The sequence below is a fragment of the Macaca nemestrina genome, chromosome 16 (genome assembly GCF_043159975.1).
Source record: "Macaca nemestrina isolate mMacNem1 chromosome 16, mMacNem.hap1, whole genome shotgun sequence".
Lineage (NCBI taxonomy): Eukaryota > Metazoa > Chordata > Mammalia > Primates > Cercopithecidae > Macaca > Macaca nemestrina.
The window spans coordinates 68,569,164-68,713,342 of record NC_092140.1 but is presented as its reverse complement, the minus strand read 5'-3'; positions in this window follow the sequence as shown (position 1 = coordinate 68,713,342).

The following is a 144,179-nucleotide window of genomic DNA, read 5'->3' as shown; positions in this document are numbered from 1 at the left end:
TGGCTGACACGGTGAAACCCCGTCTCTACTAAAAAATACAAAAAACTAGCCGGGTGAGGTGGCGGGCGCCTGTAGTCCCAGATACTCGGGAGGCTGAGGCAGGAGAATGGCGTGAACCTGGGATGTGGAGCTTGCAGTGAACCGAGATCTGGCCACTGCACTCCAGCCTGGGCGGCAGAGCGAGACTCCGTCTCAAAAAAAAAAAAAAAAAAAAAAAAAAAAATGCTGTTCTCATAGTCTCAGATTATATACAAAGCTGAAACATAACAAATAATTTTTGTACCTAAAGTCGTGAATGGTTAAATATAAATACTATCTTATTAAAATTTTAAAATTATTTTATTCGACAATTATTACTGACCATCTATTATGTTCAAGGCACTGCTCCATATGCAAATAATATAATTTTGATGTAACAAAATGGCTGTCTTCATTGAGTTTACAATCTAATGTGAAAGACAACAAACACAAGTCAATACATCAAAAATATAATCATAAAATGTAATTTCCAGTAGTCAAAGGCTATAAAAAGATCAAGAAAAAAGACTAAAAAATGAAGAGTGTATGGAGAGATATTGCTTTATACAGAATAATTAGAAAGGCTTCTTTCAGATGTGACATTTAATGACAGCCTGAATGAAATGAACACTAAGCCATGGAAAGAACTTGTGGAAGAGAATTTCAGATGAAAATAAGAGCAGATGAAGAAAGCTAAGAAAATGGAGGATGGGAAAAGCAGGAGAGGGATAGATTGGAGGTGAGTGGAATAAGTGAGGGCAGAGGGTTATGAGGTCAAATACAACTTAGTAAGCTATAAAGCTTCATTGTATAAATAAATGAACATAAATATGGATAAATGGGCTTTATATGAGCTTGAAATAAAACAAAATGAATAAATAATAGAGATAGAATTCAAAGATCACTCAAGAGAACAATGAAATTATGCTGACTGGCTTAGCTAAAAGCATTGGCTACAGATATCTCATTGCCAGTTACATAAACCTGTGATTTTCAATTCTGGTTTTGAGACACTTGGGACATTTTTAATTATCCCAGGAGGTATAACATCATTTTCCAGTCGTGTGATTAGAACTTAGAAATGGAAGTGTATTCCAAAATCAACTTAACCTGTCTAGAGTGCCAATAATATAAATGTATGGTAAGAGGAAGAGGTAGTGTTTTTGTTTCTGTTTTTTTTTTTTTTTTTTTTTAAACGAATTTACCTGGCAATTGACTTTTAAATACAAATGATGGCAACACTGGAAGCATTGTAAAATGCTTCTAGGCACTATCATCTTATTCTGCTATTTCATGTTAGCTTATAACTTAAATACCTGCTTAAAAGTAAATGTGTAATTATGTTTACCTGTAGATTGACTATAACTTAATATAATTATCAAACATGCCCTTCATTTACTTTACTTATTTAGTTCCTATCTATTGTGTAATGCCTAGAATGGCCTTGACAGAAGCATCATTTTTTAAATACCAAAAGAAAATGATGACGAAGAAGGATATATACTACACCTGCTGAAAGAAACTCCCATTTTGTAAGCAAAGCTTGTCCATTTCTTCTTTTCCCTCACTCTGTTACAACCTATTGCAACTTTTTAGAAAGGAACAGTTTCTCTCTCTCTTTTTTTTTTTTCTCTCTAGTTTGTCCTCCAGCTAGGGAAGCTATTTAGAAAATTGGTTTCTTTTAGTTTGGCCCCATGCAGGCTTGACCTATTTTATCTTGTTAAAGTGATGGAGAGCTCCATTCCTGCAAAAATTTAGCTTCAAAGAGTTCTGTTAATGGACGAGATATAGACACCTCCTTACCAACAGGTACAAACAAAACTTTCCTCTAAATCTTTTATTACATTTACCCAATTAATATGTTGAAATATTTTTCAAATTAAGTAAAATGAAACAATAAATTATTCAGATACAAGTTATACATTATCATACAAAACATAATGGAGGATTGAGTCATGATTTACATCTACAGATTTTTCTCATTATAGTTATATTTAATATCAATAATAAAAATAATATAATCTATAAAATTAGAGTAAATTCAGATTATAATCTTGACAATTTAATTAATGATATATGATTAATTATCTTTCTCCCTCTCACTGTTCAAGATAAAAACAAAGATCAAATCTCAATCTCCAGCAAACTCTTTACTTTTCTCTTACAGGATAGTGTATGATAGCAATATTGCTTAGTTCAGTTGGTTTTAATATGACACTGTTAGTAGGAATATGCTTAGGAGCATGTATGATGTATGAGTTAAGCTTTTTTTTTTAATAGAAGAACAATTCTGTGCAATGACTACAGGGTCTATCACTAATCTGGGCCAGCTTTATTCATCTGTCAGCCATTTTTTAAAAATTCACAAGTAGGCGAGTGAGTGAATCAGCATAACCCATTGCCACACCTGGGAACAAACACCAACTGCATATTCCACAGGAAAATTATCTTTTTACTGGAGGCAGGATCCCAATTATTTGAGTATAATTACTAAATTTTGGCCAAAGTGCTTATTTCATTTTCTCTGTATATTATTGTTGCTTTGGCTGGTAGCTCAAGGTAGCTGAGTTTGCAGTAAACTTTTTTCATAAAGTCTTCCAGAAGCAAGTTTGTGTTACTGAATTTTCTTTAAATGAAAAAATTGGAATTTTGTTTCTGGCATTGATAATTAAAATACAGGATAAGAGCACACTTTGGTCAACTGATGACACAAACAAGTTGAAAAATTATTCCCATGCTAGTCAATCAACATTATAATGGGAGTATATACATATACACTTAGTGTGTATACGTATATACACACACATTATAATGGGAGTGTATATATATATATATTCATATGGAAATACAATGACTAAAATATCATTACATCTAAATGCAATATTTGTTTCTCTTGGGACATGAGTTATTACATTAAGTAATACCTAAATTTTTGTTTTAAATTTAGTATGTATAGGTATTATAATTGTGATTATTATTATTACTTTTTTTAGTTAATTTTAAAATTCATTATTAAGAACACAGAAAAAACATTTACACAGAAGTAAAAAATTTGTTTATATTGCTAGGAAAACACATTTTACTAAACACATGTTTGAAGCATCTGTTTAACGTCTCCAATTGTTTTTCTCTTATAGTAAGCTTGTCAATAAAAAGGATCATTCAGAGAAAATATAACAGAAATTCATGTTTAAATATATTTGGTAGGATCTCAGTATATCATGTCTAAAAAGCTCTGAAATAATAAAATATTTGCACTTATAATATGAGTGCATAAAATTCACAAAACAAACAACTAATTTGGGAGAAAAAGTTTCACATTAAATGTTTCAATTTTACAGTTGAAATAATTTCCCAGCGCATGCATGTTGATTCTGTTATAGTAGTTTGTGTCAGAAGGACTTACATTTTGACAGTGTTTTTTGTCAAAGAATTTCTTTTCTCTTCTAATTCAATCTCCATCTATCCAGACTTCTCTTTGTCTTGATAATATTTCATTTCAGTTTTTGCCCAATCTTCCACATTTCTGTTTCTTATTCATTCATTTCTTGCACTGCAAATCTCTTTAAAATATTAATGATTATAATAATATAAATAATACATAAACATTAATTTTTTGCCCTATATTATCCACCTGAGTTCTTGAAATTACATTTAATCTTCACAGCACTGGAGTTAGTATTTTATTATATTTACTTTGCAAATAAGGCAACAAAGGCCCGGAGAGATATTAGTTTTTCAAAGTTAAAAGTAAGGGGAAAAGATAGATTTAAATTTTGATCCCTCCAAGTTTAAGATTCTGCTCTTTCCATTAAGCCACATGATCTCACTTGTGCTTTTTTGGGGGAATCAATCTTCCTCACACAAATCAAGTACCAGGTATAAGACAGGATCAGTTGCACTACTGGATTGCCTTCTTTCTTGATCTTTCCCTCTTCTTCGGTGTCTCAGTGAGGATTGTCAGTCATCTATGATTAGAAGACAATACCTTGTTCTAAAGGGAACAGGAAAAATTGATAAACTTTTTGCTAGTATATTTTAGATGTAAAATTTTCCCTTTTAATAAGACCAGATTGAATTATAAACTCAAACTGCATTTCCAAACATTTTGACTTAATTAGCAAATGATTACTCAAAACATATATGAAATATTGGAAGTCTGTTTGTTCAAAATCTTTATTTTTTAGTAATAAATTTCATGCTCAAAAGTGATAAACAAGTTGCTTAAAGTCTATGTCAACCATAACTTATCATTAATTGGGTTTTAAGTTCTTTATTAAATTATATCCTTTGTTGTGAAAGTCTTGTTTTTAACTTATTAAGCTGTAAAGATACACAAAATTAACTAGTTTTATACCTAATAAAAATTTCTGAAAAACTTTTCAACATAAATTATTTGTATATTGAATCATGGTCCTAAATAACATAGTTATGACCTAGCATTTATAATGAAACATATTTTGAGAGACCTTAATTTCAATATTGGTTTAATCAATTTCATTTTTAAAGCATGCCCTTAAATCAGATTGCAAAGTGTGATATAGTGGAAGGATATGTGTTTTAGCATCAAAAAATTCTCTCTGCTCTGGTGTTAGCTCTTGTACACCGTATTATATATTACTCACAAGGTATGTAGCTATTCTGAGCTTCATTTTCTTAGTATGTAAAACATAAATGTATTCTTTTATGAGCAATGTCATAAGAATTAAATATGAACACTAACATAAAACCCCTAACACTGTGATTAGTTTGTCCCCAGTAATTGGTGATGTATCCTTACGGGAGGCTTTTACAACCTAACCGCTGACATCAGGCTTAGCCCATGACTTATGAGCTGAAGAGATGTGTGTTCTTGCTAAACAGTCATTTTATAGTGTCATGCCAACTGACTATGTTCCAAACTGGCTTTCAAGCCAGGTAGAGTATTATAGTGAGGGAGACATGGCTACCTCTGATGAGCATATGAAGTGAAAAAGAAACAAGTCTTTGTTGTTTTTAAACCCCCAGGATGATGGAACATTTGTTGTTGGTGATAGGGTTATTAATGTTAAAGCGATACAATTGAACTTAATTTGGCTGATACTAAAATAATTAGTAAGTGACAGTTATTCTATTAGGCATTATGATTTACTCCCCAATGTACTCTATTCTTCTCCTAATAGTACCTAAATTCCCTCATGTCATCCAAAATAACTTGATTCACACAGAGGAGGAACATTTAAAGCTGAGTGCTTTCAATTATTCCATCATTTCTTTTCAAGAGATGTCCTATCAGTTGTTGGACTGACTACAACACAATTAGTTGATTTTCTTCCCCAAGATAAGAGAATCAAACTATGTGGATTAACATATAGCCAATGCTAGTAAAGACAAGAAAGTAGTAAACTGAGTTAAGAAAAAAGTTGAACTGGGAAAACCTCTTTTCATCATGTACACATAACTTCATATAGTTACAAGAGTAAATAACTATAATTTTGCAGATACATTTGGAAAACATCTTGTACACTAGCTGTAAATTTTTGGTGCCTCACTATCCCAAGTGTTTCAAGTTGCTCCTAGATGGAGGATTACACTGAGTCAACTTAGTTCTATGAGGGTACAGAGTATGAAGTCTAAGAAATAGATTTCCAGTTATCTTCTTGAGTTCAAGCATAAGTATCCAAGAATTTTATCTTTGGATTGCAGCCCATAAAATTGTCTAGTAGCACATAGATCTACTAAGATTTTATGGAGTTACATTACAAGAGAATGACAAAAATAAAAGTAAGGTGATTGTATACCCTTTGCTAATCTGCAGGTCTTTAGATTTCCATAAATAGGAAGCAGTCCTCTAATCAGAGGAGCCCATAAAGTTTCCAGTATTTATATCAAGAGTGTCAGTGAAAAATGACAGACAATGGAGACTCTCACAATGACTTGAACTAGGATATCCCTTTGGAGACTTGGATTCTGATAAGAAATCTTGACTCTTAGGACATTTGTTATGCTCTGCCAGTATTTATTTTCTACATTTTATCTGTATTTTTTTTTTATTTTGGGGAATTCTTATGTTTCAAACAAAGCTAAATTCAAGAACAAACTAAATTGCCAAATCCCTGGATACAATAATTGAATAAAGGGAGGGCATATGATGTGAGTTGCATTATAGGTTCAAGAATTTTTTATGGGAAATCTGAGGGAAATAAGTTTCTTCTTTCTGTAGGTGATATTTTGTCCATATATAATGTTTTGATCTACTGCTGCCATTTTGCTATCATAAGAAAGCCAACTTGAGTGGTAAATGGACTTATAAATGTGAGCATCAGAAAGAAGCAGAAACAAAGATCTCTAAAAAACCTAATGTTTCACTTCAAGTAACTAGAAAAAGGGGAACAAAGTAAGCCTAAATTTAGCAGAAGAAAGGAAAGAATAAAGATCAAAGCAGAAATAAAATAAGACTAGGAAAAAACCCAAAATACCAATAAAAATAAGAGTTGATTTTTTGAAAATATAAACACAATTTATAAACATTTAGCTCGACTAAGAAAAAAAGAGAGAAGGCAAAAAAAAAAAAAAAGAGACAGAGAAAGGAAACAAAAAGAGAGAAAACATTACAACTGATGCCACAGAAATACAGAGGATACTAATAGACCATCATGAACAATTATTCACCAACAAACTGAGTAACTAGAAGAAATGGATAAATTCCTAGAACTGTGCAACCTATGAAGACTGCATCATGAAGAAATAAAAAAAATTAAACTGAGTAACAGCAAGTTGGGAGATTGAATCAGTAATAAAAATCTCTCATCAAAGAAAAGTCCAGGACCCGATGTCTTCACTGCTGAATTCTACTAAATATTTTAAGAACTAATATAAATTCCACTCAAATTCTTTCAAAAAACTGAAAAAGAGGAAATGCTTTCAAACTCTTTTCCAAGGCTACCATCGCCCTGCTACCAAAGCCACTCAGGGACATTATTAAAAAAATTACAAACCAATATCCTCAATGATTTTAGATATACAAATTCTCAACAAACTATTAGCAATTCTAATGTGTCATATTAGAGGGATCATCAACCATGATCAAGTGAGATTTATCCATGGGATGCAAAATGTTTTAACACATGCAAATCAATAAATGTGATACATCACATCAACAGAATGAACGGCAAAAACCATATAATCATCTAATTAGATGAAGGAAAACCATATGACAAAGTTCAACGTCGTTTCATGATGAAAACTCTTACCAAATTAGATATAGAAGGAATGTAACTCAACACACTAAATCCTATATCTAAGATGCCCACAGTTAACATTATTCTCAATAGTGAAAACTTGAACATCTTTCCTCTAAGATATGGAATAAGACAAGGATCCTAACTTTCACTACTTCTATTTAACATATTGGAAGTCACTTCCAGAACAATTAGGCAAAAGAAAGAAATTGATGGCATCCAGATTAAACAGAAAGAAGTTAAATTGCCACTGTTTACTGATGCCATGATATTATAATTAGAAAACCTGATGGATTGCACCAAAAAAAAAAACCAAAAACAAAACAAAACAAAAAACTAAAATGAATTAAATGTTAAAACTAAGAAATGAATTCAGTAAAGTTGCAGGATATAAACTCGGCAAACAAAAATAAGTAGTCTTTCTACACACCAGTAATAAACTAGCTGATAAAGAAATAAAAAAACCAGCAATCCCACTTACAATAGCTACAAAACAAAACACCTAGGAATAAATTTAACCAAGGATGTGAAAAATCTCTAAAATGGTAACTACTAAACACTAATGAAAAAAATTGAAGAGGACATACATTTATGATAAAAAGACATTGTGTGTTCATGGATTGAAAGTATTCATATTGTTAAGATGACCATACTACCCAAAGTAATCTACAGAGTCAACACAATCCCTACTAAAATACCAATGATATTTTTCATATATATAGAAAAAAATTCTAAAATATGTATGGAACCACAAAAGACTCTGAACAACTAAAGCAATACTGAGCAAAAAGAACAAAGCTGGAGGCATAATATTACCCGACTTCAAAACGTGCTACAAAGGTATAGTAATCCAAACAGCATGATACTGCTATTACACAAACAAACAAAGAAACACATGGACCAATTGAACAGAATAGAGAATCCAGAAATAAATTCAGATATGTAAATAGTCAAGTAACTTTCAATAAAACTGCCAAAAATATACATTGGGAAATGAGGGAAAGGACACCCTCTTTAATAAATGGTTGTGGGAAAACTAAATATCCATACACAGAAGAATGAAACTATACCTCTATTTCTCACCATTTACAGAAACCTACTCAAATTGGATTAAAAACTTAAATGTTTGGAATGCTATTATTAAAAATTCAAAAGAAAAAATAACATGCTGGTGAGGTTGCAGACAAAAGGGAACACTTTTATACTGTCAGTGGGAGTGTAAATTAGTCAACCATTGTGGAAAGCAGTATGGTGGTCCCTCAAAGAGCTAAAAACAGAACTACCATTCAACCCAGCAATGCCATTACTGGGTGTAACCCAAAGGAATATAAATCATTCTACCATAAAGATATATGCACATGATTGTTCATTGCAACACTCTTCACAATAGCAAAGACATAGAATCAATGTAAATGCCCATCAACAATAGACTGGATAAATAAAATGTAGCACATACACACCATGGAATACTATACAGCCATAAAAAGATGATATTTTGTCTTTTGCAGGAACATAGGTGAAGCTGGAGGCTATTATCCTCAACAAACTAATGCAAGAACAGGAAACCAAATACCACATGTTCTCACTCATAAGTGGGAGCTAAATGATGAGCATTTATGAACACAAGGAAGGGAACAACAGACACTGGGATCTACTCGAGGGTGGAGGGTAGAACGAGGGAGAGGAGCAGAAAAGACAACTATTGTGTACCAGGCTTAATTCCTGTAATCTGTACTGACAACCCCCAAGACATGAGTTAACTATGTGACAAGTCTTCCCATGTACCCCCAAACCTAAAATAAAAGTTAAAAAAAAATAAATATTAGACTTGAAGAAGGCCAGGCAAGGTGGCATATGCCTGTAATCCCAGCACTTTGGGAGGCTGAGGTGGGTGAATCACCTGAGGTCAGGAGTTCAAGATCAGCCTGACCAACATGGTGAAACCTCGTTTTTACTAAAAATACAAAAATTAGCTGGGCATGGTGGCTGGCACCTGTAATCCCAGCTGGTTGGGAGGTTGAGTTAGGAGAATTGCTTGAACCTAGCAGGTGCAGTTTGCAGTGAGCCGAGATCATGCCACTGCACTCCAGCCTGGGCAACATAGCAAAGCCCTACACCCATTCCCCCCACCACAGGAAAAAAAAAAAAAAAAAAAAAGAGAGAGAGAGACCTGAAGAAAATATAAAACTGCCAGAGGAAAGCATAAGGGAAAGTTTCAGAATATTGGTTTAGGGAAATATTTTATGGGTGTGACTTCAAAAGCACAGATAACCAAACAACAAATAAATACATGGGAATATATCAAAGTAAAAAGCTTTATCACAGCAAAATAAACAATCAGTAGAGTAAAGAGACAACCTACAAAATGGCAAAGATATTTGCAAACTATTCATCTGCAAAGGCATTAATATCCAGAATATATAAAGATTCAGGAATTCAAGCAACTCAACAGAAAAATAAATCTATTAAAAATTGGCAAAGGATCTTAGTAGACATTTCTCAAAAGAAGACATAAAAATGCCCAAAAGGTATAATAAAAAATAACATCAGTAATTATCAGGGAAACGCAAGTCAAAACCACAAGTAGATATAATCTCATCCCAGTAAGTAACCCAGTAGAATGGCTACCATGAGAAAGACAAAAACAAAACAAAACCAATGCTGGTAAGATGTGGAGAAAAGAGAGCTCTTACACGCTGTTGGTGGAAACGTGAATTAGTACAGCCGTTATACCAAACAGTATGTTTCCCAAAAACTAAACATAGAGCTAACATATGATCCAGCAATCTCACTACTGAATGTGTATCTAAAGGAAAGCAAATAAGTATATTGAAGAGATATCTGCTCCCCCATGATTATTGACATCAGAGAAGATGTGGTATCATCCTTGGTCCATCAACAGATGAATGCATAAAGAAAATGTGGTGCATATAAATAATGGAACATTACTCAGCCATGAAAATGAATAAAATTTGTCCTTCAGGGCAACACGGATAAGCCTAAAGGACATTATGTTAAATAAAATAAATCAGGCATGGAAAGATAAATACTGCATGTTCTCATTCATATATGGGAGCTAAAAATTTTAAGTTCATGGAAGTGGAGACTAGAAGTATGATTATTAAAATTTGGGAATGGTAGGTAGGATGGGGGACTAGGGAGAGTTTGGTTAATGAATGCACAATAATTTTTCATATATTTTCTAATGGCTAGAAGAGAAGATTTTGAACATTCCCAACACAAGGAAATGATAAATGTTAGGGGTGTCAAATATACTAATTATTATAAATTTACCACTATGCATTATACATATATATAAAAATGTCACTCTCACCCCCTAAATATGTACAATTATGCATCAATTAAAAGTAAAAAAATTAAAATATATAGTAGTATCATTTTACAAGTCTTACACATTCTATATAAGTTTAATGATTTAATTGGCTAGATTTCAACTAATAATTTTAAGTAGACTTCTTATACTACTAACAAGTAGAATTCTACTAACTAATAGAATTCTGTTCTAATTTATTCAGCTTTATCAGAAAGTACCAGTGTTACAGCTTAGTAAGGGATTTTCTTTTTAAAAACTTGTAAGTAACGCAGTAGGATTTACTTCCATTTATTTAGTTTAATATTAGAGAGCAATTACCTACTGTCATAGGTAACAAACTGCAAATGTCCTATTTGCACACATAATATCTCCAATTTGTAGATATAATGCTGCTGAATTTAATTAATTTGAAGATTTATACTAGGGTCTTTGCTGATAGAGATTTCAAGATTATGCATTTAAAGTGTATATATCATTGTATAAAAAATATTCACATAAAATATGCCTGAGATCAAAATCTTTATTCAGAAGTCTAAAATAATATCATATTCACAAATATTTTACTATTATAATTGGTCTGAATAATGGTAATAAATATTCAGCTTTCTGATGTGTGTGTGTGTGTGTGTGTGTGCGTGCCTATGCATATATATTTTCTAGTGTTTGTTAGACTATACATTTAGGTTCTGTGATCAACTTAAACATCAATTAACATTTTAAAGTAACTGACATCTTTCAGGAAATTACTCATTTTAGGGTGTTAGGACTGCTAATTTACAATAGATTTAAAGATTTTGGACATATAATTCTATGTCAATTCCCTCAGAGTTAATAAAGTAAGACCAGGCCTTGACCAGAAAGATGGGAGAAGCACTTAACCAGTAATAACATGATCTGATAATATTACTCATAAATTAAGAGTAATAAATGTTAGAAAAGTGCAGTACTTGATTGAGGTAATAAGCTTAATTGGCATGCCTGTAGACTTAATAGGAAAATAGAGATGTTAACATTTTCTCCAAATTTCTGCTTGTTTTTAGCATACTCAATTATATAAACAAAAGTCTTATTCATCTGAGAATTATGGGTAAAATATTGATTCTCAAATGAGAGAAAAAATAAGCAATTTTTTCCCCATTTTAAAGTTATCAAAACTTTTAGTCAGGAATTTCAGAGGACTAACTCTAAAAACCTATTAGAAAATCATGGAGAATATAGTATAAAGCTTGTTCCTGTAATGTAGGGTATGTTTTACGGGGAGTTTGCCATATAAATTTTTAAAGAGATGCTGTGCATAAAGAAACAAATTGTGTCCATTATTATTGTGGTAACAGCTACAGACCAATATTGCCAAATTCAGAAATGCTAAGTACCATATAATTAACCAACCATGAAATAATTTGGCTGGCATCTTGAAAGTCTACTTTGCTGAAAAATAATAATGCCAATATTCAGCTTTAAAATGGGGAACGCTTTATTACATTTTAACTCAAAGAAATTACATTTTCTCTGTCATCATAGAAGGCAACAACCCATAGTTGAAGACAAAAATTGTAGAATTCTATAGAATTTGTGGTGTGTCTATAATCTAATAATATAAAATGAATATTTAAGATGATTTTTAAGGTATTGATAAAACATTTATGTTTATGCATGGGTGTATATATGGATACTCAAAAACTTCCCAGAAATTTGAGTACAAAAACTCAAAAATAAATACCAAGTTTAGACACATAAAAAGCTATAGTTACTGTAAATTTGCAAAATTTGCCCCCAATTCCTATAGTTTTATGTTAAACAGAGATTCTTGAATATTACATTTTTGTATGATTATCATACACAACTAATTATTCTAGTCTGACACAGTTTTATAAAAACTATTCAATATAGTTGATTTATTATATGTAATAATAAAGTACTAATTTTGAACTCTGAGGCTTTTATTTTAAATATGTTAGAAAGCTGATGATTATTTGAATGTTTCCCAAAAAGTCGTTAATGATGGAGAACATTTGATGTAATTTATTTTAAAAATGGCCTTGGAAAGCTTCCATTCAGCAACAAACAAACAAAATATCCTTAATCTTTAGTTAACTATATTCTATGAAGACATTCATCCATTTGAGGGTTATATTACTTCAACAATCACTAAAATTATCAAATTAAGTATGGCCAGCTTCTCTGACTTCCTTTACCTTCATGTTTCCCTTGCCAGCTAATGTTGTTATCATATTTACTCTACCATTTTATTTTATATATGATTACAATTTTACAGTATTTTACTGTGCTTTTTATAATGGAACTTAAAAATCATATAGTTTAATATTCTTATTTTACAATATTAAAATATGTGTTTTAAAATTTAAAATAGACTCAAAAATTAATACATGAACACTCAAGTAATTAAAAATAACAAAGACAGCAGTTAGCCAAAATTCATATTATTATTGTAAAACAGGATTTCTATGCATGCACCCACATGTGCCACATACACACCACATGCACACACAATAAGGGCCATGCCATACTTTAAAACTGTTTAAATATATGCTTTCAATTATTCTATCACAACATACTGTGTTATATGAAGAAATGTATGTATACCATATAATTTTAGTAGACATAATATTCCATTATATAATTCTGTCATATTTTAGTCAATTTTCATTTTAAAGAATAAGAATGAAATAATTGACTTGCAAATACATCTTATATACTTGTATATTACCTCCAAAAGATGAAATTCTAAAAAGAAATTGGTTATTTACAATAATTTACGTATATATTCATAAGTGAGAAACTTGAATACCCAAGAGGCAAAACCTATCACAGTCCCATATTTCTATCTTTATTATAAAATATATCATTTTATACTAAAGTTAAGATTTATATATCTGTCTCCCTAGCTTAGCATTTAAGCTTGTTTAAGGCAGAGGTTTTAGGACCCTGTCTAATTCATTTTGTAGGAAGAGTTTCCTTATCTATAATTACCCTTCCTAGTATGGTTTCTGCACCGTCTTATTTAAATTGAATATATGTCTTTCCTCCTGATTTTTCTGGAACTCCCAGCATACAACACATGTTCTTTGTAGAGTGTCAGCAATGATATGGTAGAGGAACAGATGGCTAAGATTAGGAATAAAGTCATCCCCTTTTCTTCTCAAACCTAGTTTAACAGGCAAGAGCTCTATGGCCATACCACCCTGAACACACCCAATCTTTTCTGATCATGGAAGCTAAACAGGGCCGGGCCTGGTTAGTACTTGGATGGGAAGAGACAAAATAAGTAAGGTTGAGGCATTTTCTATTGAATATTTTAAAATTGTGAACTTTTCAGGTAGAGATTGAAAGTACTTTTAAATTATGGGTGTCTTTATATTGAGATAGATCTATACTGTTCAAATAACACAAGGAGTGGTCAGAATGTTATATAAACTTTGATCAAGGTGAAAATATAAAAGACCTGCCCAGACTACTCTGCCAAGTAAAGAGAAGTCAAATGCAGAAATCTAGATTCTACATTTGGTGAAATTTACTTATATTGTAAATACTGGGAATCTGTAAGAAGTCCCAATATTTTGTCAAACAATTCCATCATAATTCTTGAGGACAATTTTGATCAAAAAGTGAAAGGATTTTGGGGAAGATATTAAAAAATGAATACATTTTATTTTTTAATAGTGTTAGGTTCACAGAGAAATGGAGCAGAAAGCACAGAGTTCATCTATAACTGCCATCCTCACCACACACCAACACAACTTCCCCCACTATGGACATCCCACACCTCAGTGGTATAGTTTATGTTTGTTTGTTTGTTTTATGTTTTGTTTTGTGTTTTACAATAAATGAAAATACATTGGAACATCATTATCTCCCAAAGTCCATAGCTTATATTTGGGTTCACTCTTGGTGCTGTACATTCTACAGGTTTTGACAAATGTAAAATAACATGTATCCACAACTGTAGCATCAATTAGAATATTTCTACTACCCTAAAAATCCTTGGTTCTCTGCCTATTCATCCCTCCTTCCCCTTAACTCGTGACAACCACAAATTTTTTCCTGTCTTCATAGTTTTGTCTTTTTCAGAGTGTCATGTAGTTGGAATCATACAGTATGTAGCCCCCTTATATTGGGGCTCCTTTCATTTAGTGTTATGCAGAAAGTTTCTTCCCTCTCTTTTCCTGGCTTGGTAATATGTTTTATTGCTGAATAATATAACATTTTCCAGATGCCTCACAGTTTATTTATCCATTCACCTACTAATGAACAAGTTATTGCTTCCAAGTTTGGGCAATTAGAAATAAAGCTTCTGTAAACATTTGTGTGCAAGTTTCTGTGTGGACATACATTTTCAATTCATTTAGGTAAATACCAAGGAGAACAATTTCTGACTCATATGATAAGAATATGTATAGTTCTGAAAAGAACTGCCCAAATATCTTCCAGAGTGGCTGTACCATTTGCAATCTACCAGCATGAATCAGTGCCCATCTTGAACCACATCCTTGACAACAATTGGTATTGTCAGTGTTCTGGATTTTGACTATTCTAATAAGTATGCAGTGTTAGAATTTTTAACATTGTTGTTTTAATTTGTAATTTGTTAATGATATATGATAGTGAATATCATTTCATATGCTTAATTGCCATCTGTATATCTTATTTGGTGAGGTGTCTGTTCAGATCTTTTGTCCATTTGTTAATCGGGTTGTTTACTTCTTATTGTTAAGTTTTTAAAAGTTCTTTGTATATTTTAGATAATAGTCATTCATCAAATGTGTCTTTTGCAAATATTTACTCTCAGCCTGCAGCCTGTCTTCCTATTCTTTTGGCATTACATTTCTCAAAGCAGAGGTTTTTAATTTTAATGAAGTCTGGCTTATCAACTATTTATTTCATGGATCACGCCTTCAGTGTTGTATCCAAACCATAGGTCACTGCCAATCCCAAGATCATCTAGGTTTTCTTCCATTTTATGTTTTAGTATTTTGTAGTTTTACATTTAAATCTATAATTCATTTTTAGTTATTTCTGTGATGGGTATAAAGTATGTATCTACATTTTTTTGCATGTGAATGTTCAGTTGTTTTACCACAATTTGATAAAAAGACTGTCTTTACTTCATTGTATTATCTGTGCTTTTTTTGTGAAAGATCAGTCGACTATATTTACATGGGTATACTTTTGGGATCTCTAGTTTATTTGATTTATTAATTTGTCTATTCTTTTAGCTGTACCATATTACCATGATTACTGTCGCTATATAGAAAACCTTGAAGTCGGGTAGTGTCAGTCTTCCAACTTTGTTCTTCTCTTTCAATATAGAGTTGGTTATTCTGGATCTTTTGTCTCTCCATATATACTTTAAAATCAGTTTGTCAATAAGCTGTGGGATAGCTTGCTAAGATTTTGACTGGTATGGTGTTAAATCTATAGATTAAGTTGGGAAGCACTGCCTTCTTGAGGGTATTGGATCTTCTATCTATGAACATAAAATTTATCCCCTTTAATTTAGTCTTTGACATCTATGATCTTTTTTTTAGTCTTTCTTATACAGATATTGTAAATATCTTGTTAGATGTACACCAAACTATTTCATGCTTTAGATGCTAAATGTAATGTGTTTTTATTTTAGAAGTTCACTTGTTCATTGCTGATATATAAAAAAGTGGTTGAGTTTTATATATTAACCTTTTATTCTGTAACCTGGCTATAATTGCCTTTTAGTTGAGGCAGGATCATGCGTGTCTGTATATGTGTTCTCTCTCTGTGTGTGTATGTGTGCTTTTTTTCCAAATCTTTTGCATTTTCCTCAAAGATGATGATGTTATCTGTAACTAAAGTTTCATTTTTTCCTTTCCAATGTGCAAATTTTAGGTTCTTTTGCTTGACTTACTGCGTGCGTTAGCCAGGACTTCTACTATGATGTTGAAAGTAGTAATGAGTGCGTGCATCATTGCCAGGCTCCTGAACTCACTGGAAAACTCTGAGTTTCTCACCACTAAGAATAATGTTGCCTAGGCATTTTGTGTATAGATATTTGCTATCAAGTAGAAGAAGTTTCCCTCTATTCCTAGTTTACTGAGAGTTTTTGTCATGAATGGGTGTTGGAATTTGTCAAATGTTTTGTTTGCATCTATTGATATAATCATGTGATTTTTACATTTTAGCCTGTTTATGTGGTGGGTTACATTAATTGATTTTCAAATATTGAACCAGTCTTGCATGCCTGAGGTAAATCCTACTTGACTGTGGTGCACAATTCTTCTTAAACACTATTGGATTTGATTTGTTAATAATTTGTTGAGAATTTGTGCATACATGTAATTATGAGAAATATTGGTATTTAGTTTTCTTTTCTTTCAAATAAAATCTTATTCTGGTTTTGGTAATAGGGAATATTGGCCTCATAGAAAGAATTAGGAAGTATGCCCTATTCTTCTATTAACTTCTAGAAGAGATTGCAGAGAATTTGTATAATTTCCTTCCTAAATACTTGGTAAAATTCACCACTGAACCCATCTGGGCCTACTATTTCTTGTTTGGAAGGTCATTACTTATTGATTATATTTTTAAGTAAATACAGGCATATACAGATTGTTGATTTCTTCTTGTGTGATTTTTCGGAAGGCTGTATATTTTATGGAATTTGTCCATTTCATCTAGGTTAACAAATTTGTGAAACTAAAGTGGTGCCTAGTGGTCCTTTATAATACCTTTAATTTTCACAAGATCTATGGGATCCTCTTTTATGTCTAATATTAGTAATTTGTGTTCTTTTTGTCAATTTTTCAAGCTTATCAATTTTATTGATCTTTTCAAAGAAATAGATTTTCATTTTATTGATTTTCTCTACTGATGTCTTGACTTCAATTTTATTGTTTTCTGCTTCAATTTTATTATTTCTCTTCTTCTTCATATTTCAAATTTAATTTGTTACTTTTTTTCTGATTTTTTAAAAGGAGAAGCCTTCAATTATTGATTTCAGGTCTTTCTTGCTTTCTAATATATTCACTCAATGCTATAAATTTTTCTGCAATGCTGTTTTCACTGCATTCCACAAATTTTTATAAGTTTCATAAATTATGTTTCTATTTTTATGTAGTTCAAAGTGTTAAAAATCTATCTTGATAATTTTTCTTTTGTCCACCTATTTTGGAAATGTGTTATTTAATTTTTAACATTTTGGGCTTTTCCAGTTATCTTTCTGCTATTGATTTCTAATTTAATACCACTGTTGTCTGAGAGCAGATATTTTTCCATCCTTTGGTGCGATGGGATGGCTAAAGGGGAAAAAAGTTGGCTATTTTCCTTTCCCCACATGGAAAGCTAGAGCTGACTGGATTCGGGCATTTCTCTTACCTGGTAGGTCAGGCTGATAAAACCTAGTCGGTTAGCCTCTGGTAAAAATAGTTTCCCCTGCAGGCCTTGTTAAAAAGAATAGAATGTTATAGTGTATTTCAAAATGATTCCTTTTCCCTTCCTCCTCCAAGCAATAAGAGGGGATTTTTTTCCTAATATTTACTGTGAACACCTGGTAGAACTACTGGAAGTAAAACTCAAAAAATTGTCAGGACTGTCCTATGACTGTGATCCCCTGGAGTTTTTAACTCTCTAAATTATGATCCACCAATTACAGTTTAGGATTCCCTATCCCAGCATTTGTTCCCATTGAAGTTCCTTCCTGGCTTTCTGCTCCAGCAAGTTAGGATTCTCTGGATCTGCATGTCTGTCTCTCCAATTTGGGGCACAGCAGTTTGCACTGTGTTCTCACTTCTCTGACAACTCTCAGAAGAGTTACTGATTTCTCAGGTTGTTGAGTTTTTATTTAGAGTAGCAACTTCTAAGCTCCTTACATGATAGACCTAAAAAATTCAGAGTGAAAGTTTTTGATGAAAGATGATATCAAGATAGTAGAAGCTCCGTGGGATGGAGTGGTAAGAAAACCACAAGTGCTGAGGATAGCCTGAGAATGCTATATAGACTTAACACAGTCCAGTTGTTCTGTATGTAACTATGTGACAGCTGAAGAGGTAAAATTTCAGACAGTAGTTGGGAAAACTGGAGAGAACAGGCTCAGATATTCTACATCCTGCATATGAATGTTAAAGGGTCATCATGAGAGGCTCTCAAATAGCAATGTTTCTATTCAATTCTGAAATATCTGCAGGGATTTTTTTTTTTTTTTTTTTTTTTACCAGATTGATCGTTTTGCTTTTTTTGTAGCTTTTATAGAGAGCCTTTCAGTAGCACAATATCAGCCACTGAGCTGCATCATCATGGCATTTCTCATATGCCAGAGGGTTTATATTGCCAGTGTCCATATTGATCCACTTTATCTGGTTTACCTTTATAGAGCATTTCACATCTTTGTTGATAACACTAACTGAGTTGCTGCAGGATTGAAGGATTGTTCACAGTATATTGCAATAAAGGTTGTAAAGTGTCTTTAGAATGCAGCAAAATTGACAGGAAGTAGAGCTTATGATTCTGAATGCACTGACAATAGGCCCTTTAGATGATTATCTCAAATATACAGAGTATATTTAGTCTAAATCCAATCTGAAAATTTCTCAACTGCTGTCTGAGTCACACTGTATGGTGTAATATTTCAGAATGCATTCTCTAATAAAAGCATGCGGTAGTACCTTTTCTGTTGCTATGGTTAGTGAAATTTAAAAATTTCCTTGTGGGCATTATTCTCCTGCTTTACCAGTTAGGTTGTAGATTTTTTTCTCCACTGGATTTCAAAATCTACATTTGTCAACTTTGTTCAGCTACTATTTTCAAACAGATACTTCTATTTTATACATTATATAAATAAATATATAAATATATATAAAATATAAGTATATATAAAATATATAATTTTGTTATTTATTATAATATTATATATTATTTACTTTTTTGAGACAGAGTTTTGCTCTGTCACCCAGGCTGGAGTGCAATGGTACGATCTCAACTCACTGCAACTCCTGCCTCCCAGGTTCAATAAATTCTCATGCCTCAGTCTCCCAAGTAGCTGGAATTACAGGTGCATGCCATTATCTATTTTGATTTTTAATACTCAAATTCTCTCTCTCTCTGTATTAAAACCTATACTACTACTGACTACTACTCTTCAGTCATACTATTCTCTTATTCACATCTGGTTATAGGTATACTTTTTTTTTTCTTTTTTTTGAGATAGGACTCATCTGCCACCCAGGTTAGAGAGCAGTGGCATGATCATGGCTTACTGCTGCTGGCTAATTTTCTGCATTATTATTTTTTTTTTGAGACGGAGTCTCACTCTGTCGCCCAGGCTGGGGTGCAGTAGCCTGATCTCAGCTCACTGCAAGCTCCGCCTCCTGGGTTCACGCCATTCTCCTGCCTCAGCCTCCTGAGTAGCTGGGACTACAGGCGCCCGCCACCTCGCCCGGCTAGTTTTTTTGTATTTTTTAGTAGAGACGGGGTTTCTGCATTATTTTTTTTGAAGAGATGGTGGGTGTGGAACTTGGCTCAAGCAATCCATCTAACTTGGCCTCAACGTGCTGAGATTACAGGCACGAGCCACCAACTTCTGCCGGTGTATCCCATTTTTAAATATAATTATATTAATATCTGAAATGTCCGCATATAATGTAGAGTTAAATAAATCCAGAGCTTGTTTTTCCTCTAGAGGACAGAGATTTTCAACTCTTTCAGCTACTCATTTTGGGATATCCAACCATATTGCTAAATAGCGTGCTTATAATTACGTTAACTTTTTTTTCCATTTTAGATAAATATTTTCTTTGTGGAAAATAAATGGTTTTCTTTTACTTTCATTGCTTATACCACTCCACCACTGGCAACACGTTTTCTGTTCTCTTATCATCACAGTATAGTTATTTATTAATTTTGGTTATACTTTAGAATTCTTGACAATACAAACATAATTTACGTGTTGTACATCGAAAGTATGATTTTTCTTGCACTCCTGTTTTTTCTGAAAGTAATATTCTGTTTGTGTGCTTTCTTCATCTTCTGTGTATTTAGCACTTATTTAACTCCAAATACTATACCTCATATTTCGCCGCCTCCATTTTCTTTCTTCTCTCTTCCTAAAACAATTATTTACATAGTATTCCTCTGGGCTGGTCCTAAAACTGTCTTTTCATTCTCATTATCCATTTGTTTATTTGTTTATATTCCAAGACACTTTCTCAGCATTCACTTTTATCACTTCCATGTACTTTATCAAGTTTCCAATTCCATTTCCAGTGTTAAAGAGCTCTTTTTTTATGATAGACAAGTTATTTTTTTCTTTCAATTTCCTGCATTATTTTTTTTAAAATTATACTTTACGTTCTGGGATACATGTGCAGAATATGCAGGTTTGTTACATAGGTATACACGTGCCACGGTGGTTTGCTACATCCATCAACCCGTCATCTACATTAGTGTTTTCTTCTAATGCTATCTCCCAGCAGTGCCCCAGCCCCCAACAGGCCCTGGTGTGTGATGTTCTGCTCCCTGTGTCCACGTGTTCTCATTGTTCAATTCTCATTTATGAGTGAGAACATGTGGTGTTTGGTTTTCTGTTCTTGTGTTAGTTTGCTGACAATGATGATTTCCAGCTTCATCCATGTCCCTGCAAAGGACATGAATTTATCCTTTTTTATGGATGCATAGTATTCCATGGTGTATATGTGCCAGATTTTCTTTATCCAGTCTATCATTGATGGGCATTTGAGTTGGTTCCAAGTCCTTGCCATTGTGAACAGTGCTGCAATAAACATACGTGTGCATGTGTCTTTATAGTAGAATGATTTATAATTCTTTGGATATATTCCCAGTAATGGGATGCTGGGTCAAATGGTATTTCTGGTTCTAGATCCTTGATGAATCACCATACTGTCTTCCACAATGGTTGAACTAATTTAAACTCCCACCAACAGTGTAAAAGCATACTTATTTCTCCACATCCTCTCCAGTATCTGTTGTTTCCTGATGTTTTCAGGATCATCACTCTCCCTGGCCTGAGATGGCATCTCATTGTGGTTTTGATTTGCATTTCTCTAATGACCAGTAATGATGAGCTTTTTTTCGTATATTTGTTGGCTGCATAAATGTCTTCTTTTGATAAGTGTCTGTTCATATCCTTTGCCCAGTTTTGATGGGATTTTTTTTTCTTGTAAATTTGTTTAAATTTCTTGTAGATTCCGGATATTAGCCCTTTGTCAGATGGATAGACCGCAAACATTTTCTCCGATTTTGTAGGTTACCTGTTCACTCTGATTGTAGTTTCTTTTGCTGTGCAGAAGCTCTTTAGTTTAACTATATCCCATTTGTCAATTTTGGCTGTTGTTACCATTGGTTTTGGTGTTTTAGTCACGAAGCCTTTGCCCATGCCTATGTCCTGAATGGTATTGCCCAGGTTTTCTTCTAGGGTTTTTACGGTTTTAGGTCTTACATTTAAGTCTTTAATCCATCATGAGTTAATTTTTGTATAAGGTATAAGTAAGGGGTCCAATTATAGTTTTCTGCATATGGCTAGTCAGTTTTCCCAACACCATTTATTAAATAGGAAATCATTTCCCCATTGCTTGTTTTTGTCAGGTTTGTCAAAGATCAGATGGTTGTAGATGTGTGGCATTATTTCTGAGGCCTCTGTTCTGTTCCATTGGTCTATATATCTGTTTTGGTACGAGTACCATGCTGTTGTGGTTACTGTAGCCTTGTAGTATAGTTTGAAGTCAGGTAATGTGATGCCTCCAGCTTTGTTCTTTTTGCTTAGGATTGCCTTGGCAGTGTGGGCTCTTTTTTGGTTTTAAATATGAAATTTAAAATAGTTTTTTTTTTTTTTTCTAATTCTGTGAAGAAAGTCTATGATAGCTTGATTGGGATGGCATTGAATCTATACATTATTTTGGGCAGTATGCCCATTTTCACGATATTGATTCTTCCTATCCATGAGCATGGAATGTTTTCCCATTTGTTTTTGTCCTCTCTTGTTTCCTTGATCAGTGGTTTGTAGTTCTCCTTGAAGAGGTCCTTCACATCCCTTGTAAGTTGGATTCCTAGGTATTTTATTCTCTTTGTAGCAATTGTGAATGGGATTTCACTCATGATTTGGCTCTTCGTTTGTCTATTATTGCTGTATAGGAATGCTTGTGATTTTTGCACATTGATTTTGTATCCTGAGATTTTGCTGAAGTTGTTTATCAGCTTAACAAGATTTGGGGCTGAGATTATGGGGTTTTCTAAATATACAATCATGTCATCTGCAAACAGAGACAATTTGACTTCATCTTCTCCTATTTGAATACTCTTTATTACTTTCTCTTGCTTGATTGCCCTGGCCAGAACTTCCAATACTGTGTTGAATAGGAGTGATGAGAGAGGGCATCCTTGTCTTATGCCAGTTTTCAAAGGGAAAGCTTCCAGCTTTTGCCCATTTAGTATGAGATGGGCTGTGGGTTTGTCAAAAAATAGCTCTTATTATTTTGACATACGTTCCATCAATGCATAGTTTATTGAGAGTTTTTAGCAAGAAAGGGTGTGGAGTTTTATCGAAGGCCTTTTCTGCGTCTATTGAGAAGATCCTGTGGTTTTTGTCATTGGTTCGGTTTATGTGATGGATTACATTTATTGATTTGTGTATGTTGAACCAGCCTTCCATCTCAGGGATGAAGCCGACTTGATCGTGGTGGATAAGCTTCTTTGATGTGCTGCTGGACTCAGTTTGCCAGTATTTTATTGAGGATTTTTGCATCAATGTTCATCAGGGATATTGGCCTGAAATTTTCTGTTTTTGTTGTGTCTCTGCCAGGTTTTGGTATCAGAATGATGCTGGCCTCATAAAATGAGTTAGGGAAGATTCCCTCTTTTTCTATTGTTTGGAATAGTTTCAGAAGGAATGGTACCAGCTCCTCTTTATACCTCTAGCAGAATTCGGCTGTGAATTCGTCTGGTCTTGGGCTTTTTTTGATTGGTAGGCTATTACTTATTGCCTCAATTTCAGAACTCGTTATTGGTCTATTCAGGAATTCGACTTCTTCCTGGTTTAGTCTTGGGAAGGTGTATGTGTCCAGGAATTTATCCATTCTAGGGATGCCACAGAAAATAAAACTTGGAAGATATGGATAAATTTGAAGTTTTCTATTCTATGGCATCCTACCATTATTGACACAATCTCTTCTTGTGTCTCTTTTAGGTAAATAATAAAATATATTTTTAAAAAGTATGTTTTTCTACTGACATAATATCAAAATCCTCCAAACTGCTTTTTTTAGATCATTGTTTTGTTCTCCTTCTTTCCTATCATGTGTTTTACACATATATCTGGCAATTCTTTGCTATCTGTTTCTACTTAAAAGTGGAAAGTAGAAATCTGACATGGCAGACCTGTCACGATGATCTTACTTTTTAGGCAAACTAGTCAGAGTCTTTTCTCGGGAACATCCTATATGTTAGTATGTACAAGCTTCTTATCTTTTCTGATACCCCAGGGAAGCCTCTTCCAGACAACTTACTGCTAGGCATGCCACTAACACACTGGAGATGAGCAGAAAAAGAATACCTGAGTCACAGCATATGGTACAAGAGCATTGTCCAATCCTTTGATTTTATAAACTACTCTCTCCTCTCCAGTCACTCTTATTTCCTCTCATCTCTCTTGCATTTATTTTTATTTTAATCCTCTCCAGGGGATAAAAAATCTTTTACCTAGGAGGAGAGGGGTCAGTTAACATGCTGAAAGGAGAAATAATTCAGGAATTCTTAAAAATACTCTAATGCAATTATCTTGATTCATTTCCACACATCTCCTTTCAGAGGAATTGGTATGGTTCATTACAAAGCTTTTTTATTGGTGGAGGGCATTCTAAAATGAAAGTTATACTAGTTTATTTGTTTGTTTGTTTTATAGCAGGTTAAGGATTTTCTGGCTTACGTTATTTTGTTGTTGCTGTCCCCTTTTCCACTCTCAATCTCTGGATGGTATTTATATGGTATTTTTTAAAAGTACATTTTCTAATGTGTAGTTTACTAATGCAAATATATTTAATAATGTTAGGACAGTCTCAGTAAGGGAAGGGAGGTAAATATGTTTGTTTAATCTACCATACTTAATAACAAAGCTTCGCTCAATATACTTTTGTGGTTTTTTGATAAATTCATTGCTTAAATCCTTTATTATGTAGAAGATTCAATGAGCATTTAATAGATTTTTCAAAGATATGTTAAAAGAAGAGATATTGTTTAGAGACTGATTCTAAAAATCTGTTTCTGAGTATAAAAATACTTGGTGTTAATTATCTTTTGAAAGTTAAGAATACAGAAAAACTAAGAAATAAAGTTGATTCTTTCTCGCCCACAGTGTTACCACAGTTAATATATGCCAACAAACTGTGAGACCATGTTTTATTTTCCAATATAACTTTTTAGGGTAATGTAGTATGTAGCTAATAAAATTTATATAACCAGCATTTCAATTGATGATGTATAATTAAAAGTTGGTGAACAAAATAATTGAATAACATTGTTTTAATAAATAAGTGTTATTCTTCCATACAGATATATCAATAAGCATATACATCTATTATTATTTATGCTGAATATTTAGTTTTTCCAAAGTTATACTGTGAAGATCATTTTTTAAATTTAAGAAACATCATTGAACTCAGTTGATAATTAATACTAAAAACAACTCATCAGAAAGATCAATGTATAAAGTCAAATTATATTTGGTAATCAGTTTTTAAATTGTATTTCTTTAGTTCAGATAACTACACATAGTTTATGAATCAATGTAGTTATATATGGGTATGTTTTGACATTACTTCATCTCATTGGCTTGAAGAAGAAATTATTTTGCATATAAATAGGAGCTCAAAGGGAGCACTGTAACACTTCTTTACAGCTCTTGTAGAGAATTGCTTGGAAAATTAACTGGGTCTAAGTCATTTTGATTTTTAGTGTAATATTTTAAAGACACCATGGGAAATGTATTCATGTATGCAGTAGATTCAAAACTGCTTCCTATAGGAAATTTGGGGTTTGCATTCTCTTGTTCTTATGAACTTCCCAGGAGTTTTTTAAAAACTTGAGCCTTCAAGTTAAACTTTTCAATTTTCATTATGATTTCTTACCACTTGATTATTTTTTGTGTTAAGCATATGGGTTTACTTTCAAGCAACAATGTAAATTATAAGTAAGGACATCATTGAAAGCACAATTTCAAATAGTCAAGTATGCAGTTCCGTAAAAAATCTGATTGACAAAATAATGTTTATGAAAGATTGACGTATATGCAATCTATTTTTTTTGGAATATAAATTTATGTTCTTTAAATATGGTTATTTAATTCAATTAATTCACCAACAGATTTGCCTTTTGGTGGGGAAACATTAATATTCTTCTTGGCAGCAAGAAAAGGCCACATGAAATCATATTTATAAGACAAATGTTTATTACACTTTCAGTGCATTATTTATGATTCCATAGATGTAAGCCACATATGAATTTTTTTTGAACAATTAGGTGTTCTGAAGATCTAATATGAATGTCATGAAAAGGTATCATGAATGTCTTATCATTGTGCCATCTGCAGTGTTACTCATAATATGTGTTTTATACATATATTAGGAAAAATAAAAAGAATAATTTTATTTGGTTGTACGCATTTTTGTTTGACAATTATTTCAGCCTTAATGTCAAAAATAATGATATGGATAAATGAGGTTTCAGTGTTATTGAAGTAGAATAGATTGGGACAAAGGAAAGAGAGAGAGGTAAAAAATAATGTTGCTTTACTCTTGCAGTTATGGTAGAGGCCAATAACTGCCTTCACTTGTTACCTCTCAAGTGTTTCCACAATTTAACATCATCTAGTAAATGTGAGAATTATGCTATTTTGATGACCACTTACATTATTTAGTAATAGTTTATGTAACTTGGTTTCATTCATAGTTTTGTTCTATTTTGTGTGCTCTTGAAATTCTCTGTGATTTAAAGGCATGTTAAGCTAGACAATATATTTTTCATAATCATTGCTAAACCCTGAGTCCGCTTACAAAAATCTATTCAAAGAATAAAGAATAGTTAGAAAAATCTCCAGCAATGCACTTTTTACTGTCATTTCCCATTTGGAAAAGGGAGAAATATTAGCTAAAGCTATATTAAATAGCTATGGTGATGCATCTTCAGTCAGCTTCAGTCTGCTTCCGTTTAGTATAACAAAAAACATAGACAATCCTCCCAAGTATGTAAGTTAGACAAAATGGGAGATATTTTAGTTTATAAAGCCTATGTCAGTGTTTGTAATTTCTGCATCTTGCCATGTATTTTTATTCAGAATGCATCATTGATTTGAATGGGCAATTCCGTATATGGATCGATGGTATGATATGGTGAATAGCTCTAAAAAGAACCTAAATACAAAACAGCTTGTGGCTAAATGCCTTATCTAAAACATTAATCCATCTGTTCAAATTAAGCCAATATATGTCTCAAGAAAATAAACTACAAGTAAATAAAACTGAATGATGAAATAATGACTAGATTCTCTCTGGGACAAATGTGTTGTGGATATAAAAACATCATTGCTTTCTTTTTTAGCCTATTCTGAAAGGCTGTTTCTATGGTTTTTCACATTTAAAATGGCTGTCTTGAGATAAACACGTCAGTCGTGATAAAGTTGCTCTGAATTATTTTAATTTTACATTATTCTATAAAATGGGCCATAAATACATACAAATATATTCTGTGACACATTCTATATGAATCTTAGAAGTTATCAGCAGTACACATTACATCCTATTCTCCTCCTACATGAAGAGTGGGCAATTGGCACATCCAGATAGAGCAGGTGGTAGTGAAAGGAGTGCCAAGTCAGAATGTGGAACATTTGTAGAAATCTGCTATTCTTTTCTGCTGCCCCAGGTCACTGATACGAAATAAATGAACTTATTTTATGACTTTTGAAGCCTATTATACACTGGCCTTTAAAAGTTGAAGTCATATACAGGGTTCTATTTACAAACCTGAAATGATTTTTAATATTTATGTTGCATAAGTAATGCATGATACAAGATAACATTTCCCCCCAATATGTCAATTTCAGAGGTGGAAAATTTGAAGAAGACATAACATCCATAGCTTGGATGTTTGACTAACACCTTGAAAGTAAACTATCTATCAGGTATTATGCTTATTACCTAGGTGACAAAATTATCTGTACACCAAGCCCCATGACACACAATTTAGCTATATAACAAGCCTGCTCATGTAAACCTGAACCTAAAGTAAAAGTTAAAAAAGGAAGTATTTAGAAAAAGAATGTATTCTCAAAAGAGGGCTAAGGCTAAGGACATAGAGGAAAGGTGTAAGTTAATATTTCATAGAATATCCCTCTTTTCTTGGTGTCTGGAATACTGTCCCCTGGTTCTCTTCTTTGTCAGATCAGTAATCAATTCTCTCTTTTCTTCTGCTGAATCCTAAACATTTCAGATCCTTCATACTTCTGTTCTTGGTCATTTTATTTCATTTCCTTGTTGAAGGGCGCTTTTATCATCTCTTGAACCATTCAATACTCTATAGTTAGAATAGCTAAAACTTTATTCATGGCCTTGATATTCCTCCTATCTCTAGTATATGAATTTAGGCAGAATGTAATTAAGAGAGAATAAATTGCTACATAAATGCCCTACAGGTAATTTCAAATTCGAAGTGAGCAATTATATCCAGTTCTTTTGCCAAAACTCTTCCTAGTTTTATCTTTTCCATCTTGAGAGTATTATCAGCTATTCATTGGCTGAAGCAAAAATGATCGTCCAAATGTGTCAGTTCCAAAATTGTAAGTTACTCAATTATCTATACTCCCTTACTAAATATTATCTATATTCCCTTACTAAAACATATCCTGTAAAAGTCTTCTCTCCCTTCAGCATCCCTAACCCCCTTAGCAAATCCTTTGTATTTCTCATGAATAATTGCAACATAACCATCTTACAGCTTTCTATTATTTTATTATTTCTTCTCAATCCATTCACCATATTGCTGCCAGAATTTTTACTTAAAAATGCCAGATTCAGTTGTTGCTTTTCTGCTTCAAATCTTTCCATTTTTTCTTAATTATTTTTGAATAAATTAAAAGGGTTCTACCTATCATAGACTAAATTATTCTCATTTTCTCCCCTTTATCTTCCCATCCTAAAACATAGCCACACTAAATTAGTGGAGATTTTCTCACATGTGTCATGGTTTATGTATCTTTTGAATTGTGAGTCCTTTGTCTTTTTTTGATGTATCTCTTTAAATTTGGTAAATCTGATGAACACATTTTATAAACACCTGTTTCAAACTCAAATTCAAGTGTCATATTTCCTCTGTAGCGTTTTCAATAGCACTGCACCAATTCAGTTCTGCACCTCTATTTTCCCATCAGGTTAGGGCAATCTCCAATTTTCACAGCCGACAGTAACTATATGCTTAAGTGGCAGCCAGACTCACTAGACAGTAAACACCTAGAGTACAGGAATCATTTAAAAATCATGTTTGTAAGTCCTATGTGCCCATTGCAGGCACTTAATAGATATTACTCATTGCAAAAAACAGAGCTTGTGACTTTTCCAGTTAAAATGGAAAAAAAAAAAACAATACCAAGAATCTTTCCAGAAAAGAGTAAAAAATGAGCATGGGGTCCCAGCCAACATTCTTCCTATCAACAAAATGGGCTCTAATATCCAAAGGCAAACTCTCACAGAGCATTCACCTAACAGCTTTAGAATTACTCAGACTGAAATTTATCCACATTATAGAGCACTTTAAGGAGTGCCTATGGCAGGAAATATATACTATAAAACCAAATTCTCATCTCTTCACTGTGTGCAGCTCAGTGATAACTGGATTGTTAGAAAGAAAACATTTTGTACGGCTTCTAAGACTTCTGAGTAGTTTTTGTGGTGTTTCAAAGTAATTTAACTCTGGGGAGGAAGCAGAAGCAACAATCATCAGGCCAGGATCAAAATTAATAGGCTCCGTATTGGCCAGACACAGCTCTTCACTCCGAGTTCTTACCAGAGTCAAATGTAAGATTTCTTTACTTCTAACTTGGATTGTCTTTAGGGACCATCACTGAAAGATGTGCGAGTTGCAAAGTATTAGTTATCTCATTCAGCCCATCAAAAAGGAAAGAATAGCATTTTAGGTAAATGAAAACAATATGGATCCTGAAATCTGAAATGAAAATTCCTAAAGAATAATAAAAAAAAAAAGAGCAAAATAGAAAGAAATGAAAGAGGAAGATTTAACAACTTACCATTTCTTACCCATGCCTGCAATAGTTTTCATTAACTATTATACTCTTAGTCTCTTTCTAAATACAGTAACAAAGGTAACAATTTTGCTCCTTACCTACAAATCTGTACTAGGAGTAATCGTAATTCTTTTAAAATGGTTTATTTTTTCCACGCCTTCCTCACTTAAGTCAGTGGTAGGATTTACATATAATACCATTTATAGCACTGTTGCATACATTTGTGAAATCAATTGTACTGTTTGACTTAATGGCTTATTTTACATTTTACTTCATGGCTTATTTCCTTAGTCAAATGTGTATTTTATGTTCAATAATAAAGATAAATGAGAAAACAAATTATTACTCAGTTTCAATTGTATTTTCTTTCATGTGATTTTTCCCCTAAGATCTTTGAGTAATAATTCATTTTTGGTAATTATGTTTAGATCAATAATCATAAGGTAAAAATTGGAAATTTTACCCAGGAGAAGGAATGAAGAGCAAAATTGGAAGATATGAAATAATTGAAACATATGTAGAATAAATGGCTCAGTGTGGGGTTGAAAGCAAACATTTTACTCAATACTTATTTTACTTAATAATATTAGTGATTTCCATTGGTGGGAATGTCAGAATCTCATCTATACCATCAATATTATACTATGATATCCTTTGACTAAATTTGATAAAAAATACTTAAATTTTTATTTGATTCATTTATTTAATATCTTAATTTATCATTTAAACCATATTAATCCCTATCATGTTTGCTGGTTTAAAATAATTATCTGTGTTATAAAGGTAAATATATATGGCATTCCAACAAAAGCTCTAGACTCTTTTTTTATTCATATAATACCAAGGAACTGACTTAACAGTTCCTCTTGCTTCTATGGCCCTTAGTGAAGTTATCTTTCTAAAATTAATTATTTTACTAACCGTCTTGGCATTTTTCTACACAATCCTTACCCCAGATTTTCACACCATCTTGCATATAATATTAGAGAATAACAATTTTATAGTGTTTTATAATTGCTTGCATATCTGCTGTTTGACTCTAAGAAATTTGTCTTTGACTTATGTATCTTTATTGTCTAGACTATGACTGACATTAAAAGTGAATAAAGTCATTGGTAAATAAATGTTAATTTTAATGATAACTATGAGAGTTGGGACAGGGCAACTCTCAGATGAGAGTGTCTACAAATGCTTAGTCATGACAAGACATAGCTTTAAACGGTTTGTGTTTTCTTCTCAATAAAGTTATTTTCCATTCTTCTAAATCCTTTATTGGTCTATTGTCATTGGATTTTACTCTTATAAAAATACCTTCCTCCACCAACTTAAATTCCCCCTTCCAAGGATTACTTAGCTTTGGTTATTTCAGTACCACTGGAAAACATACTCTAAAAAATGAATGGGAAAGAAGTGAAGTTGGAGTTGTACATAGGAGCCAGGACATGAAAACACATGGAAGACATGTTTATGAGTTAATTTTTTCTAAGATAAATTTTAAAAATCAATAATATTTTGGTGGCGGCCATGCGTGGTGGCTCATGCTTGTAATTCTAGCACTTTGGGAGGTCGAAGAGGGTGGATCACGAGGTCAGGAGATCGAGACCATCCTGGCTAACATGGTAAGACCCCGTCTCTACTAAAAATACAAAAAGGTAGCTACGCGTGGTGGCGCATGCCTATAGCCCCAGCTACTCAGGAGGCTGAGGCAGGAGAATCACTTGAACAGCGGAGGCAGAGGTTGCAGTGAGCCAAGATTGTGCCACCGCACTCCAGCCTGGGAAACAAAGGCTAAGTCATGACAGGACATTTTTTCTCTACATTTTCTCTCTCCACAAAAATTTCTTAATTTTCCTCCTTTTTAAAATCTTCCTGAAAAATGATTACTATTTGCCGTAGGTTGCATTAAACAGAGATAGACCTTTTTATTGTATTTTTTTAATAGGAACTGTTGACAAATAAAATATATAGCACATATGAAGGAAGGACCATGTCCTGTCATGACTAAGCATTTATTATAAAATAGTAATAATAATATTTTGGTGGTATATTTAGTGTTGATAGTTTAAGGGGGTATTTAATCTGTTGTGTGGATAATAAATACAAAGAGGGCACAACTGGTAGAGGAGGTGAAGTTTGTTTTAGCAATCTAAGCCAAAGTTGATTCTTGATGTAACACAATGATGTGGCAGGTGTCATAGAGAATAGGTATGGATTTATGAGATTTAAATGTGAGAGAGGGAGAAATACTTGATACCTGGTGAATTTCCATCTTGCTAACTTCATGGATCACAGTAGTATACACAGAGTTAGAGAACAAAGGAATAAAAACTTGTATGGAGAACAATAACTTGAAAGATTTTTATCTTCATTTAGGCTGCTTCTAGAAACAGATGCTGAGGAAATTCAAGTAGCTATTTTGGAAGAAGATTGTAGGAAATACTGATAGGTGAGGAGAAAGTGAAATAGGGATGAAATGCAGCACTGAAGGACTTATCTGGAAATTATTATTTAAGTTATTACATCCAGTTTCCAGTAGAAAACTGGATCTTGATCCTGCTGGGAAATTGTGGGGCTCTCCATGTGTAAAACATGCACACCATTGTAATCTCAACTGGGAGAAAAGGAAGCTAATATATTTAAAGATCACACAGCTAGGTTATTTATAGAGGAGGATTTCTCCTTGGGTATGTTAATTTCCTTCCACTTCTGTCTTGCATGAAGGTGGCAAAGTGGATTCCAGACACCGAAGTCCCGTGCTGGCAGTTGGATTTGAAGCCAATGTACACAAAAGAGGAAAAGGAAAAAGAGATGTATGGGGAAACAGTAGCATCTGCCAAAGAATGGATTGAAGAAGAAAAAAGTAGTAAGTTGAAATTCAGGGGAATGGATGTTTTCAGAAACAAATACAAGAGAAAATTTCAACAAAGGTGAAACTATGGCATTGAATCCTTAGGATTCAGGAGGGTTGAGAGGGAGGGATATGGACTAAAAGTAATCCAGTAGTTTATAGCTAAGTTTGTTATTTATGACTTTGCATGAAAACGTTCAGATTAATAGCACAGGTGAAGTTCATATAGTATATAGCTTTAAAAATGTTGTCTTAATTGTGATTTGTTGATCTTTTATCAGCTGGTGTCCCAATCATTACTATAGGTCATCAAGTTTCAGTTCACCTCACTTTTGGACAAATAAGAGAATTGTGGTTTTTACACTTTAAATTTATGTGGCTTGCTTGGGCCAATTAAATATGATAACGTAAAGGTGATACACATTGAACAACTGAATTACCTAGACGTCTGTTGCAACAAACCCTAGCAACGAAGATTTCAAATTTTTTGTCTCAGTGGTAAACATACATCTGAATCTCATTCCGCCTTTCTACCCCAAGAGTAATTGTTAACTATAGACCTTCCCCTGGAAATATGGCATGTGACAGGTTCATTCAGTGTACCCCCCATCAATATCTCACATTTTGAAGATTCTAAGTATTGCCTCTCCCTTGCTATTCCTTTATGCTTTTTCCATTTCTGCTTTATCTATAATTTTCTAATGCTTTTGCTTTGGTAAATATTTTTATGGTCATCTTAGTGTAGTTTTTGGTGTATGGTAAATCACTATTTTTTCAGTTCCTTTAATCTACTGTTTATTACTTTTGTTTCACTAAAACAGACTTTTTAAAAAGATAGCTAATAACCTCATATGTCCAAATGTAATGGTCTTTTAAAAGTCGTTTAAAAAAACGCTTTTTTTTTTCAGTTTGACATTTTAAAGAAATTAAACTGATTTCTTCCATTTTTTCCTCTTTTTGATTATGTAATGATATAGCCTCTCTTTTCTTGAACATTCTCTGTACTTCAATTTCTTCCTTGTTTGTACTGATTTACCTCTTGTACATTAATAATCATTAAATTTATTTTTTCCTCAAATTTACTATTGTCTTCAACCTCCAGCCCCTGAGAGATTCAATTAATACTCATTAACTTGGACATTGATCTTTCTTCAGTGCCATATTTTTATTTTACTGGTTTACAAACAGATTATTTCTAGTTTCCTCTGCAAATGACCCTAATTCAGCAAGTGTAAGGCATATTTTTAAAGAGTCTTTTTCTTATCTCTTCATGGTTGTGAATGTCATTATAGTACACTCACTCTGCCATTCAGTGAACTAATATATTTAGTTCAGGGATCTAAGTCAGTGTAAATATTATCAAGATATAACAGAATGTAATAGCACACTAAAGAGAATCTATATTTAATGAAACAAGAATAGGGATCTCTAGAGAGTTGGACTGGTGCCTTCCTTTAGGCTTTCTAACAAGTAATTTACTAAATATGACCGATTCTTCTTTTGAGAATTCTCTCCAAATATTATTTTCTTTCAATTCTCACTACTACCTGTCTACCCTAGGACATTTAGATTGTCCCACAAAATCAGGTTATTTTCTTCATTGAAAACATGATAACATAATTGGTTTTATAATCTGATTTTAAAATTTTATATTGACCCTTTTCTCCCTTGTTAACATATTTGAAAGAAACCATTATATAATTCAGGATCTTCGGTTGAATGTACCACTTCTCTCATCTCCTTGTTTACTTGAATTAAACGTCTGCTTCAACAGGCAGGTTAATTTTATCTCAGCCACTTTTTCTGTTTCTTTTCTTCTTCTTCTTTTTTTTTTTTAGTTCTCTATGTACTTGATATTCCAATTAAAAAAGAAAAGTCATAATTGACATTGACTATAAGTTGTGCCCCCCACCACAAAGTATCCCAACACATAGCTCATGTTATAGCTCATATTGTAACTATCTCTACTACAAGGATTTAGAATTCTCTAGTAGTTTCACGATCCTGTAAATTTTTGACGTATGCAACTATGGTCTGAACTCTAAACCAGTGGCTGTATCTTCTAATGATTTTGTATACTTCCAAGAATTTTAAAAGCAATTGGACTTTCAAAAAGTATTTTATCAATGTTTATTATGTAATTGAATAAGCAAAGAGTTATCAGATTAAGACAATCATTCACAATTAACATATTTTATTTTCCATTTTATATGCAGTAAGAATACAAAGATGCAAAATGTAACACATTGCTGTCATCTAAAATATACAGGGAACTAATGAAAAGGAAACTTTTGGCTTAATGTTTCCAGATAATTACACCTGTTCTCTATTTATCTCTAAATAGGTACATAATTTGTATTCAAACATATTTTCCTAGTATCTAAAAAATTAGAATTAGAAGATGAAATCTCTCTTTCAGTAGTATGTAAGAAACAAATCACAATGCAAGAACATCATTTCTCATCTAAGATTCACATTCCTGGTAATTTTATATGAGGAAATTAATAAAAAGAATATAAACAATAACCAATTTTGATTTTGCAGGAGAAAGATACAAAGATTTTTTAAAGGTTTACATAATAAGTAAGTTTTACATTATTTCTTTTGTGAACTGTAGTGTCTTTAATATGTCATTCATTTTTTATATTAAAATATAAAGAAATGAGGGTAAATAAGGAACAAATAATGGATACTATGAATTTCAGGGTGCAACAATTATCCCATAGAAAATTTCTTTTCTGAAGTTAATTGTTAATGTAATCATTGGAAATATTTTTGAGCAAGTATTTCCTCAATGCTTACAACGTGCAAGGCACCATGTGCTTTTAATTCCTATAATACAGCATGGCACATAGGCGGTGCTAAATAAGTGTTAGTAAAACACATGAAAATTAATGTGCTAAAATTGGTGAGACAGAGATAATACTTAAATGAAATAATCAAGGAAATTACCTCTGCAGCAATGTATTTATTGCTAAAAGTCATTCAACAAGTATTTATTTAGTGCCTACCATTTGTCTTGTAAGACCAGGAACATGATGGACAAGATGAATCATGAAGTTTATATATCAGTAGAGGAAATAGATAAAAAATTAATGTGATTTTTAGATAACATTTAGATGACACCTGTAATCACTATAAATAAAATTAATTAAATATTAGGAAAGTGGGTTAGAGATTGAGTGGGTAGGGAAATTAAATAGGCATTTTCAGGGAAGACCTAACTGAAGAAACAATAAACGATTGATAGAAAATCAAGACAACAATTAAGAAGAAAGGAAAATGATAGTTACTTTTTGGTTAAAGTATCTCGAACACTCCTAGATATTTCAAGAAATAATAAACTGATGTCGGAACATTGAATGGAAAAGTTTGAGAGCGAGAATAAAAGTAGATTAAGAACAAATTGGAGAAATAATAACTTTTATTGAAGCCCAGCTTTTATAATGCATGCTCTAGAGAAACACAAGTTAAGTGTGCACATTCATATTTTACAGATAAATTAATATTACACTAAAAAACAATATAGTCATTGTTAAGTCAGGACTAAACATTGTCCATTCCTACAGTCTATAACAATGACCACTTCTTGCTAAATTAAAAGGGAAGATTAGCTTATTATATTTCACAAATATCTATGATTCTTACTGTTATTTCTCAAGAGATTCTTTGAAACAGAAAGAGGTAATAAAGGGAATAAAAGGAAAAATGCAAAGCCAAGAGTTAATATGGAAAACGATTCTTTGCTTAGCCAAATTTAGCCAGACTTCTGAATCTTCTTCTAGGTCCACCTGTGAACTTACTTGTATAATCCAGTTGTAGCAAAGAACCCTGCTAAGTCATTCTAGCCAGCAACCCTCATTGATCATATCTGATCATCACTGATATCTTATCAGGTTCCTCACCCTCCATCATCCCTTAGGTAATGTCTGATCACCCCAGTCTGTCTTCAGCAAGAATCTTGTTAGGTCAGTTTAGTCAGAATACTCCTTACAGTTGATGTTTCCTCTTTGTAATTTCCTTCCACTGACCCCCACACTGCTCCTTGGCTATAAATTCCCACTTGTCCATGCTGTATTTGGAGTTGAGCCAAATCTCTCTCTCACATTGCAAAACCCCATTGCAGTGGTCCCTGCCCTTATCATGATGGTCCTGAATAAAGTCTTTTTTATTTATTATTTACCATGCTTAAAGCAATTCAAAAATAAAAGTTGGAAAATAAAATAGTATCATTGAATAACTTTTTTGTTTACCAGTTAAGATGTGCAGACTTGGATTGAATCAGATTCATCATGGATCTCCAGGACTCTTACCTAGACCCTAAGTGTATGCTTCGAAGCCTTTGTCTTCACTCCTGACTGAATGATAGGGAATCCATTGGCAAGTCAGATTCCTGAACTATTGTTCCATTCCAGACAAATGTCATTGAAACTGGTAAGGACATATTTTGATTCTTAAGCTGTACGTGTATTGTTTGAAGCTGGATTAGAGTCCCAGGCTTTTTTATAAAGGCACTTCCTGTGCTGGAAGTTCTTCTTCCTGCTTCCTGGTCTAAGTAGGGATTATTACCTGACTCCTTGGGCTGAAAATCTCTGCTTCTTGACTCTCAGTGAGACAACTCTATTCTTTTTATTGGATCCTGCTTCTCCTATGGGAATTTCTCTGTCACAATCTTCCTGAACGTCTGCTGACTGTATGTTCTTTCAACTCTGTTCACGCCTGCCAGACCATTTTCCTTCCCATTTCAAGCTGAACTTTTCAGTCACTTGAACTTTAGGATCCCTAACCTATACTGGGGGCTCTGGAGGGACATAGTGGCCCCTCAAAAGCAATCACCCAAGGCTAAAAAGAGAGAAAAATAGGAACAGTTTGGAAACTGAGCAAATGGCAAATCTTAAAGGCCTCCTCCACAAATATTGACAAAGAGCTTTTAGCCCTTATTGAGTAGATAACCTTAACTTGTCCCATTTTCATCAGCAATATAATTTGAATTAAAAAATATAAAGTGTAGATAAACCAATGAATTTGTATTACTCTCTTTTAAAGCCTCACAACAGCAAATTTTAAAATAAATAGCCATAAGTTCCGGTTTCATTGGTCTGTATGTTTATATGTGTGTGTGTGTATATATATATATATATGTATATATGTATGGTTTTATCTTATGTATATGTGATAATTTCTTCTGGTTGTAATACCAAACACATTTATAAAACTCCTTAAAGGAATGCCATTCAAATGGACTGAAGATAAATGAGCATGCTGGATGTGGTGACTCGTGTCTATAATCTGAACACTCTGAGAGGCTGAGGCAGAAGGATCATTTCAGCCCAGTAGTTCGAGACCTGCTTGGCACCATCGTGAGACCCCATTTCTATTTAAAAAAATAATAATTCCTGTTTCTTAAAAAAATAGACAAATGAACACTTACATAATTTCAGTACTTCTAAAATTCATGGAAAACAAAACTGACTCAAAAGATGTTTTTAAGTTTGTGTAAACTTGAATAATCTATGGTAATATAGTTTTGAACTTGTTGGTAAAATAAAAATATAACTATTGCCTGAATTGGCAGCATTAAATATAATACATACCTACATTCTTGCCTGGATTTTCTGGTCAGAAAATTTTGTGTTGTCTCTGTTTGATGTTTATGACCATTAAACTATGAATTCCACCTATGAACAAAAGGCACCATAAAAGTTAATTGCCCAATTGCTCAATGTATGCCAGTCATGGAAGTAAAAGAGAGAGAGAGAGAGAGAGAGAGAGAGAGAGAGAGAGAGAGTAAAAGACCATGTTTAACTTTTTAGTTTCTTTGCTTTTTAGATTTTTAAAAATAATTACCTGATTTGTTAATGGGGAAAATGCTTTAAAACAGTGGTTAGATTTGTTTAATGTCTTATGGAATTTTTCATGAACAATTCAAACATAATTGTTGAAAATAAATTAGGTGACTGCAAAAGGAATAAACTTCATAAGTAAACATTTCAGAAAAAAATCAACTTTAAAAGTTCTACTTAAAAATAATTTCAAAAACCTTTTATTTTTTAGATGGCTTGTAACCATAAAGTTGTGTTAAGTTAAACTGAATAATAGGTATTCATTAAAAATATAGACCCAGCTGGGTGCCGTGGCTCACACCTGGAACCCCAGCACTTTGGGATCCTGAGACGGGTGGATTGCTTGAGCTCAGGAGTTTGCGACCAGCCTGGGAAACATGGTGAAACCCTGTCTCTACAAACAATACAAAAAATTAGCCAGCCAAGCCCAGGAGGTCAAGACTTCAGTGAGCTGTGACCACACCACTGCACTCCAGCCTGGGCAATGGAGTGAGACCCTGTCTCAAAAAAATAAATAAATAAATATATATATATATACACACACACACATATACATACACACACACATATACATACACACACACACACACACACACTTAGATATAGATGACAGATGTAGATATAGATAGACTCAAATATGGAAAAGTAATCTTGCCTAGTATGGTCAAAGCTGGCTATAATTGGATGGATTTATTTATATGGTTTTATTAAAATTAATTTTAATAGTATAATAGACCCTTTAATAACATAATGGTATACTGTATGAGTCCATATATATGATTAAGTTTTCCCAGCAAATATATGGGAAAAATTTTTTTGAGATTTGTCACAATTTGAAAAATCTCACAGATGAACCATGTGGCCTAAAACCATTTAAAATGTTAACAAATTGGTGTGTCATGAAGGCATAAATTATATGTAGATTGTAGTCTTTTTTTACTTGCGACCATAAAATATATACATTTATTATTAAAAGTTGAAATTAATCAAAATTTATTAATACAAACACAGACTGTACATGGTGCCATTTGCATTTGAGAAAAGAGTAAACAAATGTAATGGTGCATTAAATTATGACCGCATACAATTAACTGTAGTACATACTGTACTGGTGTAATAATTTTATAGCCACCTCCTGTAGCTAGTGTCATGAGCTCAAGTGTTGTGAGCATCCACTTAAAAAACCATGTGACTTTAATTATCTCTGCATGAACTGTTCAACTCTCCAGTATATTGAATATCACAGTATAAGTGATCTCTTCTAGTTCTTGTGTATTTTTCATGATGCTAAGTGCAATACTGCAAACCTGAATAACACTATAGGACCCATATTATTTCTCAAGAGATTCTTGAAGTGCCATTAGTGATGCTGAAAGTGCCCCCAGGAACCAGAGAAAAGTCATGACATTTCAAGAAAAAGTTGAATTACTTGGTATGTACCATAGACTGAGATCTGCAGTTGTGGTTGCCCACCATTTTAGATAAACAATTTATCCTACAAACTGATGACATACACATATGTTATAAATAAATACAACATAGTAGTGTCTATGTATTCTCTTTTAATAAATATTTCCTTAGTAATATTTTGTTTTCTCTAGCTTCCCTTATTGTAATAATACAGTATATCATATCTATAACATACAAACTATGTATTAATTGACAGATTATACTATCAATGAGGCTTTTGTTCAACAGTAGGCTACTAACTGTTAAAATTATCCACAGATTTTCAACTGTGCATTGGCTCACTGCCTCTAAAATCCATGTTGTTCAAGGGTCAACTGTACATTAATGCAAAAGTAAAATTCGGTCTTTGTTAAAATCACAAAGTTTTCATGGAGCGTTGATCTGATAATGTGAAGGGTTTTTTTGTTTTGTTTTCCTTTTAAGTATGTAACCTACAATATAGAGCTTTTGTGTTTTATCAAGATAATTTCTGTGCTTGTTGTTGTCTTTCATTAGGTTTTAGATTACTTAGGAAAATTGAGTCATAACTGTATAATCTTCCGTATTTACTTTTAAGATATTTTATTGTCATTTTAAAATGTTTTATTGAAAATATTTATTGTCATTTAGTCATTTTAATTAAATAGATAACCAAGATAATATTTAATCAAGTGTTTTAAACTTTTTCACATTTTGACAAACTTCCCAAAGTCAAATTTGATATTAATTCTTTTTGACTTCTACTAACTTTGGGACAGTCCAGAGGGCCCCTGTAAGTTCTGAAAGGACCTATAAAAGAAAGATATTAAACTAATTAGGCTTATTTGATTTGTTAAATTGTAAGAGAAGCATTGTCAAATAAGAAAAGATGTTTAACCTTCCTTGGATTAAATTTGTGTATGTGCTTTATTACTGTATATACTATGTGTTTCACATAACAATTGTTATTGTTAGAAATATTCTGAGAATTTTAAAATTCCTAGAAATATGATATGCTTTCAGTCAATTTGATTATTGTGATAAAATGTTGTATGGCACAAAAATAACTAAATTTCTTTGTCAGTTGTTTTATTATACTAAATTCTCATCAGATTTGTAACCATGCCATTCAAGGCTTTGTCATCCATAGAGAATTATTCTGTTACTTTAATTCTTCTCTAAAAGCGCTTGCTATCAGATAGAGTTCAAGATGGCTTCTTCTTCACATAGATTCATGAAAGCACTCTGGTAAGTACAGGTTTATGACAACTTTAAGATCATGCCATTGATAAGGCATAAGTAAGAATTTTCAGAATTCTAATGTAACTGATGGGTTTCCAAAACTGCTATCCCAAGATCAAGCAAAACAAAAATAGATTAAATATGGATGAATGAACAAATATGCATAATTTTAATGGCTTTTTGTTTGAAACATAGATGGTTAAGTGTTTTGTTTTCCTAATTAAAGGAAACTTTTTTTCAAGTTATGATAACTTATAACAATTTTGTGAAGTATAGTTTGTGAGCAAACACTGAAACATTTACTTTTGCTCTTTACCTGATATTTTCAGAATTCAAAAATTTTTTGGAAGTATTCTTATTTTTATGTCAGTGTAGTTATTTGCATAAGTTTAATAAGAATCTGTTCTTCCTGTAACAAGACAGAATTGGAAACACTGGTTATATTACCAAGATTTTGACTGGAATGAAGTATTTTCAGATATGACTAAACAGCTTTTAAAAATTAAGGTTGACTTGAGGGATGAAATTATGTCCCCCGTGGATAAACTTGCCTGAGGTTTCCCAGCTTCAGAGGTAAGTAAAGAATGTCACTTCTTCGCAAGACCAAGAACCAAGAACCACAGGACATTTGGAGAACCTTGACAAGAAACAAATTCACCCAAATCTATAGGTGTTACAGATATAGACCAATGACAAGCCTTTGGTTTGACTTCCTGGCCTCAAGAGGTTTTTTACAAGTCCAATCTGAGATTCCTTGTCAAAAGTTCCTGCAAAGCAAACTTAAAAGAGCCTATGTAAACAGTCACTAGTCTTGCTGCAGTTACGTAAATAGTAGTTCAAGTTCATTGAGATTAAACTTGTTTTACAAACTAATTAGTCTTAATTTGATTCTCTTTGTTAGAAATGGCCGTAACTGCAGACAGAAATAGTATGTTTCAGAAGAAAATTAGAGCGCACCAAATATTAGATTCTAGTCCTGTTCACTTTTGTTTTGGGGGTTGTATAATCTACCTACAATCTGGATTCTGAATTCTTCTAGTTTTTCTCCAATATGTGGCTATTACTCTCCAAACCAGTATTTGCGGTTTTTCTATTGCTCTTCTGGCTTGGAATTGCTGAAATTAAAATGCCTCTTTTCTGAAGCATGGCAAGCGGAAGCTGGATGATTTGATATAAACTTCAGATACATCACAGCAGCTTATATATGGAAAATCTTTATGACATTTAAACTGCAAACCAGGAAATTCTGGGAGATCGCCACTGCCTTTCATCACTCCAACTGAAGATACTTGAAGCCCAGGACCTAGAAATTTTGATGGGCTGCTCTCTGGACCCACAAACTGAGTTTGTAGTTTGCTTCAATTATTATTTTTTGTTCTTCTTTTATTTTCATAGAAACCAAACTCCCCTCATTAAAGGCCTGATTGTTCACACCATCCCAACGATATCTGTTACTACAAAGTTCCAACGGAAAATTCAACTGGTCCTTAATGAACAAAAAGTGACTGAACAACAGCAAAAAAAATAGGCTTATATTGTTCAAAGAAAAGAATAATGCAAATAACAAAATAAATATTGTAGGGGAAATATGTATATTAACAAGGAGCTAAAGTGAAATAGAGAGTGTAGAGATGAGGCTGTTGAGGTGCTATAGATTAGAAATTATGCGGAGACAATGTGCTTGGAACACTAAAATCAGGCAGCAGCACAATCAGTCGATGGAGCCAGAGGCCACCAATATCTCTACAGGTGAGAGCACCAATGATCATTCCACTGATTTGAGAGGCAAATTGATGCAGGCAAATTTGCATGCCCTTTTTGAAACATAAGCATCCGGTCTCTTTAGCGGGACCTCTGAAATTATTTTTGTATGACAATTCTGAGGGCAGCGTCCGATACTAATTACAACACATATCAGACAAAGAATGATAATTATATGGAATATTAAACATATAACCGTTTCTTCAGTGAAACATGGTGGAAAGTTTTTGCCCAAGGGAAATCAGACTTTTCACTGCCGAGGCAGAGCTGTTTGCCAAGCTATTTGGAGAGAGCTTGTATAACAAAACATCTATCTGCCCTTTGACTGATTTAAGGCTTTGTGAACATTCTATTTACCTAATATATGAGAAAAATGTGGAAAGAAAAACCTGTGTAAATTGAATTGGAGTTCAAACCAAGATGTAGTTGTCAATTATAATAAGACTGTGAGTGCTATATGACCTTAGCTTGCAGCAATGAGCAGCTTTTACAGTGCTTCTAGGAGAGAGACGAAAAAACAAATCATTATCTTTCACAAATATCAGGTTAAAATATTAGTGCAGATCAAGATCTCTGAGTAGCATAGGGAAAACGTGCATTTTAATAAATATTGCTCTATGATAATCTTTGTCGGCATGGATGTTGATTGACAACTAAATAACAAGCACATTATATTGTATATTGCCTTATTTTACCATAACTGGAAAAGATAGAAAATGTGGTATTAAATTTGTTCAAACACAGAAACAATAAAGGAACAAAACACATTATTCAGACAGAAATTGATGGTAATCTGAAGTTCATTTTCTTTCTTTCTCTCTTTTTTAAAATCTCCCCTGAAGGAGGCCCTGCTAATCTTCTCAGATACAGAATAATTTGTCATCAGTTCCAATCCAAACATCAAATGAAGGACACCAAATTCAACCAGTCAGCAAGGCTACCAAGAAATTTAATGTAGTATTGGCAGAGCTGAGAGTGAGTTCTTAAATTGAGCAGAATGTAGGGAACTTCATTTGTTCCCATGGAAGAATTGAGATTTCAGTACAAAAAAGTCTCTGGTTTGAATCACGGGGAACAGGCAGGTCAAAAGCTTCTCTTTTAGAAGAAGGGGTTCAGTTAAATCTTAAATATTCCCAAACAGAAGAAGGTTGATAAATTAATCTCAAATAATGATGTGTATCTTACCTAAAAGTCGAACATATAGCTTGTAGATTTTGATCCAACAGAGAATATATTATTTGTTGAGTTTTAGAAAGAATTCATCAGAAGCTAAACTGTATATATCCGCAATAAAGTCAACATAAACTGCCTCTATTTAAAAATTATAATCTAAAATTAACTTTGAGCATAAAAATAAAAATGTAAGAATTTTATTTTTCAGAATGATTCAACATTTTACAGACGAGACGAGAAAAATAAGGTAGGTATGTGATCAAATTTTACAAGTACTTTTGCTATTTTGAATGTTGTTTTTACAAAATATTTCTCCAATAGGATGATTGCTTAGATGAACTTGTTATGGTATGTGGCCACATGCATAGAGAGTTTAAGGGAATGGTTAGATTTTTGTAATACAATATTTTCAGAATTATCATATTTGAATAAATTAATCACACTGCCAGAGCACAACCTGAATTGTGTGCAAATAAATAAATCTATTTTGCATAATTATTTCAAATGAAGTACTTTTTTTCCTTTTGGGAATTAAGGACTCTGGATGAAAAATAGAGCTGATAGTATCTATAAATGATACCAAGTTTAGTTCTTAAAATTTATTTTATATACCAGAAATTCCAACATTTATTATGAAAATAAAAATATTATAACAACCATATAAATGAAAGTATTTTGACTTGATTTGATTTTTGTTGTTGTTTTTTGTTTTTGAGACAGTATTTTGCTCTGTCTCCCAGGCTGGAGTATAGTGACACCATCTCTGCTCACTGCAACCTCTGCCTCCTGAGTTCAAGTGATTCTTGTGCCTCAACCTCCAGAGTAGCTGGGACTACAGGAGCCAGCCACCATGCCTGGCTTTTTTTTTTTTTTTTTTTTTTCCCGTATTTTTAGGAGAGACAGTGTTTCACTATGTTGGCCAGACTGATCTTGAACTCCTGACATTAAGTGATCTGCCAGCCTCGGCCTCCCAAAATGCTGGGATTTATAGGTGTGAGCCCCCTCTCTAGGCCCAATGAATGTATTTTTTTTTAATTGAATTTTCTGTGAAGTCTGTAAAGAACGATACTTTTAAATATCTGTTAAATAAAACCTATACTTAGAAAAAAACTTTATTCAATGGTGTTAAATTTATATTTAAAATGTTTGTCCTCATCCAGGCACGTTTTGTAGAGTATAGGATGTGTTTGCATGTTTTAAAAGGCTTTGGTTGATGAATGCTGGCGTGAGGGAGTTTCCATGACAGGTGTTACACATCTGTCTCAGACAATAGCCTTTCTCTTTCTTATTTCAACTGCTTCTCGAATATTCTTTGATGCTGTATTGGTGATTTTAGCTTTGTTCTGAGATTTGACGGTATGACTACTAGTCATCTTTTCATTCACAGATCTGCTATCAATTTTCTTGTTAGTATTGATGGAACCTGGTCTAATACCAATTCACTTGGTGAGGCACGGGCAATAATGTCACCATTAACTGCAAGAGTCAAAACATTTAAATATGAGATAGGTCACTATTGTAGAGTTTACCATTACAGGAAAGCTTTGAACATTAAGAGTGGAACATTGTCGTAGATTTTCTCTAGTATGGAAATAAATTTGGAAAAGATTGTTCAAGATCATTTAGAATAGTCAAATTACTCAACACGTTTTTTCAAATGAGATTTTGTTTATCTCTTTTAAAAAAAATTTCCATTTACTTTGTCAAATGAGAAAACAAGTAATTTATTTCTCTTAAAGAAATTTTATCTTTAAAAGCTGGTACAACCCCATCCCTGCCCCCAGCAGTCAGGCTTGATGAGTAGGATGTTCTGCTAGAAAAGGCAAGACAGAGAAAATCAAACTGAACGTATTGATTTTTCCTAATTGTATACCATATTCAAACTCTGGAACTACTTATGGTTTCTGAGTGGTCCATATCAAGCTAATTTATTATTTAATGGTAGAGAGATATGCATACTTCCAAATTGAATGAGAGTGCTGTTTTTATTCACTATTCAAAATAGTTTTGATTCATATTATTTAACAATTTTGCAATTTATAAAACACTTTCCTGTATCATTTCACTTGATTAATACCACAATCAACCACCTTTAACCTCACTCTTACTTCAGATAATGTGCCAAGGGAAAAAAATAAGACAAAATGATGAATCTGTATGAGGAGTAATACGAGAAAAAACTTGGGGCAAAATTATTTTTTTCCTCCTAGTTCTCTTTTGTTGTTTTTTAAATGTGTTTGGTTTTGCACTTTGATTTTGCCTTATGACAATTCTCTGCTTTGGGAAATTACTTGGAACAAGAATGTGCATTAAGAAACAGGATTCATAGTATTTTCTGCCATCTATCTCTTGACCTGAACTTAGGTGAGAAGAGGAGAGAGTAAAGGAGTCGAAGTGAATTATATTAGATAATATGAGAACTATTTGGAGTTTGCTGCAGAAATCAATCCAGAATTCATCATGTATTGGACTGAAGTACTCATGTGCTAATCTCTCAGGAATTTAGAGCAAAGTGGTTGGCTGGCTGGTCAGTTGAAAGCAAAGAATCTCACTTCTGGCAAAGCCCTGAGGATGTGAATCTAGCATATGAGAAATCTATAATATCTTTATTGTTGGCAGCACAGATTCCAAACTCTGGATATTATTATCATCTTCAGTTTAGGGAGAAAAAAATAGTAGTTGTAATAACACAAGTTAAAGAATATCTAGGTCTTTAACACAAACTTTTTCTACTATACAGTGAATTCTAGGAAAAGCAAAGCACAGTTTGACAGACACACACAGAAACACAAACATACACATACAGAGTCAGAAGACAAGTATTGGATAATTTTTACAAATAAGTATATTTTCAAGTATTAATAGATGATATATCCATTTGTTTGACTGAGTAGTAAATATTTCAATGTCACATTGAATTAGGTGAGGGGAAAGGAATGTAGCAGGGGTTTCAATAGACATGATTATATTTTCAGTGGATTAACAGTGACGGCGTAAAAATTATAAATAGTATGTATAACTTTCAAAACAATACATCATTATTATCTCAGAGTAGCATATTTATCAAACTTTGTCAGCTAATTGCTATACAATGTGCATTTAAATAGTAATTTTGCAACAATTTTATTATTTAAGGTCATATTTATTATTGAAGGTAAGGTGTTTCTTCACTCCTCACTCCCTTTGGTCTTTCTCACAAATGTTAAAAATGACATATATTGCACTCAATTAGCTCATTACCTTCTAAATAGAACCCAAACCACATTTACTTTGCCTATGTAGCTGTACATTTTTATAATTTACTGTAGATTGGAAAAAATTTATGAGAGTCAACCATGAGAATATTTAAGGATCGAACATTCCCATTACCTATTTACATTATTTTTAAAAAGGATTCTAAGGATCTCACACTTTGAAATGGCATTTCACATTTGTGCCTCAAAATATTCCACTCATTCAGAACTTAAATAAATATAAATCACTTTATTAGCCAAGAAAATACTTTGTTGTCCAAGGGGAAGTCTAATTCTTAAGTGCATAAGCTAATGAAAATGTCACTTTTCACTCTTACAAAAGGTCTGTACCATAAAATGGTTTTATACTATATAGTCTTGTATATCTTTGTATCATGTATATATGCCCATTGGACTATATAGGATAAACAATCAACAAAGTGTAAATATATTTGCTCTACATATACATTTACACAGAAACACGCTTACCCTTAAAAATCTAAATGATCTATTTTATGAACCTCCAACCTAGAATTCTTTTATTTTCTGTTTTCTAATTATTTTTCTTTAAATGTTAGTGCATACCAGTGGTATTCTCATTCTCAGTCTCATTTCACTCTATCTTATCTTCCTGAGGCATCTCTGTTACTGTTATTTAAAGCTGCTAAGCTCTCTTCCAGGACTACTGCATCAGAATCTTTGGGTGAGATGTTCTTGAATTCTGCATGTTTAATAAGCCCTGTAGGTGATTCTCATTCAGACCTCCTAGGAAGATACCTATAAAATTTCTGTTGTAGATGCTGATGACACTATGTCCCAAGCTCCCCTATCAATATATCTTAAAAAATTTGGGCTCACACATAGAGGTGCTGACTGCAGTCCTTTAGGGTTATCTCAGAGATATCACAAATCCTTAACAAGTACACATCATATCATTCCCTGCATTAGGTTCATTTTGTGGATTTTCTGAAGTAGGTGTCAATAAGAACACTTCTACTCTCCCCAGGCTAGAAAACTAAAATTCATCCATGGCTTAGCACCTCATTTTAACTATTTATCATTGGTATGAAATGCTAAACTCTTCCTGAAGCAGTTTCCTCATACTATCTCTACTGCCACTGTCCCATTCAAGATGACTGTATTTCAACTGCTTTTATCCTGCATTCCCATCTATCATCAGTTTTATTCCTTCATATCCACCTTCTCAATAACTATCCAAGTACCACCTTAAATCAAAAATATTTTTATATTTTTTGATATTAATAAAATTCTTTATTTTCCTTCTGTCTCTCCATTATATATTTGTATAATAAAATCCCTCATGATCTACCTCCACTGTTCTGTATTGTCATTACATGCCATTCATCTCATTCTCCTGCTAGACAATATTCGTCCTAATTCTTTGCAAATATCATGAAGGTAAAACTTGAAATTACTCACTTTTCCATGTTTTTGCTTAGGCTAGTTTGAAATGTCCCCATCTGTCAGCACTGTTTCTCCTTTGACCTCTGTAAATTCTTATTCAGGCTTTCACATTCTATTCTAATGGCAATGTCTTCAGTAAACTTTGAGCTCTTCCCCTAGGATTTTAAGTACGCTTGTTCTTTGTACTTTCAAATAGGCTGTTATCTCTATGTCTTTACATGTACATAGTTTTATATGCTTCATCTGTCTGTACCACTGTCTATACTGGTGTGTTCAAGTTCTATGACTTTACTTAGTCTATTTATCTTGAATACCAACAGAACATCTCCATATAAGAGATTCTCACTAAATAATGGGAGAATGGATGAATGAAAAGTGTTTGTGGTTTAAACACTATGAAAAATAATATGGTTACTTATTGATAAATTTGTGTTTAGAAGCTTGCTAAGGAATTTTTAGTTTATATTACCAAAAGGAGAAGAGTAATCAGAAACTGAGCCTTGTGTAGTATTTTTCTGACAGAAAGTTAGTTACATCCATTTCACTGGAAATGATATTCTCTTTTCTTAGTTCAGGTATATTTAGAGTATTCTAGTTTATTATAACCTGTATTTTCTTTCCTCTCTCCGTTCTAAGTCTTTTCCATTTTCATAAAAAGGATAAATCTTTAGCATCTGTAGCATTAAATACTTATTTTATAGTACTTCCTACAACCACAAATAAATGTGTTTTTACATCTTATAAAATGAGTTGTTTTTCAAAATTCTTTATATTGTGTATGCTCATAATCTGACAAAATGCGATTGAAACTGAATAATTATGATTTAAAAAGGAACATACCTCTTTTTTTTACTTTAAGTGGTCTTCTTTAAGGAAAATGTAATGTCCTTGGAAAATTATTAGTAAGAAATCTATCATTAATCACTATGTCATTTTAATTCACTTTGTTCTCTAAAATATTGTTGTAATTTTGAGATCTTCTAAAACTATTAAGTCTTAAATTACTGGGATTATGTGGATCCATTTTTAAAATTAAAATAACCTAGTTCTAGTATCTGTGATACCTAAAATGGACTAAGATTTTGAGAACAGCCATCAAGAAATGACGGTTTTCAGTTTATCTTCAAGTGCTCTCTCTCAAATATCTCACATAGTTAATAGTGAATTTGGTGGCAGGAGGTTTGGGTTCAAGACTTTGTTCTCCCACATACTGGCTTAGTGAACTTAAACAAGTGAGGACACCTTGTAAAATAACATCCACATCCATTAAACAGGGTTGAAAAACACTGTTCTTGTTAACTTGCAGGCTTATGTTTAAAATCAAATGAATGATGTTCTTAAAAGCACTTGATAAATCATAAAGTATTAAGCAGTGCAGTTTATACTTTTTGTTATAACTTTTTATTTTAAAGGGCACACAGTTTTATTGTAAATGAAATCTTGTTTAGCAAGCATATATAAAAACTGAGATTTTAAAAATTGACTCCAAGTAATTAAATTTCAGCAAGGATCCTTAGAAAACAGAGATGGTGTGCTTCCAGCACGATAGACTCAATGACAAATAAAACTGCAGGTTGTTGTATAAAATTACAGACTCTCTGCTTTTGCAGTAATCCTCTTTATGGCTTCTAAGAAAGACGATAATGTCAAGGTCTTGGGTGGCTCTAGGACATTGATTCCCAAACCAAACCATTCTTCCAAATATTAGCAAACTAAGGACAGTAGGCTGCTGCAAGCTATTTTTCAGCCAAAAGGATTAGATTTATCTCTTCGATGGGTCTGACATGTGATATGGATTTCCAATGGGTTGAGGTTTTCCCAGTTACAGGGTGACTTTCTAAGAGTTGCTGCTTTCTGAGGGTGGAGAATGGTCCCTACTGGGGAATTGAAATTTATTATTTTGCATAGGGATGCCTTTCTCAGTTAGAAATTATCTGTTGAGCTCACTCTCTGAAAATGACAGTCTCTCACAGATTTAACTGTATGCTTAATAGAACATTTGGGATATAATAAATATGAACATTTCCATTTCTTCTGTACAGAACTGGTGCTTCAAGATTCTTGTAATAACAATGATAACATTTCAACAGTGATTGCTATGTGCCAAGCCCTGATCTAAGCACATTACATATATTAATGCTTCTAATTCTCACAGCAACCATATGAAGTAACTACTATTATCATTGTAATTACAATAAAAGAGACTGAGACACAGAAACGTTAATTAATTTGTCCAAGTTCTCACAGCCAGCAAGTGACTGAGCAGGGATTCAAACCCAAGCAGGCTGTCTAATTCTGGAAACTGAGTCCAGAACTATCTTACATTCCCATACAGGGCCTAGTACGATTTAAACAACAAGAAAGAGGAAATAGTACCAGTTAAAAACTGCACTTTCATATGTGTTTTTTTTCCACTTTAATTTTTTTCAATTAAGAGGACGAAGAATCACATTAAATGCACCCTACCCACATATAGTTGTGCTTTTTGGGGTACATATAATCTAGAAAACCTTGGTGGGAAATACTGCTACATTTCTATGCTTTGCATGTATGAGGAGACTGTCCTCAATTCTTCCAGTAGAGGCCAGAGATGGGCATGTACACAGTGATGCTCTAGAGTCTCTTCCTTTTACAATTAGACGGAAAGGATATAAGATTATTTCCTATTTCCTTCTCTATCTTTAAGACCCTATGCAAAGAAAACAAGAGAAAATATTTATAATGAAGTAAAACTGATAAAACATGTTCAATTCAGTTTCAAAAATGAATTTCAACTTGTTTCTCTACAGATATCACCATTATTTGTATAAATAACACAAAGCGTACTTGCTAGTTAGCTTTGTGTGAGATTTTTCCATATCACTGAGGTTTAGGGAATACCACTTAGGGGAAAAAAGCAATTTTAAGGTTATCGTATAAGTAACAAAGACATTAATCTGACAAGATATGCTCAAGAGACCCAAGATGCAGCTGTAGAATTCCTTTTGGCTCTCTCACCCATAATTTCACGGAGCTTGGTATAATTAACACACTTCATGGGATTTAAGTAACATTTGTTGCTTCTCTATCAGAATGCAAATTTGAGAATGATATGGATCTGCACAGGAGATGGGAACAACTGTTCTCGAGGTAATAACTTGTGCACTACTTCCCAGTGCAGGAAGAGGTGACAGATACAGCATCACTCAGGTTTTACTAGGGAGGTAACATATGTTTTATTGCAGCTACAAATGCTAAAAGCAGATATGTCATAAAATTAACTAAAATTAAATGGTTTATTGTCATTTTGGAATTCTTAGTCTCCATTTTGTTAAAAACTCTATGAAATAAGAGGAACTGCTATGGTTTGATGACTGTATATGTGTGTATATATGGGAATATAATTAAACAATAAAAGTTTTCACTGGGTCAGCAGCTTATGTTTAGACAGGAAGAAATTATCTCAACAATAGGAAGTAATTACTGCTGGGAGTGTGTGTGTGGGCGTGTGTGCATGTGTGTACACATTAAATGGTGATACTACAGTCAAGCTTTCTTACCATGGGACTCATTTTCTTCAATAATAGTTTGAAGCATTGGATATAAGAATCAGTTATAGAACTGGTTTGTTCCCTTGTTCTATATTCATGTAATATGAAAGCAACATAACCCAAAGCTCTTGTTATATATAGAATAGCCTGATTTATTTAGTTTTTTTTCTAATTCTGAAATGTGTGAAAAAATCAGAAAATTTATGCAAATAATTCACTTCATGATAAATCTTTTGAAAGGATACTCTGATATAGGAACAAAATTGACTGTATACACTGTTTTTACTTAAAAAATTGAATGCAAAATAATAAATATACAAATACATTTTCTTATACCTGTACAATTCATTTCTGCATTTGTATACATATAATATGTATAAATAAGGAGGAAATGCTGGATATATTCTCTAGTGCTTCAAGTTTTGTTATTTTTAAAAATTAATTTATTTAGGCTCATTGTCCACAGTAATTCTACTGACCAGGATTGCTCACATCTATTTCTCCATCATCTATGACAGGAATAAATAATGACATAAGACGAGAAACATGCTACAAATCAAGTTTTCCTTCATGCGCTTGGCTTTGGCAGAACTCTGATTCGAGAGAATGCTCCTACGCTTTTATATGCATAAAACTGTATTGAAGGCTCATTTATCCCATATGTCTCTTATTTTTATTTAACCACAGACAAATTATTTTAAGCTTTCAAGATCATTTTAGGGTACTACAGCAGTACTTCTTTATATCAATAGTACATTTCAAAAATAAATTATGAGAAATGTAGTGGCTAAGCTAGTATGAACGGCATACTGAATAAAATCAAAGTCTCATTATCATACCACATGAAAAGAACCTAAGAGCCCCTAAGTAGAAATGGTGCTTTTGAATTCCAAACTTTACTCTATAGACCATATATCAAAGCATCCTGAAAAGGAGAAATCTACTAGAAAGAATAAGAAATGAAGTCTATGTAGAAGTCAAGCTTTCTTGCAAGTCGTCAAAGGGAAGTACACCACTACTGAAGTAAGTGAAGTAGGGGGAAAAGTGAACGGAACACACGCGGTTCTACTGGAAGTGCAGAACTTGTGAAGCAATAAGAAGTTGGAACTAGTATGTAAATTGATGCACTGCTTCCTTCGTCGAGAATGTCTTGTTAAGTAAAGTGAAAGAAATGTCTAATAAACTAAACAATGAGCTGAGTGACTATGTTGCTTTACATTTTACCATAAACTCTTTAGCAGGTCATAGACTGGTAACAAAATTTGGGATGAGTAACCAGTCCAACACCATACTTTGAGTAGCCTTGCAAAGATATTTCAAGTTTTAAATGATTGAACTGTAACACTAAAACAAATATTTCTTGCAGTTATAGAGTGGAATTCAGGTGGAAAACAAAATATTCGAATTTAAGGGTGTAAGTAACTAAATAAAATTTTAAATAAGAAATGATTATTTGTAATTAATATTTATTTTCTTTGGAGATAAATAGCCCTCTCATCTAATCTTGAAGTGGAATTGTTTGAAATGAATTTATCACACATATCCACTAATAACAAAAACTGAACTCAGGGAAAGTATTTCTAATGTAATATGAAATGTATCTCTTCTATCATTTTTAAGCCAACATTTGCTTTATGTGCATATTTTAGCTATTAGTGCTCGGTCATTCCATATGAAACAACACAATATCAAGCACTTAGTGACAATTCTGAGGAAATGTATTTTGTTACAGATATCTTAAATGGCATCTAAATTTTGAGTGTGTGTATATTGTTATAACCTCCTGAAAATCATTCTTGAAACATTCTTGAAATCATTCTTGAAACACTTACCAGCTGCATTCTCATTTACACAATTTTGTGTAAATGAGATACTGGTTCTCAGATATTCTTCTCCCAGTTATCACCAATATTGTTCAGATATCTGAGGTTTTTTTCTGTGATACAAAGTCAAGTTCCTCTCTACAAAGTTCACGTGAAAAATTGGAGGAAGAGAATTGCCTTCATTCTTATTTGTGTACTAGTCTACAAAGAACCTCTGAATTTATTTAATGATATATAAGCTATTTCCAGACAACAGAGCTTTAATATTGAACAGGTTTTTGACCCCATGTTTATGTATCACTTAAGTATCAAATAAAAAAGACAATGTTTTATTCAATATATGTAATCTTTATAATTTCATAAAAAAAGATTTCTCCATCTCCAGATTAATACATGTTAGATCTTGGCTCAGGTCCTTTTTTTTTTAAGACAGAGTCTCACTCGGTTGCCAGACTGCAGACTGGAGTGCTGGAGTGCGGTGGCACGATCTGGGCTCACTGCAACCTCCACCTCCCACATTCAAGCGATTCTCCTGCCTCAGCCCACTGAGTAGCTGGTACTACAGGCATGAGCCACCATGCCTGGCTAATGTTTGTATTTTTAGTAGAGACGGAGTTGTATGATGTTGGCCAGGATGGTCTTGATCTCTTGACCTCATGATCCGCCCGCCTCAGCCTCCCTAAGTGCTGGGATTACAGGTTTGAGCCACTGTGCCTGGCCAGCTCAGGTCTTAAAGATGACCTTAAACCATAACAAAAATTGCAGTTGCAGATGAATACTTAAGAATTACATCTAGATGGTCTGAAAAGTCTAGAATAGTGCATGTGTGACAATTGACCCTTCAAGTTTCAGTGTGGAGTTCTGTGATCATATAATTCTCATCTAGTTGGCCTGATAACTCTCTTAAAAAAAAAGTTCTTCTTTGCAAATTAAATTTATGGGAATTACATTGCTATTTTTTAAGACAGAGTAAGTGTTTGATGTTTAAAATACCAAGTAAATGGTCTTGGAAAATAAACTCATTGTAATGGCATGTCAGGTTGATTCTAATCTACTTATTTACCAGGGTTTAGTCATATTTAGGCAAATAAGGGTATTAGGGCCATGCCTTCCTGCCCAATCTTCAGCCTCATTATTTTTACATAAAGGAATAAAGGGTCTCTTGGGCTACGTCACCTAAAGTAGACTGCAGACGCACAAGTGTAGTTGAAAAATGTCTAAAGAAATGCACTTTTAGAAAAAAGAGTCAGTGCATCACAGTGCCTATCAGTTAGATCTTCCTGTGTTAATCCCCTAAAGTCATGAATTAATCTTAAATCAAGAAACCTGTTAAAAAAAAAAAAAGTAAGGGAAAAATGGTTTTTATGTTGCAGTGTGCATTTCATATAATTTTGAAAAAACAAAGTGGTATCAGAATTTCTGATAATTTCTGAAGCAAAAAGGTTAGAACTTTCAACTTCAGCATCTCCAGAAGACAGCATCCCAGGTAGCTATTAGCACCTTTCTCATTGTGCAGCACTGTTAATAAACATATTAGTAGTCACTCTCAAGAGTAATGATGATTTCAGTGGGCACCAGCTGGTTACTTATTACTTCTGACATTGTCATTAATAGGCAGTAGAAAAAGTAAGGAATGAAAATGTTTAGGGGGATTCCAAAATTAGATAAGATATAGTAAGAGAAAGACACATTCCAGATTTCTGCTGTGACTTATTGAGGCTTACCATTCTCCACCTCCCACTTACTCCCCTTCCTGTGGCTGGGTAAATAAGTGCTACATCATTACAATAGTGGTAGAAACAGCAGATGAAATCAAAGTTTAAAACTGTATTGCCTCATTTTATTGACTCATATTTAATGAAATTTTAATAATGCTATTATTCTAGACTGGGCACAGTGGCTCACACTTGTAACCAAGATGCTTTAAGGGGCCAAAATGGGAGGATTATTGTACACCAGGAGTTTGAGGCCAGCCTGGGCAACATAGCAAGACCCCATCTCTACCAAATAAATGAATAAATAAATAACCAGACATTGCAGTATACACCTGTAGTCTCAGCTACTTAAGAGGCTGCCGGGCGCGGTGGCTCAAGCCTGTAATCCCAGCACTTTGGGAGGCCGAGACGGGTGGATCACGAGGTCAGGAGATCGAGACCATCCTGGCTAACACGGTGAAACCCCGTCTCTACTAAAAAATACAAAAAAAAAACTAGCCGGGCGAGGTGGCGGGCGCCTGTAGTCCCAGCTATTCCGGAGGCTGAGGCAGGAGAATGGCGTGAACCCGGGAGGCGGAGCTTGCAGTGAGCTGAGATCCGGCCACTGTACTCCAGCCTGGGCGACAGAGCGAGACTCCGTCTCAAAAAAAAAAAAAAAAAAAAAGAGGCTGAGGTGGGAGGTTCATTTGAGCCCAGCAGTTTGAGGTTATAGTAAGCTATAATCCCTCTACTGCACAGCAAACTGGGCAACAGAGTGAGACCATGTTTCAAAACTATATATATTATTAATCTAAGACAAAAATAATGTAGACTTTATAATTTTTATTTTCTCTTATCTCAATGAAAATAATTATAAATATCACGAATGTTTAGTCTATTATTATGTAAATTTGGATGGTGACTTTCCATAATGGGGCATTATCTTTGAATATCCTTAAGATGTACGTGTTGAATCACAGCCAATATTGGAAAGTCCAAGACAGGGATAAACATGAAAAAAATAAGTTTTGCTGTGTCTCATGAACAATGTCCAGATACTTAATTAATATGCATAAGTAAATATAACCTGTAATATAAAAATAAAAATTAAATAAAAATTTTTGATTAAAAAATGCTGATTCAATAGCAAATTCATTTAATACTTGGTAGGTAGTAGACTTTCAATAACCTTTTTATAATGATATACTATTAATAGAAAATATATAGGTATTCTAGTCAGAAATAAGCATAATCCACATGTTTGGCATTAATTTATTTTAATTAAGAATATTTTCTGTTTTCCCTGTAAATGCAAATGACAATTCTCTGATATATCACCTTATAGCAATAGAAGTATTCTTCCACATGTGGAGGTGAAAAAATTTATGTAATTCTCCCTCCCAATAGGCTTTTAATTTCTAACATTCCTACCAACCCTCCCATTAGAATTACCCTCCCTCAGAACTCAGTAATTATTGACCAACTAGTTTTTAATTATAAGGAACATGTCTTTGAATTCTACTAAGCACACTATTTATTCAGTAATCCTTAATCATAATTTCAGGACTCAGGGCATTAAAATTAATTTACTCTTTAGAGATGAGAACAGATTGCCCATCAGAAGAGGAAAAGTTTAAATGTACTTTTTATAAGAAGCTTAAAGGGCTCACAAGACATTGATAAAGCCTTAGGACTATAAAAGAAAGTCATCTGATAAATTAAGTGTATCTTACTCAAATACAACATGTATTCTTCTAATTACTTTTTATTATATAAATTTAAAATTTTTTGAGTTTCTAGGGTATCCAGAATGATTGATGAATTATCTCTGCTGATTATGTAATCTTATGGAGATGAAAAAACAAATACTCCTCCTTGTTCTGATAGTTTAATCTTTTACCTAAGCAGCTATATTTTACCGACTTAAGTGTATTTCATTTTGAATCCCATAATCAAAAATCAAATTTTATTACTCTTTAATCTTTCTTCTTGATTCATTATTCCCTCTGGTATCTCAAAATGTTTTGATAATGAAATTTCCCAACACACAATTATGAGATAAGGGTTCACCAAAAACATAATCATGAAATATACTTTTTTACTCCTTGATAACATGATAGTGATTTACATTCAACCAAAAACATGCTAATAAGTGGCATATTTCATTCTGTCTATTCATGTACAATATGCTATTATTACAATCCAATAGTTATTTTCACTTTTTTTTTGTTATGTCTATCACTTTTTACCATTAACAGCCTTTGTTTTTCTTTCACACTTCTCCATCTGTTTTGGTTTCCCACACAGAAGTTCCTTTCAAATATCCCCTAGCCGATATCTAGTTAAGCCATGGGATCTTCTATGTTTCCTTACAAAGTGCCCTGATTATGGTAACTGTGCAATAAATGCATACTTTTGAGATACACTAATACAATTCCAATCAGTATGTCCCATGATAAAAGTCTTTATGTACTCTTCAGATGATGTAGTAAAAACTATCTTCTCTGCAACAATGAATAAAATAAGGCATTACATATAACAACCGTTGAAAAAATATAGTCAAGACAGAACTTTTTTTAAATTTCAAGTGGAGGCTTTGAAGAACAGTAAGTTTATCCAGGGTTTTTAAAGCAAGTGCATTGTGGATTATTATTTATATCCCTTGACTATTTCCAAATGAAGGAAGGGAGTTTACATGGTTTACCCTGAAAGCCATTTTATGATGCCACAATCATCTTGAAAGTAGCTCATCTTGATTATATCCACAACAATTTGTTTGAACTACTTTAAAAAATTACTTACTATAAAATTTGTTTTTATATTTTTTCATTTAACTTGTTACAACACACATTCCCAAGTGTGAAAATGTTATCTTATGTTAAGCATAGTTGCAAGATAAATAAAAGACCAAAAGTATGATATTGTTATGAAATAAGAAATTTAATTTTATCAAAATTAAAAACTTATCTGCAAAAGACACTGTTGAAATAAATGAAAAACAAGCTACAGAACTGAGAACATGTTTTATATAGATATGTATGTGTTTATCTATCTATCTATCTATCTATCTATCTATCTATCTATATCTGAAAAAGAACGTGTACCTAGAATATGTAAAGAGCTTTCAAAATGTAATAATAAGAGAATAAGTAACATAATTTTTTAAATGGGGAAATATTTGGACAACTCACCAAAGACAATATGCAATGCTAAATGAGCACATGGAAAGATGCTCAGTATAATTAATCACTGGGACAAAGGTAAATGAAACTGCGATGAGATACAAATGTATACCCATGGAATGGCTAAAATTAAAAAAAAAAAAAGATTGATGATACAAAGTTATTTCCAGGGTCAGACCAACTATAATTCTCATATGTTGCTGGTGAGAAGGCGATATGTTAAAGTCACTTTGGAAAGTATTTTGGCAATTGCCTATTAAGTTAAACATATGTTTTCTAAATGACCCAGCAATCCCAACCAAAGAGCAATGAAAATTTATGTTGATGTAAAAACTGAACAGAGATGTTTGTAGCATCTTTATTCATAATTTCTCCAAACTGAAGACAATCTAAATATCTTTCATTGTTGAATAGATAAACAAATTCTGGTCCATACTATGAAATACTACACAGCACTAAAAAGGAATAATCTAGTGTTATATACAAAAGGGATGAATCTCAAATATGTTATGCTAAGCAGAAGAATCCATGCTCAAAAGGTAGAATTATACACTATGTTATGTTGTTTATATGACATTTTGAACAAGGTCATATTATAGAAAGAGAAAAAAAATAGTAGTTGTCATTAGGTGGGGAGAGGAGACATGGAGTACAAAGCACTAGAAGGTGGAAGAACGCTTTTATATCATGTTGTGATGGTTGTAACTCAGTTGTCTGTGTCAAAGTTTATAAAACTGAATACCAAAAGGAGTGGGTTTTATTCCATACAAATAAATAAAAAGAGAAATCATAATCATACTAGGTAGGTTGGCAGTGACCACATGTAGACTATAAAGCCTGCCTTCAGTATGGGTCGGCTTTAACTTGTGAAAACACTATTAATTCAAATAATATGTTATGTCTCTGCTTTTAATTTAGAATACATTGTTATATTGAAATAACATAATAATTGCAATTGGTTTCTCAGTCTGTTCCACCATGTGTTTGGATTTTAATAACCTTATTATTTAATATAATATCTAGTCATCATCTTTCTTTGGAGAAATGTGTACAAAAATCTATTTTGACACACCCTGAACTAATCATTGTACTGTTGGCAATAGTTCTCCATTAAGTGTCAGGGTCATAGACTTAGAAAAATAATACAAAATGCCAAAAATGTGTTAATATTCTTCATCTGTAGCTACACAAGTTAATTTTCCAAGTCAATTAAATTTCAAATATTTACAATCATGGAAATAAAGTGACTAAAGTAGATGACAGTAACTGATGAACCTAAGTTATGGAGGTGCTAGAGAGTAAATTTGGAAATGGTAGAATCTTGAAACTGAGAGTCTCAAGAACAGTGAGTGTGTGTGTGTGCATGTGTGTATGTATGTGTGTCTGTGTGTGTAGTGTATTTTCAATGAAGCCATGATGTTTGCTGAAAAACAGCAGTCTACAAAATCATCACTACATCCTTCACAGATTATAGTCAATTTAGCAAAAGGGTTAAAAAGAAAAGGAAGCCTTTTGGGTTTATTCTATATCCACAAAGAGAATATTTTATCCCTTTTCAGGAATTAAGAGAGAGAGAGAGAGAGATCACAAAATTTAGATATTTCTGCAAAGAGCAAAACTGACATTTTCTGATCTTCTCTTGTGAAATTAAAATGGGAAAAATGAGAATCAAGGACAAATAATGACAGCTGATGACTGCTAGAAAATAAGGTACTTGGTTCCCAGTTCCATAGATTTATGAAGTTGTATTTCTTCACAGGAAAACTCTCTACCCTGACTGGGAGTAAGCTCTACGTGAGTTTGGGACCTATTTTCTTTCCTGGAAATACTACAGATGGGACCAAAAACGTATGCATAAGAGAAAAGTGGTGTTAATTTCCAGATAACTCTAGCCAAGGATATGGTTTAGCACCCTTGGGGATGATATGTGTCTAGATGAGCTTCATTTGTGGGAGCCCCACTTCACAGAGGCCTGTTGAAGTCATTTACTATATACACTAAACCCACACACCATAATCAAAGATGGAAATTACAGCCAACTAAAAAGAGGACTGCAACTTGATCATGGGAGGTCAACTAATGAAATGTCTCAGACTTTCTTCTTCATTCCAACCAACTCAGACCTAGAGAAACTAGTATAGGAAGTTAGTGAGAATACCTGCAACTTACGTCCACCAGAGCCACAGGTCTAGTCTGATATTAAGGGAGAGGAGATGGGCTTTAGATAAAGTATGAGAAAGGTTTTTGAAAATGAATAGAAATGAGCTTTTAAGAGCTAAAATGAGACTCCTCTAAAAAATCCAAGAATCACTGAAAAGTTATGCAAGTAAAATCAGCTGTTATTAAGGGAAACTACTATCCAATGAGGAAACGGCAGGGTTAACTGCAATTACTGGAAATATTTGTTTTATGTTTGTAACCAATGAATTATAAAATCTCAAAAAATGGCTACATATATAATCCCATTTTCAAGTTAATGCTTATAATTGAAGAAATCTTGACTCAATATAGGTTTAATTGTGCTAATTTGGAAGAATGAAAGAAAAAACTCACTTACATAAAATATTTGAGAATTCATAACAAAAAGGTCAAATAAACGTGGAGCATCAAAGTTATAATTTTATGTTATATTCTAGAAGAATTTTCATTGTATCCTTTAATTTAGATAGGTTATTCAGAGGCATGAAATGTTCAGATCCTCAATCTGAATATTAAATTAAGAAGCAAACCTGAGAAGTAGATACATACAATGTAAATATTTCTGTAGCTCAGATATGTGCAAGAGGCAACGGGAGCAGAAGCAGCAATTCTAAATATAATTGTTATCAAAGAAATGCTCTCAAATCTACAGTGCCATTACAGAATAGTCTCTAATGCAGACAACTTTAAAAACATTATAAATACTAATAGTCCCACTATATATTTCTTAATGAAATTTTAATAAGATATTTATCTTTTATCTCAGGTTGAAACGTGACCTTCAAGAAATCAACCAGTTTGAACTTTGTTTAACGCACTCTTGTGCATGGGTAATTGTCCATCAAGCTCCAAGATTAGTTATATTTGGTAGAAAATAATGTTGACCAATGGACGCCAGTCACTTCCGTTTTTAGGACATGCAGGTGTACATTGTTGTTTATTTACAAAAATTGTATGAATCATAGTCATTAGTAATTTTCAGATTTTTGATCACACTAGTTGGATTACTGAACTGCTTTTAGTGACTACTTCACAAATTTGTAAGTGTAATATAAAAACTTTATCTTTGTCGAAGTGATAGAGTCAACTAAATAAAAAAATTATTGAGTAGCTGCAATACAACGAGTCTTGTGTTGGATTCTGGGAAGTCAATGATAAACAATACAGGTTCATTTGAGAAAACAGCTAAGCTAACATGAAATACTGAACCTGGCAGGACCATAGCTAGTACCAAAGGCTAGTAAGTGCCAGATGGCATGGGATTTTATACAAGAAATGAACCAAGTAATAAATAAAATGGTGTGTCAGAGGACCAATCCATAAACCAATATTTAAAAATCCACACATATTTAATTTTACCTCCAAACAATCCCTTTATGGAAGAGTCTTGATGTTTTATGAAAAATACCATCCCTGATCATTGCTTTACTACCTGATAATTCATAACAATTTTCTCCAGAAAGATTGAATGTTTTATCCTTTATACCCTTTTCTGACCCTAAACTCCAATTTAAACAAAGTCTGATACACAGAAGAGATAGATCTTGTCTTCTTTTCATAAGATTTCTGTTCCGGATATTTGCCATAATTACATTCTCAAGTATATTTAATATTAAATACTTGATCTTATATTTAAAATTTTGGATCATTTGATCACCACAGATACAAGGGAAAGTTATTAAATAATACGTATGATAAGTTCAGTATTAATATCAGAAGTATTAAGATTAGTTTTAAATATATTTCTGTGTAAATATAGTTCATTGGGCCAAGCCTGTCCCTGGGTTGTAATTTGAGTAGTGCTATGCTCTGTGAGTAGAATATGGGTACAACCAAACATACTCCTCATATGGCTCAGGTCCTGTAAAACATATACTTGATACATTCTTTTTATTTAAGGCTCATGACAGCACACTTCATACAATCTTGAGAACAATCATTTCAACTGAAAGGGTATTTGCTTTGTTAGTTTCTTTCTTCCTTTTTCTTGGTTTTCCCCCCTGTGCTATTTATTCAAACAAATTAACTTGGAAAAAAATTAACTTGGAAACCTGGAAGCCTAAGTCTCTTTTTATAGATTTAGTTTAATTTATTTGACCTATTTGGCTGCCTTGCTTTCAGTTTTAGTTTCCTAGGGTAGACATGTGAAAAGACACTGCATATTGTTGTTTAACCTCAAATCTATCACCTGATTTCCTGAAACAATCACACCTACTGTTTTAGTGTCCTGGTGAAAATGGGGCAGGGTTTCCCATTTCTAGGCAGCCACTCAGCTACTCAGAGAATTATAGGACAATAAAAATCCTCAGAGGTCATTTGATTCCTTAGTTTTCTAGAGAGACTTTTTCTTCCTTAGATATTTCAGGACACAAGAGCAACAAAACTCAGCCCTGAATCAATTCGGGACCACATAATCATAACAGTCAATTGCCCTTTCTTCATCATGATATATAAAGGGCATAGTACAGCATCCAGGTGCTAAGAAAAAGTGTCAATATGCCTATGAAGGCTGAAAATCTTTGCAATAATTGAATGGTATAGGATCTATAAATGGCACAGTGTGAAAACTAATTGGGTACTCAGTTGAATGAATGCATTTTCTGAAAAAGTGATATTACTACATAAAGTAAGTTGGGTTTCCTACAATTACTAAGAATAAGACTATTATTTCTCTAACATTTAACAAACATGTGGCCTAGAAATTCCATTCTTTCAGGTCTGTTTTCTTTCATTGAGTAGCTCTTGAGACTAGATCATGATCAAATAACAGAAATTAAATAATAGACATCTAAGGCTGAAAGGGATAATGGGAATAGTCTTATTCCTGTCTCTCTTACTAACAGATCTTAAAACTAAGACCTAAAGTTTTTAAATACTTCAACCAAATTCACTCAGATAACTAATGAGTAAAACCACGACTCAGAAATCAAGAAGTAATCTTACATATTTCAAGGAATGTACTGAATTTAGTGTGATAAGGAAGATGATTTAAAGTTCATGACAAATCTGCTCCAAAATTTGTTATGAAATAAATAAAATAGTAAAGGGAAATAATTCTTTAATGAATCCTGACTTGTAAAAACAATGTGTGATCAATCAGAACATTTCTGATTGATTCACATTCCTTATGGTTGGCTAAACGGGGTTGTGGTTGCTCATCAAATTGGCAAATGCCCATGGAGATGACTGGATGAAGATAATCAGTTGAGTATTTGAACTAGGTTCAACAGGGGTCATTAAGTAGAGCTTCATGGACTTCAGCATAGTAAGTGATGTCTTGAAATAAATAGAGTGTACTCATTTATAAAATATTGAGAAGCATGAATATTGAGAATATTGAGAACTATTATTAATTTTATTTTTTGCAATTTGATAAATGCATAACCAGTATATCTCTTGTCCACATTTGCATGAGTATCTTGATTTTAATTAGATCATCTTTTCTTTAGAGGTTAGACTTAAGAGTGTTCTTCTCATCTCTTTTTGCATGTGGTTTAGGATAATGCATTCAGGAATTTTAAAATATAAAAAGCTGAAGGTTTAGGAACACTTTTTAATACGTGTTTTATTTTAAAATATGGCTTTTAGCATTATGAGATAACAGAAACAATTTTGTTTGGCTAAACTTGTAATTTACAGATATTTAACTTAAGCCTTTCATTAATTAAGCAGCTATCTAAATCACATGAAAATAGAGCTTTAGGAACAAATGTTTTATACATTATATCCTTTCTATTTATTTCAATGTTTTCACTATTTCCTTGGTTTTATTCCCTGTCATTTATTCAGAAGAATTGACAAGGCTTAAAAACATTACTTCTCTGAAACTTTTTTCCCTCATGTAGAGATGGGCATCATTTATAAGGTGCAGTAAATCACAATAAACTTTTACTTAAAAAGTTTGGGACTGGTAGAGACCTATGAATACTCTAAGTTGTAGATATAAAAATTATGAATAATGATACACAGTGGCATTTTAGCTATCCTTTTGTTGGAAAGAAAAACAAGAAAGTTACTAGCCCTTCAGAGATTTGGAAAACCAAATCTATTAAGATAACGAAATAGAAAACGATTGATGATTCCTAACTAGATGGATTAAGGGAACCTTTTTAGATTCGCAAACACTAACTTTTTAAACAGGAAAATCGAATATTCAACAAATATTTGTTGAGCATTTACTGTGAATGAGTCACTCTGCTATATGCTGCAAAGCATAGGCAAAAACTAAGACACAATCTCACTCTACAAATTGTGTTACAATCTAAGAGGCAGTGAGAAACCCATATAAATGAATAATTATTTCTTTAAAATGGAAAAACATGACACATACCAAAGAAAAGACATAAGCTAGGTACTATAGGTTTCAGACTCCACCTTCTCTCTACCTACCACCTACTCTCTCTCTCTCTACCTCTCTGGAGATGATTTTAATAAATTTAAATATTTGTTTCTGCTGTGTGACAACTGCTGACCCTTGAGTGACTGTGGTCTAGTGTGGAGTGTAATAGGTTGAGGTGTTAAAGAGATGGTAGCTGAAAGTACAAGGAGGATGAGGAACAAGGTGAGTGAGAGAGCTGAATATTAGGAATGTGGAAGGGTGGAAATTAATGGAGTAATGGATATAAATAGGGGACTGAGGAACCCAAGAAATGAAGAAGGAGGGATTGAGCTAACAGCACATTAGGAAAATGAAAGATACACATAGCATGGTCGTGAAATATGGTGGTCAACATCTAGCTGGACAATTTTACACAGATCACTCTACGTCTCTAAGCTTTTGGTTTCATCAAAGGTAAAAAAAATTCAGTAAATATTTATTGAACTCCTAGTATGCACCAGACTTTTTTCCCCGGACTTGAAGATCCAAATTTAATAAGTCATAGTTTTTGCCTTTAAGGAGACTGAAATGACTATATAATACAAAAATAAAATTTTTGTTTTAAAATTCAAAATACAAAATGAATAATATTAATAAAATCAATCAAAATTAGTTGAATTTCTATGGTACACTAAATTTACATGGTAAGGAAGTAGTAAGGTGCTAGAGCTTTCAAGTCACGATAGATCTTGATTCAAATGGTCTCAGTCACTAATTCCCTGGAAGACACTTAATCCCTGTCAGTCTGCTGTTTCTTGCTCTGGAGACATGTAACAAATAAACTATGTGAGTTATTTATTCTTCTTTGTTTGATTGTTTATTCATCATTGCACACCCTATTGCCCAGGACAGTACCTTGTCCAGTAGTCAAATAAGGAATATTTGTTGAATAGAGTTTTTGGAAAGATTAAATAATGATTTGTTTAAAGTGCTTATGCATAGGAAACAGCAAATATAAATGCCGACACATGTTTATTAATTTAAAAATATTACTGGCTTTCAGCTATAACATCTGTGATTTGTTGAGGAAGAAATAAACATTGGAAGGACATATAGATGGGACCATCATTCAGCGAAAAAGTCTTAAAATTCATTTTATTCTTTAAATATTTAAATTACTAATTGGAAAAAATAACTTGCCCATATATTGGGAATGATTCTTTCTACCAGTTTAGAAAAGCTGGTCATATATAAGTTCTTAGGGAATAATAGCAAAATTTACTTTAAAAGAACACTTTAACGACCTCTGAATAAATACCTTTGTCATTATGCCTTTTCACTTAGAATCAGTAGACCTGAAGCAACATTTATTATTCTAGGGATCAATACATTTTTCAGATACTTGAGGATTCCTTTCTTGGTACTCTTTCTTTTTCAGGGACATTGCTTAACCAATCCAAAGAATGGAGAACTCACATAAAGCCCATAAACTTTGCATGTTACACTGTCACATACAAAGGAGAAAGACCAAACGCGAAATAAAGACAGACAGACTTCCTCAGAAGCAGCAACAGTAAGCGTATTTCTTTTAAGCAGATAGAGAAGGTTGAAACAAAAATACTATCAGGCGCCGGGTGCGGTGGCTCACACCTGTAATCCCAGAACTCTGGGAGGCTGAGGTGGGTGGATCACCCGAGGTTAAGAGTTTGAGACCATCCTGGCCAACAAGATGAAATCTCGTTTCTATTAAAAATACAAAAATTAGCTGTGTGTGGTGGCGGGCATCTGTGATCCCAGCTACTCGGGAGGCTGAGGGAGGAAAATCATTTGAACCTGGGAGGCGGAGGTTGCAGTGAGCCGAGATGGTGCCACTGCACTCCAGCCTGGGAGACAGAATGAGACTCCATCTCAAATAATAATAATAATAATAACAGTATGAGGCATTTTAATGGAGGTACTATTTTTTAAATACTATATAGTGTTTATACTTGCTTTTAATAGGTGATGAGATTGAATATTTGAGATTTGAAATGACTGGGTAAATTCATAGAGCTTGTTAGTGGCAGTAGTTGTCACATTAAAACAAGTCCTATCACTGCTATTCCCTCTTTACTATAACTTTTTAAGGTTATCATTACATTTACCTCAGTTGTAGACAATGTTTCCTCCACCCTGAAGTTCAGAAAGGTTTCTACTAAAAGAAGAGATTCTTGTCTATTCTGAGACACCCAATTATTGTCCAAGGAAAATTTTATATCAGAACATAGCTTTTTAATGGGAAGCAATTTTTCTTTGTGCATTATATGTAGAAAATAACTAGCACATGTATTATGTTTTCTTCTAATCAATAAACAGTAACTATCCTCAGCTTATCATTATCAATGTGATTACTTGTTATTAATATACACACTGAAGGTTACCAAATGCTATTACTTTACAAAAAAGAAAACACAAAGAAAAAAGGAGAAAAAAGTCTCTCAAATTCCTTTGTTGGTACTTAGTTCATTTATTTTGACAAGTGCAGTTTAATTTTAACAACTGGCTTAATCGGCCTTAATGCTGACTCACTCCAGGGAACACAGAAGAGAAAGCCAGAATCAGCTTAAGGGCAGGAAAGGTCTTCCCTGCCATGTGGTAGAACACAAAACGTTTACTACTTCCTTTTATTTTATCATAGATATTTTTAGACTAACAATTAAAACATTTGCTGAGCATCGTTTCTATCTGTAACGCTATGAGAATTGATAATAGAAATAGCTTTAAGATTTGTTTCCATGACCCAAATAAAATTCTATGAAAATTTATAATTTTTTTTTTTAATTTCCTTCCAAGTTTGGACAATTCCCTAGTTCATTTCTGAAATTTACCTTACTATTCTGGGTTTGGTGAGGGCTCCAAGTCCTTACTGATTCTAAGATATTTACACAATGTCTTCTTTGAATGACAAAATAGCATGCAATGTAATACTAAGGCACCCACCGTTCAAAGTAATAGACAAACCAGCTCTCCTGTATTGCCTCAAAGTACAGACTGTCGACAGGTATGGAAAATTAAATTTACAGGCAGCACTATTATATATTGTTACAAAGGGTTAAATCATGTCCTTAGGAATATAAAGACAGAGGAGCAGTTTGAGGCTATATGTATATAAATAAATAAGTAAACAAATAAAGTTGAGATTTTTTTTTTTTTCACCCAAGCTGGGGATAGAACATATTCAGAAGTGAATTTACCATATATTATAAAATATCATCAAGCATAGAATAGTGCTTAAATTTAAAGGAATCCATTACACATATCCTGTCCCAGGCCCTGGTAGAGGTGGTGATGAGGGATCTAACAATGTCTTCCCATCATCTCATATTTTTGTAACATTTTAAATTTTATTAAGTGAAATTCACTGTAATATTTCACTTCAACTTCACTTCCATCATAATCTTCCTTGGATTAGTGGTCTTGGAGTGACTGTAGGCATATTTGGAATCTGCCTAAGGGAAGTTGAGTTGGAAATGCACTTAGTTTGACTTAAAGGGACAAATGCTTATATGGTTCACTGTTGTTTTCTTATTATGAAGTTGCCTTAAGGCATGAAAGTTTTCCAGCAAAACTTCTACCATCTATTGTTTCAACTTACATGGCATGTCTACCAACTCAGAACTTCTGGCAAAAGCCAGAAGTAGAAAAACCAGGTGGACATATTTTTTCTCCGCAGCACTACACGTAGAGCTATATGGGCATATTGAAGTAAAATGTAGATTTGACAAGGATGGAATAAGAAGCTAGTGTGTGGGGAATTCTTCCAATAATCACACTTAACTTACAACTAAGCAGGGGATTTTAAAATCTAGTAGAAACATCAATTCTCTTTTGTCACAAATATACTCAACAATGTGGCATGTACAATCATAAATGCACCATACAAGAAACTTAATGTTACTTCTGCATGAAATTGATATAAATTATTCTGATACCAAGAAGAAAATTTAACACAAATTTTGAAAGCATAACAAAATCACTTATTCAAATATTTGGGAAAAAATAATGAATAGGCTGTTGAATTGTTTAATAATATAGCTAGTAAAATGCATATGTTCTAGAGATCTGCTATACAACATAATGCCTATAGTTAACAATCATAGATTGTTTACTTTAAATTTTGTTGATAGGATAGATGTCATGTTAAATGTCCCTAAAATAAAAAAAAATAAAAATAAAAATAAAAATAAAAACGGAACGCAAAGAGGTGTAAGAAAACTCTTAGAGGGAATGGCTATGTCTGTTACTTTGATTGTCATGATAGTTTCATGGGTATGTCCAAAGTCATTAGCTTGTATCACATTAAGTGTATGAGGTTTTTTGCATATCAATTATACCTCAATAAAGCTGCTTAAAAAAAACTAGTAAAACTGTTGCATATAAACAAACTGGAAAACTTTTAACAATATTGAATATTTCAATTCCTTCCTAGGTAATAAAGTTAAATAAATATAACATACCACTCATAATATACTATTAAATACAAATAACAATAACTTGATTAATGAGTTACCTGAACTAGTAGCCTATCGTGTATCATTGCACAAGAAAATTTTAAAAGCCAGAGTTTTATATAAACATTTGATATGCCTATAATACACTATTAACAGTGCTATTAACGTGATATGGTTTGGATCTGTGTCCCTGTCCAAATCTGATGTTGAATCGTAAACCCCAGTGTTGGAGGTGGGGCCTAGTGGGAGGTGATTGGATTATTAGGGTGGATCCTTCATGAATGCTTTAGCACCATCCCCTTAGTGCTGTTCTTGAGATAGTGAAGGAGTGAGTAATTGTGAGATTTGGTTGTTTAAAAGTGTGTGGCACCTCCCCTCTCTTGCTGCTGGTCTGTTCATGTAAGACGTGCCTGCTTTCCCTTTGCCGTCTGTCTAGTTTTTCTGAGGCTGCCCCAGAAGCAAGCCACTATGCTTCCTTTACAGCCTGAAGAACCATGAGCCAATTAACCTCTTTTTATTATAAATTACTAAGTCTCAGGTATTTCTTAATAGCAATGCAAGAATGGACTTATAAAGAAAATTGGTAATGAGAGTGGGTATTATTATAAAGATATCTGAAAATGTGAAAGCAGCTTTGGAACTGAGTAACAGGCAGAGGTTGGAAGAGTGTAGAGGGCTCAGAAGAAGACAGGAAGATGAGGAAAAATTTGGAACTTCCTAGAGACTTGTTAAGTTGTTATGACCAGAGTACTGATAGCGATATGGACAATGAGGTCCAGGCTGAGAAGGTATCAGATGGAAATGAGGAATTTATTGGGAACTGGAACAAAGGTCACTTTTGTTACACCTTGGCAAAGAGCTTGGATTGTGCCCCTGCCCTAGGGATCTGTGGAACTTTAAACTTGAGAGGAATGATTTAGCGTATACGGTGGAAGAAATTTCTAAGCAACAAAGCTTTTAACACGTGGACTGGCTGCTTCTAAGAACTTACGCTCGTGTGTGAGCAAAAAAACTAGAACTTATATTTAAAAGGCAAGTAGAGCATAAAAGTTTGGAAAATTTGCAGTCTGGCCATGTGATAGAAAAGAAAAGTTGATTTTGGGGGATGAATTCCAGCAGGCTGCAGAAATTTGCATAGGTAAAGAGGAGCCAATTGCTGATAGCCAAGACAATGGGTAAAAGACTTCTAAGGCATTTCACAGACTTTCTTGACAGCCCTTCCCATCATGGGCTTAGAGGCCTACCGAGACAGAATGGTTTCATGTGCCATGCCCAGGGCCCTGCTATCCTGCACAGCTTCAGCATCCTGATGGCCCTGCTCTCTGCATCCCAACTGCTCCAGCCCCTGTTGTAGCTCAAAACAGCCCAGGTACAGCTTGGGCTGCTGCTTCAGAGGGTGCAAGCTGTAAGCCTTGGCAGCTTCCACATAGCGTTAAGCCTGCTGGCACCCAGAGTGCAAGAGTTGAGGTTTCAGAGCCTCCACCTAGATTTCAGAGGATGTATGGAAAAGTCTCGATGTCAAAGAAGCAGCCTGCTGCAGGGATGGAGTCTTCATGGAGGAACTCTACTAGGGTAGTGCAAATGGGGAAAAGTGGGTCTGGAGCCCCCACAGAGTCCTCATTGGAGCACTGCCTAGTGCCGCTGTGAGAAGAGGTCCACTGTCCTCCAGACCCCAGAGTGGTAGATACATCAACAGCTTGCACCTGTCACCTGGAAAAGCCACAGACATTAAATGTCAGCCCTTGAGAGCAGCCACAGGACTAAACTCTGCAGCTACAGGAGCAGAGCTTGGGAGCCCACTCCTTAAACCAACGTGCCCTAGATATGAGATATGGAGTCAAAGATCATTTTGGAGCTTTAAGATTTAATGATAGCCCTGCTAAGTTTCAGATTTGAGTGGGGCCTATAGCCCCTTTCTTTTGGATGATTTCTTCCTTTTGGAACAGGAGTATTCACCCAACGTTTATACCCCCATACGATATTGAAAGTAACTAACATGCTTTTATTTTACAGACTCATAGATTGGAGGGATTGTCCTGTCTTAGATGAGACTTTTGACTGTGGATTTTTGAGTTAATGCTGGGATGAGTTAAAATTTGGGAGGACTGTTGAGCAAAGATGATTGTATTTTGCAATGTGAGAAGAATATGAAATTTGGAAAGGGCCAGGGGCAGAGTAATACGATTTGGATCTATGTTCTCACTCAAATTTCTTGTCAAATTGTAATCCCCAGTGTTGGAGGTGGGGTCTAGTGGGACGTCATGAAGGTGGATTCTTCATGAATGGCTTAGCACTGTCTCCTTCTTGCTGTTCTTGTGATAGTGAATGAGTAAGTAATTGTAAGATCTGGTAGTTTCTTCTCACAGTTACTCCAAGCCAGAAATCACCATCTTTACTTAGCTGAAGCCAAAATGTCTTGTGTGCCCCTTGCTTCATTGTCACGGCTGTACCTTCTAACTTTACGTAATACAGAATTAATATTGTGCCTTTCTAATAAATGCCATTATTCTACACTTATTTCTACCTAACACTAACTTAACCAGTTTAAAAATTAAAATATCAGTAATCATGTATGATAAACTACCATTTTGGCTGTCTATATTTTTATACAGTATTATCTGGGTAAGAAAATGCATATAAAATGTAAAACACGTTGTAGGTATGTTTATTTAGCCTATGGACAATATTTTTAAATGAAAGTCACAGATAAATCCAGAAAAAGTCAACCTACTCAGTAAAAGGGAAAAACTCCTGATTTCTTCCAGTAAGCTTGCAGCTAGTTTTAGACAACACACTAAAGGAAAGTGACCATTATATAAATCCAATTCTAAAAATAAAAAATATTATCAAATATCCAGTAATAAAGAGCTACCCAACCTAACTTGTAATAGCAAACACACAATAGAATTTCCGTAATTTAGTTGTTCTCCTTACAAAGTGACAAAATATTGTTCCTTTATTGATCATTATCTTGGAGGCCATTTGTACTAACTTACTTATTACCCATTTATTCTTTCTTAAGAAACATTAAGTCAATATAACATTTAATAATATTTTAAAATTCTGTCTCTTCTACATTTAATGTTTAACATCAATTGAAATTTTAAACCATACATAATAAATACCATTTATTTCTTTTTTGGAAATCTCTCACACTGACAAATATTTCATTCTTTTCTAAGTCGTCTGTATTCCCAGATGAACATAAGGGCATAAATACCCAGTTATATGAACTTAAGGGTATAAAATAATGCAATGACATGAAAGTTCATCTGATACTACCTTTACAAACCGTCTCCACTATATACTTATCCAGATGTTAGTGTTCTGGTTAATATATGTCATCAAACACTGAATCTGGTTGACAAGGATTTCTAATCCAGATCTTACTTACTATTAATACATTCCAAGTGCTAGCATTTTTACATTTACTATAAAACTTACATGAATCATCAATAAATTTAATTTTCTATTTATGACAAGATTAGTATGTTGATTTCTCCAAAAGTAAGACAGAGGTATTCATATGGTAAAAAACACGGAAAGCCAATAATAGTGAACTCAGTCAAAAGATGGATTGATAAAATTTGCTATGCCTGATCCTACATATCAGAACTGTTTTGGGTAAACTCCCAGTAAGTTTAATCACTTGGAAAGACATCAAATAAATTAGAACATACATATGGAAAATATAATCTTGTAAACAATCCATATTTACAACAGTGTGCACTGCTTGATTGCCAATCTGCTGGTGGGATTTACGTATCCTCTTTGCACTTATCTGTTATTTGTGAGTATATGGATTTTGAAACTAATCTTTCTTTCCTTTCTTCCCATCAAATAAAGAGAGCAGTAACTGTGCAGTGTCACATGAATAAATATTACTTTCCTAAAGCTGAATCAAGGATCTTAATTTTGAGTCTTTGAAATAAATGAAAATGAGGAAAATATACTTTACAATCAGTTTCATAAATAATTCTGCTGTGCTCTTATCTTAAAAGCTTTAGTATCAAGTTAATTTTATTTTTAATAAATTAGAAACAAATATATAAATACACAATTCTGAAAAGTATCTTTTAACAGTATTGGTGTTATTGGTTATTTTCTTGCAAAATGTGCTTTTTTAGGCCTAAATCATACTACAGATTGCTGTAACTCTCTACCTATGTCATGTAGGTAAAGAATGCTACGAAACTATTTCTCCTTTATGTAGTAAGAAATCTGACCTCACCGAAGGAGAGGTCTGGCGTTGTCCTTGGCTAACCTCCAAACTCCTGTAATTTTCTAAGGGACAGGACCACCTCTTGTTATTCATGCTGGGTACCTGAAAGTTTATGCTCACCAGGTGACTCAGGTAGGCCCATGAGGCTATATAATATGTCACACGTTTTGGAGGTGGTGGTTAAAGTTCAACTAAATGAGCCATGCATCAACCAATCATGCCTAGGTAATGAAACCTCAATAAAAATTCTGAAGGTCAGGTGGGCTTCCCTGGCTGGCAAGATTCTGTGCGTGCTGTCACATGTAGTAGTGAAGAGGAGATGAGACAGTCTGTGTCTCCATAGTGAGTGAATAAGCAGAAGCTGCCTGTTTGGGCCCCTCCCACACCCTGCCCTATGTGTTTTCTCTTTTGGTTGGTTTTAATTTGTATCTTTTTCCTTATAATAAACATACTGTGAGTATACCATTTCAGTTAGTCCTGTGAGTCTTGCTAGTGAATTATCATGCCTGAAGGTGGTCTTAGAAAAATCCTGAACTTATGTTTGGTGTTAGAAGTCTTGGGTAGACTTGGCAGCCTGGAGAACTGCCCGGGAACCTTGCAGTTTGGTTAACTCTGGAAACACATAAGGTCAAACTGTTGCAGAGCATTTCTTTTTTGTTCAAAATAGATTATAAGCAAAGAGTATGTAATCAAGGCATAAATCTAATTATGAATTTCTATTTCTATATCAAATGGTAGCCCCTATAAGGTAATAGTTCAGTACCTTCAATTAATTGATTTCTAAAATACTGTATTTGTTTTTTTAATTGAAAATATTTTTGTATGATAAAAAATTTTCAGCTTTAAAAATAATGTGTAAGCACATAATTTACGATATATTTGTTTAAAATGGTATGGGGTGATTGTTTTGATTAAGAAAATTTTAAAATTAAAAAAATGTATCTCTATTGTCAATGCATGCTTGGTTTTCTTTTATATTTGGACAACTAGTTGTCCACTAGTTATTGTTCATTGTGATCCACTAGTTTACTGAAACTATATAACTTATTCTTACAAGAGTTCTAACAATGACTAAGAGCAAACAAATTCTGATAATATCCAAACAATTGTATTTGCTTCTAAAAAATGCCATAAGCAAACATAAAAAATAATTTTCAAATAAAATATAAAATATTTCATAGATATAAATTGGTATTCCAACAACATGAGTGAAATACCTGCTAGGATCTAGCATGAAGACAATGCTTCCTGAAAGACTAGCAATGATGCTATGCTCTCCTGGCCATTATTTTAAGAGATTTAGGAGACAATTTCAAAATACTAGAAAGCAAGATAATCTTTCATTCTTTTTCTATTTTACTTTTAAGCCCAAAGTTGGCATACTTTCCCAATAGGTGAAGCAAAATACTCATTTTTATTTTTGAATGATCAAATTTTCCATTCCCTAGTGGCTTTTTCCGTTTGGATAATGATCTTCATATCTTTGTAGTGAGAAAGAGACAAATTGCATAGATGGGAAGTGTTCCAGAAAGTGAACTACAATACTTGACCCCGTGTCAAGCTGGAGTCTGGCTGCTTTCTTTTCCCAATTTAATGATGCTAACCTACAGTTATGATGGAGAAATAGAATATATTTCTTCATGGAGACCTGTTGTTCAGTATCACAGAACTTAGATGCTATGCAAGAGAATTAATGACTTAGTTGAAAAAAAGAATTGAACTCTTCTGGCTTCTAGCTACCAAGCTGATCAATCTAGTAAGTTAACATCAACAATGTATAAGGTTTTGAGTTCTAAAATGAGGAAAACGTACTTAGCAGAAATACTTTTAAGAACCAACCAACAAAATCCTTTTCTAAAGTCACAAAAAAATTACTAGAAGGCAAAGTAAGTTTTCTGTTTAATATGTGAAATAAAACGTTTCCTTTTAAAGTTAGGTTACCCAAATATCAATAGTATGGTGAAATATTAATGATTTTCTGTTAGTTAAACTTACTGCTTAAAAATCTTGCCAAACATGGCAGGAACAAGAGCAGATGGAGTTAAGATGATGAAGAAACTTCTGCCTAAGCTCTTGGATACATTAGCAAATAATCAAACACTTTTAAAAGTTGAAATATGTTCTGGTAAAAGATGTGGAAGGATGCCAGTTTGTAGAGAACTAGGTTCTTTTAAAAGAAAAAACATACTATGGGAAAATTAGTATCTTGTTATCTTTGGAACTGTATTTTAAAAATGTATTTCCACGTACTATGATAAAACATAATATACTAAAATAGAGAGTAGAAAATAGTCGACTAATGAAAGTAAAATACAACAGCAATATTTCATTAAGAAGTATTTCCAATATCCTGAAATTCAAGAATATAACTTTTCCCACCCAAGATTTCATGGTTAATTAAAGATAATTTTTAAAGCTGTCTCCACAAAGTAGCTTGTATGCTTGCTGTTACCAATTCTCCTTTTCGTATTAAATATAGCAATTTTCTTCTCAATGATGATGGTAGCATTTTTAATGTAATTATTTCTGTTTATATTTTTATTGTAATCTAGTTATCTTTAATTTGTTGTTTTGTTTCCCTGTTCATTTTTTAAACTGATGGCATATCATCAATTATTTCTTATTCTTCTTTCTAAACAAAAAATGCAGTTATTTCCCATCCTCAAAAATTATTCTCAAACACAGGACAAAATATCTTTATTCCATAGGACTTTATGCCAGAGTAACATCATAAATAAGCATTTCTGTAAGTACTAATAACAGATCATCTTTTCTCATAAAAAATATAAAACATATGAAGAAATGACTATACTTAATATTGAAGTATTTTTAAAGCATCTGAGTTTTTCAGTAGACAAGACTAATAGTGATATAAATGAAGCCCTTCCCTGATTTATTAATTAATGTTTCATAAATTGTCTTCAATAACCTTAAAATCTTTTTGTGTTGTTAAGAAAAAAATAGCAACCTTACTTGATAAACACATGACTTGAGGAATCAAACATACTTTTGGTTGTTAAAAGATTTGAAAAGAAGCCCTAAGAACAGATTTAAAAACAGGAAGCCAAAGTAGTGGGGACTTGTTTTTTTCCAAATCCTCAAAATGTTTGCAAAATGGCACTAACAACTTCTAAGTAAGATTTCTAGAACATTTTTTTTTCACTGGGAAAACGCTGAGAGTTTAGAGAAAACCAAGGTCATCTCATGGAAAAAGTATTTCTTATTATCATTAAACTCAATAACTTATAAAGCTTGGACTATTCACCTCTTCTAAATCATGTCTTTTACCTATTTAAAGATGGATTTGCATTAAAAATTTTAATTCTAGGACACTCACTTTAATCCCTGTAATACCGAACGTTCCTGAGTGATTTCTCCTGAAAAACTGTCCCTATTAGTGTTTTACTTAATCTGCATTTTAGGCAATATTTACATTTTTTAGATAGTCTCTATGATAATCAGAGTTAGTGTAATGAAATGTAACTTGCCATTTTTCAATCATAATTGACCCTTTATTTCCAGCTTTACTCAACAAAAAAAGAGGAAAATTGTCAACTTTTATATTTAGAACATTACTTCTTTAACTGCTCAAAATACCAGGAATTAACGCTACTCTCATGACAAAAATAAAAGGAAATTATACCTATGATTTTGAAACCAATAGAGAATATTTAATGTGATTAGGTTTTCAGGAAGTCGAATATGGATACTGAGATAATGTTCTTTAGAAAATGAAATAAATACTCCAGATGAATAAACATTTTCCCCGAACTGCTTTAAGCTGATAAGTAGTAGTCAAGCTCTTCATCTTTTAGATGAGAAAGTGTTTTGTCTTTATTCTGAATAATAAATTATTGTAGCTTAGAGGGGGAAGAAACAAACACAAAAAGTACAAGAATCTGAAAGCCCTCACAACTAAAATACTGGCACAGAATTTTTATTAATGAGACTTTCAAGTTTATAAATTCCATTATATAGACATTTTATTCCCATGAGACACCAGTGAAAATAGTGACTGTCTAAGGGGACCCTCATGAGCCTGGGGTCTCTAGGCACTATTCTTTTCTAATAGCACTTGATAGTTCTGAAGGGAATTGATTCTCTTCTACAGAGTGTAGTTTTGCTAGAAGAGTACCTTCTAGTTCTCTACTTCTCCTTCCCACTTTTTTCATTAGAAGCCTGGTGGGTCAGATCCTTTATCCATCCATATTTGAGACAGCTTGTGGCTGATATGTGACCAACTGATAATGAGATCCTTATCATAATGAAGTGATTATCACTGGTGGGAGCTGAAGGCAAGGAGACAATAATAGCAACAGAGACGTATTTTCAAGGTAAACTGACTAGTCATTCCACTATAGATGGTGATTTTCTTCCTTCTTTCTGCTTCTTAGCTCTCAGGAGCTTTCATAATTTCAGCAGTCCCCAAGATTGCTCTCGCAGACTTTGTTTGATTCTGCAAGTTCCCCAATTTATTTCCCATTTCTTATAAAACTCTCCATTTGCCTTAAGTTATCTGGAATTAATGCTTGTCACTAAGAACACTAACTGTTGATACTACCTTCCTACTAAACATATGTGCACTGGAAATTGAATCCATTCTGTGTATTTCTTATTTTACAATTTTTAAAAATTATCAATATCAATCTACTTTATGAGACCTGTACTGTTTGACCTATAATTCTATATCTTCATTATATTCAAGTCGATGATACAAGATACTAGTGGTTAAGCAAAATGTTAATAACATTGCATTACATTTTGGACACAATTTTTAAATTTTAAATATACTTCCACATAAATTGTTTCATCTGATCATCATAAAAGCTCAACTTAAAAGAGAATAAATGCTTATTTTCTATTTTACAAATGAACTACCACTTAGTAAGGGTAAGCAATTTTCAAGTGTAGACCATAATAAATGCTAGAATTTTAAACCACGTTTTAAACTTCATATTTAGTGGTATTTACCAGACAACCACTGCATCCCAGCACTGTGCATGGGACAATCAAAGAACAAATGAGTGGGTATGTTACTATCAAATAAAGAAATACAAAAAAAGATGAAAATTTGTAGGCATTGTTCTTAGAACAATGTGTTAAATCATATAGAACAGTGTCAAGGTTTGATTGTAACATCAGATTTCATTGACACACTCAGAAAAAATCTGTAACAGTATCATCAGATTACTTCTCTCACATTTGAAGGGGCCTTGTAGAAATGTCACTGGTCTCCAGGAATCTCCTTCTTCCAGTGTCTTTTACCAGGACACTTTCTCTGGATAAATATGGGAAACTCAAGGGCTCTGGCTACATGAATTTTAAATTTCTTTCTCTCCATAGGCACCTTTTTAGGCCAAGGACTCTATTTATTGTGTCAAGGGTAGAATATCTGAATATTGATAGAGAATGGCTGACACAAAGAAGTATTTAACTTCATTTGTCAATTTTAATAATTGGCATGTATTTGTAAGTTTTTAAATAATATTCAAATTTTAAAATCCTGTAACTTGGGTCTTCAAAGGAGCCTCCTTCTGAAACAGTTTCCAATAGACATAAGGAGAAATGAAGGATGTGACAATATATATGTGAACCAGAATTATATTTGGATTTAGCAGGTCAATTATTCAGCTGATATTTCTATTTGAATACGCTTACACAGGAAAATGTAGGGATAAGTTGAATTTATGGTGATGAGCAGTGGAGCAGGTAGGATCAGGGGGAGCACCACGATCCATGGTGCTGAGGGGCCAACAGGTCCCAAAGGCTAATGAAGCAAAAACAGCTAACATTATGTATCCAGCACCATGCTCCTAAGACCTTGCACACTGTGTGAAAGGTAACTACGCTGCTGAATGAAATTCCAAGTGGAGTGGCATACACAGATTATCTTAAGGGAACATTTGAACTTTTGATCAAAATACAGGCCAGTGAATTCTGGAGAAAAAGAGTCTGAAAAACATCAGAATATTTTTGTTCTAAAGAATATACAGTCTAGTCATATTGTATTGTGTCTCATCATATTATACTTTTCATAATATTTATTCTGATATGATATGCTATTTGAATGCTGTTTCTCTCTCTGAAATATGGAAAACTTGGATCCTTCTTGACCAAATTACTGTAAACAGTGACAGGCTTATTGGACCTTACATAATGACATTCAAACAGAACAAAATTCAGCCCTGTGTGAGGAAGATGAATACCTCCAACAGACCAAACAGAAAAACTTAATTTTTCCTCCTGCCTGAGTCATACATCTGCAGAATCCCCACACTACATATTTCCTCTCTTCTGGGCTGGAATTGGACTTACTCTATGCTTGCTTGCTGCTATTATGATGCTTAAACAGCAGGTCACTGAAGGAGGTAGGAAAATCGTCAAATAGTATCCACATCACATCTACTTACAGTAGTGCTGGAGTAACATAAAGCAGTTCTGTAGAGTTGTATACTTTTTCTATTATTGATTGATTTATTTATTAGAAACAGGGTCTTGCTCTGTTGCCCAGGCTGGGAGTTCAGTAGCACCATCACAGCCTGCTGCACCCTCAAACGACTTAGCTCAGGTGATCCTCCCACCACAGCCTCCCAAAATACTTTCTTAAATACAACATGATGTTGATTTCCTTGCTTTTACTTTGTGGTGAGGTCTAGAGCTGAGAACGGCCTTCTCCCACCCTTTCTTTCCTGTTCCTAAGCTCCATTTATCTAAACAACACAGGGACAAAACTGAAAAGCAGGATATTACTAGAGACAAGGTTTTGAGCATTTGTTATTTATGCTTTCATAGCCATGTCGACAGAGAATTAAGGGACAATGCCTTTCATATGTTTAATTTTATTTATTACTGTAAGAGCCAGCTTTGGTCCAAACTTGACTATAATTCGATTAGCAGAAAATTAACTGTCCAAAGGAAACTACTGGGATGGCAATACTGTTTTAGGACACTTGCTGTTGTCTTGTAACTGGTAAAATAAGATTTCTCTGTTTTACTTCAATCAAACGAAAGAACTTTCAGATTTTGCCATTGCCGTATGGATATATTAACTGGTGTTTTCTTGATTTGTGACACTATTAGATGTTATTTTCATCTCTGTACCATGGGGTATCTGAATAATCATTTGGTTTAGCGACTTCTTGTAGGCTAGTGAACTTCTGAAAGAAACATGCACTCAATAGACCATGCTGAAAGATATACATACCTCTTAATTATTAGCAAAGCTTTTGTTCCAATCCTGGCAGAAAAGTCTCTATTAATAAACTCAGTGTGTTGTTTTAACTCCAGAATCCTGAAGAAATAGACGTTTTTGGTCAATCTGAACTCAAACCAAATATTTGCGACCCGTAGGTAGACCCAAGAAAAAAGAAATCTCATTGCTGAGAAAATAATATTTTACATTAAAGGTTTGTTTAATGAGTGTAAATACATTTAAATATTATTACATTTGAAGAATATATAGCACAAAAAAGTTATGAAACTTTACATATAAACAGGATAGAGTGAGGAAGAAAGAAGGGCAGGGAAAAACACCTTAACACACCATGACCAACCCTACAAAAGTGTGGTCAGATCAAGGTCATAGAATGAGATCAATCTGATTAGCAATTCCTCCTCCAAGGATTTAGTCAACTAAGCAGATGCTGCATTACCGTTTCATCTATTGAGCCAGTATTGATTTTAAAATCTAATAATTCCAGTCCAAATTATTTTGTTAGTTTCTTTTGAAAGTTATTCTTTATTGAAGGATGACATAAGTGAAGAAAATGTATTACTCATAAGTGCATAGTCTGATAGATTCATATAAGTACATAGATTGAGAAAAGGGGATATTATCTAGACTCAAGAAGCCTGCCATGTGCTTCTGTACTGTCAAAACATTTCTAGAGTGGGTGTGGTGGTTAAAAAATATGTTTAACTTTATTTAATATTTACTATCAAAGGGTTTTCCAAAATGGTTGGTCCAAGCTTTATACCCATTGGCAGGGTATGAGAGTTCCATTTACTTTATGTTAACACCACTTCTTATTGTCTTCGTTAGTTTCTTTGTTTGTAGTTGTGTATTGGTTATTTGTGATTTTAATATTAAAATATCTTTGCCTAGCCTAAATCATAAAAACACTTTTCTGTAATATTTTCTCAGAGTTACTGTTTTACATTTCAAGTTTAGTTTCTTATTGAAGTGAAATTGATACTTGTGTAGTTGGGGAGATAAGGGTCAAGATTATATTTTTTTCCACATTGATACCCACTTGGTCCAGCATTATAAATTTGAAATGTCACCCTTTATTCATTGTACTGCATTATTGAATATTTTCATAAATTTTGCATTAAATATTTTCTCTTGACTCTATTTTGCTACATTAGTCTATTTTTCTTCCCTGTGATATTACCCTGTTATCGTAATTTCATTGGTATCGTAATACTTCATGATACACGATAGACCAAATTCTCCAACTTCATTGCTCTCCTTCAAGATCTGTTTCCCTATTCTTGCCTACTTGCAATTACATAAATTTAAGAGTTATTTCATCAATTTTGGAAACACTGATTGTATTTTCATTGGTTTTACATGAAAACAATAAATTTGTGGGAATTTAACATTTTTATAATATTGTGGACACTGATGAATAGATGTCTTGAAAGTTTTTGTTACATTAATACTTAGGTTGTTCATGTTTGTTAATTACTATGAATTAAATGTATATTATTTTAAAATATTCTAATCATTTGTCATCAGTATGTAGAAATAAAATTGCTATTTGTATATCAGTCATCTTTGAGCAAAATTCTCAAATTCAGTTGTTTATTTTATAATGTATCTGTAGATTATTTTGAATTTTCTTCTTAAACAATCATATTATCATCACACGATATTATTTTCTTCCTCTCTAATTCTTGGGACATTTATTATTCTTTCCTTGATGCATTAGCAAGATTCTCCCAGGATATGATGAACAAAAATGTTAATAGTAGTCACTCCAGTCTCACTCCTAAAGTCAGGGGAAGCTTTCATTACTTCACTATTAAAACATGATACTTTACATATTTTTTGCAGCTAACTCTTATCAAATCAAGGAAATTATTTTAACTTTTTGACTCATTGGTTCATAGCTCAAGTCAGTCTAGTATTCTTCAAATACATCTAAGCTACTGTGACATACTATCTTTTTCATGTATTTCGATACTACATCTGCTAATATTTTATTAGCTTTTTTGCATCTTTGTTCATAGGAGAAGGTGGCCTGATTTTTGCCTTTATGGTAATGTCCTTGTCAAGCTTTACATAAAGAGTATGGATGTCTCATAAACAGGTTTATAGATTATTCTTTATTTTTCTGTTTTCTGAAATAATTGTATAATAATTATAATATAATATTCCTTCCTAAATATTTGGAACAATCTTCTGGTAAACCTATATGGAGTTCACTTTAAGGGAATGTTTAAATTATTGACTACATCTCTTTAAGAGACATAGGACTTTTGAATTTTATATTTCTTCTTGAGTCAGTTTTGCTGAGTGTTTTACAATAAATTTTCTCATTTTCTTTAACTTTTCAGTTTTTTCAGCAGAGTTGCATATATTTTACTTTTATTTTATTTATTTTTATTTTATGATGATGATGATGATGATGATTATTATTATTATTATTTTGAGAAGGAGTCTCACTCTGTTGCCCAGGCTGGAGTGCAGTGGTGTGATCTTGGCTCACTGCAAGCTCTGCCTCCTGGGTTCACGCCATTTTCCCACCTCAGCCCTCCCGAGTAGCTGGGACTACAGACACCCACCACCACACACGGCTAATTTTTTTGTATGTTTAGTAGAGATGGGGTTTCACCATGTTAGCCAGGATGGTCTCAATCTCCCGACCTCGTGATCCGCCCTCCTCGGCCTCCCAAAGGGCTGGGATTACAGGCATGAGCCACCGTATTTTGATTTTAATATCTTTTTGAGTCTCATTTTTTATCCCCCTTACTGATATTGAGTTTTCTCTCCCTCTGTCTGTTTAAATGTTCTTTTCTAAGTGTTTATGAAATTTTATAAATATTTTAAAGGAACTAAATTGGGTTTAGTTTACTATATTTATTTTCTTAATCTTTTATTATTAATCATAATGGAAAAGGCCAAGTGGAAGTGACCAATGTTTAATAAAATAAAAGCAGTGTAATTTCCTGCAAGCTTGGTGGAGATAAAAAATCATCCTTAAGTATTGGACTCATCATATCTTGGTTTAATTTACCAACTTTGCCCCTGCAGAAATGGATGGGTGCTGGAAAATGAAAGACTAACTCAAGCGCATCCAGTAGTAGCCCCAATCACAATAACTGTGACAGATATGTTAGGTGAGTGTTATATGTAGTAAGGTCACAGATAAATGATATGCAACAACTGATTGGGAAAATGTGCTCTTTTTTATCCTAAACAGAGAAGAGTTAGAATTTTTTTAATTAACATAAAAAGGACAAATTATACACTTATAGTTTTGTTCCAAGGCTATGTAAATTCTCCCACTTCCTTTTTAATACAATTCAAAAAAAATCTGGACTGTTCAGATGGTCTTAGCATATCATATTGAATCATTATATCAATGCCATTATATCAGTTGGACAGAATGAGAAAGCAGTGACTAAGAACTTGAAAAGATACCTGCATTTCTAAAGGTTAAAAAAATAAATCTGGTTAAGATTCAGAAGCCTGCTGCACTCATAAAATGTAGGGGTTCTAGTGGTCAGAGTGTGCCAAAATATCCCCTTATAGTAATAGATAATGATTAAATCTTGCAGTTTCTAAACCAAAGAACAAAGCATAGTCCCAGGTGTGCTTGTTCATGATGAGAACCAGTCTGTTCTATGCATAGGGACACTTACCTGCACCATTTGTTGAATGACACAAAAATTGCCAGCTTTGTCTGAATGGGGCTCAGAGCAAGAAACACTTTGTTCTGGGCCCAAAATATGGTGGAAGCAGCTTTGCCATACAATCTCACGGACCCTATGATTTTAGAAGTATCAGTGGTGATCAAAGATGCTTGTGGCAAGATCTAGGGGGAAAAATCCCATTGCAGGGGTTCTGGAGCAAGGCCATGTCATCTGTAAGCCATTGTCACTTTTTGAGAAACAATGCGTTGTGCTACTGAACCCTGGAAGAGAAAGAATCTCTAACCATAGGACACTGAGTAACCATGCAGCAAAAATCACTTATCATGAGCTGGATTCTGCAAAACTCACAAAGATATGAGGCAGGGGAAGTCCACATACAATCGATTGTATGATGGATTGGTATATGCAGGATCACACACTAGCAGGAACAGGGGACATGAGCAAGCTGCATACAGGCAGCCTAGACCACTGTAGCACTGGCACACTTCAAGCTGTTCATGCCTATGACCAGGAGAAAGAAGAGGAAAGTGGCCAATCTTAGTTTTCAGATCTGTCACGTCGGTGTGTGAGTTCAGAGCATAATAATCTAGGGTCATTGCATTATGGTTCAGCTAAAGAGTACAGTTTCAGACATTTGTGAGATAAAATCCTCAGAATCATCAGAAATTCAGGTAGTGGATCTGGTCACTTACCTTGTTTGGAAGAATAAATAGAAAAATAAGTGGCCTGAAATTACAATATATAGATTCATAAGCAGTGGGAAAACGGCTCGGCAGCCTGGTCAGGTATCCAAATGTTTTAACAAAGAAAGGAGAGTCAGGATAGTCAGGGAGGTGGAATGCTCAAGGAAGGATTTATGGATAAACTCATGAAATTGGACAAGAAATGTGATGATCTCTGCATTTCATATCAATGCCCATTAGAGATCATTTACTGTGGAAGAGGCATTAAACAACCATGTACAGAAAATGACCAAGCCAGTTGGTATCAGCCTATTTTTTATCTTTGTCCACCAGTGCTGGCATGATGGGCCCATAAATAGAGTGGAAATTCTGGCAGAAGTAGAACCTAAGTACATGCACAAAAGCCTAACTTTAAGTGACCAAATCTGATCTAGCTGCTACATCACAAAATGTCGAACTTACCAGCAATAGAGAGTGTTTGATCCTCCAGCATGAGCTCCCACACAATATCATGTTAGACTAGGGAATCAACTTCTTAATGAAAGAACATGCAAGAGTGAACCCTGAACTCAGCATCTATGCCCTGGTAAGGTTCTGCCTTCACATCACAAAAAGTTGCTGGCTTGATAAAATGTTGAAATAGCTTGCTAAAAGCACAACTGAAGAGTCAAACTGAAGGCAATACTCTCTCAGGATGTGGTGCCATCCTCCAGGATATTACATATATTGAGTCAAAAGTTATTGTATGGCCTTGTTGCCAATAAAAAGAATACATGGGTCAGGAACCAAGCAGTGGAAAGAGAAATGGTTATACTCAGCATCTCTCCTAGTGAGCCACTTTGGACTCTGCAGTGTTGCAAGTCTGGGAGATATAAATGAATCATGAATTCCCACTGCCACCGAGTACATTGGGCTCCTTGTGTTCATGGACCAGAAGCCAATAAGTGAATCACTTTCCTAGCAGTGGCAACTAACCCTGATTATCAGGAGGAAGGAAGGACCAAGAAGGAATATGTATGCAAATAAGATGAGCCACTTGGGTGCCTCTTGGTATCATCTTGCTCAATTGTGTTGATACCATATTCAGGAAAGGATATTCTGAACAGGATATGGTAACCAGGAGGAGGTAAGATCTCTCCAAGATGTGTGTTGGGGTCACAGTTAAGCCATTAAGGAAAAATTAGACTGGATAGTGGAGTTGGGACATAATGAGAATCAGCTGAGGATCCCAGATCTACTTAAGGAGTAGGAACTGTGGTTCTTCAGCCTAAACTCACTTTTCTAAGTTTCCGCTCAGGAAAACAGGTCCACAAGAGGAGGTGCTTCATCACTGTGTATGGAGAAGTGGATTTAAGCTGCACAAAAGTTAAAATGTGAAAGAAGAGGGAGTGCAGTACCCAGATTCCCTTCAAAGAAGGACGAGTTGCCCAGACTTGGGGAGGGAAGTGTTGGCAGTTATCTTCCAGGTAGCAGCTCCCTCAGTGTCTACCTTCCCTTCAGAAAAGCAGCAAATCACATCCTTGCCAAAGCAGTCCATGTCTGGTGACTAAGCAATGCAAGGGGTAGAGATCTAGCCATTTCAACTTGAGGCAGAAAACAAATAATAGTCTTTTCTTACTTCAGAACTTTCTACTGCATTGACTAATGCTTTGTTCAGTCTGCATTGTACTTTGACTATTTTCTCTGACATATCTTGCTTCTACCACCTTACTTTCACAGGCATCAATTCTTATAAGTATCTTGCCCCCAAACTCTATCTGAGCGTATGTCTCTAAAGAACATAAGCTGTAATGCTCTGAACCCATGAGACTGACAAAATCCCCAAGCCCCTGCCTCTTCTTGACTTTTCTCTTTGCTCCCTATGTATTAACAAATACACTGACGAAAAAAGAAGCAGAAAATGTCAGCTTCACCACAGCAAATTTTACCTCCCTCCAATATCTTGGTTCCTCAAATCTGACCACCTTGACTGCCTTCCCATACCTATTTTTGTATTTTATCTAGCTTTATTAGCTATTTTTTGGTGGGGAGCTTGAATTAGAATGTAAGTTACCATGCTGCTTCCATCAGTTCAGGCTGCCATAACAAAACTCCACAAGTTGAGTGGCTTAAACAACAGAAATTTATTTTCTCAGAGTTCTGGAAGCTGGAAGTCCAAGATCAGGATGCCAGCATGTTTCATCCCGCTAAGGACTCTCTTCCTGGCTTATATAGACTGACACTTTCTTCCTTGGTTCTCCTTACTTAGTGGAGTAAGACAGCAAGCTCAAGCTCTCTCTGGGGTTTCTCTCTCTCTCTTTCTCTCTCTCTCTCTCTCTTTTCTTTTGAGACATGGTCTTGCTTTGTCATCCAGGCTGAAGTGCAGGTGACACAACCATGGCTCACTGCAGCCTCACCTTCCTCCTAGGCTCAATCGTTCCTTTCACTGCAGCCTCCCAAGTAGCTGAGGCTACAGGTGTGTGCCACTAGGCCTGGATGAGTTTTTGTTTTGTTTGTTTTTGTTTTAATAGAAATGCTGTCTGACTATGTTGCCAGGGCTGGTCCAAAAACTACTGGGCTCAAGCGATCCTCTTGCCTCAATCTCCTAAAGTGCTGGTTTACAGGCATGAGCCACCGCACCTGGCCTGATGTATCTTCTTGTAAGGACACTAATTCCATCGTGAAGGTCCCACTCTCATGACCTCATCTAAACCTAACTACCTCCCAAAAGCCCCATCACCAAGTACCATCACATAGGATTCACAATGGGGCTTCAACATAAGAATTTAGGGATGAATTCAATTATAGCATGATTGCTACAATTCAATCCACAGCATATGCTATAAGTAGATAATGACAATTTTATTTTATTTTATAAATATCATAGGACAATAACTTTAAAAATTAAAGTAATGTTTAAAAGTTCCACAAGCTTTCCCATTTTGCTTCCTTCCCAATAGGAAGTCAGTATTTTAATCATTTCACCTAAACACTGGAGAAACTTTTCATACTCCTATGTTAATGTCAGGCTACTATAAATTATCCTAAGTATTTACATGTGGATTCAATTTTGACATTGTCTGTTGACTCTCTGTGATGGCAAACAAGAACATTAGTTTACTTATACATAAAATCCTTCATCCTACCAATGTAATTATCTCTCAAATTGTATTAAATTTATATTTCATATTTTAATTACTGTGTCTATGTGAATATCATTATGGTTGGGTCAAGTGCTACACTATCCGTTTCTTAAATTTCTCACATGGATTTTCTCAAATTTTTTTTAATTTTAATTTGATTATATACCACCTTTCTTTTATTATTATTTCACATCTAAATAATCTCCCTATACTTTTAAAAACTCCTCAAATTATCTCCTTTTAAACTGACATATGGAGAAATCTGTTGTGATAACTTATCATTTCCATTTTTTTTTTTTTTCCTGGAGGCAGCCCTCTGGGAGCCTTCTGACTTCCTACTATAGTCTTACCTATTTGCTCACTCTGTCTTTTGGACAGTTCTCATCCTGGGCTTACTTTACTGTCATCCTGAAAATTCTCTTCCCCTCTCTTTGGTGCGATCTCTTGTTTCATACTTTCATTTATATTTTCCTCACCACTTCTCCAGACTTTGTCTGCTACCAAGCCACAAAGCCAATGTTACATATTCCAGGTGTTTGTTATGGTATTACCCTGCTAGGCATCAGTTTTTGAATCAATTAGCCTCTATCTAAAATCACCAGAAATCACAAGCACTTAGCTCATGTTCTATGGGAGGACTGGAAAGGTTGGGAGGTTTTCCTGTTCGGAGCTAGCTGTAGTAAAACCTGTTGTGCTGGAGCGAGACTCCGCCTCAAAAAACAAAATAAAATAAAAAAATAAAATACCTGCTGTGCTCCTCTATTTTTGGCTAGTGGATTGGTCAGCCTGCAGATAGGTGGTATAAGATCACCTAATTACGGCGGGCGTGGCAGTTCACACCTGTAATCCCACCACTTTGGGAGGCGGAGGCGGGCGAATCACGAGGTCAGCAGATTGAGATCATCCTGGCTAACACGGTGAAACTCCGTCTCTACTAAAAATAGAAAAAAAAAAAAAAAAAAAAAAAATTAGCGGAGTTTGGTGGTGGGCGCCTGTAGTCCCAGCTACTCAGGAGGCTGAGGCAGAGCATGACGGGAGCCCGGGAGGCGGAGCTTGCAGTGAGCCAAGATCGCACCACTGCACTCCAGCCTGGGCAACAGAGCAAGATTCCGTCAAATAAATAAATAAATAAATAAATCACCTAATCATATGCTTGTTTTTTGACACATTGACAACCAAACTGTGTTTGTTCTGCCCCATGCAGTTTTGCATACTCTAGTAGAATGGTTTATGTTTGTTTACATTTTGGTCCAAGGCTTACAAACTGATATGGTTTGGATCTGTGTCCCCCACCCAAATCTCATGTTGAATTGTAATCCCCAACGTTGGAGGTAGGCCCTGGTGGGAGGTGACTGGATCATGGAGGCAGTTTGTCATGGTTTAACAAAATCCCCCTTGGCACTGTTGTGGCGATAGTGAGTTTTCATGAGATCTGGTTGTTTAAAAGTGTGTGGCACCTCCCCCACCTCTTCTTCCTGCTCCTGCCACATAAAGTGCTGACTCCCTCTTTGCTTTCCAACAGGAGTTAAAGCACCCTGAGGCCTCCCCAGAAGCAGATGCTGCTATGCTTCCTATACAGCCTGCAGAACCATGAGCCAATTAATCCTCTTTCCTTTATAAATTACCCAGTCTCAGGTGTTTCTTTATAGCAGTGCGAGAACGAACTAATACATGAACACACAAGAGCAAGCTCTAGTGCACATGAACGTTTGATGCTACAGCTTCTCTCATATTTTTTTCAAATCAAATTGGTCAAAATAAGTCTCAGAGCTGTCACAGAATTAAGGGGTCATGGGAATGGAAGGGAATACACTTGGTCCCTATTTGTAGTCTATCACTTTATCTTCCATAGCAGTACATTTTCCTATCTAATACAAAATTTGGGCTGAAAACTTTTGAATCATTGGGGATACTTTCTATGAATCATCAATCTATGTATTTACCTACCTATTTTTTATGTATTTGTTGATTATGTATTTAAAAATACTTCTAAATAGTTTAAAATTTGCCACATATTGTTTTAAGTCTTATTTGATAATTTACCCTCTAATATGAACGTATCTATAAGGTACAACTATTAATATTCTCAAATAACATATGAGGAACCTATGGCCAAGAGGTTAGGTTGCATGCCCAATATCACAAGTGGAATTTGAAGTCAGAAAGTCTAAGTCTCAAGTTCATATTCCTCACTGTGGCTCTCACATTTGGCTTTTGGTCATGCCACTGCTGCCTGCCATCACTGTATTTAGAATTTTCCTACCTATAATTTTTCTTTAAAAATACTTACAAACTTACCACGAACTACTTAACTATCCACCAGTAAGCTAGTATTTTCCCCTCCTCCAAAACAGCATGACTCTTCTCAATTTCCTCACATGTTATACTCACCCATAATACGAACCTTTCCCTCAGGGTCTTAACAACTGAAATGTATCACAATATCTTCCCTTCCTCTCCAGATACTTTCCATGTTCAAACCTCATGCTCCCTTTTTTCTAAATAACCATCTGTGGAGTTTCAGTTTCTTTATGTTTCTATCTCTAGGTATGTGCTGAAACTATATTAATCAATACTCCTTTTGACAGATCATTGGTAATTCTGATAATCATGTTCTGTTTAGAAGTATAGTTTTTTTCAAATACAATCTAAATTTACTTCATCATCAAAATTATTTCTTTGTTTATTATTTCTTTTTTACTGAGCATTGCAAAAAGAAATTACAGAGAAATTATGCTTTAGGGCCTCATGTTCAAAGATAATGAAACAGGTAATCTTTAATATGTGTGTTATACATACAGATATATAGCACATAAAATTGTTGAATAACAATGTAAACCAGAAGCATAGCCTTTCGAACACAATTTCCCACTAGTAGTTGGCATGAAAAAAGTTGATTCTAAAGTATGAGTCCGTTGGAAAACTACTCAAAATAATTTTAGGGAATTATTAAGATTTCTAAATTTATCTGAAGGTAAATAAAAATTTGTGATTAACTGAAAGGATAATACTATTCTAGGGTTAGGGGAACACAATGAGAAAGTCTTCAAAGTTTTGTTTATGCAAATTGTAAGCAGAACAGTGAATAGTAAAACAGGTAATAATAAGACAGGAAAAAGGTTACATAGTGAAATACACAGTAAGAAGCCCTAGGTCTGAAAGAGAGCTCAAATTAAAAGTATAGTTACAGCTATTTGTTGATCTGTAATTATTTCTGACTGGCCAACTGAATGCCTTCTGCTACAAGTAGGAGAAATAGAGATAGAGATAAAATATTTAGTTTTAAAAGGCATCAAAAACTGATCTAAGAGAATAATCTTCATTTAAACTTCATGAGAAATGTGTTACCCTAATTTTCAGATCTGTTTATTTGAGGAATAAAGAAACTTCCAATCTACTTTTAAAAATTGTTTTATTGTGAGCCTGTCTTAGAAAACACTGGTTAATTTCTAATTTGCCAGTTATATAATATTGGAGCTTTCTTTCTTATTCTAGCTTTGATAGGTAAACCATCACAAAGTGTAGTGTAACAGCAGTAGAACCCAGCCAATAGTATGAAAACAAGACTCACCCTCTAGGAGACATTACTGTATAAGATCTGATGCTATAACATAGCCTTCCTAATTCCACAAATCTTACAAATAGATTATAGCCAACTTAGATTGTATCTGACTACATAATATGGTAGAATAAATATTGAGAATGCAGTTATAGTTTAGGATAAAAAAGATCCAATGTATATTCATCCTTTTACTTAGCTAAAACAGCTCAAATAAGTAAAAATTAATTCTCTAAATGTAAATATTCTTGTGTATAAAATTTGAATATGATAATACCTGACATTGTTAAGAGTTATAAATATGAAAATAGCTAACGCATATTAAGTGTGGTGGATACTGTGTTATGTCCCCAAATTCTCTTTCAGGATTAAAGATATATTTGTCCAGCCACTGATGGTGCCACTATATGACAGCCCTCAGATGTTAGACTTGACACATAATTTTCCTAAGCTGAAAGAACGGTCTCTGCCTTATCTAAGATGATACCCTTCCTAGGGCAGCCATCATATAACTGGAAATACAGGATGTACTTACTAGAAGAATGGAAATTTTTGTTATCCAGTGGCAAATATTTGATTAATGTTTGTCCCAGAGCAATTTTGGAAGTAGATGATTTATCACATGAATCTGTATCTCTAAGGGAAGAGGATCTAAAAAGATTGTTAGTTACAGTCATCAATTGTTGTTGGCAAGATATTACAGAAAGCTTTATTGCCAAAATTATCTGAATATACATCTTGTTCAACTCTTCTACTACTGCCATAGTTCCATTCATTTATTCTAAGCCAAAGTGAGAGATTTCGAGTCATCTTTAACTTTCCAATGTTTGAGTTCCCTCATCTAATTCATCACCATATTCTACTTTACTTCTTCCAAAATGTCTTAGATGTTGCTTTTCTACTGAGAAATTGGTTATCATGTTAAGAAGCAGAAAGTATGACATAAAAAGCCTGCATTTTAAACTAAGCAGATGGGATTAAAATCTAAGACGTAACCCTATGTAGTCTTGGAAAAATCTTAAAATCTTTCTAATTTTCAGTTTTCTCATCTTATAAATGAAGATAATGACCTCTACATTTCCAATTTTAGAAAAAAATAAAAAAACAATAATTAATGTGCATGTACACAGTCACTGCATAACACATTGTAAGTACTAAATTAATAGGAGCTATGTGTAATGCCACAACTGATGTATTCATTCTGCTGTCTAGTGAGACAGAAGCTCCTACCTAGCCAGCTTATCTCCATTTCCTTACCATCTACTTCATGTAATCATTTTACATGAAATATTCACCACTATTATAAAGAACTTAACATATTTTTTATTATGATATTCCTTTGAATTCAATGAATTTTATTGGTTAACCATCTTTTCTATGCTAACTTTCCCCTGAATTAATTTTTCCTGAATCTCCAATATTAGCCTCTATTCCAGTAAGAAATTCCTCCTCACTATTTCCCGATAAATTTGCTAGGTTTTTTGTTCTTTGCCTTTTCTCTTTTTCTGCCTAAATCACATCAATACTTTAAAATTCAGTCAATATCTACTCTATAAGGTTTCATTTGATTAAATCATGCTTTACTAATTTTTCTTCTCTCATAGTATAATGCATCTATTCAATTGCTCTCAAACAGTTTGGTACAGTTAGTTAGATATTAATCTACTTGAGGAGAGAATACTTGAATTCAATTATTTTATATTCTCCCCAGAACCTGAAAGAAAGCTACATAAACATTAAATTTTAAACAGTTCTATTGTCATGTAGTTCATTTTTTCCTTGATGCTAAATTCACTAAGATATTTTATTTTATGTAATATTATACATTTACTATATTCAAAATTGACAGGCATACATAGAAATACTAGTTGATTTTTGCTTTATTTCATTTTCACATTAAAATTAAAAAGATATATATGTAAAACTAGAGAAAGAATTATTCTGTTTAGGACATTTTCAATTTAAATTATCATAAACTATATTTTGATAGTTACGCAATATTTAGGTAAAAGATAATATAAACTTTCAATTTAACTTATGTGATTTAAGCTGATACTTAAGATCTGCAAGGAGGAAAATTAGAATTTTTTTCTCATAAAATCTGAATGGATTTTTTCCCCAACTTTTAAAAACTCAACATTTGGAAGACAATAACTTGATGATTTGAATAATTAGGATACAAATCTACAGCAACTTTTTGTATGTAAATTATCCTGACAATTGTAGAAATTTTTCTATCTCTATTCAGAAAATATAAAATCTTATGCAACTTTGTTTATGCAACTAATTCTGTTTCTCTATTAACAGAGTCGCTCTTGTTGACAGATCAAATAGAAAATGAAAAATAATGAACAATATGTATTTTATTTAATCTTTAACTTCTCTAACAAACATATAGAAAATTTCTATTAAACTACAGTAATATTAAAACCTACAAAAATATTCCATTTATTTTTATTTCTCACACAATTTTACTGACAAAATACTCATAATTATTGTGTATGTTGGTAAGTGCTTTACACTTTCCAAGTGTTCTCATCTCGAGTGTACTTTTCAACCTTCAGAGTTACATTGGGAGAAAAATCAATAGAAAAAAATTGACCCCCAAAAAGGTTAAATGATTGGCAGGGCACACAACTAGTAATTGAACCTCAAAATTAAAATCAGGTAATCTGACTATTGAGTTTGTGGTGCATTTTACAATAGGCAGTTGCTATTCAATTCAAAGACATTGTCGTACGTGAAAAACTTACTCTTTTGTCTTTTATATTTCAAAACTACTCACAAGAAATTGAGCAAACTGTCTCACTCTGCCAAAACATTTGTGATAATTGACCACTTTTTTCTATCATGCTTTTTAAATAAAAAAATACATATTGGATATTGTAAATCAGAATAGAAAATCTAATTGACAGATATATCATCCTCTTAATTTCAGCCTTTTTGAATACTATTATATATAAGAAGAGAATTACATATTGAAAAAGTAAAGAGATTAAGGAAAGCAGATAATCACGGTAAAATTTCTGCTTCTCTGAGGTCTCCCTATAGTTCACAAGTTTTTCTTAAGTCCTAAATCAGTTTGACTCTTAGATTAGCAGAATTCCTGACAATGTTTTTGTATATCACTGCTAATAAGCTATTTACTATTTTTGACCAAACCCTTGAAGAAATTCTTAGGAATTTTTTCTTATTGCGGTATCATTGACATATAAAAATTATATGTATTTAAAACATGTAATTTGATGCTTGGATAAACATATACATTATGAAATGATCACCACAATCAACCTAATTAACATATCTATTTTCTCTACGTAGTTACCCGTGTGCATGTGTGTGTGTTGAGACTTAAGATCTATATTCTTAGCAAATTTTAAGTAAGCAAGACAAAGAAAGAGAAATACTGAATGATATTACTTGTATGTGGAAAGTAGAATAGTCAAATTTGTAGAAGCAGAAAGAGGAATGGTGGTTGTCAGGGTATGGAGAAAGAAAAGGGAAAAGGAGTGATGTTAGCCAAAGGGTGCAAATTTCCACTTATGCAAGCTGGATAATTTCTGGAGATCTAATGCATAGTATGATGATGATAGTTAACAATGCTCTATTGTATACTTGGAAAGAAGTCTTGCAGTGCAGGCTTTCTGCTTATTGTGTTTGCTATACTGATAGCCTGTTTTTATCCTCTGCAGATTGTGAAAGATTAATAGGATGACATCACTGTTATTATCTCAATTTCAATGCAAATTTCTCTTTCTCAAAAACAAAATTTTGAGTTGGACACTCTGCCTTCTTTATAAGATCTTCTCGATCTCTATATACTCCGTTTAATATTTAGATACCTACATGCTATCTAGTACAGAAAAAATTAAGGTCTTTTTTTATGTTTTGTGTTGTTTTCTAAACCTACATATTAATTTTTACATTCATATAACCAACTTACCCAGTTTATTGAAGATTTATTTTTTTTGCCACTTCAAATATTTTTTCATGAGCTGGACTTCAGATTCTGCATATCAGTGCAATATCTCAAGGTAGTAAAAAGTTACTTACAAAATTCTGAAGGAGGAGAGCATGATCCCTGTCTAGATATCCTTTTACAAACAAGAAACCGACAAAAAATTTGTTGAGCCTTTTTTGAAAATAAAATAATGATGAAATCTAGCCAGTCAAAGGGTAAATTAAAGAAACAAATTCTGAAATATAGAATCCAGGTAGAAGTATGGATGATCAATATCTATCAATGCATTCATCAGTCCATTTTACCCATTTAGCTACCTATTTATCCATTCATGGGTGAGCAACTAGCAATCATATAGAAACAGGGACAAGCAATTACAGACATCAGAGTTTTTCAAAGAAGAAAAAGTTACTGAGTATTTGAAAACTAGGAAATAGGTAATTTCTATATTTCATATTCTTCTTATTATTGAAAAATAGATATTCTTTAATGTAGGACATGCAGTTTACAAAGCTTAGTGGCTCTAGAGTTATTTCTCTATGCTTTACAGAAAAAAATTGAAGAATTAATACTTAGCTGTAATGAAATAGTTATATTTCCACATTATACTCCATTTTGTTTAGTTAATTGGTGCTTATTTGTTTACATGCAAGCAAAATCAAATTCAATAATTTTCACTAAAATTAAAATACAATCAATGTTTTCTAAAATATACTTTGTATAGATCAATTTCTCCTTTCTTTCATTTGCTTATTTTTTCTATTTTAAAATGTCATCTGCATATCACATAAGTCAATGATCTTTAAATGTTAATAAAGGCAATTTCTTAGTGGTGGATTTTTTGATGTTGCATATGAATTATTTTCAGGCTGGGCATGGTGACTCATGCCTTTAATCCCTACACTTTGGGAGGCCGAGCAGTATCACTTGAGCTCAGGAGTTTAAGATCAGCCTGGTAAACATAGTGAGACCCTGTCTCCACGTTTATTTAAAAAAAAAAAAAAGAAAAGAAAAGACAAAGAAAAACGATTTCTTTTGTGCTTTTTATATAACTTATTTTTAATTTGCATATACTTTATGTTATATTCAATTTAATAATGTTAAATTAGTATTTGGAAGATAAATTATAAATTCCAATGCAAATTGACAAGAGAAAGTGATTCTTAAGGGCTATATTGTAAGAAGGTGTTATGGTTTATTTAAAATTTCAGTTTTTTTCTCGTAAATTTTATTGGATTTTTACATATAACAGATATTGGGAAGCCATTCTAATCAAAAGAAACAAAATGACAAAAGTAATTTCTTAATGAAGACGGACTCTGATTTGATATAAATACAATGAAGAGATTAGTTTAAGGTGTAGAATGCATTGTAGAGTTGCAAGACAGAATGTTAGGGAATTATTTTATTCATTTCTCATTTATTCGTCTGTTCATTCCTTTGACAAATTTGTATTTAGTCTCTATTGTAAGCCAGGCATGATTTTAGCACTTTGGTATTCATTAGTGAATGAAACATAGAGATCTCTGGTACCCTGGATCTTGCATTCCAGGGATAGTGAAGACTGAGTGTTGTATGGAGATGCTAAGTGGGCCTCTGCTAAGGTAATGACATAAGCAATGGATACAAATGAAAATATAGAAAAGACAAATTAGCAACATTGCATATGACTCATTAGTTATTTAGGAAATGAGTTACTCCCAGTAAGCATGTCTGGCAGACTTGTGCTATCATTTGTGTAGGAATTATCACGAATTTGACCTAAATGTAGTAATTCCCCACTTTGATCGTGTGCTTGTTTACTTACTACAGAGTTCAAAAAAGGATTTAAAGAACTTTACAGAAATATGTATATTAAAACAGGATAAATCTCTGTACTCTTTTGATTTTTTTTCTAAATTCCCTGGATATCGAGTTTTTCTAACAAAAGTAATCCCCTTATCAGGATCACATAACTATTCATAAAACAGAGGGGCCACTAGAAAATTGTGGTTTTGGGATCACTAAATAATTATTTTGAGGATTACATGCATCTATAATTCTTATTCCATTGGAATTTAAGGATTGATGAGCTCAGAATCTGTTAAGGATTTAAGAGCTTTTCAAGGAATGATCTATATAAATACAGGGTTTTACATTACAGTATCTTCCCTTTCTACTGCCATGTCAAGGTGGGGCTCACTTAGAGAACAGCTTATGTGGCATTTACTCCATAAGCTGCTGATTATGTTCTTTAAAGTCTGCGAAGCTCAGTTTCTCACAGATGGTACCTGCTGTACTCACAACTTCTGAGCATGATTTGTCAGTCATCACCAGATCTCTGCATGGCCACAATTCTTTTAAGGTTATGGGGTGACATTTGAAGTACCTAATATGTGACAGCTGTTACACTTACGTGATAAACAGTGTTGATGACAAAGTTTTTGTAATTTTCATTTCACTGACTCCATTTACAACTTAAAGCAGAGTTAATTTCTGTTTACATGAAGAAAATAAATGAATTGGCAAATTACAACAATTTTCTAATTAACTAAAACAAAATTAAAAACAAAAATTACCCTCAATTACCAGCAAATTTCAAAATAAAGAAACAAACAAACCTGTGAAATTTCTTAATTTACTTGGCTACTGTAATTTCGCTTTTTTCTTTTGTTCTTTTTTCTTTGACTTTGAGAAAATTATTCACATATTTCCCCCATAACTTCATTATGTGAAATTACTGAAGATTTGCACCAAAATATCCTATCACAGTAATAATGATCAATTATATACCCATGCTCTGTGCCGTATGTGTGTTCTGACCTCTACAGTGCAAACTAAGTAGAGAGAATAAGTGAAAAATCTAGAGGAAATGAAGTGTGGTACAATGAACTCTATGTAGGGGGCAGGCATGGGATAATGTAAAGTAAATTCCATAAGACAATAAAAAAAAAAATTATCTTTTGTGTAAGGTTTAAGGTTGGCTTTTTAATGCTCCATTTGTTTTAGCCTTCTCTAGGTATTACCTAGGTTATGGCTAGAGATTAGTGTCTTTATACACATGATGGTTACCTAGAGGATCTTAAAGGTCTCCTCAGCTTGACTAAACTTAAGATAGCTTTCTTCCTGAGTATAGGTCCTGATTTTCTTTGTTAGGGCATTTAATTTAGAAAACATACCATTATAAATTCTTTTTCTGCCTCTTTGAGATGTCCACCTTCTCCCCACCTCTTGTCAGTTTTGCAACACAGGAATGTCTTTCTCAGGGAAATGAGAGCCAACCCTTTGAAAGTAATCATCAGAAAGATGTGTCTCTATCTCAGTCTCTGTGGGAAGGTAGATGTCTGACTTCAATAAGTACCAGGTCACAAATACAGATGACTCAATCACATTAACCAGCTTCCATCCTTACATCTTCCAGTGCTTTTCCACTGGAGGATTTGCCTGCAACTGTTGATTACATTCAGCCCTTAAAAACTCTCCTGCCTTTTTTTCCGTTAGTGGAGTTGAGTTCAGTATCTCTTTTCTATTGCAATAGTCTTAACCCCTATTGCAATAATTTAAAATAAAATCTTCTTGACTGTTTAACTTGTCTGGTGCATTTTTTCTTTTATGCCAGTTTTGAAAGAAATGATGTAACTCCTATTGTATCTGAATCTCTATGATTATGAGCTGTATTTCAATTGAGGGTGACTGTATTGTAGAGTCACTAGTGCGGTGAATTGCTTTTTAAAATGAAATAGTAATGATCACATTAAGAAACAATGAAGAAAGCTCTGCTACTTTAACAAGCACACATATTCATGAGAAGTCTAATTCTGTTTGCTTCTGAGAGTAGAAAGACACTGCCATGGTTGCAGAAAGTTGGCCCATGATTTAACGGAGGATGGTAGAAATTCTTCATCTTTTATTGTAGCTGGCTCTATATTGGGTCATTGTATTTTGGAATCAGCATGGCTAGAGAAATATTTAGAAAAAGAGGTACATTAAGAGATGGAGGGCTGAGACAGTCGTTCTAGTGCCATCTCCAGAGGGCACTTATGATATCATCTTAGAATCTCAATCCTCTTCTGTTTATATCATTCTAGTAGTATATAGTAGCACACACACAGAAAGCAGAAAATAGATCATTTTATTCTGTGTTTATTGTCTTTTTGTTAATTTTTCCCCAAATTTTGAAATGATTTTTGTAAGCTTCCTTAGAAATTTAAATGGAGAAATATATATTTTCACAATATTTTCTACTTCAAATGAAATAAAACATTTTTGAAAATACTCAAATTATATTCATTTGGTTGAAACTTAGATGATGTACATATGTGTGCTGTATAAGCATATATATACATATATGCCTCGGCATTTGCAGAGTTGTCATGTACTAGTAAACATTAATATTTGTCTATAGTATGGACACAAATATATGTTGTATTTAGGGCTAGATGCCATGCTATGTATGTGTTTTGTCCTCCACAGTGCAAACTTTCCTAAGTAGAGAAGATACAGAGATTAAAAATATGTCATGTCATTATATATTATATAAATTATATGTATGTGTGTATATACACATACACACATATATATTTAAATGCATTATACATAAGTATACATGAATTACAGCTGATTTGTAAAACAAACACAATTTGTACATACTGTAATATCACATTGACATAAAAATACTAGAAATGCAAGAAGCAATTTCTTAAATAATTATGCATTTATTTAAATTTCTTGAATATAAGATAATCTTTTATAAATTTGTATTTTACTTTTACTTGAATTTTGATCTACTTCTCTGATAGCCAGGATCAAAGTATCCATCTGGGACCTCTGATGGACTTTAAGCCTCCAAGCCCTTTCTAGAATCAATGGAAACACTATAAAGATTTCCTTTATTTGACTCCCACTTTGTCATTGACTTTTCAGGATGTCTGTTTGAGTATAATCTAAAGAAAGATTGTAGAACTGCTGAATCAATATGCCATTACTCTTCATGAATTTGGTTGATTATCCACTTGCTTTATTGGATATTGGGTAGTAGTTCAACAGCACAGTTCCTGAATTGTAACACTTTGTTAAAGCCAAAAATCTGGCTAATCTTGAGTCTGAGCAAACATTAAACTTAATAGTGACCTTCTTTCACATGACTCCAGTTCTCTCAGAGATTCTACTGCTGCAATTTAAGTTTAATTAACATGAAAATACTTGGCCTTAGAAAAACTTAGCCTTCCTCCCTGAGTAAATATGATTCAAAGAACCATCAAGTGAAGTGGCAACTCAATTTAATAGGGATTAAATTTTCTGTGACTATGTAATCAAAGGTAACTAGAATTACATTTTGCTACTACAGAAATATTTAGTTTTAAATAGATAAGGAGAACAATAATTTGAGGGTCAATGGCCGAGGTAATGAAGGGCACCTCAAAACAAGAATAGTTTTCTTGAATCATTTTGTAAAGGATAGTATTAGGCTGGTTTTTCATATGTGGCAACCAGGAATTTGCCTGCAACAGCTGATTACATTCTGTCAGTTAAAATGTTTTATATTGATTTCAGCTGATAGAGTTCTATTAGCTCAAAAACTTATAAAATAACAAAAATAAAGTGTTGCCAATATCTGATTTGACACTATGAGATCAATCATAAATACACATTAATATATAGTTTACATTCAGCAATTAGAACTAATATTCGGAAATTAATGGCATTAGCACACTTTCCATAAGAGGAAACAGAGGTTTAGAATAGTCAAACAACTTGATAAAGTTTCCAGAGCAAATACAGAATTCAAAAATAGAAAAAGCTGACCTATGGGCTATGCTTTTTATCTTTATGCTTACCACTTGATATACCTTTTGACAGCAAGTTTTCAGAGAATTATTTCAGTATTGATTCTGGTTAGGGTCTTTTGGTGTGGAGGCTGTTTATTTGTTTCCAAAGCAGAGAGATCACTTCCTTCCAACACACATTTTATGACTCTGCAAAGTTGTTATTCCCCTAAATGAATCTATCAATCATCGCAAAACCCAGTGGAGATAATGACCCACTCTCTGCATCATTCACCCACAGTGATTCCTGTTTTTGTGACCTGATCAACTGATTCTTATTCTCATCCCCCATGATTCTCAAACTCTCCTCTGGCCTTGCATTTTGCTCCTCAAAACTTGCTTCAGGTTTGCTTGCCATTGGGATCCCTTTGACATGCCTCTCGATGTGATCCCTCAGTAATTGCTCTCAGATGATCTTAAATTCACCTTTTTAGGACTACACAACTTTGCTAAAAGAGAAAGACCCTTATTTATGATATCATGAAAAAGAAGACCTGTTTGGGCCAACCCCACTCAATACCTCTTGCCTGAGAATGAAATGAAATACTATCTGTATGCATGCAGTTAGGATCTCTGAGGCATAGATTGTCCATTGGAGGTAAGCCTGTTACAGTTAGTTCCTTTACAAATTTGCTGTTTCACACACCTCTGGATGTGCTGGAGTTGCGGCTCTTCTCCACTTTTCACAATATGTCTGTCATTGTTTCCTGTGGTTGCCCATAAATGCCATCTGTGGCTTCAGTGGGAGAGGACTTGTAAACCTCACTGGCGATTGACAGAAAATCACCTTTCCTTTCCCCAACTGAATGACTCCCTACTAGCTATGACTTTATAGTTCGCATGCTGTGGTTACTTTCTATTTTCAAAACAACCCCCTCTCCTACCCCATAATACCTACAGAACCCTAGCCATCTGACCTAACTGGAATTAGAAATGGATTCTGATCTGAAGGATTTTTTTTCTTTCAACTCTTTAATTTCTAATTCTAGGTAAATCGCTGAGATATCTAAGTAAGGTCGAATAATAATGTAATAAGTAAATAACAGGTTAGTAAAATATAATAAACTTTTTTAAATGTTAAAAACAGTCATATAAATACCATTTAAAACTAATAATGTTAAAAATACCATTTAAACTAATAAAGTTAAAAATTGTATCTTTTCAGGTACTCAAAGGAAAAAAAATAAATGTAGTGTTATTACTATGTGCCAGGATATGTGCTAGATACTGAGAGATACAAAGCTAATTATGCACAGATTTTCTTCTCAAGAAATTTGAAATTTAATACAGGGAAAGAAATTTGAACAAATAATGACAGTGTAAGTTATGTATGTGCTATATGAGTATGTAAATATAGCGATAAGAACATCAAAGTACAAATAGCAACTCTGCAAGAAAGACTTTGCCAAAGAAATGTTTGTTTAAGAGTGAGAATATAATTTACAGATAGCAAAGAGGGATACTGAGGCAGTTATAATAATATGTGCTAAAACTTGAGCCATGAAACAATATTGTGTCTTTGGAAAAGGCAAAAACTCGAAGAATCAGACGGTGTAGGTAAAGACAGACTTGAATTCAGAAATGAAGAGATGAAATTAGTGCAAGAAACTTATCAACTCTTTGCATTTAAGGGGGAGGGATCTAATAAAAGAAATGAAAAGTTTATAGGTTCATTGAGATGGCTAGAGAAGTATATACCATGAAACTGCCCCAGGAGTTATAGACAGCCAAGGCAAACTATTTTATTGAAGCCATGCCTCAGAAGTAAAGGAGCCACTGCTCGTGTGTTGACCTTTCAGTATCCACAGAGCAGTTACCTGATACTGGAGAGCTGAAGCCAATCATTGAAGTTTTTCACTTACTATTCACCTTGCTGTGACTTCTACTGCCAGCTGAAAGAGCAGCAAAAAGATGGATTTTACCTTATCTATCAAATATCATAAACATTCATTTAATTTATAGAACCTAATTTTAAGACCATTACTTTTCAGTATAGGAAGGTATCCATGACAAACAACTGAACAAACTCACAATATTCTCCACTGATCATCTTTTTCAGTATTCAATATCCATATATACACTTTCACATGTACTTTTACTACTCAAATTTAGCAATAGTACCAATGTAACATCTCCAGCATTACAAAACCACCCATTTTATAAAGAAAGGCTCACTTACCTTCTCCACGATAACAAAGATTCACAGTCCTATCAGTCACCTTTTATAAACTCCAGATGAAGATTATTCATCTTCTAGTTTGGTCAAAATCTACTTGTGATGCTATAACAAAATTACAAAGCAAATCTTTAAAGTATGTCTTTTCTTAAATAATGAAGGATAGTAGAGTAAAATTACTAAAGTGTTTATATATCTGCGTATCTATGAAGCAACTGCATTCGTTATTTCCACAAATGATTATGAGATTACAGGTAGTACTGATAACTTCTGGTTCTCCTAAATAAAAGGCACATCAAACACTAGTGCTCTGCAACCTAGATGAGCTGGCCTTCTCTTGTTCTGACTTTTGTTAGTCATTCGGTGAATGAGTCGGAGCCACATATCCGATGCATGACACTACCTTCAACATCCAGAATCTTATAAGCTATTTTACCTTTAAATGCTAGGAAGAGTCAGGCACTGAAACTTTGTTGCTCCTTGAAGGGGTTATTTGTACCAGAACACAGTATACCCAGAAAATTCATTAAAATACAAAGTCTCTAAATATTTGTTTCCATATTTTATGCTCTAATTCGCAGTTAACCTATTTTTTCAAAGTTGGTCTTTTAGATACCTTATTCCAGGTGACCACAGCGGATTGATTACAGAACAATTTTGCTAACATGTTCTTAGACTACCAGTTTCTCATTTTCAGGTGGCATCAGGATTGTTCTTCAGCTCCCACATATTCAACCAGGTCAAATAATCAATGCCTGAACTTCTGATACAAAAGTGATGCAGTAAATAAAACTTTTCTAAGGTATTTTAAGGACAAGTTGAGTTATTGAACAAAATTACGCACAAGCAAAAATGAAGAGACGAGGAAAGTAAATTCAGTAGTCTACTTTTAAGTGGCTTTAATATAAAAACAACCAATTTAATGTAGCTGCAATTCAAATATCAAGATGCTATAACTGCCTTCACCATTGCACAACCACCACCTGATACCCATTGATTGACAGTTCCCATGAAAATGATCTCTGGCTGAAACAATAACTGCCATTGACATACTCATGAAGTTGATTATTAGATCCTGAAAGGTCAAGTCCAGGCCTTGCCACATCAGCCACTTGATCATCTGTTCTCTAAGACTTCTAATGCTAGCAGAAATAGCAGTACCTCACTTCTACCTTCCAACTCTCAAATGGATGCATATGAATGAAAAAAAAAATTAACTACAATTCAGAATCCAGATTCTCAGAATTTTTTTTAATACTGCCAACCTCTTCTATAAAAAACAATATCCCAGAAGTGTGGAATGCAAGCTAAATAAATCAATCCATAATATTCTCTTTCATATGAAGCTTTTCAGACAAAGCAACGAGAAAGAATGCTGTGTCATGACACTTAAATTTTAAACTTCAGAATTTAGGCAATTTGGGATGGGCACAGAAGTTTTTAGGTGGAAGAGTAATATTAAATTTGATTTTTATATTTTTGTTGGAAAGTTAGAACTTGGTTTGGTAGTATTTGAGGTTTGGTTGGTTAAATCATGATTGGAAAAAAAAAAAAAAAAGATACCAGCTCATATGCCAGGTAAGAGAACGGTGACACAGTGATTGAGAGATTCTAACGGCATTAAGAAGATTGAATCATAGGACTTGCCATAAAGTGACAGTTTTCCCTATAAATGTGTTTGGCTATGTGAAATTAAAGTCCACAAGAAACAAAAAGATAATAAAATTTTGGAGTTCTTCTCTTCCTTTAATATTCACAATTTTAAAGCTTAAAGTTTAAATATAGTACAAAGTATAGAAGTTGTAGAATGAAAGTAGATTATGAATTTTCACCGTGTATATAAGTAAAAATATAACACCAAAAGTAAAAGCCTTAAACATAAACAAGTGAATAAATTGGTTTCCATAAAAAAAAGAACTATTATTCTTTAAAATACATAAACAGGATGAAAAGACAAACTACATTACCTTGTGATCCAGTAATCCCACCTCTAAGTAAATGGCCAAAGGAACTGAAATTGATATACTGAAGAGATATCTGCACTCCAGTGTTCACTGCAACATTATTCACAATAGCCAAGCTACCAAATCAACCTGTGTCCATCAATGGATGAATGGATTTTAAAAAAGTGATACTGTCTATACAGTACTATATAGCCTTTAAAATAAAAGAAAATTCTGCCTTTTGCAACAATATGAATAAACCCAAAGGACATTATGCTAAGTGATCAAGGCACAGAAAGACCAATGCTGCATGATTACACTTATATATGACATCTTACAAAGTTTAACATGTAGGCCGGGCGGGATGGCTCATACCTGTAATCCCAGGACTTTGGGAGGCCAAGGCAGGCTAATCACCTGAGGTCGGGAGTTTGAGATCAGCCTGACCAACACAGAGAAACCCCGTCTCTACTAAAAGTACAAAATTAGTCAGGCATGGTGGCACACACCTGTAATCCTAACTACTCGGGAGGTTGAGGCAGGCGAATCGCTTGAACCCAGGACACGGAGGTTGTGGTGAGCCGAGATCGCACCATTGCACTCCAGCCTGGGCAACAAGAGCAAAACTCCATTTCAAAAAAAAAAAAAAAAAAAAAAAAAAGTTTAACATGTAGAAGAAGCAGAGAATTATATTGGTGGTTACCGGAGGCTGGGAGGTGGGGAAGATAGGAAAATAGCACATGCTGGTCATAGGGTACAAAGTTCCAAATTGATGGCAGGAATAAGTTTAAGAGAATCTATTGAACAACATAATGACCATAGTTTATAATGCATTATATATTTCAATTTTTTTTAAATAGTAGATTTTAAACATTCTAATCATAAAACATATAAATGGGAGAGGTAATGTTAAATTTGTATACACATATCAAAACATCACATTGTACCCCATACGGATATACAATTATTTTTGTCAAATCAAAATAAAACTTTACTAAAATAAAGAAAAAGTACAGACTCAGAGAAGTCATTTTAAAATCACATATTTGATAAAGGCCTCATATCCAAGCTAGATAATGAGATCTCAAAACGCAACAATAATAAAGAAAACAAACTAAAACAAGTAGAAATATTTGAATAGATATCTCACCAAGAAAAGAAATGTGGATAATGAATAAGCACATAAAAATAGGCAAAGTGCACTTACTTCCCACATCATTTTACTAATCATTAGGAAAATGTAAAGTAAATCAAAACATAATACAATGAAAATTCATTTGAAGGTTTAAAATTAATAATACTGATCACACTAAATGTTCCTGAGAATGTGGCATGACTGAAACTCTCACAGACTGCTGTGGGAATGTAAGATGGTACAGTCACTTTGGAAACCATTTTGGAAATTACATAAAACTTTAAAAATACTTCTAGCATATGACCCAGTTATTTCACTCCTAATATTTATCTCAGAAATATAAATTGTTATATCCAAGCAAAGACTTACATAAGAATATTCATAGCAGTTTATTGCTAATACTCAAAACCTAGGAACAGCATAATGTCTATCAACAGGCATGAAAAAGCAAACTGTGTTGTATACACATAATGGAATTCTATCCAGCAATAAAAATGAATGAATTAGAATACAATAGCATAAACCTCCAAATGACAATATCGAGTAGGAGTCATAAGACATATATACTGTATAATTCTGTTAGTTTACATGTTAGAAAACGTAAATGAATCGATAGTGATAGAAAGAAAATCAGTGGTTGTCTAGAAATGTGGGAGTATGGAAACATAGTACAGAGGGACTAACTGATTATAAATGGGCACAAAAAACTTTAGGAGTTATGAGTATCCTCATAATTTTTAACTGTTCTACTGAGGAACTACTCATGCTTCACAAAACCAAGGTAATAAACATAGTCCATCACCTTCAAAACTCTATTTGTGTCCCTGTGTGTGTGTGTGTGTGTGTGTGTGTGTGTGTGTGGTAAGAACAGTTAACATGAGATCTACCCTAGACAATCTATACAGCAGATTTCTAGAATTCATTCAGCCTGTGAATTAAAATTTTTATCTCTTGAGCAACATCACAATCTCCCCACATCCCTGACAACCATTAACCTATTCTCTGCTTTTATGAGTTTGACTATTTTTCGTATCTCATGTCAGGTTAATCATACAAAATTTAGGTTTCTGAGATTGTGTTATTTCACTTAGTATGATGTCTTCCAGGTTCATCCACATTGTCACAAATGGTAGAAATTCTTTATATTTTTAAGTCTGAACAATATTCCATTGTGTATGTGTGGGTGCCTGTGTTTGTGTGTGTGTTTATATACACACCTCCACACCCACCCACTCACCCCCATGCACACTCCCATATACATACCACATTTTCTTTATTCATTCATCAATGGACTTTTGGGTAATTTACATATCTTGACTATTATAAATAATACTACAGTAAACATGGAAATGTAGATATCAAAACCACAAAAAGCTATCACTTCACACTTATCAGGACAAGTCAAAAAAACCAAAGATATGCTTTGTATCTCTTGTACATTGTGGCAATGTAAAATGGCATAACTACTATGGAAAATAGTATGAAAGTTCTTCAAAACACTAAAAATAGAACTGCCAAATGACCCCACCATTCCACTTCTGGATATATATTTTCAAAAGTATTGAAATCAGGATCTTGAAGAAATCATTTTTCACTGCAGATAAGCTCATTATTTTAACTGTGCTGATAATTACACAGATGTATACATATATGAAAAGGTATGAAATTGTACACATTAAATGTGCAGTTTATTATATATATCAATTATATCTCCAGAAAGTGGATCTGAAAATAACCAGATTTGGGAGTTATTACTTTTTTTCTTTGATCTCATCTTCATTATTTTCTTCCTTCTACTTGTTTTGAGTATACTTTGCTCTTATATATCTAGGCTCTTAAGGTAAAAAATTAGGTTACTGACTTAGGGTTCTTTTACTTATGTAAGGATTTAATGCTATAAATTTATCTTTAAGTATTTCTTCAGCTGCTCCTCAAACATCATCATATTGCATTTTAATTTTCTTACAATTCAAAGTATTTTCTCAATTATTGCATAAGTTTTTTCTTCGGGTCATGATTTTTAGAAGTGTCGTTTAATTTCTAAGTATTTGGGATATTTTGCAGTTATCTCAGTTATTGACTTCTATTGAGTAGGTTGTATTATTTTATGCTGCTCATACTTTGGCCATTAATTAAAGAGCTTATTTTTTCTGCTTACTTCTATATCGCTCAGTGTCTACTCCTTGTACACTCTTCCAGGGGTAAGCCAATGTTCACATCATATCTCTATGTGGAGATACCCATTTCTCCTTGAATTTCAGATTATTTGGTTGTCTTTATTTAGAGAATTTACATACCTAGCAAATAAATTAATGTGGGGTTCTATTGTCAAGAAAGAAGGAAATTACAGAAATATAGAGACAGTATTTGGTTTCTGTAACTCCCAATTATTTCACTAACACATTTGAAAAGGGGACTTTTCGATTATTCATTTTGAGATAACAATCCCTTCAGAACATTCAGACGTTGTAAAATGTAAAGATATATCTTTTTCTTATTTATAAGAATGCTTTCATATGTGACTATTTTATATGAATCTATTTAAGTACATGTTATGTGTGGTTTTTAGATATGTGTATGTTAACACATTTGCTATATTTGTAATGCTGGCACTAGAGTCTGATAATAACAACACATATTATCCCCATTAGGTAATTCATTTTTCCCATTCTGCTTTTTCATACTGAAGCCATTACTCATTTTTTAATGGAAATTGTCATTATTTTCTTCAATATACAAATATGAAATAATCAACATTTTAATAACTCCAGTGGAGGTTAGCATTTTGTCATTGTAACGCCAAAGATTTTTTTGGTTGTAAACACAGAAATTAAACTATTATATAAATGTGTTATTCTGCAGAGTTTGTTTCTAATGACACACTTTTTAAAAATTTACTTTCTACAGTTATTTGGAGGAGAGGAGTCATATAAATTTTTTAAAAATAGAAGTAGAAGGAGATGATGAAGAATTGACCTATGGCATCAAGTGATCTGTGTGATCTATGCAACATAAAACACTAAAAGTAAAACCAGTTATTATTTTTGGCAACAAAGGTTATTCTTTTTGGTCATTCATAGGAACCAGACATCTATCTTGTTTTATTGCTAATTCAGAAAGTGTTATGTTTAGACATCTGATATATTACAAAAAAAGGTTTGTAAAACAAAAGTAATTTATTGTAATGTAAGTAGGTCATTCAGTCTATGCCGTTACAATGAGTTAAAACCTAACTGATTTATACAGCTAGACAACTACAATAATAAACACTTCACAAAATTATATACGGTGAGTTGTTATTTCATTTAGACACTGACTGATCTTCAAAAATTCATGTAGCTTAAAAATACACATGTGATCATCATAGTAGAATTATATCTCATGATTGAATCTTGAAAGTATTTGACAAATATGATATAAATATAAATGACAAAGAATTAAGAATATAAGCATGGGTGATTTATTTAAATACGTAAGCATGTTTCAACTTAATGAATAAACTTATATATCAAACATTTTGAATGCAAACCCATCTAGATAATGTTTTCACTTTTGTAATCTTTTATTGTTAAGTCAAAAGCACTAAAGTTGAATTCTAAAACCAAATGAAATGAATTGAAAAGGACCAAAGAAATTAAATGATCAAAAACAAAATGATTATACCAATGCTTGTTACACCCAGTAATAAAGAAAATCTTTAAAAATACATATGAACCCCATCCCCCAAATTTAGACAGGTTATATTATGTTTCCCAGTTATTTTAAAGATAGTAGAGACTTCCAAGTATTTTTGTGTTGCTGATATTACTGAGATCTGACATTTCAGGCACGTGTTAAGCTTTGTGCTTTCATTATCTCATTTAATTATCAAAAAAGCCTACCGTATTTCATCCATTTAAATAAAGTAATCATATCTTATTCTTTTTTTCTATTAACATCTCTGAAATCAGGATTCATGTGAAAATTGATGGAATGCTGTAGTGTAATTATTGGCGTTTTGTTTTTTATTAATGATGTGTAAAATAATGATGTGGCCTACATTCTATGGCATCTTAGAGTACTTGAAATAGGGCAGTATCAATTTTGTACATACAATAAAAGAATATCAGAGAGACTAATAAGCCTGATTGAAGTGAAATAACTAACAAGTTTTATAACCAAGATTCCAACAGAGGACTCTGTGATATCTTTATACACTGATATAAGTTAATGAGTTATCCTATCATACTTTCCCACATAGTATTTGTATGTAATATTTTCAACATCACAACTTTTGTAATGATTACAATAATCATTTTATCATTGTTTTACCTGCAGTTAAATAGTTAATTTTAACAGTAATTACTATTAAATGAAAACATATTTTCATTTTTATTTTCTCATTTGAATAAACAATATATCTTGTGTTATTAGTTCTATTCTTAGAACTTGAAAGAGTGCCAGCAATGACCTTTGAAACAATATTAAAAAGCAAAATTATTACTACCACTATAATGTTCATCAACATACTGATAATCTTTGAATGTGTGAGAAGACTTTTTTTCATAAGACATCAAGAAGTACTATGTAATTATCGGAATTTACCTGTAAATAAATCATATGTAGTCATGCCTTAACTCTGTACCAAATTCACCTGATATTTTACCAAATTGACCTGATATTGTACATGAAGTGAAGATAGTCAATTTATTTTATATAAATACATTTTATACATATTTTTCATTTTCTTTACGAAGATTAAGGTAAAGGTATAATTATTGTAAATATAATTAGCTTAATCATTTAACATGCATTCATTAATCACCTATTAAATTCCAAACACTTATTGCTATGGTGGATATATTATTAAACAAAAATGATGTCTGCCCTCAAGGATCTTCCAACTGAAGAATGAGATTTGTATTAAAGATTTTTACAAATGCACATATCAAAACAAATTTTGATATATGCTAGATAGAGGAGAAGACATAAAGGTCTGATAAGAAATCTGTTAAGGCTCCCAATCAGGAAGAGGGGAATGTCATGGGAGACTTCTTTAAGAAAGTAACCGTTGAGATGAATCCCAAAGCATGAGTAGAAATTGGCCAGTATGAGAGGAAGTGTTTTCCAGGCTGAGTGAACCACCTACATCAGGGCTCCATGACAAAAGAGTGCCTCTTACACACCTCTTCAACTTCTCTTGGCCTCATCTGTTCCTTGTTCCACCGGACCCTGTAAGGAGCAGATCTATGTGGGTTCTGACTACCCTTATGCAAGCACAACCTGGTGGTCACTCACATCATATTAATACCACCTGTCTTGCTTCTAATTCCCCATCCCTGTGCTTCTCTTTTTATGCTCTTGGACAATAACTGAATCTTATACATGCAAGATTTTAAGTGCAGAGAATTTAACATTTTCTGGGGCAAAGCTTTCACCATTAGGAACAAGGAGGTTATGATTCAATTTCTAACCCCTTTATCTCCCATCATAGATGGTCTTAAAACACAGTTTAAGTTGCTCCTTAATGTTTGTCCCATAGGATCCAGAAATTACTCACATTTAAAAGAGGCTGGCTCAATTAACAAACCCTGATACTCTCTCCCTTTCTACCTCCTTCCCTCTTTTTGTGCTGCCCCCGAGGCCTCAACTGCCTAATGAAGCAATGCCACAGATTCCTCTTAGTTTCTGGATAGCCCATGATATAGGAGTCATGTTCCAGGGACCGCTACTGAAGTAATGAGTGGTCAGATGGAAGAAAAAATAGAATTCATCCCTGATAGTTTCATAAGAAAGAGTTTTATTACATTTAATTAGATGGTTTACATCTGGTCTTCATAAACTTACATCACATAGGATGTTTAGGCTTCTCATGTCGAAGCAGGGCCATCTCAGACATTCTGACCTGCTACCCAGAGACCCAAACAGGCTGTTCAATGGGTGAGAAGAATCGATATTTAGGCATCCATACCCTATTTGTAATAACTGGCATCCATGACCCATCACTTGGAAAGCTATAGCTGACGTGGTTTGGCTTTGTTTTCCCCACCCAAATCTTATCTTGAATTGTAGTTCCCATAATCCCCACATGTCCTGGGAGGGACCCAGTGGGAGGTAATTTAATCATGGGGTGGTTACTCTCATGCTGTTCTCATGAGATCTGATGATTTTATAAAGGACTTTTCCCCTTTTGCTGGACACTTCTTGCTGCTGCCATGTGAAGAAGGATGTGTTTCCTTCCCCTTCCACCATGATTGTAAGTTTCTTGAGGCCTCTTCAGCCGTGCTGAAGTGTGAGTTAATTAAACCCTTTTCCTTTTTAAATTACTCAGTCTCTGGTATATCTTTATTAGCAGCGTCAGAATGGATAAATACACATGCCAACATTGAAAGCTAAAGAAACTATCTTTTCTCAGTCAGGCAATTGCTGCTGTGGTTACCAGCTCAAGAATCATTTCATTTATGACCATCTGTAAGAGAATGAAATGTACTTGCAGTCTTTGACTTTCCTAGTTTCCTCAGTTCCAATAACAGATGTTGACCAAGTATTACATATGATTGACAGAAAGCAAATTATTTCTGAAACCTGAGGACTAAGGAGTTCTGAATTATATAAATATGTATTGGTATGCACATATGCATATACACCTTCAGTTGATTAGTTTGGTTAGTTAATTTGTTAGTTACATAAGTGGCAGGAATGTCTTGTAGAAAATTACCATTCTTTTCCAAGGCATCTCGCTAAGACGAGGTCATTATAGCTGTTTAGATAAGCCCCCATCAGGCAGAGGGGAAGGTTTTCTTCCATTACTGGCTGCCAGTTTGAGGACTGATTATTCTCGTCATTATGGGTTACAGTTTCCTCCCTTTCTGAGTGCCTGACAATCCTTGATTGAAAACAAGACACTAAATTTTACCTTGTCGGGTTGTGGATATTTTCATTTTCCTATAAATCTTTATCTTTCTCCTGGAATGTAGTTAGTTTTTTGGAAAGAATTTCATCTATGTGAGTGTTGCTTTAATGACTTCTTGTGTAGGTCTGGAGCAGTGCTCTGTCTCGAGTTCATTACTCGCACTACTGAGGAAATACTGTTCTGTGTACTCAATCCAAGTCCTCTGACTCGTGAGTATTTTTTGTCTGACCAGTTGAAACAGGCACTGTGGCAACACTGGACATTACTTCTTTTAATCATTTTAGATGGTTCTCTCCCTGGCTTCAAGCAGTTTCCTCCTATGCATTAACTGCGGAGCTCTTTCTTCTCTAGAACTCTGTCCTTTGAAATCTAACTCTCTTGGTCTCCCCATCTCCTCAATTCAGGGAGTCTGCTGAGCTCCAACTCAACTCCCCTGTTCTGCATGAATCCTGAATGCTTTCTCAAGGCACTGAGCTGGAGCAATCAGAGGGCTTCCTTTGCCATTTTCCAGGGATTACTGTCCTTCATTGTTAGATGTCTAATGTCTTGAAAGCCATTGTTTTATATATTTTGTGGGGAGGTTATTGTTGTTTTGGGGGTGTTCTCCCAAGAAGTTGAGTAAGTCTCTTTCATGATACCCAATTTTTTTGTGGTAGTGGAAGTTCTCATGTAAATAATTTTTGCCTTCTAAAAGCTCAGCCTACTTGTAAAGAGTAGATCAATATGCTACAAGAGAGGAAGCTGATCAGTTTGAAGCCTATTCTGGAAGAAAAGGTAAAAGCTGATGCTAAATAGAACTAGATAGTTGACTGAGTAAATAGAGACAGCTATAATACATACTTTAAAAGTAGATCATTACAAAAATTACGCAAAGTAATTTTAATCTATTACATGGTCTATTAATAATAGAAGTTATTATAAATACAATTTTATTAACACACATAGGCTAAACCTTATATACTAAAACTAGTAGTGAGATCTAATTAATAAAAGATGGAACAAAGGACGTTTTTCATTAAATATTGAGATTCAGCATTTTTAAGCTTAAGTATTTACTATAAAGAAATATTTGTCCTGTTTTTGGAGATATATGGAAAAATAAGAAAAAATGTGACTTTAAAATTTGTCTTAGAATCTTTTAAACAAATATACCAAATTCAGACACATACTCAGATGAGATATAATCCAGATAATTATTCTCAAATAATAATATATGCATTTGTAATTATGCTGGCATCCCAGTTAGTTTAGTAGATTTAATTTTCATGATTCTTTTTTACTTCAAGAGAGAACTTCACTTAGATTTAGATCATGATAGGCATGACATTAATTTATTTGATTGCATGGTTCTCCAGGTCATATCACAAGTAATATATGGAATATATGAAAAATTTTGCAATTTGGCAATAGAGTATTTACAATATTTGTATATCAGTCCAAGAAAACTAATTTCAATATAACTGAAAAAATCCTGGATATAAGAAACAAAAGATAGGTAGATATATAGATTTATAGATAAAAGAATGCATACTTTTCTAATAAATATGCTATTAGTATACAATTATCCTTTGATATTACTTATTTATAACTTAACAACTGATTTTTAACATACTTATATAACCTTTTAAAAAATAAGTCATTCAAAAAACTTTTTCTGGGCTTCTCATAACTCAAGCTGAGCAATACAAATTCTATGACTTCTATTTTCTGCTACAAGTTCTTTTCCAAGAGTTCTTTGCCTTCTTTAGATGTTTTTATGCAAATATTATCTCTGCCTTATAGTTATTCCATGTCCCACTTATATTTTCCCAAAGAAGTTACAGGGTCACACTACTATAAACATTTCCTTGAGTTCTTATTTTATTTTGGAAAAAAATGTAATAGTAGATTATTTTTTTTTTTGTAATTATTGGACCTATCAATATGTTGGTGAATAAAAGTGCATGTATATATTTTAAATTAAAACATAATATTTAAAAACAATTAGTTTTAATCCTTGCTTTTAGCTGCTCTTTTTCATGAACTAAACAACGAATTATACCAATCTTATTTTAGAAGTGAATTTCCGCTGAGAAAAAAACGAGATATAAAATAAAAATTTAATGTACACCTGATCCCAAGCAGGGATATTAATAATTATTTTCAATATGATGTACTCAATTATCAATGACATATATATGGCACCCAGAACTCACTGCCTCTTTCACTTCTAATTCCACTAATGTCTTTGGATTTTAAGAAATCAATTACTTAAATAATCCTTGATTATCCAAAATGATAAATTGAAAGTTTAATATATACTTCAGAATGTACATGTTCTGTCTCCTAGTGATAATTTATAATAATTATCTCTGATTCTGAAATAATGATATTAAATATTCTCCCTTTTAAATTGAATTAATATGAAAAGAATTTAGATTCTATAGGAAAAAAGTCACTATAAAAATCAATAGGCATAAAGTTTTTATGTGTTCATAGTGTATGTATCAGATCTTTCTTTGAACCTCAGTCATCAGCTTGGCTCATGCATTTGTTTTGCATAAATATGTACATTTCGCCTGTGCAATACGAAGCGCCACTAATTCTACTGAAATGTACATGACAAGCCATTTCCATCAATACTATTTTCTGCATCATCCGCAATTTCTGAATGGTCTGCTAAGAAATGATGAGGTGAACATTTGTGTATATGATCTGAATTTAGAAACTGATGCCATTTTAACATGTAAACAATAGTATTTACAAGGCTACTAATGACTTTCTTTTACTAAAATGTAGCTAACTATTGTCTCCATTGAAGAAACACTGTTTAATTCGAACTTTTCCAAATTTTGTGCTGCATTTTGTAAATATTTATCACTGACAGCAGCACTGTTCATAGTACTCAAATTGTTGATAAATACACCTAAATAGAATCCCATTAGTAGCTACCGTATTCATAGTTACTAAAACTACACATCCAAGTATCTGATTACCTCATTCTGTCTTTTGTTGTAGTCATTCCTGATCATTTATATATTAAAATACATTTTTTACCTGGTGACATGTGCCTGTAGTCCCAACTACAAAGGAGGCTGAGGTTGGAGGATCACTTCAGCCTGGGTGGCAGAGGTTATAATGAGCTGATATCACAACACCACACTCCAGCATGGGCAACAGAGTAAGACCCTGTCTCCGAAACAAAACAAAACAAAAAATAAATTGTTTTTCTTTTATTTCTTCTTTGTACTATGGTTAGGGTACCATATTAACATTTTAAACCATATTTATAAGCAGGTTATACTGTTGTATTACGAATTGTATTTCAGAACAATAAAGGGTATTACAGCATGTTTTCTATGAATATAGGGTGGCGGTACCAATCAGTTAAGAACTATTGAACTAGGTGATCTTGTCCAATCTTTTATCTTTTTACACTGTCCATATTCTCATTGTCCAAATATTGCAGCTGCTAGCCACGTATGCCTATTTAAATGTCAATTAATTATTTAATGCAAAGTTAAAATTAACTTCCTCAGTTGTTGTGCTCACTTTCAAGTGATCAATAGCCACATATGCCTATTAAGTATCATACTAGAAAGTGCAGAATAGAACATTGCCACCATCACATATCATTGTATTAATAAATAATTGTATTAACGCTTAATTTTACCCAAATATTTTTTCAACCAGACATCCTTCTCTGCATTCTAACTCATATATATCTATTGGCCTATTTTATTATATACATATACATATATTTTTTTCATTTCAACTTTTATTTTAGATTTAAGGGTAGCATGTTTGTGTTCGTTACATGGACTTACAGTGTGATGTTGAGGTTTGGGATGAGTGATCCCATCATAGCAGTGAGAATAGTACCCAGTTGGTAGTTTTTCAGGCCCCGCTCCTCTTCCTCTCTCCCCCTTCTAGTACTCACCAGTGTTTATTATTGCCATCTTTATTTCCAAGTGTACCCTATATTTAGCTCTCACTTGTAAGTGAGAACATGCAGTGTTTGGCTTTCTATTCCTACAATAATTCCCTTAGGATGGTGGCCTCTAGCTGCATCTACGTTACTGCAAAGGACATGATCTCATTTTTATATGACTGTGTAGTATTCCATGGTGAATATGAGTGACATTTTCTTTATTCAGTCCACTGTTGATGGGCACCTAGGTTGATTCCATGTCGTTGCTACTGTGAACTGTGCTGTGATGAACCTGCAAGTGCATGTATCTTTTTGGTAGAATAGCTTATCTTCCTTTGGGTATACAACCAGTAATAGAATCGCTGGGTTGAATGGTTTTACACTGTCCAAATGGTAAAACACTGTCCAAATGTTTTAAGTTCTTTGAGAATTCTCCAAATTTGCTTTCCACAGTGGCTGAACTAATTTACATTCCCATGAACAGTGTACAGGTGTTCCCTTTACTCTGGAGCCTAGCCAGCATCTGTTTTTTATTATTATTATTTTTTTTGGTAATACCCCTTCTGACAAGTGTGAGATGGTATCTCATTGTGTTTTTGATTTGCATATCTCTGATGGTTAGTGATGCTAAGCATTTTTTTCATATATTTGTTGGCAACTTGTATGTCTTCTTTTGATGATTGTTGGTTCATGTCTTTTACCCGCCTTTTATTGGGGTTGTTTTCTGCCTATAGAATTGTTAAAGTTCCTTATAGATTCTGAATGTTAAACTTTTTTGGAAGAAAAATTTGCAAATACATTCTCCTATTACTTACATTGTCTACTTGTTTTGTTGATAGTTTGTTTTGCTATGCAGAAGCTCTTTAGTTTAATTAGTTCCCACGGGTCAGTTTTTGTCTTTGTTGCAATTGCTTTTGAGGAGTTAGCCATAATTTTTTTGCCAAAGCTGATATTGAGAAGGGTATTTTCTATATTTTTCATATGGGATTTATATAGTTTGAGGACTTACATTTAAATCTTTAATCCATCTTGAGTTAATCTTTGTATATGGTGAAAGGTAGGAGTCTAATTTCACTCTTCTGCATATGGCTAGCCAGTTATCCCAGAACCATTGATAGAATAGGGAATCCTTTCCCCAATGTTTACTTATGTCCACTTTGTTGAAAATTGAATGGTTGTAGGTCTGCAACTTTATTTCTGGGTTCTCTATTCTGTTCCACTGGTCTCTGTGTCTGTTTTTATATCAGAACCATGCTTTTATGGTTCTTCTATAGCCTTATAGTACAGTTTGAGCTCAGTTAATGTGATCCTTCGTACTTTGTTCTTTTGGCTTATAATTTCTTTGGCTATTTGGATTCCTTTTTGGCTCCATATGGATGCTAGGATACTTTTCTCTAATTCTTTAAAAAATGGCATTGGTAGTTTGATAGGAACAGCACTGTAGATTGCTTTGGGCCATATGGACATTTTAATGAGATGGTTTCTTCTGATCCACGAACGTGGAATGTTTTTACATTTGTCTGTGTCATCAGTAATTTTTTTCGTCAGTGCTTTTTATTTTTCCTTGCAAAGATATTCTACCTCCTTGGTTAGATATATTCCTAGGCATTTTATTATTTTGTGGCTATTGTAAATGGGATAGCATTCTTGATTTGAATATCAGCTCGAATACTATTGGTTTATGGAAATGCTACTGATTTTTGCACACTGATTTTGTATATGGAAACTTTACTAAACTGGTTGATCAGTTTTAGGAGCCTTTCGGCAAAATCTCTTGAATTTTCTAGGTATAGAATCATATCACCAGAAAAGAGAGATAATTGACTTCTTTTACTATTTGGGTGCCTTTTATCTTTCTCTTGCCTGATTGTTCTTGCTAAGTCTTCCAATAATATGTTGAATAGGAGTGGTAAGAGTGGGCATCCTTTTCTTGTGCTTGTTCTTAAGGGGAATGCTACCAGCTTTTGCCTGTTCAGTATGATGGTGGCCGTGGGTTTGTCATCGATTGCTCTTATTATTTTAAGGTATGTTCTTTCACTGACTAGTTTCTTGAGGGTTTTTATAATTCATGGATATTGGATTTTATAGAAGGCTTTTTCTCCTGCTGTTGAGATAATCATATGGTTTTGGTTTTTAATTCTGTTTATGTGGTGAATCGCGTTTATTGATTTGCCTATATCAAACCAACCTTTTGTTTCAGGAATAAAGCCTACCTGATTGTGGTTAACTTTTTTATGTGCTACTGTATTCATTTTCCTAGTGTTGAGAATTTTTGCATGTATGTTTATGATTTATGCTAGGGTTATGCTGAGGATTTTTTTCATCTATGTTTATGTTAGCTTGTTGCTTTCTTTTTCTTGTTGTGTTTGTCAGGTTTGGGTATAAGGGTGATGCTGCCTTAGTAGAATGCATTGGGGAATAAAATTTCCCTATTTTTTTGGATACTTTTGGTGGGATTCATACAAGCTCTTTTGTATACATCTTAGAGAATTCACCTGTGAATCTATCTGTTCCAGGGCCATTTTTGATTGGTAAGTTTCATTATTACTGATTTAATTTCAAAACTTGATATTGATCTGTTCAGCATTTTAATTTTTTCTCTATTAAATCTTGGGAGGTTTGTGTTTCCAGAATTTTACCCATTTCCTCTATATTTTCTACTTTGTGTGCATAGGGATGTTTATAATAGTCTTGAGGATCTTTTGTATTTCTGTGGGATTTGTTGTATGATCACATTTTGTCATTTCCAATTGTGCTTATTTGTATCTTCCCTCTCTTTCTCTCTATTAATCTAGCTAGCAGTCTATTGATCTTCTATATCTTTTTAAATAGCCAACTTTTGATTTTGTTGCTTCTTTGTATGGATTTTTGGGTTCCATTTTTATGTAGTTGTACTCTGATTGCATTTATTGTTTTTCTGCTAGATTTAGGTTTAGTTTGTTCTTGTTTTTCTAGTTCCTCTAGGTATAATGTTACATTGTTAATTTGAGATCTTTCTAACCTCTTGAGGTAGATAGGCATTTAGTGCTATGAACCTTTCTTTTAACACTGCTTTTGCTGCATCCCAGATATTTTCGGGTTCTTTTTCTTTTTTGTTTTGTTTTGTTTTTGTTTTGTTTTTTTTTTGTTTTTTTTTTTGTTTTTTTTGAGACAGGGTCTCATTCTGTCGCCCAGACTGGAGTGCAGCGGCATGATCTCGGCTCACTGCAACCTCCACCTCCCAGGCTCAAGCGATTCTCCTGCCTCAGCTTCCCAAGTAGCTGGGATTAGAGGCGTGCACCACTACCGCATGGCTAATTTTTTTTTTTTTTTTCGTATTTTTAGTAGAGACGGGGTTTCACCATGTTGGCGAGACTGGCCTCGAAATCCTTACCTCAAATGATCCACCCGCCTTGGCCTCTCAAATTGCTGGGATTACAGGTTTGAGCCACCATGCCCAGCTGCATCCCAGATATTTTCATATATTATGCTTCTGTTTTCATTTATTCCAAAGAATTTTTTTATTTCTGCCTTAACTTCATTGCTTACCCAAAAGTCATTTAGGAGCAAGCTGTTTAATTTCCATGTAATTGTGTGGCTTTGAGTGATCTTTTTGGTATTAATTTGTATTATTATTGCATTGTCATCTGGAAGTATGATTAACCTGATTTCAAATTTTTTCAATATTTTGAGATTTGCTTTATGGCTCAGTGTGTGATTGATTTTAGAGTATGTTCTGTGGGCAGATAAGACAAGTGTACATTTTGTGGTTGATGGAGTCAGTATTCTGTGAATATCTATCAAGTCTGATTGGTCAGGTGTTGAGTTTAAGTTCAGAATTTCTTTGGTGGTTTTCTTCCATGATGACTTGTCTAATGCTGTTAGTAGGGTGAAGGAGTCCCTCACTATTATTGTGTGGCTATCCAACTCTTTTTGTGGGTCTGGAAGTACTTGTTTTATGAATATACGTGCTCCAATGTTGGTTGCCTATATATTTAAGATAGTTAAGTCTTCTTGCTGAATTCAACCCTTTATCATGTCATGCCCTTCTCTTTTTTCTTTTTTTTAAGGTTATGGTTTAAAGTCTGTTTTATCTGAAATAAGATTGGAATTTCTGTTCTGTTTTTGTTTTTAATTTGTGAGATAGATCTTTCTCCAACCATTTACTTTGAGCCTGTAGGTGTTGTGATATGTGAGATGGATCTCTTGAAGACAGCAGGTGTATGAGTCTTGGTTTTTAATCCAACTTGCCACTCTATACCTTGTAGGTGGGGCATTTAGGTTATTTACATTTGAGGTTACTATTGATATGGAAGGTTTTGATACTATCATGAAGTTTTCAGATGAATGCTTTATAGTTGATTTCATGTAGTTGCTTGTAGGTTCTGTAGACTATATACTTAAATGTGTTTTGGGGTGACAGATATTGTTCTTTTGTTTTCATGTTTATAACTCCCTTAAGGAGCTCTCGTAAGACTGATCTAGTGATAATGATTGTCCTAATGATTGCTTGTCTGGAAAATATTTTGTTTCTTCTCCACTTATGAAACTTAATTTGTTGTACATGAAATTCTTCTTTGAAATTTCTTTTACTTGAGAATGCTAAAAATAGATCCCCAATCTCTTCTGGCTTGTAAGGTTTCTGCTGAGAATTCACTGTTAGCCTCATGGGGTGATCAACTGTGGCCCATGTGGATGGGTGTAGACTTGATCCTTATTAACTTGAAGAAGCCGTTTACTGCCTCAGGCAATGGGCTGATCCACAGAGTGCACAGTGGTCTGAGCTTCCTCCTCAACCGAGGAACAAAGATGGGCAGGTGGACCACACAGAGCCACCTGTAAATACCCCACTGGCAAAACAAACACAAGTAATGAGGTGGTATTTTGTGGGCAGCCATCAATTACCCAGACATGTACCTAGGTGTGTATCCGGGAAATGTCCTTGGCCCCAATTCTCTGCACAGGTGGTAGGGAGTGGAAGAGCAACCTGAACTTCTAATACTCCAAGAGAGTGAGTACCCCAAGATGCCTGGAGATCTGCCTGAGCATGGAGCAGAGAGGCCCCTTACCCCTGACCTATGCCCAGATCTGTGCAGAGGAATGGTAGAATGACTCAGTTTGCCAATCTGGGTGCACAGTTGTTCTGAATGTGTAGAGATCTGCCTAGGTATGGAGTGGAGAGGGCCCCACTGCACTATGATCTATGTCCACCAAGGGTGGGGTGACTCAGGTTATCAAACTAGGCAAGGAGTTGCTCCAGATATTTGGAGATCTGCCTGAGTATGGGGCAAAGTGAGCCCCCTTGCATGGGAATTTTTGCACAAGAAGGGTGAAGTAACTCAGGCTGCTAATCCATGGGAGTGAGTGCTTCAAATTCCTGGGGATCTGCCTAGTTGTGGTGTGAAGAGGGCCTTGCTGTACCACAATTTGTGCACCAGAAGAATGAAGTGGCTCACGCTGCTGATCCAGGTAAGTGGGAGCTCTGGATGTCAGGAGATCTGCTTGCTGCCTACTTTAAATGTCTCCCTGAATGACTAAAAGATCATTCCCACTCATGAGTTCCATTAGAGAAGGAATTAATAGTTAGAATATATAAGGAGATAAAATAACTCAATAGGAAATATAAATTAAATTTTAAAAAGTCAAAAGATCTGAATAGACAATGCTAAAAAGAAGACATAAAGTGGAAAACAGATATATGAAAAATGCTCAACATCACTAATCGTCAGAGAAATGAAAATCAAACCTACAATGATACTATCACACTAGCCTTTAAAGAAAATAAAAACTAAAATGATTTATCTCACTCCAGTTAAAATTGCTTGTATCAAAAAGACAAGGAACAATAGATGTTGAAGAGGATGGGGAAAAGGGGAAATTTTTGTGCACTGTTGGTGGGAATGTAAATTACTGCAGCAACTATGGAAAAAAAATAAAGAGATTCCTTGGAAAACTAATAAAAAAACTATGAATTGATTCAGCTACTCCACTACTGAGTATATATTTAAAATAAAGGAGATCAATGTCAAAGAGATATCTGCACTCTCATGTTTATTGCAGCATTATTTATAATAGCCAAAATATGGAATCAACATAAATATTCATAAATAGATTAATGGAAAAAGAAAATTGAGTATATATACCCAGTGAAATACGATTCAGCCATAAAAAGAATAAAATCTGTCATTTGAAGGACCATGGATAGAACTGAAGGTGATTATGTTAAGTGAAATAAGCCAAGTATAGTGTTCTGTAGATCAGTAGGGTAACTGTAGTTAACATTAATCAATTGTACATTTCAAAGTAGCTAAAAGAGAATAATTCAAATATTCCTAGGATAAACAAAAGATAAATATTTAAAGTAATGAATATCCCAATTACCCTGCTTTGGTTATACGAATGTATCAGATTACCATATCTACCATGAAAATATGTACAACTATTGTTTATCAATAAAAAATTAATTGACTAAAAGGTCAGTCATTATGAATAAAATTCAAGGCAAACTGGAATAAAAATAAGCTTATAATGAAATATCAAAATAATTTCCATTAAAATCAAGATCTAGACAGAATTTTTCTTTATCACTGTCATTACTTGTTTACTCAAATGTTCTTGTAAATACAATGAAATTGTGTAAAATGGCATAACCACCAGAAAGAGGAAACATGTCTTGTTTTGTTGCTAATATATTTGTTCAGTTAAATAACAACTGAAATTAAAATTAAAGTATGCTAACTTGATTTTATATTCATTTTGTACTCTAATAAATGATTTTCCTCATTTTAGCAATAAATTCATAAAGGAAATAATATATGTCACACAACATTAATATATTTTAAATTTAGAATATTTTGCGAAAATATGCCACTTATATGAAATCTAGATGAAGAATGTAAAATTATGTCTGAACTATGTGAATGAAGTCCATCTACTTATATACAAAAACTGTATTATTAAAACTTCTAATTATTGTAAAAATAAAATATTCATTTAAACAATTTTCATTAGAATACCATCATAGTTGTTACCGGTTTTAATTGGATAAAATTATTTTAATGTTTTTATAAATGATAAATGTCCCTAGGATAGTCAGATAAAATTAGTGGCAGACATTTTTATTTTAAGCTGCTAGAACACATATTAAATCTATTAATTGTATTGGCTGAGGTATCCAAAAAAAAAAAAAAAGGAACAGAAGAAGGAATCTTAAAAAATACCTCAATATACATTTTAATTTAATATGTGGCAAAGATGATTTGAAGTCAGTTAGGAAAGGTTATATTCTAAATAACAAGTGAAAGTACAAATTTCCACTCACTGAGATAAAATAAAATTACATCAATAATTTCATCATATGTGAAAATGCCTTACATATATATTAGATGATTAAATGTGAAAAAATATAATAAGAAAACTACATGAATGGCAAAGGTGTTGGGGAGAACTTCTTAACCAAGACAAAAAAATCAGAAGCTAAAAAAGAAAAGATAGTCATATTTTATTAAGAAAATGTTAACATGAACAAAAACCATGAACAGAATACATGGGTAGATAATAAATTATAAAAAATATTTGCAATGCTGAAGATAGAGTTATTATCTGTAATTTATAATAGTACTTGATAAATGACAAGAAGAGTGCTAAATGTTAGAAAATGTGTAAATTACTTGAAGAGGCAATTAATGGAAGAACAAATTTTAATGAAAAGATGCTCAAACTCATTAGTTTTCAGGGTAATGCAAAGAAAAGGAACAATGAGCTATATCACATTTTAGGAACCAGATGTCAAAATTGAAAAACTCTTTTAACATCTTTCTGGTAGAAAATTATGTTCAAGAGTACTGTAATATATTGTCCGTGCACATATAAATTGTTACAGCCTGTTAGGTAAGTATTTGGGAAATATATACAGATATATAAATTTGTATTGTCCAATCCATTAACCTCACTGACATGAAAACATCAATCTATAAGGACTTGGGACAATTATATTACTATTGTTTAGAGTTACAAAGAATCATGAAATGAAATGGATTTCTACTTGTAAGAGAATAATTGTGTAAATTGTGATATTATGGCATATCCACACTTTATATTATTATGCATGCATTAAAGCAGTGAATTGGAGATGTACTAAGTCATTTGATAACAAGATAAATTATAATTGAATGAAAAATGAAGACAAACATGTTGACATAAATTTTCAGCTTCACACAATTATAAAAAACCCTTTATATACAAATTTAATAAAGATGAAATAAATTACATATAAATATAATATTTATGTTTATGTATATACAAAGTTATACAACTTAGAGAAAGATGTGGAAGAAAATATGCCTACATGGATTGTCCAGCACGTCTTTGTGTGCATGTGTTGGTTGTGGGTCTAGGAGTTATCTGTGGGAAAAGGAGTGAAAAGGGAAAAGGAGTGAAAAAGGAAAAGGAAGAAAAGCCAAAGAAAATGAAAATAATAAAATTAATGAAAAATATTTTTTAACCTATGATGTTATGAGATGTATGAATTTACAGGAATAAATGATTAAATGATTGTGTAATTAAGGTTTTTAAAGAGGAGATGATCACCAATGAACATTTTACCAAGCTGATGAATTACAGATGGTAGACTAAACATAGTTACCTTCAAGCAATCTATTAAGTGCCATTCATAATACCACAACTCCATAAAGAATGAAAGAAACATACAAACAAACTACAAGTTTGATCACATTTCTAGAACACAGGTAGCAGACTGCTGTTTGTGGATAAAGAAGAGTAGTGGAAACTACAAGCCTCTGAAGAAATAAACTAAGCTTTCCAGCCACAACAAATGATGGTGAGACATGAGTGCAACTCTTATGAGGACTGTTCAAAGGAACTAAGGTGCTTATCCTGGAAAATAGTTCCTTAGAAATTGCAATTCTGAATAGTTTCCCTGTGGATTATTTTCGACTTCCAGGTTCCACATATGGGTTCTCCAAAAATAGCTTACAGCCAAATAGAACAAGCCTAGTCTAGAAAACTTATATCAGAGTCAATAACTCCACAGAGGTAGAAAGTTATGTGAGAATTTGCCTTTGCAACTAGGATGCATTTGATTTCCTGTGACTTTACCACTGGTATCCTATGATGATGATAATTCCAAACTTTTCCTTTAGGCAAACTAAGAAACCAAATCAACTGCTTAGCTGTTCTTAAAATAGTCATAGGAGCTCTTTGAAGATATTAAATAAACCTTTTTATTGTAAAGATGTTTGACATAATTATAATAAAAACAACTTTAAAATGTTCATTCACAGCAGTCATGCATTATATTTTAAAATCATGGATATATAATATGTAATTATAATAACATCTTTACAATTTTTATTTAGAGCAGTCATGCATTATATTTTAAAATTGTGGACAGTCTTGAATAACCGAGATAACAAAAGGTAAGGAAGAGGTTAATAGATAACAATGCCACAAGGAGAAAGTGAGAATTAAGGCAGTTTTCTTCAATACATCTTAGCTTTTAAGGATGTAGTTGGGAACTTCACTATAAGTAAAAAAGATTATTTTTCAGTAGTGTAGAGAGAAGGGATGAAAAAATAAAAATGATAGAAGTCAACATGCATACCTTCACCTCTGCATCTTATACTTAATTAATAATGCAAAAATCATAACATTTAAAGTAGGCAAGTTTTAATTGCTACATCATGACAAATCCCATTTAAAACTGTAATTTCATATTTCCCAAAAATTCAAATATAGGTCAATTTAGGAAAATATACTTTTTTTATTTCTTTCTTGCATACAAAGCAACAATTTTAAAAACAGCAAATCTGATTTCTAAATTTTCATACAGATTATCTAGTTATTTGCAATGTGGTTATTGAAAAAGAAGAACTTCATAGACAGCATTTTCATAGGCTCTATAATGAGTACTAAGACATCCAGGGAAGAGAATTGGAGGCTTTACTTTGAAGATTCTGTTGAGACCATATTTACAAGTATATATTTAGTTGCTTTTGCTTTTAGATTGACTTTTTAAGTGCTCCACTAATTTGTGAGCACCATGAAGATAAAACTTGCATATACTCTGCTCAGCATTTTATTTCCCCGTTACCTAGCACATGGCCTAGTCCAAGTTGACACTTAATTTATAAATAATAAATGAATTAATAAAGAAGCTGTAATAATGGTTTGTCCAATAAGATGGTGCAAATCATCATTGAAATCAATGATCAGTGTTATGTGATGTATACCAGTATTATTGGAATTCTAATGAATTTGATTATGCGGTTATTTTTGTATTTAATCAGATAGCCACATAAAGAGTAAGAGATCATGTATCTTAACTAAATTAAAGTTATTTTTAAATTGAATATAGCTATATATAGTAGTCTAAAAACACGTTTTAAGGAGGAATGGAATTGCTGAAGATGTTGAGCTCAACTTTTGAAGTTTGCAAATGTGTGATAATATAGTAAAATAACAAACAGAAAGCTGAAGTAAAAAGATATGAAATTGAGATTGATAACTCATGATAAAATGATTGGGCTATATCAAATCAGGGAGGATTTATTAGAACATAAGTTATGTAAGCTGAGAGACATTGTCTATCTTGATTTTCATTTCTGCAGAAACTGGAAGAAATTCCGGCATGTATTAGGTGCAGAACACATATTTATTGATTTGCTGAACTAAATTGCACAGACTTGCACATATGTTCAGTTGGATTTCCTCAATTTCAAAAAGAAGCTAACATATATAAATATATACACATATATCTTATTTTATATAAATATTTAAATATACTTATATTTATATAAATGTATGGCTTAAAATTATGGCATATTAATATGACACATTTTCTTAATATAATTTAAATTTTAATACATTTAAATTTAATACATTTAAATTTTATTTATCTAATTCTTATTATACTAATTACATGCCTTTAATGTTACTGATTTTGTTTATGTATAAATTATATAATATGAGTCAGTCAATTTGTTTTCCTACATGTATTTTTAATCCCTTGGGCAGTGAAAGGGGTAAATGATATATACTAAGAAGATTTCAAGCTACGAATTCTAATATGCATTACACATTAGAAAACAAATATTAAATGCACATACCATAAAATATCATGTTTTATCTCATGAATATTTCCATAATATAAACATTTCTCTAAGTAAATCAAATATTACTTTTTTTTTTTTTTTTTGTAGCTACAGTGTTCCTATATTAGACTCGAGTGTCATTATTTGTAATACTATCAACCTTGATTTTCTACAGGTGAAGAATGTCATGACTTTAATGGATTCGGGAAGTAAGCAAAGAATGTTTAAAATTAAGAATTTATTTTTTAAGACTTCTAAGAATATTATTAAATTTTATAAACATTTGAGATATTCTTTAAAAGTCACCATTCTCTTAAGAAGTTTTCATTTTCTGAAACATTAAGAATAATCTATACCTAAAGAAAGTATTATTTTTCTGTCTCTATTTTTTTTATCCTTCTTTTAAACATGTCTTGCTTGAGGTAGTTTTATGGTGGAGGACTGAGAGGTGAGATTATATTCTTAGGAGGTTCCAGGAGCTCTCCATAGCTACTGGGTGTTCAACAACTTTTGCTGAGATGCCTGCAGTGACAATTCGGGCTGCCACCAGGGGCTTGAGCGCTGCTCTCTAAACCCCTCACCATGAATTCTGGCTGCTCTATTCAAATCAATGGATGCTTTCTGCTTGCTTCACTCTATTTTAGCAAATTCTTCATCTCTAGGTACTTCTTTTAATTAAATACATTTTGCTGACTACATCTACATATTGCAGATACTCTGTTCAGTGTTAAGTCACTAAGATGGGAAAGAAAAAAGAAAAAAATGTTCTAAAGACAAGAAGCATATGTACTAGCAGAAGGCAAACAAAAAATAGACAACGACAAAACTCTGCATAAGTTAATGTAGAGTCATTCATAGTTATTTTTTGGCGGTTGTTTCCTTGCTTTTTTAAAAAAGGAATCTAACGGAAAGTGATGTACCAAGTTGGAAGAGAGAAGGCAAATAGAGGGCCACAAGGGTGAATTTGAAAGCCTGAAACCAAAATTGAGTCTGACACTTAAGGAATGTGTAGAGAATGAAACTGGATAAAGAGGAAGTAGAAACTAGGATTTCTGTGAGGGTGAGGGGAATGGACAGCATGAAAAGAAAGAAAAAACTAGCATGGTATGACTACATGTTGGTGAGAGATGTTAGAAAATATGCAGTTAGGGTCGGGTGCGGTGTCACGCCTGTAATCCCAGCACTTTGGGAGGCCGAGGCGGGTGGATCACGAGGTCAGGAGATCGCGACCATCCTGGCTAACACGGTGAAACCCGGTCTCTACTAAAAAATAGAAAAAGCCGGGCGTGGTGGCAGAAGCCTGTAGTCCCAGCTACTCGGGAAGCTGAGGCAGGAGAACGGCGTGAACCCAGGAGGTGGAGCTTGCAGTGAGCGGAGATTCCGCTCGCCACAGAGCGAGACTCCGTCAAGAAAGACAGAGAGAGAGAGAGAGAGAGAGAGAGAGAGAGAGAGAGAGAGAGAGAGAGGGAGAGAGAGAGAGAGAGAAAATGAAAATATGCAGTTAGGCAATGTCAGAGTATAAAGCAAAGGGATGTCAGAGTATAAAGCAAAGGGATATGGCAACCAGTGAGGCTGGAGAAGCAAGTAGTAAATAAGGATTAAAATGGCTCAATTAATTGTTTAATGTAATGTTAGCTGGGTTTACACATTTAGCTATTTGTGTTACTTTTTAAATTGTCTACTTTAGCTAAATACATATAATTTATCCTTATTTCATCTAAATTTATTGAAAGATCTTTTACTATCTTATATGTTTCCACATTAATAGTTTCATTTATTTCATATATGTTACCTTATTTCCAATATGTTGCATTACATGATTTAAATAACTTCCAGTATGTTAATTTGATTAATCAAGTTACTCTATCTTTAGATGAAATACTTTAAGCAAATATAAAAAGTCAGTCTTTAAGTGGTTGTTTTTTCCCATCCTTTGGCATGGCTCTTAATTCTCTCTGCTCTTTCCATCTCTCACATATGCCTGCTCCCTATACATTCATTCCAAAGACGAGTCCCTAAACTCAAAAACCAGTAACTAAGCAATGTGCCATAGTTACAGGCAAAAATAAAATAATACTTATTTTTAAAAATAATATCTATTTTTTTTTTTTTTTTTTTTTTTTAAGACGGAGTCTCGCTCTGTCGCCCAGGCTGGAGTGCAGTGGCCGGATCTCAGCTCAATGCAAGCTCCACCTCCTGGGTTCACGCCATTCTCCTGCCTCAGCCTCCCGAGTAGCTGGGACTACAGGCGCCCGCCACCTCGACCGGCTAGTTTTTTGTATTTTTTTAGTAGAGACGGGGTTTCACCGTGTTAGCCAGGATGGTCTCGATCTCCTGACCTCGTGATCCGCCCGTCTCGGCCTCCCAAAGTGCTAAGATTACAGGCTTGAGCCACCGCGCCCGGCCTAATATTTCCTTTTCTTAAGCTCACAATTATTCTGCTGTTAGTGGTAAGATACATGGAGACTTTAGCCCATTTCCCAGCCCCTGGATACCAATGTCTGGGAAACCTTATCTGTGTTCTTATGCGTTGTTAAAGAGCAATCATAATAGAAAAGTCACGAAATAAAATACAGCATTTCCATAACTAATGACAACAGGGCTAACTTATGAAGAGAGCGAAACAAAAGAAAGAAGTTGGTGGAAATTTGATGAAGGAAAAATTTCAAAACATCTCAAGTTTATACTTGACATTTTTTTAATTAGGTAAAATTAGATAGTATACAATTTATCAATTATGAGTATATATTTTGGTGCATTTTAACAAATGTGTATAACCACATAATCATTATCATACATTTCCATATTCCTAAAATGTTTCTTCATATCCCTTTGCAATTAGTGTACCTCTTCCTCCTCTTACCACCCACCTTCAGTGCCTGCAAGCCACAGAGCTGCCTTCTGTCATTACAATCTTGCCTGTTTTTTAAGGATGCTATGTAAATGGAAACATGTACTATTTGTTACTGACATTTCATTTACCACAGACTTTTAACGTTTGTCGGTTTTAGTGGGCTGAATGAGGTCACCCCAATATGTTCACATCCTAATGCCAGGAACCTGAAAATAGTGCCTACATGTCAAAAGAATACAAATAATGGGAAGTACTTACCCTAAATTACCTATGTGGTCCTTAAATGCAATTACATATATCCTTAGGGAAGGCAGAGGAAGTTTAAGTCAGCCACACAGAGGAGGAGGCTATGTCAAGGTGGAACTAAGAGACATGTGTCCACAAATCAATGCATGCTAACAGTCAGCAGAGCTAGAAGAGGCAAGGAATGGATTATCCTCTAGAGCCTCCAGAGAGTGAGACTACTAACACCTTGATTTTGGACTTCTGGCCTCCCAAACTGTGAAAGAATACATTCTCTTGTTTTGAGCCACGAGGTTCATGGTAATTAATTGCAGCAGCCTTAGGAAACAAATACAGCCATGTTACATATAAGTCTGTTCTTTTGTGTTGTTGAACAAAGTAACCTTCTGTAAATATACCAAAATTTCAGTAGATGTTTGGGTGTTTTCCCATTTTTTTGCTATTAATAAAACTTGCATGAGTATAATAAGTCTTTTATGGACATAAGTTTTGCTACCTCTTGGAAAAGATAGTGGAATTGATATGTCATGTAAGAATACGTTTAACTTTAAAAGAAACTGCTAAACTATTTTCCAAAGTGTCTATATTTTGCAGTCTATTAGAAATGTGTGAGAATTTGCTCTGCACCCCTGCTAGCACTTGGGGTATTTTCAGGGATTTTATTAGTTTTCACATTTATTTTATTTTACTTTCTTTGAAACGTTATTGGGCGTGTTACAGTATCAGTATCTCGTCTTGGTTTTAATTGTATTTTCTAATAACAAATTATATGGAGGATCATCTCATGTACCGATTTATCACTATCTTCTTTGGCAAAGTATGTGTTCCCATCATTTTCCCATCTATTTATTGGGTTTGGTGATTCTTTTATTTTGGGGGGGCTGCAATAACAAGGTATAACAGACTGAGTGGCTTAAGCAGGAGAAATTGATTGCCCCACAGTTCTGGAGATTAGCGTTTGAGATCCAAATATCAGCAGGGCTTGTTCTTTCTGGGCTATAAGGAAGAATCTACCCCATGCCTCCCCACTAGATGCTGGTGTTTTGCTGGCAATCTTTGAGGTTTCTTGGCTTGTCACTCTATTTGTCTTATGTTATGTTCTTTGTGTGTGTATATATGTACCTTTAAATTTTCCCTTTTTATAAGGACACCAATCACATTGGATTAAGTCTTAATGACACTAAAGACCTCATTTCAACTTAATTTCCTCTATAAAGACCTTATTTTCATATGGAGTCACATTCTGAAATACTGGAGGTTAGGAATCCAACATGGGAATGTGGGGAGTTCACACAAACAGTGGTGAGATAAGGAGTTCCATATTACATTAGACATGCTGAATCAGTGGTGTCCAGTGGATATGCCCAGCTGATTGTATATTGGTGTATTCCTGAGTAATTAATCTATGGTAGACAAATACTTTAAAGAGTTATCAAAATCTATATTAAAATAGAATCTATGAAAGTGGAGAAAATTGCCAAGAGTAATGGCAAAAGAGGACAGGAGCCTGGGCCAGAAACTTGAGGTGAAATTATTTAAAAAATAATTAAATAATTTTCACAAATAAAAACATAACTCTACAAAGAAAACTGATAAAGGGAAGCAAATGGTATATAACAAAAAAATCTAAGATTGTTGCAGGGCTATAGTTCATTATGCCAAACACTGCTAAGAGGTTAAATGAAATTAAACCAAAAAGTGTCCCTGGTTTTGGTAAGATGGAGCTGGTTGGTCAAGATAATGGCAGCACTTTCCACAAAATGGTGGGGATAGGATCCTAATTATGATATGGTGGTAGAGTCTTTTTGCTGGAAAACTTACGGCGTCATCACCTTACTGCTTACAGATTGAGATATTATTATATGAACGAACCCAGGGCATTCTGGGTAAGTCAAGAATTACAGGAAAACATTTCCATTTTCTGATTTAAAAATAAATATTTCCTTTTAAGCATGTTTTCATTAATTAGGCAAGTGTCAGGATTGGATTTGGGTAAACACATAATCTTACTTGACAAATCTGATATTAAAATCAATAACAATAATAAATCATAGACATGATAGAATTTATGTGTATTTTATGCCTTGAGTTTCCAACCCGTTTGGCCACCATGCAGCAGGAGGGTAGACTTAACTGCTGGCTTCACCTACAACCTGTTTTTCTCACTGTCAGCTCAACACATCAGGAACATTTAATATAATACTTACATAAGTTTCTGTTGCTCCTGATTAGAATCTACACTATGATATTATCTTTAGGTTTCTTTCTCTTTTTTTTTTTTTTTTTTTTTTTTTGAGACAGAGTCTCGCTCTGCCGCCCAGGCTGGAGTGCAGTGGCGTGATCTTGGCTCACTGCAAGCTCCGCCTCCCGGGTTCACGCCATTCTCCTGCCTCAGCCTCCCGAGTAGCTGGGACTACAGGCGCCCACCACCTCGCCCGGCTAGTTTTTTTGTATTTTTTAGTAGAGACGGGGTTTCACTGGGTCAGCCAGGATGGTCTCGATCACCTGACCTCGTGATCCGCCCGTCTCGGCCTCCCAAAGTGCTGGGATTACAGGCTTGAGCCACCGCGCCCGGCCAGGTTTCTTTCTCTATGCTACCCTCAATCAACAAATATATTTTTGTGTTATAATATGAAATACTTTTTCTGTTTATGTCTTATGTCTCCTCTCAGATCTGATTTTTTTTTTTTTTTTTTTTTTTTTTTGGAGATGGAGTCTCGCTCTGTCGCCCAGGCTGGAGTGCAGTGGTGCAATCTCGGCTCACTGCAACCTCCGCCTCGAGGTTCAAGTGGTTCTCCTTCCTCAGCCTCCTGTGTAGCTTGGACTATAGGTGCACACTACCATGCCTGGCTAATTTTTTGTATTTTAGTAGAGACGAAGTTTCACCGTTTTGCCCAGGCTGACCACGAACTCCTGAGCTCAGACAATCAGCCCACCTTGGCCTCCTCATCACGTCAGATTTTATTGAGATAGTCCAAACCAGATTTTTCTCCTTCAACTTCAATCTACACACACAATTCATACTAAATAAGTTACCATTGGCGTATATTTTACCCAATCCAATTCCTAAATATTCTGTGAATAATAGCCAGATGAAAACAGCACACATTTATTTTCTTCTAAGTTATTATATACTGAAATTTTTAATTATCCCAAGTCAAAGTGATTACAACTTCAAAAAAAATCAGTAATATATATTACGTTTGTGATTTATATTATGTAGGTAACATGAGTATCTTTCTGTTACAGCAAATTTGACATACTAAATTGAAGATGGCTTTATAGTTTCATAATCCATAACACATACCTCATTGCTAGACAGTAAACGCCAAATATAAATGCATTGATTAATTTTATAATTGAGGAAATGGATAGCATAAAGTCTTTCATTAAAACACATTTCATATATATTAATGAATTTTACCTTTTGTCATTCTGAGGGGAAATGGAAGATTTTTCTTTTCAATCAAAAGGTAAATGTCAGATAAATTGTTAGAGTTTATAAAATTACCCACTAATCAAATAATTATTTATAGATTTTCACAGTGACTACATTCACCTTACACACATTTATGGAGTGCTTACCCTGAGTCAGACATTGCACTAGCAGTATGATTAAAGTACTGAACAAGACTGACAAGTTCCTGCCATGTTGGAGCTTGCATTTTAGAGAGAGTGACAGATAATGCAGTAAACAAGTGATTCAATCATGTTTAATGGGAGTTGAGGCTTCTTTAGATTCAGTAACACATGCTGGACCTCAAGGAACCTGCCAAACTAAGAGGCAGAAGAGGAATATTCTACTTATGGTAAAGGACAAAGCCCCCTAAGGCATCAATATCATGTATTAGCAATGGTGCTCAGATTTCAGCATAATCAAAATCACATGGAGGTCTCATTAAAATCCAATTGCTTGGTCCCACACCAAGAGTTTCTGAATCAATAGATCTTGAGTGGTACTCGAAAATTTGCATTTCTATTATTTCCCAGCTGGTGTTTATGCTACTGGTTCAGGGACCACACTTTGAGAAATACTGGGTTAAATACATCAATAGATACCAATGAGGCTAATGTATGGAGGACCATTCCATTATACAAAAAGGATGACAACAATTCTATAAATGGAAACAGTACACCGGAGTGAGGTCACAGGCTTACATTGACCACAATAAGAAGTTTGAATTTATTCTAAGTGCAATGAGAAGACATTGAAGGGTTTTCAGCAGGGGAGTATTATGATCTGATTTACATTTTAAAAGTATTGCTCTGGTTGCTATTAATAAAATGTACTGTATTAGTGAAAGAGGAAATAGAGAGACTTGTATAAGGTCATTGTAGTAGTCTGATAAGGGAGAATAATGTTTTGTGCAAGGAATCTGTCAGCAGAAATGGATTTGCTGAAAGAACAAATGTGGGGATTGAGCAAAAGGAGAAATCGAGAATGACTTTAAGATTTTGGATTGAGTACCTGAATGCCTTTATTAAGAGGGGGAGAATAACAACAGAGAAGATCAAGAGAAGTTGCTATTACATTGTTAATGTTGCTGGGCCTTGAACCACATTTTGAATAGCACTGATGTAGAGGTTGTGTAAAAGAATATAAAGATTCCTTGACAGGAAAAGCTTTAGTTCAAAGATGTGGATAGAAGCCTGGTTTTAATGGTCTAAAGGAAAAAAAAAAGAGAGAGAGAGAGAGAGAGAAATGTAAGTAATTGGAGGTGACATGTGATGGCAAAACTCTTCAGATGATTTTTAGGACAAAAAGAATGTGGGCTATTAACCAGAGGAGATTTTAAGTTCATAGATTTTTAAGTTAAGAAATACTAGAATTAATTTACGTATTTGTAGAAATCATCAGCAGAGCAAGAAAAACCGGTAAGATAAAGAGGCCAGGCGCAGTGGCTCACGTCTGTAATCCCAGCACTTTGGGAGGCCGAGGCAGGCGAATCACGAGGTCAGGAGATCGAGACCATCCTGGCTAACACGGTGAAACCCCGTCTCTACTAAAAATACAAAAAATGAGCCAGGCGTGGTGGCGGCGCCTGTAGTCCCAGCTACTCCGGAGGCTGAGGCAGGAAAATGGCGTGAACCCAGGAGGCGGAGCTTGCAGTGAGCTGAGATGGCGCCACTGCACTCCAGCCTGGGCAACAGAGCCAGACTCTTGTTTCACCAAAAAAAAAAAAAAAAAAAAAAAAAAAAAAAAAAGAATGAAATCCCTGGAGAATATTTAGAAAAAAGGGATCCAAACATGAGAAGAGGACTGTTCTTAGATAGAACAAAGGCCATTATTTTTCTTGTAACTAGACGCCAGATGGAGACTGTGGTAGAGTGTGATACTAGGTTTGCTGGTGGAATTGAGATAAAGTTATTCTATAGAGTTTCTATTTCCTCAGTGGAATATGATGCAAGGCAATCAGCTGAGAGGAGATGAAAAGAGAGGAAGTCTTAAATCATTATCTTGGACATTAGGCATGTGAAATTATTTTGTGATATTCTCTGGATTTCATGGCAGTATTGACCATTTGATGAACAGGATTGTGAATTTAAATTGAACACATGTAGTCAGCATTCAGTGTACCCAACAATTTCAAATACTAAGATGAAGGCCCAGAGAGGAGGATAATTGGCTTCAACCAGAGTAAGGGTTTGGCTTGTATTAGAAGGGGAGAAATAAAGGGAAGAGTTGAAATGTTTGGATGGGAATAATTACATTATTATACCAGGGAATATAAGCCGGCAAGGTGAAAAGTGATGGCTAGAATAGATACTGAATTGTAAAAGGTAACTCAATGAATGAGTGATCTACAGGCAATTGAACAATTATGAGGATAGGCATAGAGTTAGTGATCTGGAAGGATAGGCCTTTCGTACAAATAATTTGCTGCCCAAATAATAATGCTGTTTGTTTTAACAAACATTCCATCTTTTCTCAAAGTTACACTAAAATGTGCCAGCCTGCAATTCTCACTTAGTATGGAAACCATGATGGAGTGAGAATGGATATCAGAAAGAAGTTAGTCCCAAAGAGAGCAGGAAAAAAAAAAAAAGAAAGAAAGAAAAGAAAAGAAGGAAACAACAGAGAAAATCAAAGGAAAACTCATTTCTTCCCTTGATTTTCCATATAATTTACCATACCGTATAATTTAAAAGCAATAACTATATGTGAATATTTCTTTTGTAAGGAGAAAAATTGTTTCTTATGGGAGACAGTCTTTTATATAAAATTCTTTGGTTCCGTATTTCTTGTTCAGCTACTGGAATTATCTCTTCTGTTACTTTTCTTGAAAGATAAAAAGAAGTAACAATCATTGAGGAAAAATAATGGGTAACCTGAAAAGATTCTCTTAACTATAAAAATAAAACCAAACAAAACACTCCATTATTTGTGAAAAATAAACACACAGCATCTTGGTAAACTCTACTATATAAATAAAGTTTTCTTTTACTCTTTGATGTTTTTCTTTTCCTTTTTCTTTGCTGAGTCTTTTCTATTCTTTTTCTTTTTTAATTATATCTCATTGGCATTCAATTTTCTCACTTAACTGGTGCCTTATATGGAATTGCTCCCTAAAGATGTATGATGATCCCATATCTTCTTAATTGCTTAGTACCAAACTAAATGTATGTGACTTGTTGTATACACATTATTTCCATGTCCACTTTCAGTCGTTGACTCTCCTACCTTGACTCACAAGGTGAGCCAAAAATTTTGATTCCCAAAAACGATTAAAGTAGTGTTTGTAATTCTCGTTATAGAAATCTTTCACCTCCTTCACAGGCTGGGTTCCTAAGTATTTTATTCTTCCTGCAGCTATTGTGAATGGGATTGTGTTCTTGATTTGGCTGTAAGCATGGACATTATTGGTGTATAGAAAGGCTACTGATTTATGTACATTGATTTCGTATCGTGAAAATTTACTAAAGTAATTTATCAAATATAGACACCTTCTGGCAGAGTCTATGGAGTTTTCTAGGTATAGAATCATATTCTCTGTGAAGAGAGATAGTTTGACTCCCTTTCTTCCTACTTGCATGTCTTTTATTTCTTTCTCTTCCCAATTGTTCAGGCTGGGACTTTCAGTACTATGTTGAATAGAAGTTGTGAGAGTGAACATCCTTATATTTTTCCAGTTCTCAGAGGGAATGCTTCTAGCTTTTGCCCATTCAGTATGATGTTGGCTAAAAAGACACATGCACTCATATGTTCACTGCAGCACTGTTCACAATAGCAAATACATGCAATCAACCAAGATGCCCAATGGTAGATGAAAGAAAATGTGATAATGTACACCATGGGACACTACATAGCCATTAAAAGAACAGAATTAAGTTCTTTGCAGAAAAATGGATACAGCTTAAGGCCATTATTCTAAACAAACTAATGTGGGAATATGAAACCAAATACCACATGTTATCACTTACAAGTAGGAGCTAAATATTGAATACGCATGGACACAACGATGGAGACAACAGACACTGGAGGTCTCTTGAGAAGAGAGGGTAGAATGGGGGCTTGGGTTGAAAGGATATCTATTTGTACTATGCTCACTACCTAGGTGATGGGATAATTGGTAGACCAAGCTTCAGTGATATGCAATTTACCCATGTAACAGACCCACATATGTACCTCTGGAACCTATAATACAAGTAGAAGAAGAAAAAAAAGAAGAAAGAAAAAGGATCTCAAAGTAGTCATGGAAGTTCCTAACTCAATAAATTAAAAAATGAAGAGCAAAATAAAACTAAGCAAATAGAAGAAAGGATACCATAAATAGGTAAAAGCAAAAATCAATGAAATTGAAAACAAACGATAAGTAGAGAAAGCTAATAAAACCAAAAACTGGTTCTTTGAAAATGCATGTTTTTAAAAAAATTATAAAACTCTAACAAAACTGACAAAAATAAAGAGGACATAAGTAATCAATATCAATAAATCACAATGGAGCCCGCAGCCTTTGAAAGCATAAGAGTATTAATAACAAAGAATTTGACATGCATAAATTCAACAACTTAGATAAAATATACGAATTGTAGAAACACCATGAGTTACCAAAACTAAGAAAAGATGAATAAATAAACTGAATAGTCTGTAATAATTAAAGAAATATGATTTGTGTTTTTAAAAGACACTAAAGTTAGTATATAAAGTTCTAGATGGTTTCTCTATAGAATTTTACTGAACATTAAAAAAATTAACACCAAATCTATACAATTTTATCTAGAAAATAATAGAGAATAGAACACTTCCAAATTTATTTTATGTGGAAAGTATTATCTTGATAACAAAACAGTCAGGAATCACCCCATGAAAGAAAGTTATAGGTCAATATATCTAATAACCTTATGTAAAAATCCTCAAAATACTAGCAAATCTAATCTACCAATTCATAAAATAATGATAGATTTACAAAGGAAATTATTCTGTATGCAAACTAAGCTTAATATTTTAAAAGTGTTCAGTGTAGCCTACCGTATCAAAAGGCTAAAGAAAAAAATATGATCATATCAATGAAAATGAAAAAACAATTTGACAAAATGCAACTCTGATTTATGACAAAAACATTGTAAACTGAAAATAGAGAAGAACATCTCAGCTTGATAAAGACCATTTATACAATAATTGAACAAAAATCATGTATTTATTATCATACTTGATAAAATTCTGAGAGTTTTCCCTCCAAAAAAACAGAACAAGACAAAGATGTCTAGTCACTATTCTTATTCAACATGTTACTGAAAATTCTAACCACTGTAATAAGGCAATAAAAAGGAATAATGATCATACATATTTAAAAAAAGAAATAAAATTACTTTTATTAGCATATGGCATGACTCTCTACGAAGAAATTTCCAAAGAATATGAAAAAACTTCTAAAGATAAGAAGCGATTTCAGCGAGGTTACATGATATAGTATCAACATATAAAAATTAATTATGATCCTTTATTCTATCAACAAATAAGTCAGAACTGAAAGTAAAAATACAACCCTGTTAATCATTACTCCAAGTAAATAAAATCTTCATTTTAAAACTAAAAGTATGTATAGGGTATAATGATAAAGATTACAAATGCTGATGAAAGATATTGAAGAAGCAGATCATTGGAAAGATATATATGCTCATAGAGTAGAAGATTCAACATAGTAAAGGATGGTTTCTCCTCAAGTTGCTTTCAAAATCTCAGCAAGAATTTTTGCAGACATATACAAACTTATTCTAAATTTTATACAGAAAGGGAAATGTCCTTGAATAACCAAAACAATTTTGAAAAGTAGTAAGTGGAAGTAATCACTCTTCTCAATGTTAAGGTATACTATATAGTGATAGCATTTAGGACAGTGTGGTGTCAGTAGAGGAACAGACACAGAAATTAATATAACAGAACAGAAAACCCAGAAATAGTCAACACAATTGTGCCCAATTAATTTTTGACAAAAGAGCAAAAGTAACTCAACTGAACAGGACCATCCTGTTCAACAAATTGGACTTTCAAGGCAAAATATCCAATTGGATATTTCATGTGAGTAACTGGACATTCATAAATTCAAATTGGACATTTAACCTTAACAAAAGTGTCACAACTTATACAGAAACTAATTCAAAGAGGACTGTGGACTTAAATATAAACATAAAGTTTTAACACCTCTAGGAAAAAAATGAGAAAAGCTTTGGTAACTGGGACTAGGGAAAGAGTTCTGAGATTTGACACCAACATATACTCCATTAAAGAACACAATTGATAAATTGGATTTCATCAAAATTAAAAAGACTGTTTCCATAAAGTAAGCTGTTTTTATAATTACAAATGATAGACTGAAAGAAAATATTTGAAAATTTATATCTGACAGAGTACTTGTATTTAGAATTTTTTAAAACTCTCAAAACTCAGCAATATAAAAAATCCAATTAGAAATATGCAAATGACATGAGCAAACATTTTGCTAGAAGATACACAGATACCAAATAAGTACATTAAAAGATAAGTAAAATTATCCATTAATAAAATATAGATTAAAACCTCAATGAGATATCACTATATGTCTATAAGATTGAGTAAAATAGATAATAGTGACAACCTGAAATCCTGGCAAGGATACAGAGAAAGTCAACCACTCACACACTGCTGGTAGGTAACATTGTAAAACGGTACAACTACTCTCAAAAACAGTTTAGCAGTTTCTTGAAAAAGTACACATGAAACCACCATATGACCTAGCCCCTCTGAGCACTGATCTCAGGGAAATGAGATTTCTGTTTATATAAAACCTTTTACGAAGGTTTATAGTGGTTTTATTCCTTTATAAAATTATTTTAGTATGCATTATGATATGTGAATTCTATCAGTAATTGTGAGAATCGAGGGACATGTTTCTATTATCATTGTAAGCCAAGGATCAGACTGAGTCACTTAAAGTCTCATAGACAATAAGTTGATCTATGGAGACCATGAGAACTTTCAATGCTCTTTCTGTTATATCTTACCCCTCCTCATAGAGTCTACTATAATAAAAACGAGAAGAGAAATAGCAGCAAATTATATCACTTCTTTAAAGCTTCAGTCACCACAGTTAATACATTGCAACAACATAGCAAATTTTGCAAATTCCAAGGTATTGTTTGCTTATTACAATTACATGTTGATAGAAAAGACTGAATCATCATATGACTGAAAATGTTCAATAAAATATAGTAGTTTTGCTGTCATGAGGAAATTGGCATGCCAGAAAAAACAGGAAAGCCTAATTAAAAATCACACCAAAATGTCATACAGGTGACCTCAACTCAGCCTATTTAATGTATCCCTGTATTGACACATATGTCATTTCCTGGTGTTGGTGATTATTGCCTTGTATTTATGTAACTCTTTCAAAGGAGGTCAGAGCTCTTTACACTTAAGTTACTCATAAAAGTCAGCACATATTTATGCAAGCTCTAATAGAACAGGTGTCTTATGTAAAATAATATTGATTATTATAACCCTCACTCTTCTGCCATCTTTGATAAATCTGACAAACACAATATGATTCCCAGAAAAGGTTTCAATACAGTTTTCTTGTCCAATACTTCTCTTTTTATAAATTATGGTAAAACCACTCTAGAAGGGGAAAAGATGAGTCTCACAAAATTGGTTGACTTGTGAAAAAGTTTGAGAAAATTATCAGAAATGCACTTATCAATGTTTACAATGTGCCTATCATTTAGACTGAGAAACTTAAAAGCTAATTAATATAACTGAACCAAAGAAGCCAGTAAATACATTCAGATTTCCCAGTTTCTTTAGAAATCATACAATCATTATAGATCTCGATAAATATATACTGTTCCACGGGGATTTTTTTTTAAAGAATAGATTAACTGTGGCCACAAAGTATACTACGAGCTCTTAAGAAAAAGTGTGGTAAAAATTTAATAACGGCATGTATTATTGTGATGATTATACTTATTCTGAAGTTCTTGAATAGAAGATTGAAGAAAGCGTATCTGATGGAACATTTACCACTCTAGCAATTTTACTGGAACACGGAAGTCTCTTTTTAAAGGACCTTAAAAATATAACTTGTGAAAAGATGAGTTCAAGGAATGTCATTCTTTCGAAATACATTTCCTCAGGTTGCCTTTTCATAAGTAAATTAGTTTTACTGACTTGCTCCTTCCCCC